The sequence below is a fragment of the Salvia miltiorrhiza genome, chromosome 2, assembly GCF_028751815.1.
Source record: "Salvia miltiorrhiza cultivar Shanhuang (shh) chromosome 2, IMPLAD_Smil_shh, whole genome shotgun sequence".
In the NCBI taxonomy this organism is placed as follows: domain Eukaryota; kingdom Viridiplantae; phylum Streptophyta; class Magnoliopsida; order Lamiales; family Lamiaceae; genus Salvia; species Salvia miltiorrhiza.
In genome coordinates, this window is record NC_080388.1 from 56,553,210 (window position 1) to 56,679,651 (window position 126,442).

Below are 126,442 nucleotides of genomic sequence, written 5' to 3' on the forward strand. Positions count from 1 at the left end.
ATGTTTGCTTTTGTGCCTTCTCTGAACATTAGGGTATCGTCTGCAAATTGGAGATGTGAAATCTCTACTTCATCACTTCCCACTTTAACCCATGAGAATGATCTTTCTTCTTTTGCCTTATCCACTAATAAGCTTAGTCCTTCTGCTGCAATTGGAGCATCCGCATCGCTCTACACGATGCGGCTTACTCGAGTAGGCTCGGCATCGTGTAGGGCGATGCAGCCCTCCATCACTTGAGAGCCCCGCGATAGAACGGGTGCCTCACGACCTCTCCAAATTCGGGCGCGTGTTTTACACGCGCCAATTTAAAAAAAAAAAAATTTGAAAATCGTCGATTTTTGCAACGGCTATTTAGCCAATTTCCATTTTTTTTTCTTTGTTTTTATTTTATTAAGTTTTATGTAATTTTTAGGATTTCAAAATTAATGCAATTTAAATTTGAAGTAAATTGTGTGATTTAAATTTATGCAATTAAACTTAAATGAAAAATGGAAAAATCAAAACTAAAAAAATCATGTAGGCTATCATGTAACCCCAATGCGGTCTCCTTACTCAATGTGGTCCCCCCCCCCTCATCAAGTAGGCTATCATGTAGACTATCATGTAACTTCAATGCGGATGCTCTTAGGAACAGAAGTGGGGAGAGTGGATCACCTTGGCGCAAGCCCTTTTGTAGCTTGAATTCTCCATATGGGCTTCCGTTAACTAAAACCGAAGCTGACGCTGTTGATATGCACTCTTTAAGATTCTTAATTTGTTTTTAATTGTATTTGCAAATTGATTATTTGATTTGATGTTAATAGATTTAATTTATTTTATTTTTTTCTATTATTTTTATAGCGAAAAAAAATACTCCCTCCATCTCACTCTAATAGGTTCACTTCTTTTGGGCATGAAGATAATTATCTTGTAAGTAACAAGATCGTGTGTATTAGCATAGTGGTAGAGAAATTAATATTTAAGATTTAATATTTTAAGTTTAAATTTACTGTGACGCAGTCTTTAATTTTTTTATTTATTAATTAGTTTATCAAAAAAAAATTATAAATAAGGTTTTGAAATTATCGAAAAGTTCACCACTAATACTATGGAGGCAAAAAGAAAATGCCCTCCGTGATCCATTTGGGAAACCTTCTTTTTTCTTTTTTACTTTCAACTTAGTAATTTGGGTTACAAACGCGTGTCCAACACGGGTCCCAAATTCTTTTTCTCATCCTCACCCTAAACTTTATATTCGAGAAAAATCTTTATCTAAAAAAAAACTTTATATTCGAGAAAAAATATTTCAAAAGAATTAAAAAAATGTCCAAATCTCGCCTTATTAAGCTGATAGGTTTCTCATAATCCTTTGCAAAAATTAATCACACTTTAACTTTATTCAATCAAAAAAAAGAATCACACTTTTGAACGTACAAATTCGACGATCTTAGTGCTAACATCTCATATAATCTATTGAGAATATTTAACGAAGTACTTTAATGCTAATAATTTTAATTTATAACGAAGTATTTTTAAAATATTTCTAATATAAATTAATATTATTATATATGTCACTTTTATAATTTTGTATGTTATGTGTTTCAAAGAACTGAGGCACATGGCAGAAACAACCCATTTGACGCGGCAATAGAAAATAACAAAAAAAATTGAATGTGACTTATAAATTTGGTGTTGATAATGAATTTGGCTAAGCCACACGAATTCACGGTCTTTGCTCCCCTTTTAGTTATTTTTAGGTCAAATTCATTTTTTGTGGTTTTAATGGACAAAATTCACGACTTTCCTTTGCAAATAATTGAGGTCTCAACTTCTTAACGTTCACGCTGGGCAATATCAAAAAGTGGTCTAGGTTTTTTAGTGCAATGCATGACAAATTTTGCCTTTATTTAATTTCTTTCACCTACTTTTTTTGGGTGAAAGAAAAATGAAATGTAGAGTTTAATTTGTTTGACAAAATGCCTTTTTAACCCTATATAACTTTCTTTTAGGTTTTTTTGTTGCCCCATAATTAGGATGAACAACAACTGCTAGTAAGTGATCAATAGTATGGGTCAAATGTAATTGATTCGGATCCACTATTTCACAATTATACATTTATAGCTCATAATTTTTTACAATTAAATTTATAATTTAAAATATTTATTACCGATACAAATTAAAGCTTCAAGAAATTATATTTTCTAGTTATGGAATAATCAATCCTAATTATCATCACATAATAATTTAAAAATTCAAATTAAATGTAAAAAAATAATTATAATTAAGGTCTAATTAAATAGATTAATGAAGTATAATTAATGCACTAAAAATTAAAATTGAAGAAAATAAAAACAAAATGAAAACAAAAATTTGCTCGTGGAATATGAGTGGGAGTCTAAGACACCCAAGAATGGGATATAATATCTCAAATTGTAATGTAAGGGAAGAGGTATAAGTTTAAAGCGTTAATAACCGAAAAATACACGAATTATCATCGAATTTGCATATTACACATGACCTTAAAAAATAGTTCCACAATATATCATTTTTTAATTTAGTTGTAATTTACACACGACAAAAGTTTCGATTACTTTTAAATTTGACCAGCGATGACGTGAACAGTATTAAAGTTAGCTTTTTTACATACTGGCAAACCACGTCGTTTTGCCCAAAAATTAAATTGTCTTCTCTTTTGATATTTTGAAGAATTTCTTCAAAAATAAATAAATAAGAACCCCTCTCCCCTCTCAGAGGCCGAGCAATCCCCTCGCTCCAGCACTGGAAATCCGCACCTGCCCCCTCACAAAGCAGCCCCTCTTCGACGCTGACCTCACCCCCAACGTCACCCTCCGCCGCCTCATCCAGTCCTGGTGCACCCTCCACGCCTCCCACGACGTCGAGCTCCTCCCCACCCCCAAGGCCCCCCTCACCAAATCCCAGCTCCTCTCCCTCCTCGCCGCCGCCGGCGCCACCCCCCAAACACAGATCAAGTGCTTCCACCGCCTCCACCAAGCAAACCAATCGAATTTGCATGGAGAAATCTGGCGCCGCCGATTTCCTTGCCGCGCTAGTCGGTGGAGCGTCGGGAGAGGATTTGAGCATTCTCCACAGCTGGCGCGACTGAGCATCAGGTAAGCGAGGAGCGGGACCACGCGGCACACCTGCAACCGGAGGTGGGGGCGGGGGTCGTGAAGCGGTGAGCGGCGGAGGGGATTTGGCGATCCTAGGGTTTTTTCCTTTATTTATTTATTTATTTTTATTTTAAAAAGTTTGACAAAACGATGTCATTTTACATGATCGGCGGTGCGTCCACGTCTGCAAATTCCGGAAGACACGTCATCTAGGATTTAATGGATGGTCAACGCATGTGCAAATTGCAATTAAATTAAAAGATGATGTATTTTGGAACTATTTTTTAAGTTCATGTGTAAAATATAAATTCGATGATAGTTAATGTATTTTTCGGCCATTAACCTAAGTTTAAAATAGTCTTTGTTTTTTTTTTTGACTTGTAAAATAGTCTTTGTTAATTGTTACAAACTTACAACTGGTTCGCTATGTAAGGAAACAGAGGCAAATCAGTTCCGAAATCTTCAATAATAATGTATAGTATTTTATTACAAATCAATTTTTGAAAGATATATTACGTCTCGTAGAAAGAATCTTAAGTTCTTTTCATTTTCCCCTTTGCGAGGTCTGTCTCCCACCCCTAATTAATTTCTATTTAATCTGAGGCATCTAAAAAGAAATTAAGAATTGATTGCATAAATGTGATTGAAAACAAGGACAATAATGTCACTGTCGATTAAGATTATGGAGATTTGATGTTTGATTGATAAGCCCTTAACTTGGGTGAAGAAATTAATAGAGTATAATCAAAAAATTCTTAAACCCTTAACTTGGGTGAAGAAATTACTAGACAAAACATATTTAGATGTCCCAATACTTTTGTTTTTATTCTTGTACAATTTTTTCATTTTAATAAATTCTTGTATTTTTATTTTTAATTTCGTTGAATCCTTATTTAACAGAACCTACAATTTGGGAATGTTGCAAGATTTCTTAAACCAACTAAGAGTGAAAAAGCTAAACAAAAGGATGTAGAAGACGGTGGTGACTGCTACGCTTAGTAGTGTCACTTTCTTCATCGTCTTCTACTTTGATGGTTGTAATTTGGTTGTGTCCTAATTAATCAAGAATATAGGTTTGGGCGTCGTTTAATTTTGAGGATTAACTTTAAGAGACGTTTACTTTGCATGATTGAATATTTTTATATTCGAGAATAGAATTTTTCCAATTCCACTTTTTACATGGGATAATATTCAAGCAAAATTAACTTGAATGATTAAAATAATCTAGGGCCTTGAGATATCCTAAAATTTCAATCCATCAATGTAAACAAGGGATTAGTCTTACTATTTTTATCTATTAAGGCTCATCCTCCAAAATAGACGCCTCCTTAATGTAAAAATATTAAGGCTAATCTTTTATTTAATTTGATGGATTGAAACTTTAGGATATTTTAAGGTTTTTGATAATTTCTATAATTTGAGTTAGTTTTGCTTGATAACTGAGATGGAAATAATCTTATATGAATGATAAAAATAATCAATCATGTACTTTATCAATTATGCAAAGTAAGTTAGAAATTAATCGACTTGTACCAATGACCTATTAGAGAGAGAGATTTTGGTGCTCAACTTTACTGTTTGATGTAGGCCTCCTCGACGTAAAGGGGTTAATAATTTATGAGATAACGAAAAAGTTCACAAAATTAGCAATTGTATTCAGAATGATATTGGGTCGATTTGCTTGTTTTCTGATTCTCTCCTGGCTATGCATATACTTCATAATAGCTTTTCATGAGTCCGAGTCTCTTTCTGATGATCTCTAAGAGGCTTTTGAGAGTGCTAGGAATTCAATGGTGATAGATTATTATCATATGCGCCGTGAGGCGAACAATTGCACATGAGCTTGTTAAATTGGTAAATTATTTTCAGGATGTAATGCTCTGTAAGTATGATTTTCCGTCATGACTTCTTGATATTGTTAATTACAACATGCATTAATATGTTATGTATTTTTTCCCCAAAAAAAAGTTCACAAAATTATGAGATTCGTTAAATAAGGATTTTAACAAATCCACGGATAAAAACTAAAACTAAAAATGGAGACCGATATCTTTTGCCCATTATATATATGATTATGTATTATACCGACGCATTCAATTAGTACATATCTATAAAAAATTCCCCTCATTCTCATTGATCGATTCAATTTTTATTTATATTTTACCCAAAAAACATTTTGGTTAATTTTCTACAAGACACTGACGCAATTTAAATGCAGTAATAATAATAATAATAATAATAATAATAATAATAATAATAATAATAATAATAATAATAATAATAATAATAATAATAATAATAATAATAATAATTTATGATTTATAATATATTAAAAAGGTAATTTTCAATTTGAAATCAATTTCAAAATTGAGTAGAAAATTTTGTAATTATAATAAAATTAAAATTTTATTTGTAATTATAATAAAATGGAGTATATTTTTTCCCTTTTATTCCTTTTTCTTTATTTTTTTATTTATTTTTATTTCGTTATGAAATTGTGAAATTCGATTGATTATAATATGCATATTAAATTAAATACCAAGATAAGAGCTTTAATTTGATATATTTTATGTAAATATTTGATTTAAAATGTAAAAGTTATATTTATTTAAAGATTAGAATATCAAAAAAAAAATCTCACTCCTCTCTCGTCTTTTTTCAAATAGATTTATTTCTTAACTTATTTTTTTTCCTTTTCACAATATCAATTTTCATTATTGTAAATTCTTGTTTATATTTTTATTTTTAATATTCAACTCAAATATATTTAATTAAAATTAATTTTTATTATATTTATAAATAAGATGATTGAGTTGATACTAATTTTATAAAAATATAAAAACGTTTCTCATGCATTACAATTCACCTCGAACTGCAATCTTTGTAATAGGTAAATGCCTCCTCTTCTCCTGAAGTTGTCGGAATTATTTGCAATAGAATATTAGCTACAATTGAAAATGTCTTATCAATAAAATTTCCATTTATCCGATTCTTGACCTCACCGGAGACTTGACTTTTGGCAGCCACAAACAACCACGCCTCACTCTACCTGCATATATAAACAAAGACAGTGTCGTTTTGATTTAACATAAACTAGATAATTTTTATTTCTTCTTGTGAACTACATAAAACAACCTCTTTTTGATTAAGATCTATTTCACAGCATTTTTCTAATTTACATAAAATTATACATAGCATTTCGATGAGCCACGTCATTTTCATAGGTCACGTATTAAATTGATGATTTGGTTTTTTTTTTTTTTTTTAGATAGAAAGACTAATACTCCCTCCGTTCCTGCTTTTAGTATCTAACTTTCCTTTTTTGAATGTCCCACATTTTAATATTCATTTTTATTTTTAGTAAAAGTAAGTGGAACCTTTACTCTACTTTTATTATTTTGTTGGACCTTTATTCCACTCACAACACACCTAACCACTTTAGTAAAACTCGTGTCACTCTCAAATGGATACTAAAAGTTGGAACGAAGGGAGTAATTTATTACTCAAAGTCGTTCTGTACAGTGTCTTTAAGCCTATCAGGGAAATCATGAGACCACTTTATCCGTTGCTTAATGTGTCATGCAAATTGCGTTAAACTATGTGCGGCTTCATTCGCCGAGACTCCAATTAAATTTTACAATGCTTCCAAAATGTCTCGGATGTCCTGTGGTAACAATGCGATGTCCTCTGCCGAACCGGCCATAACCCAAGCCGCAAGCATAAAGTCCGTGTAGACACTTATCAGGTGTAGGGCCATATTCCAAACTCATCACAATACCATCTACCACCACCATCACCTCGGCCACCATAATATTTGACGTCAGTATTTTCTTCTTTATCATTGTTGCACAGGTTTTTCCATCCTCGTTATGAGCTATAAGTCCCACGCCGAACACGTTCAAACCTTCGTAGAGCATATCCACATCCATACAGCACGTCCCTCGTTTCGGCCATGACCATTTCTTACCATCTACAACAAGCCCATGATCGTGTTCATAGCGAAAGCAGGCTTCGCCTTCTAAAAATTCTTCCATGACACCTCACAGTCCTTCTCAGAGACATCTCTTCTTACGTCCTGCTTGTCATGTTTGTTTCTGCACTTTGCCACACAAAAATGTATTGCACATTTGACTATTGATTCAAACATTATAATCGAATATTTATCCTTAATAATTTCGTGTATTTTGTTGAGAAAAAAAAAAAAAACATATTTACACAATTAATAACCAACAGGCTTACACCCTTATTAATTTCCTTCGGTTTTGGGAGACTATTATATTTGAGCATCTCCCACCCAAAGGGGGTGGTCCCCATCTTATAGAATCCACTCCACAGTGGATTGGCTTTAATTGGGTCTCTGAAAATTTCATTTTCAATTCATCTCATTTCTCTAATTTAAATGCATTTCAAAATTAAAATAAATATTAAATTTTAAAATAAAAATTTCCATTAAACTTAAAATTTTAGAATTACAATAATTAAAATAAAAAATAATATTAAAAAGAATTGAAAAGGTTTAGAATTTTAAAATAAAAAATAAAAAATTGAAATTAAAAATTAGGTGAAAAAATTGATTTTGTATTGTAGTATCTCACATCGAAAAGTGTATGCTTCTCTATAATGTATAGTGCACTATAAGAAGAGAAGCTATGTTTAGTTGATTTGTATTCTATCCCGGCCTGCATCGAAAAGTGTATATACGATGTGAAGTGCACTGTAAAAAGAGAAGCTACATTAAATTAATTTTGTATTGAATCCCACATTAAAGAGTGTAAGCTTTTCTACAATGTATAGCACACAATAAAAAATAAAGTTACATTTAATTTAAATTAAAATTAATAACACAAAATTAAATAATAATAATAAAAATAATAATAATAATAATAATAATAATTAAATAGGACGAGTGCATAGCTCCACGTAAAAGCCTACACACTCGACTCTAAAATTGGTGCGCCAGCGGACGACCAGTTCTACCAGCGGGGCTCAAGTTGAGTGGTAGAGCCCGGTTGGAGCTGCTCTTAAAGCGCATACATATTACACAATCTTCCAACTTACTCATACATATGTTGCTTGGATGCATCGAATACTTTATTAATTTATGTTTACAATCAATTCAAACGCTAGGGTAAGCTTATTAGTCACATTAAATCAAGTGAAATATAATGGATCAATTATTGTTGTTGCATACAAGAGAAAATAATTATAGTGAACACCATATCCATATTATACGATTTTACTTTTAATTTTTCATTATCCTTCGTTTTGAACTTTTGGTTAGAATAGAAAAGAAGTTGAACCAAAAAAAAAATATAGGAAAGATCCAATTGAGGTTGCAAATGCATGCCCAATTGAAAGGAATTGGTTACACCATTCTTATAAATTTATTTTTATATGTAGGTTAGGTTCATTATTTTAAAGAAAGCCAAATTTGATGAGTTAAATTTTGCAATATTTGACTTTGTCACGTCAAGGAGCATGTGACAACCTTTGGCTACTAAAGAATCAATGTTTTGAAGAAACATTGCAACTGCAAATATGTTTGAAGTTTGAAGTTTGAAGCTTGGCAAAATTTGAAAGGCTGCAATTATTTATCTAAAGTGAGTATTAAACATCAGGACCACATTAATCTGGCTAAACCAACACAAGCTGAAGCAATGAAGCAAGTATCCCTGACAGCTTGCATTATTTGTGATCTACTTAATTTGAACTAGATTGTAAGCCTTTTTTCTATGTAAAATAACTATACTTCTTTTTAGATAGGTTATTATTATAGTTTTATTGATAATATAAACTTTTGTAATGTCATATGTATTCCTTTCGCATGCATCTGAATAAGTGTCATATTTAAAAATAAAATATATCATGAAATAAGTGTGTTATTTCAAATTTCTAACAAAAATAATGTCAAAAGTTTCATTTTACTCAAAGCAAATTACTTAATTAGTTATTGGCAATATTTAAGAATATATATAAAGAAATAATATAGTGCAAACCGGGCAAGGCAAATTATGAGGCTATTCAGAGGACTCTGGATCATCATGATCATTTGAATACTCTCGATCACGATTCACTTAAGAGGAATAATTGTCGTATTTTTTTCTTAAAGATAATAATAATTCCCCATTTCCCAAATAACTCTCGTACTTGTCTCTCCACTATTTACAACATAAATGAGATGGTGACTAAATATCCTGAGAGAATTGCTGAAGAGTTTGATAGCTATTGCTCCCACTTATTTGTGCATACTATTCCACTAGCAAAACTTTGTGTTAATTTTCAACAAATTACAATCTTCCATCCATTTTTCAGCTTTAACACAACTTTTATATCGTATCAATTACAACGATAACTTTAATTTCCTTTTCAATTGAGTAGAAAGCTAGTTTTAGTTGTTGGTAAAAAAAAAAGGATATACTATATGACACACCCACAAACACAGTGCCATCTATTTTGATGAATTTAGAGCAAAAACGATGTGGTTTTGCCGGACATGTCACACCCATCGGCATTATATTAGTAATTTAACAATAAAATATTAAAAATTTAATGTTTTTTTAAAGGAAAGGAAAATTTTAATATTAAAAATTTATTTAATGTTATAGTTGCCTTAATTTACAAGTCGTGTAATAATTGCAAAAAAGTAACAAAATAAGAAAGAATCGTGATATCTCAAAAAATAGGCACGGGAAATAAAATATAGAATAAAGACTTCCCCTTTTCCTGTATACAAATTCATGATGTTTTAAACAAGTCACGAAAGTAACAAAAGGTACTTTTCATCAAGCAAAACATTTAGAAATGATTAGGTAAAAGAATAAAGGGTAGCGCTATTTGGACATAATATATTCGAATAAAAATAAATTAAATATTTGAAAAACTTGATTTATTTAAAAAATTTGGTTTAAATTTTTAAAAAAATTTATCACTTTTATTATTTTCTCCACAATGCAGTTTTTTTATAGTTTTTAAAATTTTTGTACTTCAAAAAAATAATACTAATAATGAAAAAAATATAAAAAATAACAAAAAAAAACTATAATATGGAGAAAACAATAAAATTAACTAAATTTTATTTTATTTTGAACCAAAAAATTTAAATTTAATCAATTTTTAAAAATATATAATTAATTTTTATTCCAATATATTTTATCCAAATAACATTATTAAAAAATAAAACACGATGATTCATGGATTCCCCACCCAAACCCCACCCCCACCCCCACCCCCACCCCACCCCACTCCACTCCTGCAATCTATTTAAATGGTGGGATACTATACAAAATCGCAGGCTCTAAAATCCTAGACACAGAAAACTGGGCATTCCATCTCCACCTTATGATATCTCTTGTGCTTACATGTCTTCCCTTTTCAACTCTCTCTCTAAATCTCTTCCCCTTCCTCCAGCCTCCCCCTCCCTCTGAATATTGAAGCACTCCACCTCCAAAATTCGCCCGCGGAAATGGAAATGGAACCGCAAATCTTCGATTTCGTCAAATTCGAGAAGGAAAAGGCTATCGCCACATTCAACAGAATCGCTAAGTTGCGCCAGTTCTTCGAGGTTCTGCTGGTTTTGGGGGCGATATCGTGGTCGTCGGCGCGCGCGCCGCCGCTCCTCAGAGCTGCCGCCGCCTACGCCGTCGACCTCTCGGCTTACCTCCTCAACCACCACATCGTTTTCCTCATCGGCAACGCCATCATTTTCTCGCTCTTCCTCCTCTGCCGCCGCCAGAGCGACGCCGCCTCGACTCCGCCGGGAGACGATTTGTACGACGAGTACGTCAAGCACAGCGACGCGGCGGCGGAGGCGGATCGCCGAGAGCCTGCCGATCCACCTCCGCCGTCGTCTCCGACCAAAGGCGGCGCCGAAGTCATAGACGAGGAGGAGAAGCAGATCGTAGTGTGCGCGGAGGCGAATCCGAATCCACAATGCGACGACATGGCGGCGGCGATTGATAACGCGAGGAGGCAGATAAAGCGGTTCGAGAGGACGCAGTCGGAGAAGCTGAAGCGAGAGATTAGAGCGACGCTGCGGAGATCGGAGACACAGACGCGGCGGAACTCGGTGAGCTGCGGCGGCGAGCGGTTCGACGCGGCGGAGATTGAGAGGCTGAGCAGCGAGGAGTTCCGGCGCACAATAGATGCGTTCATCGACGAGAACTGGTCCACGAAGAAGACTGCAAACAGTCGGTTTGATGAGTATCAGAAATATCAACTGCTGCAGATGGCCTAACAGTTGCTGCAACAATCGTCGCAGAAATGTTTGTGTAAACTGGGTGGGTCGAATTGTCTAATGCTCTGTTTTTTTTCTGTAGCTGGCCAAGTTCATCTGCTTATTATAGTACATACTATAGTATTATAACCGTTAATTTCAATAATTATCTAATCTGGCTCTTATCCATGTGAAGTTCAATAAATACGAGTAAATTGTGTTTAATTACTTTCCTGTATAGAATTGATTCGAATGAGTTGCTGGGATTTTGAGCTCATCGTGGACATATGGATTGGTTGGTTAAATTAAATTTACTTTCTCATCCTAATTTATACGGGCATTGTATCTTCAACTTTTATAATTTTGTGTATTTTTATAATTAAATAATGATTGTACACTAATATAAATAAACGTAAAAAAAAAATTAAAAAATACTCCCTCCGTCCACCAAATATATGCCACTTTACTTTCGGCACGGATTTTAATAAAATGTGAGTGAAGTTGGTAGTGGAGTAAAGGTCCCACTTTAAATGTGAGTGGAATGATGTGGACCCTACTACTAAAAATGGATGCGGCATATTTTTTGTGGACGGACGAAAAAGGAAATTGTGGCATATTTTTGGTGGACGGAGGGAGTATAATTTGTTTTTTTCTTACGTGCGACATGAATTATTAGTCAAATTTTAAACTAGTAAGGAGTTCTTATGCGAGAATGTCCTCGCGCGTGGATATATGTATGAAACAACCCCATCAGAGTTAATGAATTCTTGTAAGGGTGCATTTACTTTAATGAAAAATAAGATAAAAAATATATTTTTACCAATTTTCAATTATTTTCACATATTCATATAGTAAAAAAAATTTTCCAAATAGGGTGGAATATTTTTCGGGCAGTCCCTTTTCACTCATTTTCTCTCTAGTGTTGGACCTGGTTAATATTATCCTAAGGTAGGGTTGTGAAAATATTTTCCTATCTTTTCATCTCTAGTAAACATGATAAAAAAAAATGATATTTTCTCACCTTTTTTTTATCCATTATTTTCTAATAAAATTTTTTACAATCAAAATAAACGCATACCCTCATGTGAGAACTTCCTCACCGTAGACTTTTATATTTTATAATAAGAAAATATGCACTCATATAATCATATTAGAGATTGAAACTCAATATTTGATCATCCATCTTAAAAATAAAAAAATTTAACTATTTTTTATAATTTTGGACTATATTATTCTTAATTTGGGCGGACCAAATCAGGTTGGATGCAAGTTCGAATGGTACTTTTAACACTAATGTTATAACTTGTGCCAAATGTATCAAATTACTTAGAACAAAAAATACCTAGTAATTTTGTACTTTTGGCACTAATAATATGAATTGATCATTTGTAATATAACACATGAAACAAGAGCTTATAAGATAAGTTAATTTTGTAGATAGTGGGAAACTACTTTGTGAACTAATAAAAATAAATATATTATATGTTTTTATAAATATAAAAAAATAATCAATGTTTCATTGTATAACGAATAAAATTACATCAAATAGAAAGTATACGGAACAAATTACACCACACGTTTATTTTTCAAAACAAATGAGATATACATATATATATATATATATATATATATATTCCAATAATAAAGTGAGATACACTATACATATTTATGTTGCATTTGATTAATTTAAATATAATAATGTATTTAAATTAATTAAAAAATATAATAAAAATAATGCAAATACTTACATAAAAATCAAACACAAAAAAAATAGTAGAGAAGAAAGAAAAAAGGTTATAAGATAGAGGACATTGATATCTTATTTATTTATTTTTAAAAGAGAAATAGGAAGAATAAGATAATTTAATTTAAAACTTCAAACTTCGATAGTTTTCTCATCTTAATTTCATTAATATTTTCATATATATATATATATATATATATATATATATATACAGATTTATATGTTATTTATATATCAAATAAAAGTTTTTGTTACGATCTTCAATTTTATAGATATATTAAATATTTTATCGTTAATCGAAACTATGCAATTTCGGAAAAAGAAAGATAGAAATAAATGAGAAGGTACAAGAAAAGAAATAAAAAAAAAAAAATTATGCAATTAATGAAGGAAGTTTTGGCGAGAATTTTTTTTTGTGTGATATGGTCTATATTAAACCAAATGGGATCCTCTGTCCCAAGATATAGTGTGTATCACCGTGTACCACTCTTATTATATTATAATTTCTAATTATTTTTTATCTAATTTTAATTTATTATGCTTTTAAATAATATAAAGATAATTAATAAGGGTTCACTCATCCATTTAGGGTTTATAATTATTTTTTTCTATTTATTTGAATTAATAATAGATTATTTGGATTCATTAATTCAAAGTTAGAGTATATAATTTTTTAAGTATAAATATTAATTAAGGTTTATAATATAATAGTAATTTTTATTTTTATAAAAAATAATTTATAAAATAAAGAAATAAAGAGTGGTACACGTGGTACACAATATATTCTGGGATAGAGGATCCCATCTGATATTAAACACTCTAATAGAATACTTGCATACAAGTATTCTGTTAGAATAGGTGAGTGAACCGCATCATGCAAACGTATGCATGAGAGACCTCCTTTTTACCTATTACTATTATCTATTCATTTATCCATGATATAATTGCATATTATAGATGCACATATATACGGGGTGATTATACCAAAAAAAATCTCCACAGAAGCTATGGATCAATATGTTTATATATATCAGTACTAAAACTTCTTAATTTATACATATAATAATATTTCATTTATTTATTATATTTATACTTCTTTTATGATAATTTCAGATCATACAAATTAAATTAATGATTCATGAAATTGATTTTTAGTTAGTACAAAAAGAAAAGTTTTTATTTGATCATGTTCCAATTAATTAAAAAAGATACTAGAAGTAACTAACATAATCCGTAACGTGTGTCGTATTTGGAGGAGGGAGTGTGGATATTGCTTATTTCTAGAAAGGAATGAAGGAAGAGAAATAGCACAAGATTATATGACCTATTCACGTAGAAACAGTACTATCAAATTTATTCCTTTTGTTCCTATTCAATACCTAATGGCTATATACACTAATGATCTATTGCATTTTCTTTGGTGTTGCCAATCATATATTTGGTAATATATATGGAATAAAAGCATAATCAAAATGATTATATATGTCCATACATATCTATCTGATGGAGAAGCCAATAATTTAATACTGAAGCTGCAGGGACTATAAACTTTAATTTATATTTTTTAATAAAGTAATGTGGAGTTATGAGGTTAAATGTCATCCGCCACGACTTGTATAAGTAGCTCTGAACAACTCAAGTGTGGTTTTTCTTTGGTGTATATATGGTTTGACACTATTCCACAAAAAATGGATGTTTATCTAGTGTTCACCAATTATAATGATTGTACATAACTTGTGAGTACTCACGATATTAAAAAATAAAATAAAAAAAGAAAATTGGGATGACTATAACTTAAACCAAGAATTAACAACTCTTGGATTGGGACGAAAAGGGAGATATAAAACCAGTCGGCTGTCACCTACCTATACCTTTTTTCCTTTATATATATATTTTGGCATGAAAAAGAGGAAGGCCAATATTCGGCACGGTTTTAGCTTTATGGACCCATCTCATGTTAACTTTTTTTTATAGTCCCAATTTCCATCCATCAACTAATTGACTGCATTCGGATGTTGTGTTTAAAAATGGTTGGATCGCCAAGAATCAAATAAAGATGCACACTAATTAAGTTTCGAGTTTGTCTGTGGTACAATCGGTTGTATTGTACAATCGAGTTGCATTCGTATTTAGACTTTGACCCGCACTTTGACCCGAATTCACATTTTGACCCGAACCACATAAATAACACTATTTTAGGTGCGTTAGATCCGATTGTACGATACACCCGATTATACTCAAATTTTTGGAGATGAGATCCAATGTCCCACAATCTTATGTCTGCCAATGTGTCTCATACTTATATCTATTATTTTAAAAATATTTTTTTATAAAAATAAAATTTATTATAATACTATGAATTATATTGAAGTTTTATATGAAAAAATTATTTTTTAAAAAAAGTATATACCATGACTTTGAATTTACCAACCTATTATTAGCTAAAAAAATAAAATTAAATGATAAAAAATAATTATATAGCCTAATTGATGGAATAAACCCTAGTTAATAATCACAAAATTAAACTAAAGCATATAAAGTTGAAATTGAAGAAAATATACATAAGAAATTAAACAAAATTGAAAGTGGGACACAAAGTGGAACATAAAGTTTGGTACACTGAATCTCGTTCCAAATTTTTGTGTTAAGTTAATTAAAAACGACATTGAATATTATCGAGTTTTTAATTAGTTGCCGGAGTCGGAAAGCCTTTGATTGAAAAATAAGTGAGATTGAATTTTACTAAAAAAAAAGTTTGCTTCATGCTGATAAGTAACGATTTTAATTGGATGGCTAAAAATTTGTCAATGACAAACAATAATCCATTAATATATATTACTAGTATTAGCGATTGGTTTATCCGACCATTGAAATTAACTCTTTAATATCAAAATCATTAAAAACATATATAATGTGGTGTCAAGAGTAATAAAAATGTGAAATTATATAACTTTTAATTGAAAACTATATAGTGGAATTATATTTGTTAAATTTACTTATAGTTATGATCACTTTCTGACTCCAGTAATGTTAAGTAAATTAAGATGATCAACGATTCAACGCTTATTTAATTTTCTTGATTTCTTGTCCAATGTTACTTGGATGGCATTCAGATAAGAAAGGGACAAAAATCATAATTACGAACTTGATTATCCATACGTACCATACCTAAGTAAATATTCTCCTACCTAATTATTAGTTACAAAACACATCTTTAATTACTTGATTAAATTTTCAGTAAAACCTTAATTAGACATGTTATCATGATGTATATGGATGATCAAATGATTGATGGCCCATAGAGAATCCGGGATTAGTGGCTTTCAACAACACAAATGTGCTTTATGCCCATATTATGAAGCAATTATCACTTAAAAAAAAATCTCTAATTATTTCTCAAATGGAAAAGCTGCTTTTTTTGTGTGATTAGTGGTAATGTGCTGCAAAATTCAACTGTTAAGTCATAATTAGCTAGTCTTAAAGGATGGGATAGTGGGACTTTTTTCCGAACATTCTTTTACTTTTTTCCTTTCCGTTTGGTAAAAAAGAGTTCAATATGATTATCAAGACAGTTCGTGCGTTTGTTTGAAATGATTGCTAATCCGTTGCCATTACTCGTTAATAATACCTCTATAATTATTAACAAATCTATTTCCTACTCACTCCGTTATCTGAGACTCTTTCTATTTTAAGCGTCCCACTGTAAGTGAGACATTTCCATATAAGACAATAATTAACTTAAAATTAGGGGACCTTAATTACCATCTAAAATTAATTGTACCCTAAATTTCGATACTCCCTCCTCCCTTAGTGTATTCCAGCTTGGCACTTTATTTTTTGCCTTTCTCGATTCTTCTCTCGATCTTCTCTCCAGAAACCCTATTCTCCCCATTTCGCCTCTCTCCCCTCTGAATCTACGCCGCCGCCCTCTCTCCTCTCTAAATCTATGGCTGATAATCTTTCCAGCGACGATGATGGCGGCGAAAATGGATGGATAAACCCTCGCCGCCTCACCACCCCTCTGTATAACACTCGCCGCCCCCCCACCCCTCTGTATAACCCTCGAGTCCCTCCATGCCCAAGAGCTTCATCGAATGTTCGCCGACGCTAGCATAGCCCTCGGGCCACCCTCCGCCACCAGACTCCCCAACACTCGATTCGTTTGAATAAGACTACATTTCGTCTCTCGCCATTCTCAAAATGCTGAAACAACACGATAAATCTAAATTTATGTTACATGATCATATAGTAGATTGATTTAGTTCTTCCGTGTTTATCTCTTTGTTAGCTGATGTAGTTAGGTTCTATGGTATGTGTTGTTTGTTGCAGGGAGATTCCGATGAAAGTGAGGGGACGATGTTGGGCGAGTTTGTGGACGAGTACACGGTGGTGCGTATGGTGGATGTCTTCGCAATGTTGCGAAGTGTAACTGATGTGCGTATGGTGAGCGTTTCTATGTCGTCCATACATCGGAGCCCTCGCGTAGACGCACATATAAAGGTTTTGAAACCGTTGTTGCGGCTGCTACAATCTCGTGCAGCTGTTCATATATTTTTAAAATAAAAAAGTATTAATAACGAAGTAACGACTAAATATTTAAAATAAATAAATAATATTAATGACAGAATCATGATAGAAAGTTTTAAAATAAAGTATCAACAACGAAATCTATCTGTAATTAAGCAGCAACAAAGTAGATAACGACGTCTACTTTTTGCCATTAATCTTATTAACGACAAATTTCGTAGATTTAACTACGAAAATTTCCGTCATTGATAACATACTTTCTTATAGTGATATATGGACAAACATTCATTGAATTTTACCCATACAAATAGTTTACTTTAAGAGCATCTGCAGCACGGCCTCTTCGTCCCGAGTCAATGCGCGTCATCGGCGACACGTCCGCGCTGCCGCGTCTTCCTGGCGCCTCGGGTCGAAGAAAAAATGAATTGCAGAGATGACGAAGACAATTTGGGTAAGAAGAAGAAGGCGGGTGGGGGAGGGGGAGTGGAGGGTGTGTGTCCCACACACAGTCACACATAAAATGGTTTTAAAAAGAAAAAAATGATTGAGAGTTTTTTTTTTTTTTTTTAATTTCTAAAATTATATTTTTTAATTCTTTTAGTTTTTTTTATCTAATTTTAAAATCTTATATTTTATTTTAATTATTGCAATGTTTGAATTGTATTTTTAATGAAAATTTGGAATTTTAAAATAAAAGTGTAGAATTGGGAATTTTGTAGAAATGAAGATTTAAGACACAAGCTAAGAGACAAGGGCTGTGAAGGGTTATGTTTTAGGTGGGGACCGCCACCTAAGACACAAGGGTTGTGGATGCTCTAACCCTCATTGAGTACTATAAATGAAAATGTAATAAAATCGCCGCTGATATTTTTATTTAATTTTAAAGAAAAATTTCAATTGATATTTTAAATACATTGTTGATGGATGTACGATATTAAATTGCTATTATATATTTTTGGAAAAAAATAACGATATTTTTGGCAATGCATATTAGTAGTTGCTATGATGAATGTTAATTACTTATTAGTATTGGTAATCACTATTCGTAAAGTTTTCTCATAGCACTTGTGAGCTACTTTTGTTCCATTTTCCACACAAACTCGTAGTAATCTTTCCAAAAGCCACATAGTCGGCGGAGAAATATTAAAAATAACTAATCATCAAGCAAAACGCATAAAAGAAAAAATCATTGAGCAGACAAAGTCAATAATTTCACTTGTAGGAGTCCAAATTAACAGATATTTAAGTGAAATCGTATTGATGGTTGACAGAAATTAAGGGTTCAAAACAGGAAATATAAAAATTGGAAAATAAGATAAAAACATACTAAATGGAAGTAAATGTTAAACAATACGTACGATCCAATTAAAGCAAAATATATAATGTAGTACACTTTAACGCAATCTTTAAATTTAATTATTAATCTCTCTCAATATATATATATAAAAGAAAGTTCAATAGAAGCACAAATATTTTCAAAGTATAGAGTCTTAATCTCAGCCGTTGATCTTGTCTAATCTAACGGTTAGCGTTCGTTTGTTTAAAGTACAATGTGTAATTGTGTTAAACTTATACAACGTTCGAACCCCCAATCGTTCAACAAATTATTGGTATTTTCAACCACATTTACTGACATGTTCATGACATGTTCAATGTTTTTCCATACTCTACTTATATATATAATAAAATAAAAACATAATGAAATAGAAAGTGGGTATTAAATTAAACAATATTCATGACCTCCTCTCATCTCTTTTTGCCTCAAAACGTCCATACAATTAGGCAAAGCTGATTTCATTTTAGGCACTAATCAATCATAAAATAATTTACCACACAACTTCTAACCAAGACTCATATTTTTTACCTGCTACCAAATATCCCTTTTACTTTATTGTATTTAGGTCTAAATTCACTTTTCCAATACACTATATAGTTCACACAAATTAAAATCTTTCTACAAATAATAGTAATGACCGTCAATAAGATTAGTTGCCATCTTGTATGAATAATTTAAGAGTGTCTCGCTATTTTTTTTCTCATTCTTTAAATCTTCTTGTGAATTTGTTGGTTTCAAAAAATAATATTTCATCCTTTTGATTTATAGCAAATATGTCTCTCCTCTTTGCACAAGTTTAGAATTGAGATTTAGACATTCATTTGACGTCTAGTCTGAAAATTAGTTGAGGGCTTTTGAACCCCATTCTTTATGTTAATCCTACGTGTTTCTTTATTTTATCATAAGATATCGAGATTTAAATCCAAACCATCGAAAGCTCTTACCATGCCGAGTCAACTCGGCTCCGACTCGACCGTGCTAAAAAATGACAATAAGGGAGGATAACCTAAACAATGGGCTTTAAATTAAAGCTCTCAATCTATTTTGAGTATGTACCTTAGATGAATATAAAAAATAATCTCAATTACATGCACATGTACAAACATTAGGGTGAACATATTAATTTACTACAAATTGAAGATTGAACATTATTAAAACAGTTCAAAAAATTGGGTCACATTCGCAAAAAGTCCAAAGTTGGGGTTTGAATATCAGGAATCTCATGGTCTGTTATAGTTGATAAAGTCCAAGAAAAATTAATACCCGTAATTTTTTTCCCTAAAAAAAGAGAAAGAAATGAGTTTTGAGTCAAATTGTCACGAACTACTTTAGCGACTTGTTATTTTGATTTCCATATAAGGTAATAACAAAATGACTCTTATATATATGGTCCTACCTTCGTGAATTGGCCTCGACTCAACTTCTTGTTCTTGTCGATCTCTAACCATTCGACTCTATAGATTTAGTCAAATTTCTATTTATGGAATGCGCTTTTGCCTCCACATGTTACATTCCTTCCGCCAACTTTTTTTTTTTTTAATCTAATAAAGGTTTTTTGTGTTGATATGATTGCAAATTTGCAATCATGTTTCGATTTTTCATTATTGTGTACTTGATTGTCAATTTGTAATGTTATCATACATTTAGAATCAAAGATTTACGGATGTGGGGCATATGTGCATCGAGAAAGATCATCTTACAAAACTTAAGTTCAATTATTATAAAGTATAATATATTTATTTTTAGGTCCAATTATTAAAATAGCTGATAAGTTGTTATAAGTCATGTATAGTACTCCCCCGTCCACGAAATGAAACTAATATTTCCTTTTTCGTCCGTCCACGAAATGAGTACCCATTTCCCTTTTTGGCAAGTGTACCCCACACATCTCTTTAATTAATACACTCAAAAAGTGGGACCCTTAAACTATTTACACTACACTCTATACATTTCTTAAAACTCGTGCCGTCCACAAATGGGTACTCATTTCGTGGACGGAGGGAGTATTAGTTACACCTTTGGAGAGGGGGGCTGGGGAGTATCTTAGTCAGACCTTAATTATTTGTGTGCAGACCAATGTAATCTTTTATTTCAAAAAAGCAAAAGCCCATAACACAATACATGGGCTTACAAATTACTTGGGACGGCCATTACACTAAAGTAATACTACTAATGATTTGATATTTACTAGGTCATATAGAAATACGTTTTGTTTGAGTGATAATGTCTTATTAATAAAATAAAATAATTTAATTAATTATTTAATTTACATGATTCGATTCGTGATGGATAATTTGAATTTTTTATTTACATGATTCTTTATTTGCTTTGAAGCCACCCGTGAGGTTATCTGAATTTTTTTCAGGCTACTATATCTTTTGTAGCCAAATACAGTTCAGCCATAATTTCGATTATCTAGAGCAGATCCGTTAGTACGGGCCAATTCTACAACCTTAACTAATTAAATATGAAAATGAAAGTGTATTATAATGTTCTTTTTGACAAATTATAAATTAATAATTATATGTCGGATAAATTATAGTTTATGGCTTTTTCTTTTTGGGCCGAGTTACAAAATAGCACGATCGTTGAAAATGAAAATTTACAAAAATAGCATGATCTTTAGGAGCAAGTTACCAATATGGCTGCAACCTACTATATTTTTGGGCTAGATACTTGACGTGGAGCCTCGCATCCGACGTAGATGTTTTGAATTATTTTGTAATGTTGTGGAAATATATTTTTTACTTGAGCATCAAAACAATATTAATTTTGGGACGAGATTCAATGTTTCACAATTTTATGTGCATGTACCACTATGTCCCATGCTTATATTAATTATTTTAAAAATATTTTTCTATAAAATAAATTTATTATAATACTATGAATTATAATTAATTTTTATTTCAAAATTTTTTTTTTTTTAAAAGCATATACCGTCCATATATAACTTTGAATTTATCAACCTATTATTAGCTAATAAAAGTAAAATTAAATGATAAAAAATAATTATATGCAGTAGTTTGATGGAATAAACCCTAGTTAATAATCACAAAATTAAATTAAACATACAAATTAAGTTCAAATTGAAGGAAAAAGTGTAAGAAAATAAACAAAATTGAAAGTGAGACACAAACTAGGACATCAAGTGTGGTACACCGATTCTCATTCCATTAATTAATTTGATGCTCAAAATATGCTTATGATACTATTTTGATGCTGGAAAATTTGTTTAAGTGAAAAGTATAAATTCTCGTAATTTACAAAATAATAATAAAAAAAATCACAATTTAATTAGTCGAACTGGTCAATCCAAAGAAAATTAAATGGAGTATAGCATCATTTAACTGGGCATGTTCTTTTGTTAAATTATGACACATACAAGTAGCTCCAATTATACCAACAGTTATTTTTACAAAAATTGAAATTTATATTCTAATCACTTCACTCATCTTTTATAAAAGTGAATAATAGTAAGATATTAGTATTTCCTTATTTGACTAAAATTTCCTTGTGAGAGAAATGACAAGATTGACGTGTTTAGCTATGGTTTTGGAAAAATAATGTTGGAGAAGCTGAGTATACCGACGAAACAAATCGTCCATAACTTGTGACCCAAAATGCGACTCCATGATTGGTTCCACAACTGCCCTAATCATCTGTGTAACAATTTGGGCCTTGGAAGATACCTCGAAATCATGATGACTCTCCACGGAACCTCCATCCCAACCGATCTCCAAACCCTCTATATAATTCATCACAAACGAGCCTTCTTCTTCTATCACATTTCTTACTTCCTCAGCTGATGCTGCGTAGTATGGAGTATTGAACGAGTCAATTTTCTCTTCTTCTACCACCTCCTATATATTACATATATCCACAAAAACAAACCAACAAAATTTATATCAATTCATAAATACAGCTCAATATTCATATACATAAATTAAACTTGAAGCTTTCTCTCACATATCTTAATTGAAATTTATTCTCTAATCACTCATCTTTTATAGTATGGATTGAAAAGATACAGGTCCAATTTGAAGAAAATAATCCGAAATATTGGGATTGTTGGGATCCATTAATTGAAGAACAACGAGACAAAATTGAGAGAAAGTTGACGCAGAAATAAAGAAAGAATGATACAATAGAGTATGAGGGTTTTTTAGGACAATAACTTAGGTTGATTTGTAAATTAGGACAATAACTTTCAAACTTGTAAAAATAGGACACTAATTAATAAGAGATGCACGCGCAGGACATTTCTCGGCCAATTATTGAATTTTCGGACTTTTCCGCATGGACCAAGCACATGACTACCTATTTGAAGCCGTAAAAATGACGTGTTTGCCACATAATCAACCCCTCCATGTGGGTTGTCATGTGCCTGGTTCGTGCAAAAAAGTCCCAAAATTCAATAATATATTGGCCCATAAATGTCATGCGGGTGCAACGCTTATTAATTAGTGTCCTATTTTTACAAATTCGAAAGTTATTATCCTAATTTCCTAATCAACATAAGTTATTGTCCTAAAAAATCATCTGACTCGATATTATGAAGTGTGAAAGAATTGATAGTATGGGTAACTATTTATAGGAGAAAAAATAAAAAAGGCAAAGTGTTGTTGGAAAGGAAAAAAATAAATAAATATATACATATATATTAAAGGCTTCTGCAATAGCAGTTGGAAAGGAAAGAAAAAAAATTGAAAAATCGGCTAAAAGCAGTTGGAAACTCAAAATTCAAACATTTTTTTTAATTAATGTGCATGTTTTTTCACCAAGCCAGGGAAGCTTACATCAGTCGACTCATAGCAAAGACTGACTCGAGTCAGCCTTATAAACCGACCGATGTGGATGTGATATGTTTGACTATGATGTTTTTTTACAATATATCATATTAATATATATCATGTTTGGTAGAATGCATTAAAATATCTATAAAATATAATATGTTGTTTGGTATGTATTAAGATTATATAAAGTTAATAATAGTTATAATTAAAATTTGTATTACGGATAGGAGGCATACAGAAACCCTCAAATCAGTATAATATTTTTAAGCTTTTAATTTATAAAGGATCGTGTGCTTCGCATTACTTCTTACCAAACAAGATATTAGGGTGTCATAGGTATATTATACACTTTAATCATCCGTACCAAGTCATCATCCAAACTCTTGAATATTATAAAGATTCTCAATAAGTCAATATTACAAAAACTCACAATTTAAGTGTGTGGTTGTTTTTTCATTCTTATAGTTCCGAACTCTGAAATATTAAATATATTTGTGATATACTTTATAATAAAAATTGATTATAGATAATATTTCAGTAATCTTTACTATATTAAAAAGAGAGTTTTCAATTTCAAATTGATTTCAAATCAATTTTAAAATTGAGTGGTCATTTTGTAGTTAGAATAAAATTGAAGGTTTATTTATAAGCTATACATCTTGTTTTTTTTTTTTTCTTTTTCTTGAACTTCTTATTTTTCTATTTTATTTTCTTTTTTAAAACTGTGAAATTCGACTATAATTATAAAATATTTTATATGCATATCAAATTAAAGATCATGACAAGAGCTTTAATTTGATATATGTTATGTAAATAATGGATTTAAAATATAAAAATTATATTTATTTAAAGATTAAAACTTAAGAAAATTCTCTCTGCTCTCTCCTTTTCCTTTTTTTTTGAATAAATCTTTTTTTTTCAATGATCTTTTAACTTATATATATATTTTTTTACAATATCAGTTTTTATTAATATGAATTATTCTTTATTATTTTTATATTAAACTAAAATATATTTATCTTAAATTATAGTATTTTTAATTATATTTAGAATTTTTATATAATAATCAAATTAATATCAATTTTATATATAATAAAGTATAAAAATATTTTTCGTGCGTTGCACGAGTGCAAATACTAGTAAATAATGGTAAAAGAGTGTAATTTTAGGCTGGACTTGGTGATAAAGATTTTGGAAAAAGAAATTAATTGTACCTCTTTGGCCATGGCCATGAGTGCATGGGCTAGTAGCTCCCACTGGTGGGTGCCGACTTCAGCGGAGGCGAGGGGCGAGGCGCGGCCCATAAATGACAGCACCATCGTCCCTCCGGGCACCACCTCCGCCGCCCGCGAGCGCAGAAACACAAACATATCCTTCTCAAACTGGCGGAGGTACGCTTTCACCACACATTCGGGGCTGGTTTTCGATATGTAAATCTTGCCTTTATTGAGATGTTTTCCTGAGTTGTGATCCAGACCCACTGGTACCTGAGAGAGCCAGTGAAGGCTGGAAGAAGAGTGCACAAAATGCAAAGAGTTGATGGGAAAGAGCCTGCCGTAGAAGGAACCCGGCATCGCCGATATGAAGCAGCGGTCGGAGGGAATGCCCTTGTTGTTGTTGAGGTTGTGGTTGAAGTCCGCCAACGACATGAACACGTAGTTGAAGTCGTTGCCGGGGAGATCGTTCAGCGCCACCCTCAGCTCCGGCAGGGGGAGGCCGATCTCGTGACACGTGTCGCGAACATCGTCGATGATCTCGGAGATGGCCATCAAAGTGTTAGGCCCAGAGGAGCACCCCAGATCGGCTATTCCCATGCTCTTTGGGAGACTGTTTTTTACTGCATCGTACACGGCTTTCTCCATCACTGTCTTGCCCAATGATATTATCTGCCTCTGCAAATCATCATCATCATCATCATAATGATATCATTAATTTGACATGCTTATTTTTAATTTGCTTTCTTACTTGAACAGTGCAGTTTTTGGCATAGCTAGCTTCTCCTTCTCCTTTGTTCATGTGAAAAATCTGCATCAATTCTCCCATTTGTAGTAATATTGGTATAGGAATCCTTGAATTCTGTGTGTGTTTTGGAAACAAGGGTTTTTACTTGCTTGAAGGATTGCCCTCAAAGAAAAAAAAAAACTTGAAGGTATCACAAATATCATCAACAGGATAGCTTTACATGTGAATCAGTGGATCACAATGAAATTCAAGAAGATATTGAATCAATGTTTTGAAGCTGACATGTAGAATATGTACGTGTATATTTAGTACGATTATATTTAGTACAATTATGTTAAAACTTTTAAATGTGAAACAATTTGCATTTATTAGAAGAAGCACGAACAAATTAGTGGGCCCCTACTTCAGTATCAATGGCCAACGGGGCTAGGGGTGAGCATCGGTTCGGTTCGGTGCAAAATCGAACCAAAAACTCAAAACCGAACCGATGGTTAAAATTGGAACCGAACCGCACCAATTGGGGGTCCGAAACCAAACCGAAACCGAACCGAAAAAACCATCGGTTTCGGTTCGGTTCACCGAACCGAACAATGCAATTTTTTTTATTTTATTTTTTTCGAAAATACTAATTAAAAATTGTAAAATAATGTAAAATACACAAATTTTAAATGTCAAATCCCCACAACATGAACATGATAAATAATTATATATTATAATTGTGAATTAGGGTTTTAGTTTTAGGTTAAAAAATTAGAAAAATAATTATATATTATAAAATAATTATATATAATAAAATATTCGGTTCGGTTCGGTTTAAAACCGAACCAAAAAATAGAAACCGATACCAAACCGAAAATTTTCAGTTTTTACTTTTCAAAACCGAACCGAAAACCGAACCAATAGAATTGGGACCGAACCGCACCAATCCAGTTCGGTTCGGTTCGGTTTTCAGTGTCGGTTCGGTTTCTGCTCACCCCTAAACGGGGCACAGTTCATAGTCATAGATTTCTAATTCAATAAATCTATGCAGCCACACTGTGGCCACCCACAAACTAGTATAATAAAGAAAATCTTGATTTATTTAATTTATTTTTTTTAATAGAAATAGAATTTAGTTATTTTATTATATTAAAAAAAATTGCAAAAAAATAACTAAATCTTATTTTTATTTTAAAAGATAAGTTAAATAAATTAAATTGTTTTCTTAGGTAAATTGTGGATGGTCACAATGTGGCTGTTTAGCATTACTCTTCCTAATTTCCTAGTCATTTGCCTATATCTACGTGTTAGAGACCACATACTAATTAATGCATGCATGCTAAGTCTAATTAACCTCGAGTAATACGTGTGCGTGTGTTAGATCAAGCGGTAAAGAATTAATGCTTGAGGTCAAAAATTTTGAATTCGAGTTTCCTGTGACGCAGCTTTTAAATTTTTTATTTAATATTATTAATTTATCTATAATAATAATAATAATAACAATAATAATAATAACAATAATAATAATAATAATAATAACCTTGATTAATATGTATACGTGTTCATCAATAGTATATGAGTGATTTGTTTATTAATTTATTTTATTTCCTAAGTCTTTTATTTATTTTTATCTTTTGCTAGTTAGTTCAAAGAGGAGATTTATGTACGTATTCCACGGTTAGGTTTTAATAAAGGAGTTTTGGTAAATAAAATCACGAATTAGTTCAAGATTGCCAATTTTAATATGATGTTTGAAGTGAGACGGATTAAATTATCACTTTTTAATTTTTTGTAATTTCGTCCCCTAACTTTTTTTCGGTCGCCGGAGTGCTGAATTGGAGCTACGTGAATTAATAAAGACGAAGTCGTTTTGTGAGGTCTAAATGACGTTGTTTCGTACAATTTCAATTAAAATTTTCCTCAAATTATAAAGGGATTGTATCCTGTATCTGCACCTTAATTTTCCAATTTTCAACAATTTTATTTCAAACAACGTCGTAATATGAGTATTATGTGACGAACTAATCCACGTAAACTCCAACTCAATCATCCGGTGATCGAAAAAATGGGGGAATGAAATTGCAAAAAATATATATATAGTTATTTAATTCATCACACTTCAAAAATCACGTCAAAATTGTAATATCGAATTAGTTCGTGATTTTATTTGCCAAAACTCCTTTAATAAATAAAAAGGTTAGTGTTTAATTTTCTTTCTCATGTATTTTTCTAGTATTCTATGGAAAAAAAATATCACTTTTATCTACGTTCTTTTGATATTTTGTGAATTTTAATCAATAAATCAGACGCTTCTTTATATTAATAATTTAATACGCATGTCTGATAATAAGGCTTGTATTAAAGGAAAAGAAAAAGAGTACAAAACATCCAAAAAAGCGCAAAAGAGAGTAAACAAAAAACCGAGCCTCATTAAAACCTTCTAAGAAGAAGAGACCTTAGAAGGAAAAAGAGTACTCGTGAAAGACTCACATCCGGTTCAGGAGCGGGAAGAGACAACTTCAGGAGTTCCGGCCTAACCATCACCCCTAAGAAGCTCGGCTCAAGAAAACCGGAAGAAGAAGAACCAAGAAAGAAAACAGGAGACCAACAACAAAAGAAAACAACCCAACCAAAGCCCAAGGGAACCAACGAACCTGCTTATATAACCATACGGATATGACTATGCGTCGACATATCCCTTGCAACCGCAATCCGAATCTCCTCAATCGCAAAAGGCCACCAGCCTTCCTGCCGATCATCATTGGCCATAATATCTGCCGGTTGATTACCCTCACGGTAAATATGCGAGACCATCAAAGAAAAATCCCGAAGCAGGCGAAGAGTATGCTGCCAAAACGCCCTAAATCTCCAGGGAACATCACTCGAGCGAGAGTACAAAAGGTGAACCACATACATAGAGTCAGCCTCAACCCACAAATGCCGCCAGCCTCGGGTATGAGCAATGTGAATAGCATAGATCACAGCCAACAATTCCGCCTCGAAAGCAAAGCCTTTGCCGCCTTTAAAATGAAAACAACCTCGGACATGAGACCACTTGTCTCGAAAAACCCCACCCGCAGCAATAACTCCAGGAGCTCCCGCCGCCGAGCCATCTGTATTAACTTTAATCCATTGACCAACGGGAGGCCACCAGTGAACCTCCACCATAGAGGGGGGAGGAGCAGCACGGCTCCTCACCCCAATCGCACGAGTGATCGAATAGTCAGCCCAAGAATTAGAAATATTACCCAACTTCCGGAAAACCCCATCAATCTCCATAAAGTAAGCCTTGACAAAGGCCAAAACCGCACGTCTATCAAAGCACAAATCCTCAAAAATAAGCGCATTGCGTCCCGACCAGATACGCCACATCAGAGTGATAATTCCCGCCTTCCAAAAAGAACCAATTTGGGAACTCCAAGAGAGATTCCAAGCCAGAACTAAGAAGGAATGAATATCCATGCACCCCAAGAGATTCTCTTTACCAAACCAACCTAAAAAATCAGTCCAAAGAGGGCGAACACACGAGCACTCCCAAAGCACATGCGAAATCGTCTCACTATCTCGGAGACACAAAGAACAAGCATTGGGCGCAATTAAACCTTGCCGGATCAGAACATCAATAGTAGGCATGTCATTTACACATATTTCTTAATTATAAGATTTCGCCTGAATTTATTTGTACTATGCTTTATATCTGAATATACACACCATTATATATGGTTGTTGTCAGTAGATAACTCGTATGCATTGATTTTTTTGCCTAATATTTACACTTCACGTACCATTTATTAGGTATTGTAAAGTGGTCCCCAATTATTTGTTACACTCGATTGCGAATACAGAAAAATTATCTCGTATGTATGAGTAGTATTTTCTAATTTTTCTCCAAAAATATACTACTTTTTTAATGATAGCGTTGGTTGATGAATGATGAGGACTTTTTTTGTACAGCGGATTTACACAAAACTCAGATAAATTTGAAGATTCTATAAGAAGGCTTCAAAGGATAATTGGTGGCCCCTCTTCAATGTGTCGGGTGAGTAATAACTAGTGCATGCCGCCACACAAATGCGCATTACTATAATTGTTAGTGTCGGGTGAGTAATAACTAATTAATGTATGAGAGGATACAGAACCGATCACCTACCCACCCACCGTGGGCATGCATAATGTGCCCACCATGATGTGACAATTGTAATTATAGTAAGATAATTTTAATTAGAGTAAGATTTATTAGTTATCTTTCCTAATTAAAATTGTCACATCAATGGTGGGCACGTTATGCTTGCCCACGGTGGGTAGGTGATCGGTTCTGTGAGATATACATTAGTTATAAATGTTTGCGTTGCTTTATTTCTTAATTCAAGATAAGATTGGATCATCGTCTAGTAAATATCAGCTAGTTTCAGGTAATTTGGATAAACACACGTTGAGTTAGTCGACTTTGTTCAAATTATTTATCTTATTGTATGCGAGGAAATCTCTCTCTCTCTCTCTCTATTCTACGTGACGTCATATAATCATTTCATTTTAATTTTCCTCAATTCTCATTCATTCTTATTTTTTGCTAAATTTTTAATCAATTTTCATATCTAAAACCCATTAAATATCTAAAAATCATTATATAAATCTTGCACCAAAATAAATCATATCCTACGCGGCGTCATATAATCACTTCATTCTAATTTTTCTCAATTCTCATTCATTTTTTTTAAATTAATCAATTTTCATATCTAAAAACCATTAAATATCCAAAAATCATCATATTAATATTTCATAAATCTTGGACGAGTAAATATTGGAAACCTTTTCTAAATTCTGGCTTTGACTTTTTAATCAATCTATTTATCTTAAATCCCACATCTAAATTTTAACAAAATTCACCAATTATAGTCATGTATTTATTAGGATCAGTAAATTCACCAACAATTAATTAAATTTGACTAATGAATTAGTTGGTCAAAAAATTAGTTATACTTTTTATTGCAAAATTTAATTCGGCTAATATTTATTTCCCCAACAAGTTTTGCCATAGAAAAGCATTTTTCATGTTCCTTCGTCAAATAAGAAAATGTATCAACCTAAGATGTTATTGAATCACGTCAGATGCACGTTTACAATGATTTTAGAAAGGTGAACGAAGACTTGAAAGACAATTATAAGAAAGCATGCTACACAATGGGTTTCCTAGAAGATGACAAAGAGCGTATTTTATCCATTTTAGTTTTTTGTAATATTTACTTTGTAATGTCAAAATTTTATTGAGATGAATAATCAATTATTGTAACAATTTATATTTCATTATTTAAATATTTATAAATTTGAACGACTTCAGGTAGTAAGCGGGTATCAATCACTACACGATTTTGGGAATACGACAAGCAATAAAATTATTTTTTAATCAGATATGAGATGAGTACGAGTATATAAATTCTATAATTTCCTAATTTATGAAATTGGATGACACAAGTTTTAAGAAAAATGTTTAGTTGATAGTGTGTTGAGTAGAGAAAGGTACCGATCGCTTTTGAATTGTGGAGTTATTAATTGTAGAGAAATGTACCGATCACTATTATTATTTATACTAGATATTATTATTGTTTACTTTGTAATGTTTTGATTTTCAATAAGACACATAATCAATTATCGTAACAACTTATATTTGACTTTTTGGATATTTATAGACTTAAACGAGTTTGAGAAAAAATAGCGGATATTACTATACGTGTTTTGAAGATAACTGATAGTAAAAACATTCATGAATTGGGTTTGCGACATGACTGATATATAAATTCTAAAAAGATTTCGTATAATGTATAATTTCTACATTTATTAAAAATTAATTTTTAATATTTTATAATTTATGCTATTTATTATAAATGTATACTTTGTAATGTCCAGAAACAGACATACTGATTGTAAGCTTTTATTGAGTTAGATAATCAATAACTATAACAATTTATACTCCCTACGTCCCACGAAACATGACCCAATTTCCTTTTTGGTTTGTCCTGCAAAGCTTGACATGTTTCTAAAAATGGCAAAAAATTTACCATTTATTCACTTTTTCACTTTTTTACCTACCACATTTAACACACAAAATACCAATTTCTTAATTCTCATGCCAAAAAGAACTGGATCATGCTTCATGGGACGGAGGAAGTATTATTTATTTAGATATTTTATAAAATTTAAATGTGTTCAGATAATTAACGGATATTATTATATATGTTTGGAAAGAGAGTTACTCTTTTTCATATGTTTGTCAGTTTGGACGGGCAAATAATTAAAATTATTTTTAAATCGGGTTTGGCACATGTAAAAATATATAAGTTTTAAACAATTGCATAAATTGGATAGTTTTTATTATTCATACTATTTATTGTTAACACACACATATAGATGTTCAGGGATCCACATTTATTTTTTGCGGAAGACTTCATTAATTGTAGAATCTAGGGTTAAGTATCAGATTGCCCCCTATCGATGGTGTTCCTATGGCTTTTAGCCCCTAAAGTCAGGGGGGAAAGCTGCCCACTATCTTAACGTGACTTTTTGGCACCAATTTCCCCCCAGCCTTTCGACGGAGGCAGCTCTCCCCCCTGACTTTAGGGGGCTAAACGCGAGGGGGACCCCTACGATAGGGGGGAAATTGGTGCCAAAAATTCACGTTGAGGTAGTGGGCAGCTCTCCCCTCTAACTTTAGGGGGCTAAAAGCCATAGGGACGCCATCGATAGGGGGCAATTTGATACTTAACCCTAGAATCTATAAAAAATTATCTACATACGTGAAGGTAAGTCTGGAGAACTTAACTCGGTGTATTGGGAATGGGAGAGATACGAAATTCTGGGTCGATAGGTGGATGGGAGAGAAGCCGACTAGTTTGGTCTTCCCGAGGCTTTTCTCTCTGTGTGTCAATAAAAATGCTTCCATTGAGGAGTCAGGGAGGTGGGCGGGAGGAACGTGGGTCTGGGAGTTTCAATGGAGGAGGGAGTTGTTTGAGTGGGAGAAGGAAATGGCTAACGCCTTAACTGTTTTTATTTCCGAATGTGTTCCAAATGCAGGTAAGAAGGATGAGTGGAGGTGGAAGAGATCCAAGGATGGAAGGTTTTCAACTAAATCTGCTTTTGAGACTTTTATGGAGTCTCGAAACGTGCCGCCTTCAGATCCTGAGTCAAATACTCTGCTTGCAAAAGTTTGGGATGCTCCGACTCCACACAAGGTGCAAGTGACAGCCTGGAGATGCTTAAGAAATCGGCTGGCGACTTGTGATAATCTTGTTAAAAGGAAGGTGGGGTTGGAGGAGGGAGAGGAATGGTGTAACGGATGCATTTGGAGAACTGAGACGGCGGACCACCTGTTTCTCCTTTGTCCGAAAGCTCAGCAGGTGTGGGATGCTCTTGAGAGGTGGATGGTGTATAGCTCGGCGAGTCCGAGCACTATTACTCAGCATTTTACTCTTTTCATCAATCGTGGAAGAGGGAAAAGAACTGAAAATCTCCTCAAAGCCTTATGGATGTGCACAATTTGGCTTTTGTGGAAACGAAGGAACGAAAGTCGTTTTGAAGGGAAAGTTTGGGAGGTGCAAAACCTGATTGCGGAGATTAAAGGTAGAGTGTGGAGTTGGCTTGTCATTTTCAATGGACTTGATACGGATGTTAGTTTCCAAGTGTGGTGCTCTAGGGAGTTCTCACTTTCTTCTTATTTCAATTTGTAGGTACCTCTGGTACCTTCGACGTTTTTTCAATAAATTCTCCTTTCTTGACCAAAAAAAAAAAAGATTATCAACAAGACTTACATTTTTGAAATGAAGAATTTCTAACTATTATGATAAAAAAAAAAGGAAGGAAATCTGTAAATTTAATAATAAGTGATTTGAACTCGAGAGTTGGGATCGTATATCTTTTATTTATGTGTTTCATATAAGGATATAAATGGAAGAAGTAGGAACTAGTTGTGTTATTCTTATAATCTAGGAGTATAATTTTCTTAAGCATTTTTCAGAGATAATAAAATAAAATATTTTTTTTTCTGTACAACTCAAAGTGAAAAAACAACTCCCGATCAATTTGTGTTGTGTGTGTTCTATGGGGCAAAATGACAAAATTTAATAATTTATCACTATAACTAGACTTATATTATTGTTATTACTATTATTGAAGATTAAGGATTTTTTGTTTTGACATTTCTGCAGAACGCGCTAACTTTCAACCAATAAATTAACAATAATTCTAATTTCATATACGATGTGACATTTAATAATTCTACGGCGGCAGCAACTGAGCTAATGTCGTAGTTCATGGACCAGTATATAACTAAATATGTGGTCAATATTTTTTTTTTTTTTTTGAGACGGAAAATATGGTCACCAAATTAAGTTTGAGGTTGCTTGTCCCATAAATTCATGTCTGACACAGACCTCACCTCGTCATCGACAACACTTGATCTATTCAGGATTTCAACGTGTTTCTTTTTCTTTCAAAATTTGTGAGGCGTAGAAGGGCTAAGCTTCTTACAAAATTTCTACCACAAACATATGGTTTAAATTATTTTCAAGTTGTTGGATATTTACCTAGCTAGACTAATTGAATAGCTTGCATAATTTAATATCTGTGATTTTTTTCCCTAAAGTTAACTTAATGATGATACTTTATTTTAACAATCTACATGCTCGTGCACACTGATAAAAGTATTACTGAACACTCATATTTATACTATATACGCGAGATACAAAATGCAGTGCAAGAATTCAGAAGGTATGTCTTTGTAAAAAGAAGTAAAGAATGATTCGAAAAATTATCATCATTATGTTTTAATCATTTTAATTGCGACCAAAAGTGGAACACTTCTATCTTTCCTCATAAAACTCCATTCAAGTTTAGAACCAGAATATCAATATCAGAAAATTTAACCTTTTAATTCAAAAAACATCATATGAGAAAATGTAAAAAAAAAAAAAAAAAAGCTACCATGAATTACATAACTGGAGCACAGAACATGCATATCATGTGACAATTGCCACAAATTGGTATAAAACACGCTTATAATGTTTAGTTGCTACTTTTTGCAGTTATTTTCTTCCCCAATAGGGGTGTTTATTTCGGAGCTATTATTGAAGTGAAACAGTCCGTTTTGTCTTGCAAAAATACTGCAAGATCTTCGTAATTTGAAAGTGTAGCCGAATGTGTTGTTTTTTAGTTTCAATCTGATTTGCAATATATACTATCACAGAGAAGATGAATTTCATCAATAATGAGGAGTTTCACAAGTTGTGTATACATACGTATAAGTCGATCACCTCATTTTCTGGTACTCATGGTCCGAGTCTGGTCTCCACATCATATTGCTCCACTCCATTAGAAAAGTAGCCGACAACCTCAGCCCACTAATAACTAGGGCTGGATAAAAATTTAAAATGGGGGCTATGGGGTAATTTAGTACAATTACAATTATTTTTATTATTTTTCGGGCTATAATGAGAAAATTAGAGGCTGTGTTTAAAATTACCCTTACTTTAGCCCTCCTTTTTTTTATTCAAACCAATTTTTTGATTTAAATTGACATCCAATATTATCAAATTGAAAGATAAATAACCATAAGCGGAAAACTAAACTAATTAAACTAGTAAATTAAAAGCTTATTTTTAATATGGGACTCAAAACTAAACTAAACTAGTGTATAAATTTAAAAACTTATTTTCAATATAGGACTCGAAACTAAACTTGTATAAATTTAAAAAAATATTTTTCATATGGGACTTGAAATTGTGTCGTTGTGACGATCCTAGTTGGGAAGAAATGAACCGGTCTTGGAGAACATACTTTTGTTTTGTACAAGGATGACTTGGTTTGTAGGATCAGAATCGATTATGTGGTGGGTGGCATGAGGATTTTGCTACTCTTTGTTTTTCGCAAAATTTTATCCTTTATGGGAGTTTTAGTTACTCACATAAGGTTTTAACGAGGACATGGAGTGTCCAAATTCTTGTCTTTAGGGTTCCCCACATCCCTTAAGCTCTAAATTGGACTACTTTTCTTTTTAGATAAATTATATAAGTAAATAAATAAATTTAAATATTTTATGATCACGATGGATTCAAATTCAAAATTTTAGTTCTTGCACTACAAGAAAACTGGTCGGACACAATTGGTCATTAACCATCTACTGCTAGGTCAATATACACACACAATTGGAGTATTTTTTAAGATATGCTTTAGAGGGTTGTGGCTTATTTCAAAGAGTTTATAAGCTTTAACAAAAATTGTGTTATAAAGATAAAATTATTGTTAGAGAAAGAAAATTAAAGAAAAATTGACTTAAAAATGTATATGATGAAAATAACAAACCATGGTTAAATAATATATGTAAAATAATTATTGCATATAAAATTATGAAAAATAAGGCAGATGAACTTAGAGCATCCTTACTCAACGGAGTAGGAGACCACTTATGAGTAAGCAACCCCTATATTGGGGAGACTCATCCACTTACTCATATCCATTAGTTTTGATTTTTGTATTTTTCATTTATTTTAAATTGCACAAACTTAAATAACACAATTACTTCAAGGGTGTATGATGACCCTTGGCCTCCGCCGCCAGCGCCTTTTCGGCCGTTGGGGACTCATCCCCTAAGTTGAATCTCGATAAATAGGGATGGTAGTCGCCGATAAGATCAGGGGTCCAATTTGGGGAGTAGTAGTCGGGATTATTCGAATCCATTTTGGTGGAGGAAATTGAAAGAGTTTGAGAGATAGAGGGTGAAGAGAATTGAGTTTTGGGTGTATGATTTTGGAGGAGTAGGGTTTAAAAAGAAGAAATTTATTTTTAAAAAATTCAGAGATAACCGTTGAAAATTAAAATTAAAATTAAAATTAAAATTCACCAACAATCATATAGTCGTTTTGAAGGAATGAAAAAAAAAGAAAAAAAAATTTGGAAACGATCGAGCCTTACTCATAAGTTCGAGTAAGCCTCGAGTAAGGCGAGGCCCACATTGGCTTACTCAACGAAGGGGCTTACTCAAGTAAGCTTTTATGGAGCTTATAAGCTTTTAAAGCTTATTTTTACAGTTTGCAAGCTGTTTGAGAGCTTATTTCTTCAAATACTTTAAAGAGAATATGCATTTATATTAACCATATTGAACAATGAAACTCAATTTTCGACCACCTATCTGAAAAAAAAAAAATTGACCATTTTTCATAATTTTGATCCAAAATACCCTTGACCCCGCCCAACTCGTACACGTGATTCTCCCCCTCCCCCCCCCACTTTCTATTGACACAAATGAGCATAATTGTGCCAAATGTATGTACCTAATGAATGACATATAATTGACATGAATTGACCTATTTGTACCAACTGTACATCATTCAATCTTCAGTCACAATATTTGACACGAATTTACCCCGTTGGGAAATAGAAGAAATATCCTATCCTAGTTTTGATGATCTCAAAACCCTTAGTTTTCTCTTCTCCTAGACCAACCTTTGTATTTGAACTCAACTGTTAGAGTTCAACATTTTAGCTAGACTGAAGGTTAAAGGTAACTGGAGTTTCTCCATGTTGAAGACCGAAGAAACTGAAGATTGAAGACTTAGAAGATCAAAGCTCGACTGAATATAGAACAACTGAAGGAAGACACTGATGATACGAACGACATCGTGAACTGAGACGTTCAGTTAAATTGGAAGACAATTTAACTGAAGACAACGACTGCTTAAGCAAAGGACAAAATCTCTAACTGATTCTTCAGTTAAACTTAAAGTCTCACGTGCAAACACATGTAAACAATGGAGCTTCGACTTGAGTACTTCAGTCAACATTCCTCATTAGACTGAAACGCTGGCAACCGCATTAAATGCTCCTGCAACAGCATTAAATGCACCAGATATGAAGATCGTCATTTTCAGTGCACCAACTTTCATTTTTCGTGCTAAAGTTCCGAATCACCCTGCTCCAAGGACTAAAATGATTCAAACCTTCAACCAATCAGGAGCTAAGAAGATTGAAGCCTCAGCCCAAAGCACGGAACATCTCACAACGGCTGAAATCCTGAAGACCATCTCTCCAATGGATATATTCAGGACTTCACCTATAAATAGAGCTCGAGGAACGCCTTCAATCTTCACCAATTCAAAGACTTATGCTGAAGCTCTGTCAAAATTACAAGCCATCCTTAACTTAGATAAAACTTCGAATCGAAGAAGAGAGTACTCAAACGTTGTAAAATCAGTTTTACTGATTACCTAAACTCTCTTAGAAATCTAGGCAACCCCTGTTTTATCCTAAGCCTAAAATCGATTACTTGAGAGCCTGTTCTCAGTAATCATTAGTTGGAGATTTCGAACTCCTTTTCAACCGAGCGAAAAGAGTGTTTGAGTAGAGAGGAGTTCAGACCAGTGTTCTAACTCCAGAGATCTTAGCCAAGCGCTACAAAGGCATTTGTATGTCTTAGCGTGCTAAGAGCGAGTGAGAAATCCAACCCAGTGTGTTGGTATTGAAAATTTAATTTTCAGTTGTAATGTTTGTTGTGCACCCGTAAACATTAGCCCATAGTGTTTGTCAGACTAATCATCTGGCCGTGGACGTGGGAATTTATTTTCCAAACCACATAAAAATTCTTGTGTTCTTTATCTGCTTTCAGTTATTCCTTATCTATGTTAAACTTGTTTTATAACTGAACTGGCTTAACTGAAAAATGTAACTAAGGATTTTATTAAGTGACAATCTGTCTAAAGGCTATTTGAATTAAGTTTAAATTTCCACTGCTGAGTTATTAGTCTAATTGATCAATTACTTGATAGTTAGTAGATTCGTAACTCTACTCTATTTTACAAACTCTAGACGGAAGCCTTACGTGGATATCAGTTAAAGTTATGCGCTTGACTATCTTTCTAAAGGCTATTTGAATTAAGTTTAAAGGCTATTTGAATTAAGTTTAAATTTCCACTGCTGAGTTATTAGTCTAATTGATCAATCACTTGATAGTCAGTAGATTCGTAACTCTACTCTATTTTACAAACTCTAGACGGAAGCCTTACGTGGATATCAGTTAAAGTTATGCGCTTGACTGAAATCAAAATACTGAAGTCTTCTCAGTATCAGTCTACACCCACTTTCCAACTAAAGTTTTGGTTTGTGTGTTTTGGATTCAAAAATAGCCTACAGATGTATTCTCCCTCCCCCATACACCGTTCAGTCAACCCTTCGGGACCCAACATACCCATTTCTACCAACTGTACTTAAGGGTGAGCAAAAATTGAACCGGACCAAAAAAACTGACCGAACCGACTATTTTTGGTTCGGTTCGGTTCGGTTTGTACCAAAAACGGTCGGTTTTCGGTTCGATTTTAATAATTCAAAATTGACAATCTTTCGGTTCGATTTTGGTTTTCCTACTGAGAGTCGGTCGGAAATCGAACTGAACCGATATATATATATATATATATATATATATATATATATATATATATATATAATAAAATTAAATAGAAATCGAAAATTTTGAATTAAAATCTTAAAATTCCCTATGCTAACACCTAACCCACAACAACAAACCCTAAATCCTCTCTACCCACCCACCGCCCCACCCACAGGTAGGGATGGCAGTGGATTTTGGACCCGGCTCAAATTCGTGGATCCAGATCCGTTTTTCAGGGTTTGGATTTCATTTTTTTGGACCCAATAGATTTGGATCTCAATTTTTAAAACGGATTTGGATTTGGATCTTGAAATTTTAGATCCGACCTGTGGATCCGTTTTATTTAATATATATTATATTTTATATTTATTTTATTAATAATATTAAATATATTAAAAATTAAAAACAATACATTATGGAGACTTTTTTTTTTCTTACAAAATGTAATTTGGATGACTTTTTATCATTGACTTGAACATTGAGATTTGTTTATTTTGGATTTTTAGTGACTTATTTTTCTATGTTGAGACTTTGTATTGTATGAATATGTTTGTATAATATTTTTTATGCTGAAAACTAGATGTTGTTGATTTTGTGACTTTTTTTTAAATTTAATTAAAAACAGTAGATCCATGGATCTGGACCTATGGACCCGCGGATCTGACGGATCTGGATCTGGATCCAAATTTTCAGATCCGTTGGATCTGGATCCCATAAATTAAAATGGATCTAGATCTGGTATTAATGAAATCCGGTCCAGATTCGGCTCGTTGCCATCCTTACCCATAGACCGTAGCCACCTCCGGCGCGACCACCACACTGCCGTGACGTCGCCAACAGCAGCATCCGGACGACTCCAGTAGCAACCAAGACGCCGCGTGCAGCAACAGGCAGTAGGAGGCAGCCCGCGACACCGCGTCCCCAACTCGGCGACTCATTCCTGCTCCACAGCCCACCACCTTCCCTGCTCTCCCACGGGCGCCTCCAGTAGACCGACGTCCAGCAGTAACAACATTCCTAATTTCTTTATGCGATTAATTCTTCTATGAATCTGAACCTGCTTTGGTTCTTGAACTTTATTTATATTCTATTATCTCCTATAACTTCTTGCTTCACTTTCCTTCTTCAATTAATTCCTCAATGGATATGCTTTGATTAATTCCTTATTGCTGGAACTAATGTATAATGTATTAATTCATCTATGGATCTGCTTTGATTAATTCAATCTTGCTGGAATTAATTCCTCAAGCGGTTCGGTTTGGTAACCAACCGAAATCGATCGGTTTTCACTGGTTCGATTTTAGTCGGTTTTATAGGTTTAGGTCGGTTGGTTCGGTTCCAAAGATAACACTCTCGGTTCGGTTTCAGTTTGGGTAAATTGGATCGGTTCGGTTCGATTTTGAGCCGATGCATAGCCCCAACTGTACTATCATAATTCGTGCACCTCAATCCGAATCGAAGCTCAACCCGCGCGCAAACTCAATCCCGATCGTTCTAGTTAAGGGTAAAATAGTCATAAAATGTAAAAAATGGCCAAAATTTGTAGTATTTTTTTAGATGCGAGGATAAATATTGAGTTTCATTGTTCAATATGACTATCTCAAAAGTTGACTAAATTTTAAATTTGTGTGCAAAATGAAAATTTGATGAAAATTCAGTAATTTATATGAAAGAAAAATTATAAATTTACTTTTATTCGATTTTAGTAAAAATTGTAACAAAAACTGAAGTGCTCACCCCTATAAAATTATACAATAGGAACATATTTGATTATAACATTATAATTATCCTTAAAGTCGATAAAGCGCTATTACATATAATAAACTAGTAATGCAATTTTATAAATAAATAAAATTTAAAGATGAGACGACGATAAATTGGAAGTGAGAAGATGAGACATGAGATATAAGATGAGACAGTAATGTGAAATGTTGAACAAGTGTAGAGTGGGCGTGGGCATGCACGACCAGTGTATGTGTATTGTGGAGTATTGCATTCCAAAACTGAAACCGAAATGAAAATACTAAACGCAACAAAATGGGCCGCACCCGCACCCGCACCCGGGTCTCAGCTCCAATTAAACAGCCAGCTCCGTACCTCTCTCCCTCGCTAAACCCCTAACAAATTCCCACCTACACTCCGCCAATACACGTCCTAAGCCTTAACTTTACTCGATTCGCTCACTGGAGTAGGTCGCCCACGCTGACGGACAACGATACTCTCACCGTAGGTTTGGTATTCAGTTACTTGTCATGTTCTCTTTCTTCTTCTTTCAGCATTGTATTGGTTTCCCCGTCCAAGTTTAATAATCGAGGACTAATCTCATCAGCTGACTGGATTTCTTTGCGATTTTTTTTAATCCAAATGTGAAAATTGTTTAACTTTGATAGTCACGCTCGATCTAAGTGGTAGACTTGGAAGCGGCTAGCTCCGGAAATGTTCCTCTTTACTTCTGAACGCGTAATTCGTTTTGCTCTTATTCTGCTTTGATCCGATTGTGCCTTTGCCAGAGCCTTCCAGCTTGTTTTTCACGCATTTCTGAACTTTCTTATGCATAATCTTATTACTCCATTTCTTTTTGGTTGGGGTGCATGATCAAACCGTACATCTGGTGAATCTTTATTGTGGTGGGTTTTAGTTTAATAAATGTTGAAACTTTATATCTGATGTAGGTAGATTCCTGAATAAAGAGAAGAGAGTATTTCTTAAATAAATTTTCAAAGTTAGTACCAGCCAGTAAAGAATAACATTCGAGCAATAAGTGGAATCATAGATTCACTGAGTCGAGTATTTAGGTTATGCAGAACACGGACTTCATTGGGTAGTCCTTTCATATAGACGAGCATGCAAGATATGTACTCTCATATTGAAAAAACTTAACTTGGCTTACATTTTTGGCATGTCGTTGATTTTCTTTTGGCAATTAGATTTTCTAGGTTGGCTTTGGTATTGCTTAAAATACTATTACTAGTGTAAGGCTTTACTTTTCTGCGCTTGCAAATTCTATACTCGAAAATCATGCTAATTGATTGAAACATAATGCATGGTATTTCTGTTCACTAATTCACTTGTTTGGTTTCCATGTTTGGAAATGGACTGAATAAATAGAAGTAAGTTAAGTATTAAAATGAATAGTAATGAATAGTTACTGTATCGTTAAGATTAATTATCTCAGTGGTGAGGTGACGTTGTTTTTTAGAGAGGAATAATGAAATAAGAGAGGGCTTTGGTATATCCCGGGCCCTCTTGATTAATAAGCTGGGGTATCAATTGCATAGATAACACAACTTATATTTCTTCTAGTGAGCTCCTATGCGGATTTGACTAATCTGTACAGTGATGAGTGACCTCTTTGTGTGTGAATTGGAACAGGAAAGAAGTGCTTTTTATTTTGTATGAAGTGGATGGCTGCAATTTTGCAAGCCAAAGATGCGGAGGAATGGACTTACAGAGGAGAAGGAGCTGTGAACCTAGTTCTTGCTTACTGTGGAAGCTCTCCTCATTTTGTACAGTTCTATTTCTATTTCTTTTCTGTTACAACTGTTCTATATCTTCTAAAGTAGATTGCTAGATCTGATATTTTTCTTTTTGGCAACCAGAAAAATGTAAGTAAACAATATGAGGACAATTTTCGAATCCTTTTCCTGTTATCTTATTCCAAACCTGAAGCCTAGAGGCTTGTTTTTCTGAGATTCGACCTCTTGATATTGAAATTCATCTCCAGCTTATTGATTTTGGTTGTTTTTATTTCAACTTTTTAAGTCTAGTTGAGGGGAGAAATGGAATTAAACTCTATCTTGCGCCCTTAATAATAGATTTCATCTGTGCAAAGAATTAAGATGTTTTTGGTGTAAATTCATTGTTCACTAGTTAAAAAGAAAAATGATGAAGTCACTATAAATGCATTTCTAGCTTTTACATGTCTTGAAAGTTGGTCCTCAACTTAGGCTTGCTGGAAGTTCCCTTCATTAAAAACTACGGTGCATCATCATTCTTTGTAATGGATGAAATAATGTAATGTAAACGGACTTTTGTTTGGAGTAATTTAAAGGATTGATATTGGACTTTTGTGCATGAAAGAGGTTATATGATATTTTTTAAGAATCAAAAGGGTAAATCTCTTGTTTGATAAAAGGACTCACTAATCTAGTCTTTTCAAGAGTAGAAGACCTTAAGAAGAAGGATTTCAGCAAGGAAATACTCAATCCTGTATAAGATGTAAAGGAAGATCTTGAATGCATCCATAGATGGAATCATGGTACTAGTAGATGCTACATTCTATACATATGCCTCAATGCATTTACTTTTCTCTCATGCATCTAGGTTGGAAAGGTTTTAAGGATACCAAAAGTTTCAAATGATGGACCTGAATGTGAGAATGGCCATTCAGCTCTGGTCAACCATGAATCCCTCTTGTGGGGAAAATTTGAAGGCATAGTTTCAGCACCTACAAAGGAAATTGCGGAGCAGGTGTATGTGCAGAAAGTAATGTTCCCACTGTTGGGATCTGAGCATGTTGACGCAGGGGTAAGATATTCTCCTAGAAAAGTTTGGAAAAGAGCATTGTCCTTTTCCCCTTTCAATTATAAGATCATGATCTATGATTGTACTTACTCAAGAATCTTAGTAGTTTTCAATAATAACATCTCTGTGCTTGTTATGCTTGCTAGCTTTTTTGCCCAACATTAGTGTGTCAATACATGTATCTCAGTTTACAATTCTATATTTTTTTAATGTTCTAACAAAATGTTAATGATTAGCTCATGTGTTCTTACCTCTTTTAATTGGATGTATTATAATGGTTTCATGAATAATCCTTCGATTCTGGGCCATAACGGATGTACACTAATAAAATTCAATATTTAGTTATTTCAACGAAGCACACATTGAAGATTTAATGAGTCAGTGACTTGGCTTAATATGGAGAAGTTCATTTCATAGACTCAGATCTTTGTTTCTAGTGTGTAACTGAAATTCTGAAACTTTGGAATTTATATGCATCTTGCTACAGATCCATGTTCTTGTGTCAAGAGAATTTTTGGTGGCAGTTGACAACAAGGTTCTTTGTCAGCGTCCATCATGGCGTGTTGATGCTGCCAGAGTCAACCCCCTTTGTGACTCAGTTCTTCTAATTGCTGATCATTCATTGTTTCCTCATGGTATGAGATGCATCTTAAGTTTGTTTGGATAGATAAAGTCTTTTCTTGTGTTTTTCTGATCAAAGATGACATATTGAATGTGTATTTCAGTTTATGCTTGCTCGAGCTTCTTCAGTGCATATCTTCTTTGTATTGTTGCAGTTGCTACAATTTTTCTTCATGTTGAATTGTTCTCTGGGTGTTGAGTTATGAATTTCTAATGGCAGCATGTAGTGGGTCAAATTAGTGCAGATGTGGATACATTGTTGCGTCACAAAATTTTAAGTGCGATCTACTAGTTTTATCTATGTAAGCATGGCCAATTGTATCCCAGTAACCACCATATATCTATCAAATACCATTATTAATTTTTTAATGACTGTCAACAACTGAGATTAATAATGATGTACTTTCAAGTTTCATGTGAGTATGAATTCCTAATCGTTGGACAACAACATGTTGATCACGGTCTTTCTTACAGTTTCAGGTTCTCCAAAAGAGGATTTCTGTGTGTCTGTTGAGATAAAGGTGCTTCCCTTGTGCCTTTTTCCTACATATGTGCATTATATGTTCCTATATATGTTCATTGTATCTCTACTAGTAGATCCTTAACAATTTTTGTAGGAGTTTATAACTTTTTTTCACTTTTTCTCTTATTTTGCAAAAGCAGCCCAAAGGCGGATTTCTTCCTACTTCAGAATTTATAGCTGAGGGAAATGCAGTCAAAAAGAGAATTACTCGATTTAAGATGCACCAAGCTCTAAAATTGCATCAAGGAAAGGTAATGCCTAAACACCTGACCTTATTCATATCCTGGAAATAAATTTTTATTATTGATGTCTTGTTGCAGCATATCAACTCTAGCAATGAAGTGCTAACTTTTACATACATAAGTGTTTCTTCGAGCATAACTGATGGAGATTCCTCATGTGCAGATATCTCAAATAAGTAAATATGATCCTCTAGATTTGTTTTCTGGATCCAAGGACAGAATACGAAGAGCAATTAAAGCCCTCTTTCTTACACCTCAGAATAATTTTCGGGTTTTCTTAAATGGTTCACTTATTTTTGGAGGCATGGGTGGCGCTGCTGACAGCACTAGTTCTGCGGTTGCTCAATCATTCCATGACGGACTTAAACATGTTATTTCAGCAAAAGATGGGATGCACATCAAGGGTTTTGTGGATCTGCTCACTGAAACTATTTTTAAGTCTGGCTTGTTGAATCGGCTTCTTGAAGTACAGAAGCTTGATGCTATTGATATAGAAGGTGCAATTCATGCCTACTATGATATTATTTCTCAGCCTTGTGTGGTTTGTCGGCAAATAGGTGGAAAAAAATTCTCAGCAAGATATTCATCAATCCATTCAATGCAAAGGGATGATAAAGTAAAAATTGTGAGGGATTACTTGATATCAGCCACTGCAAAGGACTTAAGTATGATGATTAGTTTTAGGTCCAAAGGAAATATGGATCAGGAGTCTCCATTTCGTGCTGTCTATCTGGAATCAAGCAAGCAAACTTTTTGTTACAAGGTGGACACCAAATTGATCCTTCTTTATGTTTAGTATTAGCATTTTTGGGAGTAGTCTGTCTTCAGTATGGAGTATTGAGCAGGAAGGTTTTGTTTGTGATTTAGAAGCATGGGCTTGTCAAATTCTGGCAACAAAATTTATTATCACTTTTATGTCTTTTCGTGCTATGTGATTTAGAAGCACGGACTTGCCCTCCAGTTATAGCTTTACGTATAAAGTTCTTGTTACTTGTCTATCATCTCTGGCATTTGTGAAGTTAGAGTTGCAGACACATGTAAATAATATTTTGGCATTAAATCTCCATGTCCATCGTAGTATTCACTTATTAATATGTTTCTTTTGCTACCTTGTTTAGAAATCCACAATTGTGTTAAAACTTTAAGGAGAATTAGATTTTGTCCTCAGGATATAGTTCTTATAAATTATCTATTTGTTTTGCATGTTCTTATCTGCTCACATTCCATTACAATCTCATAGGCATCTTTCATTGACCTGGACATGAAACCATTGAAGAAAATGGAATATTACTATGAGTTGGATCAACAAATAGTCAACCACTATGTCCAGTTGGTAAAAGATACAGATGCGCATGATTGTGGTGAGAACCCAGGAGTCACTGAAGTCGCTTCTACCAGTGTAAAAAATGGTGGTAAGTTCTGAACCCAATAATTTGGATTTTTATACTGTTGCTGAACATGTTTATGCTTCTCTTTCTCTCCCTATCTCTCTATCTCTCCAAACACCTACCCACGTGAGTGTGTGCCTGATTCATGGGTTAAATACAGCATCCCAAGTGAATTCTGACCCATATTTGCTCCTTGGTTGGCGCTCTGCTACTTTGAAGAAAAAATTTCACATTTATGTTAGTGTGCAGACTTGTTAGTCTACAAAATCCTTCACCATTTGGGAATATCAGTGAGGACATGGTCCTGACTCTGTTAATAGAAGTCTCCAACAGAATCAATTTCAACATATTAAAAATGCATCATTTTCATTTCCAAACCTCTGCGCCTCAACATTGCAAATGCCACCCTTTTGGCATATTCGATTGTTCAAGTTATGTTTGTGGGAAATGAAATACAAGGAAATGATCAATCTCCTATATCAATGAGGGAATAATCAATCTCCTCCATCAATGCATAAATTAAGGGAAATGATGAATGTCCATCAAATAGTGTCTGTAGTTTCCTCACTTTTCAGATTTGAGAGTAGACAACAGCATCACAAAACCAAAGAGTAAGGTTGCTAAATTTTGACTAGTATACTGTATTTAGGCTACTGTACCTTTTCACTTTTGAAAAATGTGATGATGTGTATGGTTGAGTCCAATCATCAGGTTATGAAAAAAATCTTGGGTTGTATCACACTTCTGCTTTCTCTTTACATATTTGTCATTTGCTTTCTCTTTCTTATCTCTGGGAGTATTTAAATGTGTGGTTTATCATGTTTTTGCAGAAATGGCAAATTGATTGAGGAGCTCAGAAGAAATATATAGATCAGCTTTCTTTTCTATGAAGAAAGTGTGTGCCAACTACTTCGATGGATCTTCCAGTCCACATCAGCGATGAGTTAATGGAAATATGGCTTGCTAGAAGATGATCGCTCCTTGTGTGCTCTCTAGACCACAAGTTAACCTCAACCAGTTTCTTCTAACTGACTCTGGAATGTAATTCTGTCAGTAACTTGTAGACTTCATGAAAATCTCGTATTCTCATTAAGTGTACTAATCTTTGTTGTTGTAATCTGTTCTAAGCTATACTCAAAAGTCTTCATGCCTAACTGAAATTGTGTAAACAGCCAGCCACCAACTTGCCATTCATGCTCACTCTGTCGGATTTGTGTTTGTGGAATCTTCTGCATATTCAGTGCTCAGGTCGCGGGTGAACTCCATTGACTTGATACCTAATCTTACAAGCTGACTTTGGGGTGTACATTTTGCTTGAATGTCTTCTTTCTCATTTGTAGACAGACACTTGAAAAAAGATATTGCTTTTGACATACAACACTTCCAAACAAATTTCATATGGGTTACATGTTCTCTTATGCATTTTATTGTGCTCAAAGAAGTCCTCTGGCTACCCTTCAACATAGCCATTTGTTAGTTGCTCAACCCTTCAGAATTTGCTGCAAATTCTTTATATTATTTTTTTTCTATGTTGTTTGGTTGGTCGGAAGCATTCTCTTTTCAGGAGCTTTTTGCAGCCTTCTTGGAATCTTTGATCAATTTGTGACTACAGCCACTTTAAACCTGAGGAAAAGGTTAGGTTTTACCCAGTACCATGTGATGTTTTGTTTCTATAAATATTTTAGTTTGTTCACCTTTTGCTTCCATTTGTGTACAGGTAGGAAGTGTGATGCTGATACTGCATATCAAGGGTCTGGCTCGAACAATTATCAAAACATAGTCCTCTTTGTCAAGGTTACGGCATGCTGACATGAATGGCCACACCACACGGCTCATTTCAGTGAGCTTCAAAAAGGTCTGTGTTTGTGTGTACATACTACATACGTGATATAGGAAACACTTTTAGCTTGGATTGATTCGGGAGAAACTATTCAAATAATTTCCTTAATGAAATGTTCCTGTCATGCTTTTTAGTCAACTATTAAATCATCTTTAGAAAGTTTGGAGGAAATATCCAGTTACATGCTACAGCATAATTGAAGTGTAAAGAAAATGGCCACATGTATTACTACATATCTGTAAATTTGGAATACACTGCCTAGTAATGATAAAGGAGTTCCTAAAGTTGGAGCAGGCATGAAGTTTGAAACGAGAATATAGAGAGCAGCTGTTAATTAGAGTTGGTGCCTTGTCTTGTCTTGTTATGTAGACCCCTTTCGTTCTATATGTCACATAAGTTAACTTAGAGATGTTATTTGAACTAAATCATCTTATATTCCTGATACATTTTCAAGTAACAACCACTTAGATTGTACCTTACAATTTGCTTAACGTGCTCTACTCACAAGTTGCATATGCATCACTTATTGCATGACTGCTGCTTTCTATAATGATGCACATTAATGCATGACCTGTTTCATTGAATACCTCATCATCCCTTTACTTTAACAATGTCCACTAGTTCTCCAGATTATATAAGTTTATCAGGGTGTTTTATTTTAGATAACTTATAAGCGCAAACATCTTATACTCCCTCCGTCCCTCAAACATCTTCCTTTCTTTTCATTTTGGTCCGCCCCCAAAATATCTTCCTAACCTACTTTTAGAAATAATTGCGCTCGCTATTACTCTTACAATCTTCACTTTTTATGGGATCCATTCTCCACTCATCATATACACAACTAAATTTTATTAAAACTCGCGCCACCTTCCTTCAGAAAGATATTTGGGGGATGGAGGGAGTAAGATATTTCAAGAACTTATAAAATATAATCACTCAAGAGCTTATAAATTATCAAAGTGTTTGAAAAATTTAGTTCATAAGTCACAGAGAGAACGGTGAGTCGGAGAAAGATAATTGTAGTTAAAGAGAGCGAGAGAAAATGGGATGAGATCAAAGGGAAATGATATATGTTAACAAAAGGGGTGAGATCAAAGGGAAATGATATATGTTGAAAATAACAAAATATTGTAGAAATTATTTTGTGTTATAAAATGTTGAAGTATATAAAATCTTTATAATAAGCTTAACCAAACACCTTCTTAACATGCCAAAAAGTGCACTTTTGATATGTGACGGGCAAAACTTATTAATATAAAAAATGGCCTCAACTCTCATAAAAGTTATAAAAATGACATGAGCTTATATTTTCAACTCAAATTATGGCAACGTGAAAAGTCTAAAATTGACTTGAAAATTATGTAAAATTTCAAAATTCACTTGTAATATTTCTAACAAAATGACTTTTGGCATATTTTACTATCAAAGAGAACACATCCTAAATTGTTATCAAAACATGAGAAAGCAAAAGTAAAATGAGGAGAAAGCAATAAAACATTTCTAGTGGATTTGCCCAAATTTAAAAAAAAAAAAAAAAAAAAAAAAAGACATTTAGGGGAGGAGAAATTGAAAGAATAAAGAGGTGAGTCCCACATCGAAGAATTTAGAGTGTGTTTGATTGGGCTTATAAGTTTTTTAAAATATCTATTTAGGAGTTTATAAGCTTTTTTTGTGCCAAAATAAGCTCCAGCTTATAAGATCTAAAAATAAGTTAAGTTCTCTAAAAAATAATTTCATCTATCTCATTTTTTTTTTTCATTATCTTATACTCCCTTTGTCCCAATAGTAATGTCCCACTTTTCTTAATGGGACGTTCCAATACAAATGTCTCATTCCTTTTTTTGGCAATATATTATCACTTTATACCTAATATTTAAATAATTTCCACTAACTCACTTTATCTACTTTTTACACATTTCTTAATCTTCATGCCCAAAAGCTATGGAACGCTACTATTGACACGGAGGGAGTATATAACAATTATTTTATAAATATTATTCAACTATAATTTATTATTTTCATCATATACTATCTAAATTTCATCTCTTTTTCTCTAGCTTAGTTCAATTATTCAAAAATTTTGACAACTTATAAGCTCTTAAGAAAATATATCTTATAAACTTTTTAAAATAAACTTAGTTAAATACACGAGACCGATGTAGAGCGTGAAATGTACTTTAAAAGAGCAACGAAATGAATGTGATGAGTATGCAGCCACGCGTTGAGCACATAGCGAACTATTCTTTCGCTTTTTACTCAAGAATACCATACGCTCGTCGCTATTCAAGCGGCATACCTTCTTTTTTTAGGGTTGTCTATCCGACACCCCAACCAATTCCAGTCTAATTTTCTACTCTATTTATTTGTGAGTTTTGTTGTAAACTTGCTCACGTTGTTATATTATTTTTATTTCCAAGCTTGAAATAATGCATATATATATATATATATATATATATATATATATATAGAAAGGTTAAACATAGAATGCTAAATATTTATAGAATAGAGAATTCGTGAAATAAAAACGAACAGATGTATAAATTTGATGAACAAATCAATGTACCGCATGAACAGCAATTTGCCCCAGGTTCGAATCTTGCTGGTGACGAGTCTTTCTCCTTTTTTACCAAATACGTCTGTTCGTTAGTTATATTGATCTGTTCGTAAAATGTATAGATTTGTTCAAAATGAAATATATAATAATTCTCTATTTAACTTGACCATATATATATATATATATATATATATAGGAAGAGGTTCTAATAAAAACCTATGTTAAAATGAGAACTAGGAACCTAATCTTGACCTTTTAAATATTAGATCTAGTGGTTAGGATTTAGTCAATAAAAGAAACTGTGCATTTATTATATTTTACTGTGCACTTAAAAAATATGCAATTTATACAATTGAAACCAACAATGCAAAATACTCAAGCAAATCGAAATTGTGCATCTATGCAATTGAAACTGTGCATCTATGCAATCGAAATTGTGCATATGTAGTTTAATCTCAGCCCTCTATTTTATTTAAATCAATGGCTTTAAATTGGTTCCTAGTTTTCATCTTAAGAGGGGTTTTTATATTAACCCTACCATATATATATATATATATATATATATATATATATATAGGGGCGCGCTCCAGTGAGACCCCCTATTTTTCGTGTAACATGAGTACAATGAATAAGACATATAATACTAATGAACAAAACGTATATCTAATGAACAAGATGTATATACTGATGAAAAATAAAATTTAAAAAATTCGTAATGAATAAGACATATATACTGATGAACAGGGCCGTATATACTGATGAACAATGTAGTATATACTGATGAATAACAAAATTTAAAATATTCTGCTCCCTCCAGGATTCGAACCCTGCGAAAAAAAACCACCCTCCAGATACAATATCAGCCATAGGATTGATAAAATAAACGCACCAGATCGTGCCCTAGATCTCACTAAAATTAGGGGGTCTCATTGGAGCGGCCCCCTATATATATATATGGGAGAGCTAAAATAAAAACACTTCTTAAATAAAAATATAAACAATTTTCTGCCCTTAGATCATCAAGATCTACGGTTGATTCGTAGCCCTATTGGATGAATTCGTTGTCCTGAGTTCGAATCTCAAAGGTAGCAAAAATTTATTTTTCACAATTCGTAACTCTGTTGGATGAATTCATACATGTTCTACATAAAATTCGTACATTAAAAAACGTTTTTATTTTTATTTTAAAAAGTGTTTTCAGAGTAGTCATTCCCTATATATATATATATATGCGTGTGTGTGCGCGCGCGCTTTATACCCGAATTCACCTATTTCGAATATACTAGTACGTTCTTTCGCCCGTACGATGCACGACAAGCAATTAAAATTGAACGATATTTTAATTAATTATAAATATGAATATCAAAGTATATGTAAATATAGGAAAAAAAATAATTAATAACTGGAAAAATTAAAATATAAGAAAATGCAAAAATTAAATAAATAATAATAATAGTATTACTCATTTTGGAAAAAAATTTCTATGTTCAACATTTGTGGTAGTTCCTTTAAAAAAATATCTCTGGTGTTTTTTTTGAGGAAAAAAACATTTGTAGTATTAGTAACATTATTTTTATCATCTTCACAAATTAAAATTTTTAGTGCATGTGAACTTCGGACTTTATATGTATATTAATAGTTTTAAACACAATAATTAATTAGAACTATATAAAATCAAATAATGTCTTCTAATTTTATTTTTGCGACGAATCATTCTATTTAAATATATGGAGTTGTGTGCGTGTGTTGGCCAAACGGTAAGGGGTTAATGCCAAAGACCAAAGGTCTTGGGTTTGAGTTCATATGGTGCGATCTTTAAATTTTTTTTATTTAATATTATTAATTTATCCAAAAAAAAATAGAAACTGATCAAGAAATAAAGTTATGTATATGTAGTGACTATTAAAATTAAAAGGATATATTTGTTAATTGGACAAATGAAATAAAGAATACCACCTCAAATATTAATTTAGTATCATTTTCGTTTTTTTTTGTTTACGCGATTAATTTATAACAAATTGAAATAACAATTTTATCTAAACCAATCAATTATTTACCATAAGTTACAACTAATCAATTTTTTTTAGAAAGAAAAAAAAAACGATAATGAAAAGATGATACAAAGTATAGAATATGAGATGGAATTACATCACAGTAATAGATACCATTTGGAGTGTTTGGCAGCTAATACGCAACTTACTTCCATTATAGCAGAAGGACATATGGCAACCTGAATCTGTCAATGGAAGAATACCCCACTTTTCTGTGTCCATTTCCTATTAAAACAATGTTGAAATTATACTTTATGATAACTCACCCCCAAACCTTCCAAGTTAAAGTTGTTCCCTCACTTTTCCGATTCTCAAGTGACTGGTAAATATTACAATCTCACAAATGTATCCAAAAGAAATAACGACGTGATTTTGGAAGGAATCTATATCTACCTCACAAGCAAGAACTCCAGTCAAAACATTTGCAGTGAACTTAATAGATGATAATCATAATCCTATAGAGAATGTGAAGAAGCCTCTTGAATTGAAAGAAATATATAAGTGTAGTTTTTCAAACTCTCGATTTAATCTATGTATCTTGAAACCAAAAAATATGCAATTATTTAAATGTTAGCATATCATATTTGGATTACAAATTGCATCTTATATCAGGTCGCCATGTTTTAAAAGTGAAAGGTTGATTTTTCAAATCAAACATTAGTGAAGAGAAATCGCAAAAAGCCCAATTAACGGAAAAAGAAAAAAGTAACAATGGCTTGTGAGGGCTACACGGACATGATTGGGGAAGTTTCCCAAACCTATGACATTTTTTGGGGGGCAAATTGAAGGAATTTCTCCAAATTATTGTTGAAGAAGTTGTAGAAATTCTTTGGCCGGAGGAGGAGTGGTTGATGAAAGATTTTCATCAAGAGAGGACCGTAGTTAATAATTGTTTGAAAGAATGAGGGAGAGATAAAATATAGAGAAAATATGCATGGCAGTAAAATGTTAAGGGTTAATAAAAAATGAGTACTAAAAACGGAACTACTATAAATCATAAGGGTTAATTACTTCTAAAATCACGAATATTACTCATTAGTTAGTTTTTCTCATAAAATTTAATTTATAACACTAATAACTGTTGAAATATTTACACAGAGATCACTCCCACCCTCTCACAATAGTTGCAGGGTTTCGAGCATGATTTATTTCTGTACTTGTAAATACAATTCAAATGCATTTGAGTTACAAAGAAATAGTTTAGCTTCCACAACACAAAACTGAATTTAAAAATCCAAGACAAGAACCACATATTTTTAATATATCTTTAAACCAAATAAAATAAACTAGCACTGAAAATCCAAAATATATAAAAGTAGCAAAATATATCCACAAGTTTAAAAATTCATAATAAAAGTATATATCTAGTAGTGTCGAAATAAAACGAGCTAGGTTATGGTGAGATTGAGGAGGCATCAAGGTCGATTTATCTGCATGAGCTGCGCTATCTGCATCTGCATCTCCTCCATCTTACGGGTCATATCCTCTTCTTTTCGTTTCCTTTGCTCTAACTCGTCAGTCAATCTGGCAACCTCAGCCTCAAGAGCAGGTGAATGAGGAACCTGCGAGGTGCTAGTGGATTGCGCGCTAAATCCAATGTTCTTCGTGACGCCCCCCCTCGAGTCAGGAGTGACAACCTTGTTTAGAACCTGCAAGAAATATCATCAACGGGGTACGGTGCGTGGGAGCCGGAAAACAAATTTCGAACAAGAATACCTCCTCCTCCTCATCCTCCAACTCTATATTCTCAACAATACGGAATCTGCAGTCACACATGTTTAATTAGTAAAAGAAAGTTGCTTTTCATTAGAAAACTAATCTAAAACACAAATAATTTATGCTACTAATTAAGAAAGTAACTTTACACAAATATAACACCATGCACACATCATCATCACATATATATGCAACTCTATGTAGTCCTCCCATTTCATTTGTAAAATGTGAGGATCAGAACATATCCACCAAGAAACGTACCCTTTGTCAGCATCAGCATAATCAAGAAAATCTTCCTTGCAGGCTTCAACGTAACGTTGATCAACTTCAACAATGTCTTCCTCCCTAAGGTCAGGGTCATGGCCGTCCTCATCGTCCTCATCTAAATAAATATGACAAAGAGTATGGGATCTGCATTCACACATACATACATCATGTTATGTTTAAACAAATCTTATTGGAACAATGATTTAAGAGAGCTAGAAGAATGATAGGAGTATGTACTCGGAGATTGGCACTCCATCAGGCAGCGCAATGTTGCTCTCAACATAACAATGAACATGAATTAAATAGCGACCATTATAAATACCGAGTTCCTTGCACTCTTTCTTAATCCAATTGTAAGCTACTAGACGATGTTGTCTCCCATCAAACTCCTCATACCGTGTGCCAGCCCATCCAGAGAGAAACGAGAACTGATCGTATATCGTCCTCTGTGGTGAACCAACACCACCACCAAGAGAGACTTTAAAATTCATATTCCAGGCCCGCAACTCTTCCTTCCACACCCAAAGCTCATAATAATAACCGGGTGCAATCCCAAAATACTGATCATGACGACTGCTTTTACTACTAACTCCTCGTTTCCGATAGCGAATAAAACCTAACATATCTTCATCACTAAACTTGACAAGCTCATACAGAAAGCCACGAGTCTTTGGTGGTAAAGCCAAGTGAGACAAGCTTTCCTCACTACAATCGAAACATTCAACTCCTGTAAAACCCCGATTAAACCAATAACATTTATCTCTAATACATGTAACTTTAGCATTAAGATATTTGGGCAAAGTAGGATTTGGAATCACCCTCCACGACTTCTTTTTTAACGAATACAAGTCAAAAGTTGTGTAGTGCAGACACGGATTCGAGTATAACTGTGCACAAACTCTTAGGATTTTGTAATCATCAGATTTAGAATCGTAGCAAACACCACCACCAAGATATAAGGTGATACAATTTGGAGAGGCTTCCCGGGGAGGAAACATCTGAACCATTCTAGTTGTGGGGTTGCAAAGATAAATATGGCCATAACCATTGCTGATAAACAACAAACCTCCGCAACTGTTAGAATCAATACGCTGCTTTGGATTCAAAAAAGGAAGATCGAAACTTTCTTCAGGAATTAGAGATAAATCTCGCGGAGAAAGAGCAGTTATATAATACGCACCCAACTCTCCACGGTTACGTATCACAAGAAGCCGTTTCTCGTCAGAATTATTCATCATCGATCAAAAATTGATTGATTTGGAAGAAGGGGAATGGAACCCTAATGCGATGGTAAGGCCACTTCCCTAATGAGAGCACGGGAGTTGATATCCAGTGGAGATATAGATCATAAATAAAATGTAGAAAAAAGAGAGGAAAAAAAAACAAACAGTAAAAATAACGAAAACAAAAAAATGTTGCTAATAAGGTTTTGAACCCTCGCCTATTTATTTGTGCATTATTTATTTATTTTGTATTTACGAAAGGGGTACATGTTTAATTTTTGGAAAATAAAATCAAGTTACTAATGATTTGCATTGATTTTGGTGAATTAAAATTTATAGCTTAAGGTATAGGCTTACAATCTGATGTCAACATATATGGTATTTATAAGATGTTCTATTTTTTTAATATTATTTTCTAATAATTGTTTTATGATGTGGAGTTTCTGTTGAAATTGATTAATCATGAAAAGAATACATTAGGGTAATTTTGTGTATTGCTTCGTACAAGGTCCACTCTCATAATTATTAGTATGTGTCAAAATATAATGAGTAAATATATTGTGCATGTTAGTCGGTTTATATTATTATTATTTTTCTATATACTGCTATGGAGCATAAGAGTCGTAGACGACAATTTTTCCTTATAGAAGAAGTGTTTTTATATATATATATATATATATATATATTTAGTTGATGTATGCCAGTTAGCCTCGGGCCAAATTAGCACGAGTCAGTACATGCTCTCATCTACATGGTTAATTTTGTATGATTAATTAAGGTATTTACATAGGCCTTATAATATTAATGTATTGGTTGAATTAGGTGCGGCGCAATTAGGATCCTCGTCCGTGAATTAATTGAGTTTCTTCTGGTGTGTTTGATATTGAGGTGGGTGAAATCTCTGTTAACTCAATAAATATGTTTTCAATTGCCACGTGAATTAAAATTGTTTATGAAATACTTTCTATAAATACAACGTGTATACTGTGGTTGAGATACGAGTTGATTGCATACGGTGAGTATGCGCATTGGTACTTATGGCAGCGTGACGGTGAATCACTGATTTGTGGACGACGAGTATGACAGGGTCCTGTGCACAGTTGAGTCAGTCGGTTATTATCATTCCATGCCTGTGTGGCTGGATTATTTACCTGTGTGGCAATGTTGTGAATGATTCCTTGCCTGGGTGGCTGGATTATTTGCCTATGTCAATGTTGTGAATGGTTCCATGCCTGGGTGGCTGGATTATTTGCATGTGTGGCAATGTTGTGAATGGTTCCATGCCATGTGTGGCTGGATTGTTTGATTGTGTGGCAATGTTGAGAATGGTTCCATGCCTGTGTGGCTGGATTATTTGCAGGTGAGGTAAGGTGTGTTATTTATGCCGTGATGGTGAGGCAAGTTGCGAATGAGTATCATTTCCCACCAGGGACGGATCTAAAGGCCAGGCACCCCAGGCCGTCGCCCGGTCAAATTTTTTTTTTGTTACCTATAAATGTATGATTTTAATTTTTTTTATCTATATATGTTAATCTCGTCCGGTCATAATTGTGTCATTTCAAATAATTATTCAAGATTCAACTCGTTTTCTTTATTAAAACTTTATTAGAATCATCCGGTGAAATCTCGCCCGATCATTATTAAATTTCTAGATCCGTCCCTGTTTCCCACAATTTAATACACGTTTGGATAAATCATGTTTGTCTTATTGTTTCCCACCATTGAGTACGTTTTTGTGCTCACTCCCTTCCATTAAATTATTTTTTCAGGTCAGTGAGCTTGGAGCGGCGTGCCGGAAAGGGTGTGGTGAAGTCGATTTCATACTTTTGGTTTCGCTTTGAATTTTAGGCTTTAAATTCGATAAATTTTCGTTGAGTTATTCTGAGGTTAAGCTTGTTTTTGTTTCATGGAGATTTTTGGTAGTTGGTTTAACTTTATTGGTGAGTGAGGACCTTGGCGTAGAAGTATTAATTTGATCGTTTAAGGCTTGGTAGACTTTTTCTAAAACTGAACTTATTTTGTGGATATGGTGTTTAGATCGGTTAAAACAAAAATCGTATTTTGGTTCAATTATCTTTACGTTAACTTGAGGATTTAAAGAAGCATATTATTTTGGTCATTAGATTTTAGGGTGTTACATGAAAACATAAGTAGATGACATTTTTTTATCTCTCTCATTTATCTTTATAGTATAATTTTAATATGAATTTGTAAATAAAAAATTAGTTATATCTATCTAAATATTACTATAATTTAAATATTATATAGATTCATTTAATTATGCCTACGAATTATTTATTTATTTATATAAACATATTTGTTGTTATTTTTTTTATATCATTCATTTTTTTATTAACTATGGACTATTTAAATATGAACTTTTAATAATAATATTAATAATATAGTTTGGAATTTTAAGTGATGATTGTTAACTTTGTTATTTTAAGTGATGGTTGTTAACTTTGTTATTGATGGTTTAGTGTTATTTACTCAAAATGAGATTGACTTAAATTATTTGCTTTATAATCTATGAATTTAATTATTCTTATACATATTTACTTAAAATATGAACTTTTAATAATAATATAGTTTAGAATTCATACATATTTAATTATTAATAATTATTTAAATATAGCTTTATATGAAAAGGAAAAAAGAAAACCTAAAAGAAAAACCCTTGAAAGCATATGAAAAGCGGACAAAAGGTCAAGCCTCATTAAAACCTCAGTAGGAAAAACCCCTAAAGAGGAAAAAGAGTGTTCGTCTAAGAAGAAAAAACAACCAACGGCAAAGGCAGGAGAGTGGGAGAGACATATTTAATAATAATAATAATAATAATTATTATTATTATTATTATTATTATTATTATTATTATTATTATTATTATTATTATTATATTAAAACTCATCATATACACAATTAACTTTTATTAAAACTCGTGTCACATTCCTTTAGAAAGATGTTTGAGGGACGGAGGGAGTAAGATATTTCAAGAACTTATAAAATATAATCACTCAAGAGCTTATAAATTATCAAAGTGTTTGAAGAATTTAGTTCATAAGTCACGGAGAGAACAGTGAGTCAAAGAAAGATAATTGTAGTTAAAGAGAATGAGAGAAAATGAGGTGAGATGAAAGGGGAATGATATATGTTGAAAATAACAAAATATTGTAGAATTATTTTATGTTGCTTATAAAATGTTGAAGTATATCAAATCTTTATAATAAGCTTAACCAAACACCTCCTTAACTAGGGCTGGCAAATCGTGCGTGTCGGATCGTTATCGGGTCGACCTGATATCGACCCGACCTGTTAAGGCCAAACCTGAACACGACCTGTTAAGGAATTGCTCGACACGAACCCGAACCCGACACGATTTACTCAAACCCGAACACGACACGAACCCGACACGAACCCGATAGCAACACGATTTAAATCGGGTTGACACGATACGATAACGACACGATATGCTTATAACCTGAATTTGACCTGATTAAACACGAACACAGTAATTACACGAATTTGACCTGATTAAAACAACACAATAATAATACAATAATATGTGAATTACATATCAAATTAACCACTGAACAGATTCATGGTTTGAAAAAACAATGAAATTTAAAAGCTCACATAATAAGTCCCATTCATCAACATAAATCATAGGTTGAGTCCAACAAAATAAAAGTCTAGCAACATAAAAATATCGCCATCTAGTGAAGTGTTTCAAGTTCAACAAAATAAAAGTCTAACAACATAAAAATATCGCCATCTAGTGAAGTGTTTCAAGTTCAACAAAATAAAAGTCTAACAACATAAAAATATCGCCATCTAGTGCCCGTTCTTGGAGTCCAATCCACAAATAGTTCTTCATATCAAGACATACTCATCCTGAAAATTTCAAGATGAAAATATAAGAACATATCAGGCTGAAATCAAGTCAATCCAATTAGGAAAAGGCATAAGTTTTATAATTTGTAGACTCAATATAATCTTATCTCAATAATGGATCAATTTGCTCAAACTAACCATCAACAACAATAGTGGAGATCGAGGAGGATTCCGTTTGAGGTTCATCATCGCCATGTAGAAAGTCTTCGGCTAACTCACATGTTGGTACTTCGCTTTTGAAGGCTTTGAAGAAAAAAAAATATGAGGAGATCAACTGTGAGATCAACAACTCAACAGACACATCATTTGCACTAGCATTATCCAAAGTCAAAGAAAATACTTTGTTTTCAATCCCCCAGTCACAAAGCATGGAAAACAACTTATTTGATAATGCTACACCAGTATGAGGAGATGGCATCAAAGAAAAATTCAACACCTTCTTACGTAACACCCATTCCTCATCAATGAAGTGACAAGTAAGAGAAATATAACCATCTGTTGTAATAGAACTCCAACAATCAGAAGTCAAGGAAATTCTACCACATGCTTTTTGCAATTCAGACTTAATCTTCATCTTTTCTCTTTCATACAATTTCAAAACATCAGCCTTCACTGTATTTCTAGTAACCATCTTAATATCCCACTTAAGATACTCAAAAATAGCTATAATGCGTTCATATTCAACGAATCGAAATGGCAAATCATGAACAACAATAGCAGCACACAATAACTCCCTAAAGTGATCAGGATCAAATTTTGTTTTACTAGTAGTCATCAATTCACCAACATCATGTGTATTCTTCCTTTGACAACCATCTAAATGACGTTTCAAGTTTCCAGTTCCACATTTGCTTGTCACTTTGTAATAACGATGCCCACAATAGACACACACACATGTTTTGGAACCATCTGCACTAGTAGTAACTTTATAGTGATTCCAAACAGCTGACCTCGGTTTTCTTTTGTTCGTTGGGGGCTTAGCTGTAGGATTGGACGTCCCTAAACCAGTTTCTGCATCTGTGGCAGCAGAAGGGGCAGCAGCTGCAGGGCTAGCAGTAGAAGCAATACAAGGCATTTCACTTGTATATGTCGTAAAAGTATTTTCATCACCATCATCATCATTGCTAGACATAATTACCTATAACAACAAAGAACAAATAACTATTAGTACATAAGATTTAAATGAGCAATAAAAGACAATCAAAAATTGAGATCACAAGAACAGCAGCAAAGGGAAAGTGTAACACAGCCTCATTTTCGAAACTAAATCATCTTTTTCCAAATGTAGATTATGTCTACAATTTATTTCCATTAACAGTTTAACACCATCTTATTTCCATTAACAGTTTAACGTGGTCTCTACCAAACAAAACAATAGGAAATAATCTGAATTACTCTTTTCTCATAGAAATCTGAAATCTACGAGTCCTAAATTCTTCACAATCCAAAGTCTTCTCAATCTCGAAAATAAATATCCAGATCATGAGAGAGAGAGAGAATCAGAGTCGGAAGACTCGGAACCAGCGAAACACATAAAACTCAGCAAAGCATAGTTCCTAATACAAGAGGAGAATCTCTGCAAACCATTAACACAAATTTTGCAAGTGAAACACATAAAACTAAAGGGTTTATCACATCAAGATCCATTAGTGCCTTCTCCCATGCCTCCTGCTCTTACCCTTCTTCCGACGACTCCTCTCCTCCGAATCAGAGTCGGAACCAGAATCCGACTATGAGGACTCAGACGACGAGAAGTAACTCCGATGCCTCCTCTTCCTCTGCTTCTTCTTCTTGCTCCTCCTCTCCTCCGCGCCGACTGGAACTTTGGGAGAGAGGCGGCGAAGAGGGAGCCGTGAGATTCGACAGTGGGATGGGGCGGCGACTCGAAGAAGGGCTGCGCCGGGCCGTCGTCGTCGATGTGGCTGTGACTTGAGAGTCGACGTCGAGTGCGGGCGGCGGGGCGGGGCAGTGCGGCGGCGGGCGGCGGAGTTGGAACTTGGAAGAATGGAAATTGGAAGGGAGTCAAGGGACGAAACGGGTGTGCGGCGGGGAAATTGGAAGGGATGAATGATATGAAACCCTACTAACCTAAAGTAAACTAAGAAAATAAAAATTTAAAATTTAAAATAAATGTTTAATAAAAATAATAATATTATTATCGGGTTACCTGAACCGAACCCGACCCAACCCGAACCCGACCCGAAATTATCAGATCCTTATCAGGTCGACCCGATAAGGACCCGAACCTTATCGTGCGTGTTTCTAACCCATTAATTTCGTGCGGTTTCGTGTCGGGTTATCGTGTCGTGTCGAAAATTGCCAGCCCTATCCTTAACATTGCCAAAAAGTGCGACTGTTGGTATGTGATAGGCAAAACCTATTAGTATAACTTTTGGTTTGAACTTTAGAGTCATTTGAAAAGATAGCATAAACTTTTTAAAATACAAAAAAATACTATGAACTTTGAAATCATTTGTAAAAATGATACACACGAATTTTACTAAATATAAAAAATGGCCTCAACTCTCATAAAAGTTATAAAAAAGACATGAGCTTATATTTTCAGACTCAAATTGTGACAACGTGAAAAGTCTAAAGTTGACTTGAAAATTATGTGAAATTTCAAAATTCACTTGTAATATTTCTAACAAAATGACTTCTGGCATATTTTACTATAAAAGAGAACACATCCTAAATTGTTATCAAAACCTCATTTTACTAAGGGTAAATATCACTTTTTGGCTCATCGTTTGAACGTTTTCTAAAAAATATCTTATCCTAAGGATAATTACAATACAATACCCATCGTTTCAATTTTTTCTTGTTTGTGGCTCGCAAAAATAATCTGGCGATTGGAAAATGAGGTGTTCCGGCGAACAACCATGTGTCAATACACATGGAATTAAAAAAAAAATTACACACAAATCCTCACTCCACGTTGGATTCAAGCATTTTGCAGAAGGCCTCATCAACTTGCGTCCCTCTCCAAACGGCAAGCATGATCTCTCCCTTCTTCAGTTTCTCCCCCTTCCTCTCCATGAGTTTGTAACACAGCAGAACCAGGGGGCTATCTGGAACGTGGAAGGAGATGGAAGCGCTCTGTGATTCTAGTAAGGCCCAGGCTATTGGAGTTAGCAATTTCTCATCAAAAAGGCTGGGTGATCTGTTGGATGTAGCCCGTATTTCCCATAACTACATTTCTCTCTCTCCATCTATGAGCTTCGAACCACATCAATGGCAGACCCAAGCACGTACGACTTCTTCAATCTAAAACTCATCGGTCAAACAAATCAAATCATCCGTCAAATTCGTGCTCCAATTCGCGATTGTTCACCTGCCTCTACTGCAACCGCAAGTTCTGCACTTCTTAGGCGGCCATCAGAACGCGCACAAGCGTGAGAGAGCTGCTACTCGATGAAATCTCGCCATTGGTGATGCGGTCTCCCGCCTCCACAGCCACCCGCCCGCCGCCGCCACAGTCGTACGGTCACTGGCTGCAGCAGTCTCTGGATGAAGGCTCGAGTTCCGCACCTCTGGCGGTTTTTGGCGGCGGACAATCGATTTCCGAGCTGTTGTCACTAGACGATTCTGGCGACAACGTAAACCTCAATCTCACACTTCGTTTGTGATGATGGGTATTGTTTTATAATTACCCTTGTGTGATATTTTTGAGAAAACGCCCAAATGATATATGGGCCAAAAAGTGATATTTACCATTTTACTAAAGCAAAAGTAACGAGTAATTAACATTTCTAGTAGATTTGCCCAAATTTAAAAAAAAAAAAAAAAAGACATTTAGGGGAGGAGAAATTGAAAGAATAAAGAGGCAAGTCCCACGTCGAAGAATTTAGAGTGTGTTTGACTGAATTTATAAGTTTTTAAAAATATCGTATAAGTTATTTGAGTTTATAAGTTTTTTTTTTGTGCCAAAATAAGCTTCTAAACAGCTTATATGATCTAAAAATAAGTTCTAAGAGCTTGTAAGCTCTCCAAAAAATAATTTCATCTATCTCAATTTATTTTTTCATTATTTTATACTCCATCCGTCTCAATAGTAATGTCCCAATTTTTTTAATGGGACATCCCAATACAAATGTCTCAAAAAATAAAAATATTAACACTTCTTAAAGAGGATTAATTATTAAACAATTAGGTTTTTTAAAGTATGCTGAAAGTTTATACTATTGAAAGCCAATATTTTATGTATTGAATTTTGTAACCAAATCTAATCTAATTATATGGTTATATCCCACTTGACATTCAATGTATCACACTCAGCATGCATCTCACTTTGTGTTTCACTTTAATTTTTTTTTAATTTTCTTTTATTTATTTTTCTTCAATTTCAATTTTATATACTTTAATTTAATTTTATAATTATTAACTAAAGTTTTTTCCCATCCAATTAAGATATATGAGTATTTTTGGCATTTAATTTCCCTTTTATTAATAAAAAATTATTATTATGATTGATAAATTTAAAGTTATGGCATATAATATTTTTTTAGGCAATAGTTAAAAACTTAAGTATAATTTATAATATTATAATAAAATTTATTTTTATTAAATTAATAAATACTCCATCTGTCACACGAATCTTGACACGTTTGGTTTCGACACGAGAATTAAGGAGTTGTAGATTAGTGTATTAGTGTGTAGGTAATAAAGTATAAAAGTGATAAAGTAGGAATTGGAAGATGATAAAGTAAAAGAGAAAATGTAATAAAATGATAAAGTATGAGAGAGAAAGGTAATTAAGAACCCTTATTGTTTAGCTAATTGTTACTATATTTAGAAACGTGTCAAGATTCGTGGGATAGCCCAAAAAAGAATACGTGTCAAGATTCGTGGAACGAATGGAGTATAAAAAGGGAACATAGTGACACACATAATTGTAATTTATGGGAGATTGGATCTCGTTTGATTATATCCACTTTACATAATTAATTACAATTATAATCTCATTTATAGATAATAAAAAAAAAAGTAACCATATTATCTAAACCGCAAATAATGAAAATTAAATGGTTAGGATTAGTTCCAATTTCATATCTATGAGGTTATACTTTTAGTACAACACATTTATCTTTTTTTTTAGGCGAAAGATGTGTAATACTGTATTATTACTCAACTAGTATATGCCCATTCATGCGATGCACGACATACATCGAAATTAAATGATAAATTTAAATATATAAATAATAAAAAATACAAAATATGTTTTAAATATAAAATATAATAATTCACATCAATTACTCAATAAAATTCTAAATTTAAAAATATAAATTTTCATTTTATACAAAGTGTAATAATAATTATAATTATTAAATAAATTTAAAAATTATTCGATAATGAAAATTTGCATTATGCATATCCTTATATAGTATTATTCATCATAATAAATATTGTCATACACAAACATAAATAAAAGGTTATAAGTTTTAATGAAGAGATAGAAAATAAAATATTTTAAATTGTTCATAAATTATTCATTTTAAATTTATTTTTAATGATTTTTATCATATATTAAATTTAAGATACATATTGATTATTTTTTTCATTAATTAAATTTGATGATGTTTAGAAAATAATTAAAATATAAAAAATAGAAAGAAAAAAATAGTGAAAAAATTGCTGAAAGAAGAGAGAGAAAAAATTGAGTATATTATATAGATACAGATGTGGTTCCGTAGATTCTAGATTGCTTACCCCCTCGCCAAGAAACATCTCCCTCTCTATATAACAAACTCACCATTTCAATTCAAACCACACATGGCATTTTCCTACGAATCTCTGCTGCCTGCACACCGCATCCTGACGGCGGCAGCCTCCGCCGGCGCCTTCGCAATTCTCCTCAAATCCATCGTCAGCGACCTCATCCCCTACAAATACCTTTCCTCATCCCTCGCCAAGCTCTCGCGGCAGCTCACCGTCGTGGTCGACGAATTCGACGGCCTCACCTCCAACCAAATGTTCCACGCCGCCACCGTCTACCTCGCCGCCAGAATCTCCGGCGCCACCAAGAGGATCAAGGTGAACAAGCCCCCCAAACAGCAACACCTCGCCGTCACCGTCGACAAAAACCAGGAGATGGTCGACGTCCACGGCGGCATCCACTTCAAATGGACCCTGCACTCCGTCGAACAGAGCGCCAAAAACGAGAGTTCCAGGTCAGAAGTGCGGTATCTGGAGCTCAGTTTCAACCGGAAACACAGAGACTACGTGTTGCAGGTGTACTTGCCGTACATCTTGGAGATGAAGGAGGAGACGAGGAGTGTTAGGCTGCACACGGTTGACTACAACGGAACTGATTACTGGAGCTCGGTGGTGCTCAACCATCCGGCGAGGTTCGAGACGATGGCGATGGATCCGGAGACGAAGAAAGGGGTGATGGAGGATCTGGATAGGTTTGTGAGGAGGAAGGATTACTACAGGAGGGTTGGGAAGGCTTGGAAACGAGGATACCTGTTGTACGGCCCACCGGGAACGGGGAAGTCGAGCTTGGTTGCAGCCATGGCTAACTACCTCAACTTTGATATTTATGACTTGGATTTGAGGGAGGTTCAATGCAACTCTGATTTGAGGAGGCTCTTGATTGGCACCTCTAATCGATCCATACTTGTCATCGAGGACATTGACTGCAATCTCGGATTGTTAAACAGGGAAACAGATACTGCAGCAGCTGACCAAGACAAGGTCTCTCTCTCTCTTTCTCTCTCTCTCTAACACACTACAATATATATGCATAAGGCTTATTGATGGGCTGAATGTGAACAGATAACCTTATCTGCACTGCTGAACTTCATTGATGGGCTGTGGTCGAGTTGTGGGGATGAGAAGATCATAGTTTTCACCACCAACCACAAGGACCGGTTGGATCCGGCGTTGCTCCGGCCGGGACGAATGGACGTGCACTTGGAGATGCCTTACTGCAGATTCAGTGGCTTCAAGATACTTGCTTCCACCTATCTCAGGATCACCGACCACTTGCTCTTTCCGGTGATTGGAGAGCTGCTCGAGAAAGTTGAGGCGACGCCGGCTGAAGTTGCTGGAGAGCTCATCAAGAGCGAGGATGCCGATATTGCTTTATCAACCTTAGTTCATTTCCTCAAGGACAAGGACATTAAGAGATCATTTTAGTTACCTATTTTGGCATAGATGAGTAATTTTTTTTCCAGCCTACAATAAATTTGGATATCTTTAAGCATTGTTCAATATTCTAGTTGATGCAAAAGTTAAAGGATCTTATCTCACATAAAATGCAAGGCAAAGGCATCATAAACATTTCGCCGCATCAGTGAATCATACAATCTGAATCATATTTTTTATGGTAATCATTGACAAATGCTAGTTGCACAAAGATTAAATAGATCCCTAATTGCAATAATGGCGCATGCATTCCCTCATTCTTAACAATTCAGGGGAAGTTCCCAACCATTTATTATCAACATGTCTACTTGCGTCCAAGTGATCGGCAAGCACCCTCGGATAATCCAGCATAGTTCATCCGGTTGTTCTTCACTGTTGATTTGCCCGCACAATACATCCAACGCAACAAAATATCAACCTTTAGCATGTAAAACAATTTCAATAATCCAACAGAATTAAAAACTGATTAAGGAATGCAGTGTATGAGACTGTAGTATGATGCTTTACCTTGACAACTAAGTTCCATCATTATCTGAAATTGATGCTGTCTGCACATGATGCACTTCTGCAGTTGGAGTCATCTACACATGGAAAGTTTCAACTATCAAAAATCACAAAGTCACGTGACATCTAATACTTAAAACAGTTGTACAACCTTTTCACCTTCAATAAATTTTGGTCCTTCCATGGTCCTTTATCAGACCTCAAACAGCCCCCTTCAATTGCACAGGTACAGCAACCACCAAAGAACTCTGGTAGCTCACTACCAACCAAAGAATTCTATGAGTTCCAAGATTAATACACGAAAACGAGTCAGAAAATTCTAGTGATAATCACCTTCCATCAATTACTTCAAGCAACTTTCTCTGGTAATTGCTTCCAAGCACCTAAAAAATTCAGAAGACATCATTTCACGTATTAACAGCATCCGACCTGAATATATAAGTAGGTCATGGACTCATGGGTACCTGAATTTTTGAAGTTGTTTCAGGATCAAGTATAGGTTTGACCACATTCCATATCATCCTAAAGCCAGGACCAGCGTTGATAATAAACATTCGGGAAAGTGTCTGCAATATTAAGAAAAGATCCGTAAGGATATGCATAACATCTAAGTCTGGCATCATATGTGGATTATAGTCCTAGGAATTGCAAAGAAATCGTAGGTAGTATAGGCACATACTTCAGGATAATTGTCGTTATCAACCTTCTGAACCACTTTAATAAATTCGACAACAGGGCCAGTCAGACTCATTAAATTCTGAACAGAACAAAGCTCAAATGAACACAAGTAGAACTCTTTTAAAAAATGGAAATCAATCAATTTGCACTTAAGTGAACCAATAAACAAGTACCAATCCTTGAACATCCAAAATTGTTGTACTTGTATCTATGTGCTTGTTTGCAGCAACTGAACATGCAGGAAATCTTATGGCAAGACTTTTCTCAAACTCCTGGACTTGATATTTTACAAATCTGTCCACATTTGTGACCTGCAGTAGCATATCAACATCAATCATACCCAACCTCTCTATGTATACAGGTCGCCCATCCTTGTCAACACCATGGTAACCATGAGGATAATATTGTTGAACTTCATTCAACTCTTTGAAGTTAAAGTCCTGATCACAAACAAAGTGCATTCAGAGTGAAAACAAAACAATAAGATACTAGTGCATAAATTAATGTTAGATTATGGAATTCTTAAGAGAATCTGGATGTAAACAAAAAACTGCATCAGTTACATGAAAATTAATTGACAGATCCAGAACAAAATTAGAGTAAGATCTAAAACTTAAATGGCATTTAGGAAAATAAAGTATGGCTCCAGAACCTGATAACAAGTTGAAAAGACTCTAAGCCACCCTGTCCCAGAATCCATGCCCAGTTTTGCAAAAAGTACATAATTTTGCCTCTCTGCTAAATGAAGATTTCCATTTTTCTTTTTTGGAGCAAGATGTAACAGCAATTCAAAATTCATTGTAATCCAATCCAATTAAACAATTCATCTTCTGAACATTAAAATCCCTAATCGGCCAAGTGAGAGATGCTATAAAACCCAACTTATGTGCTGATATATTCTTATTCTCAACAAACTGTAAATCACCTCCATGTAATCCTTACATGGAGGAAAATCTTACATGTAATCCAATGGCTTAATGTGGTAATAAAGATCAGATGAATTGAAAATCACCTCCATGATTGTATCAGCACCAAAATTCTTTCTCCATTCAAGCATGTTTGCCCACATGATCTTTGCCTTATTGATGTTGAACTTCCTTGCTTTCAGAAATCTGTTCGTGTTCATTATTGATAGATCAGGGGGCCTCCGTGTTTCATGTCATAAAAGTTTCTGAAAAACTGATGCAAAGATGCACAGCAGCTTCATGCTCGATATACGCTCTTGAAGGATACAGGATAATTTTCAATCCCAAAATAAAAACTACCATAGAACAAGGACAAAAGATAGCACTCATTCACCTAATGTGTATTAGGACTACAAACCAACTAAGCAAGAGTTGGAAAGAAATGTTAATTTGAATATGAGAACCATTTTTCTCATGTTCTCTGGGAAATTAAGTGTGGTTTTCTGGTGATCCACATTCTAAAAAACATTAAAGGCAATATCTAAACTATTTCACAGGAGTAGTGAGATAAGCAGAAGCAATAAAATTTCATCAAGGCCCTGATACAAGAGTTTACAGAGTAGCTCAATCAAAAGTTATTGTAATATGGATTTTTCCCCCAAAAGAACTGCATGTCATTTACAAAAGGATAAAAAGTTGCAAGCGCAAAGTCATCGCATGATTATTCATTACATCCCCCCTATCAGCATGTATGGGTACACCAAATAGAAATATATTATGAACGGACCATACGATATTGGATAAAGTTATGATGTGAAGTTGATGGATACAGAAATTTCTGACAAATTATTCATTTTAATCCGTTCCAGACTTATTACTGATAAAATGAGAAATATAAGGGCGACAATATGAAAAGGTTACCTCAACATAACATGATAATCATCAAATCTCGTAGGAAGTAAACTATCCATTACCAGTGCCTGCCGAAAAGCATCGACAGCCTTGTGATCCTGGATTTCATGCATATCTTCAATGTTACAAATGCCAGTATCATTTTTCCTCTTGATCTTGTTTCTTAGAGAGCTCCTGAACTTACTAGATACATTTTTTGCTTTTCTGAGAACTCCAGATTTCATATTTTCCTCTAAGTTCTCAGGATCTGATTTGTGTTTGTACTCATCATCCTTAGAGCAACCTGACCATACAAAATGAGAATTTTTTTAATTTCAAATGTTGAAATTTGAAGCACTCAAACGGACTCTTGAGCATATTCTTGGTTTGTCTGAAGAACTGGCATGGTGCAAAACTGAAAATAGTAAACGACCATAGAGAAAAACCAATCTGATAAAGGGCCATTATATGAGAGAACAAAATAAGATGAAAAAACAATTGAGGACAAAACTTCCATCCCGACCAGATGGACTAAATGATTGAATCCATAAGCATGAATAGGGTGCTACGCTACCTCCTAAGAAAGTGAATTACCACCCACATCTTCTAAAACTACCATTTTTCATCCATTGTCAATCTTCTACATCTTAAGATGAAGAAAATACATTATTGTTTGACATCAAATGAAAAGTATATTATTTGTTTGGCATCAACCAAAAAGTACATAATGTGTTTGACTTTGATGCGAATACAAGAAGAATTGGAGTCACACTTGAGAAAGAGAGAGAGAGAGAGAGAGAGAGGAAATGGAGGGAGGAAGGAGAAGTTATGCTATTAGAAACATCAAAGCTCCATTTTACCTAATAGCTGGTGATCTGAAAAGCATTATATGCTTGAACAATTAAAAGCCATATTAGCCCTAAATAATACTCCCTCCATCCACTAAAAGTATGACACTTTTGGTGGGCACAGGTTTTAAGAAAATTGGTGGTGATTTTTATGTAGTGGAGAAAGGGTTCCACCAAAATTTGAAATGAGTGGTTTGAGATTAAATTAAAGATGATTTTTTTGTAAATAAAGGATGTTTGTAAGGATAAAAGATAAAAAAAAGTGGTGGGGTTATGTCTTAAAATAGAAAGTGACATAGTTTTTGTGGACACCCAAAATGGCAAAAGCGCCATACTTTTCGTGGACGGAGGGAGTATCAAATAAACTATCTTGATTACTATTATTTGTGGTTAAAGTCACTGTTATGATCTGAATCAAGAATATTTTCAAACGAACTTGCTTCCGAGAACTTTGGGCTTGCTTTCAGTGTAAAGTTAGGTCTTCACTTACACTTTGGGCTTTATAACATCAAATCAACTTTCGCCTTATTTCTGGATTGAACGCTACTATGACACTTCCGGTGAAGAATGCATTGTTTCCAAGAAGAACTCCTTGGACCTCGCAATGACACTTTCAATATTGAAGAGAATTTAGTAGTAGAAAAACTATCCTCTAATTCTTAGCTCTTGAATTATGATTTAGTGGGTTTAGAACTGATATGGGGAGGTCCTATTAGCCACTTCACCGATTGGATGTGAAGAATGTTTTCCTGAAAAGAGAACTTAAAAAGGAATTGTTTACGAAACCTCCTCCTGGCTTTGAGACAGAGCTTGGATCCGATGTGTGCTTGTTAAAGAAGGCTCCATGTGGCTTGAAGCAATCATCTCGGGATTAGTTTGAAAGATTTACAAGTTAGGTGAAACAACAAGGATATTCTCAAGGTCAGACTGATCACACCTTATTCTTTAAAACTATGAAAAGTGGGAAAATAACTGTTTTGCTTGTATATGTTAATGATATTATCATCACGGGTAAAGACCATGAAGAAATCAACAACTTAAAGGCGAGGTTGGCACAAGAATTTGAGATCAAACTGTTGAAGTAATTCTTGGGAATGGAAGTTGCAAGATCAAAGAAGGGATTGTGGTAAGCCAAAAAGAAATACTCCCTCCGTCCCATTACAAATGTCCCATTACTTTTGGGCATGGAGATTAAGGAATGCGTAATTAGTAGATAAAGTGAGTTGGTGGAAATTATTTAAATATTATTTTAAAAGTAAGTATAGAGAGAGAATATGGTGGGTGGGCCCATTAAATTCCTTTAATTATTTGCCAAAAAAGGAATGAGACATTTGTAATGGGACATCCCATTATGGAAAGTGAGACATTTGTAATGGGACAGAGGAAGTATGTTGTTGATCTGCATTCTGATACAAGTATGACAGGTTGTAAGCCGGCTGACGCACCTGTAGATCCCAACGAAAAATCTAGTGACATCAGAGGTGATCCACTTGATGTTTGAAGGTATCAAAGGTTGGCTTTGAAGTTAATCTATTTGTCTCATACGAAGCCTAATATTGCTTTCTGTATAAGTTAAGACCAGCCAATTTATGCACTCTCCTAAGAAGATTCACTTGGAAGCAGCTACTGCATTTTGAGATACCTCAAGGGATCTCCAGGAAACGGACTATTATTTAAGAAAAATTCTCAAAAAACTGTTGAAGTGTTCACCAACGTAGATTTGGTCGGTTCGGTTACTGATAGAAGGTCTGCTATGGGTACTGCTCATTTGTATGGAGAAATCTAGTGACTTGGTCACTTGGCAGAGTAAAAAACAAATTGTAGTGGCACGCAGCAGTGCTGACCGCTGAGCTATGGCCAATAGAATTTGTGAGTGAATCTGGCTCAAACGAGTACTAGAGGAGCTACAGCTACCCTTGGATGGTCCTATGAAACTATACTGCGACAACAAGGCTGCTATTGCATTGCTAACAATCCGGTGGACTAAACACATGGAAGTTGACTGCCATTTCATCAAGGAAAAGCTAGAAAATGGAGTGATATGCATACCGTGTATTCCACCTACACAACAAGTAGCTGATATCTTTACAAAAGGATTGTTCAAGCCAAGCTGTGATGGAATCATTAGCAAGTTGAGTCTAGTAAATACACATGCCCCAACTTGAGAAGGGTGTCAGTTTATATATAAAAAGAAAGTGAATTTTCTGAAATTAAAGAGTTAATATAGATGTAAATTAGTAGGAATTAGTTTCTTGATTTCTAGTGATTATGTTTCGTCTAAATGAGGAAACATGTTACACGTGTACTTAAAGTTAGCCCTGTAATTTTCTCAAGCGATGTAGTAAATAATTTCCTACTTCCTCAAAACTACACTAGGGATAGTTGAGGAACATGCTAGAGATTCATTTTAAAGACAAGCAAAACCAGCGTGCTGCCAATGAGTTTTCATTACTCCACGAAATACATCAGTGAGAAATCCCTTTGGATGTAAGATACAAACTCTAGCTAAAATATCCTACAACCATTCTCAAACAGTGGACAAAAGACACTCCCATCCACTTCTTCCTGCCTCATTTTTATCAAAAGTTTCGTACAATTATAATGTATCGCAAGTATAGAAAGATCTCTCCTATTAACAGGAAAAAAATTAATTGATCAATCACCAATTATCAAAGAACAGCATTAGATTCCAATTTCCACAGTACAAGGGTAAAAAAAAACATAGATAAACACGCCCAGGGACAAAGATATTGAACTGATCTCGAAGTAATATAGTTATATCCAAACAGAAATCAACTGAAAAAAAAAAAATCAGTAGGAACAAAATATGAACCACATTTCCTCTGCCGACACACCATACGATTTACGAGCGCAGAAACACATGAATTTAGTGCAGAGAAATGAGATTAATTGACTCACGGATGGCAGAGAGTGGATCGAGGGTGTTGGACATAATGGGGGACGACGGAGACGGAGACGGAGAGAGCGAAATCCGAGAGAAGATAGATGGCGCAGCGGGTTTGTTGAGAGGCGGTGGTGAAAGGAGGCGGGGCCCAGCCACGTGGCGCGGGTAAGTGTGTTTGGTGCTGCGTCATTTGGCGGGAATATGCCGCAGCATTGGATTTTACTACCTGTTTTATGCTGCCCACGCCTACTTTACTTTCCTTTCCTTGCACGATGGATAAATTTGATGCGTTTAGGTAAATTGCCAAGAATGTAATAAGTAATTTCAAATTTTCATTTGGAAATCATAGTGGGATGACGCATCATAAATTCTTATACGCTTGTATTTGATGTTTTGTTGGCCGACTTAAAAAGTGGGTATTTGTTCTACTTTACTGATAGGTTTAATTGTCATGTTTATGAGTTTGCGTGTTGGCTCTTTAATGATTTTTCTTTTTTATTGGAAATTTCTAGTGACATTGAAATCTCACCGATCAGGATAGCCACAGATTTGTTATTACACCTACACGAACAGATTATCCCCAAGAATTGGAAGTTTTAATCATATCAAACAATTTCAAACACCAAAATGAACAACATAAAAAGATTTTAAAAATAGATTTGCTCAGTGGAAGGAGAAGTCGTTAATTAGGCTCACGGATCGGAATCCACTGCCCAAAACACACAATTCTGTTAGAGTCTTTTATGAAGTTGGTCTTTTTGGACCAATACATGTACATGTAGGGAGTAGTTCAAAAGAACCCACATGTAATGTAATAACAACTATTTTTAATTATTTGATCATTTCACATGATAAATGTAGTTTGTATAATAATCATTTTTATATATACACTAATCAAAATATAAACTAAATAGGAGGAAAATAATATGCATTTTTTCAAATGCTAGTTGATTATATTGTGAGTGGAGAAAAAAATTCGCATTATTTGTAGTGTTGTGATTGAATAAAATGATCCACAATTTGTATTTATTATAAATAAGCTAAGATATTAAAATAAAAATGCTTAAAAAATAAAAAGTGCATATTTTTATGGAAAGGACAAAAATAATAACAATAAATGCATATTTTTGTGGAACAGAGAAAGCAATGAAACTAACAAGTAACAACCACAAAGCTCATAAAACCATGGATCCCACTTGAACAACAATATAAAGTGGAACTTAACTTCTACACAACACTTGAGAATATTCATAGAATTGAAGAACCAATTATTAATTAAATATTTGTTTAAAAGGATTGACTGCAATTCTTATAGCTGAGTAGCAGTAAATAGATTGTTGTTGGTTGCAATATAGCAGTGAAAGAGTACCAGAAATAACTTCTCGATGCGCCAAAACGCATCCATTTTGAATATATTAAGGATCGTGTTCAAAAAAAAAAAAAAACAATGCTGGATCAATATCTTGTCCCCTAAATAATTTACTCAATTTCTTGGTATTAGGAAGAAAACTAGCTAGAGTATAGTGATTACACCAATAAAAATATGTACTCACTTGTTTTATTTACATCTAACCATGTAGTATTTATTAGCATTCATGCAGCAACACACAAGGGACAAAATCTTTATTCTCAATTATATTAAGGAACTTTTGTTGATATAATAAGATAAAGGTAAAATCAATTGCCCAACACTTGATATCAAAGTTCCACTTATTTAAGACCACCACAGTAGCAGCAGCAGCTGCTGCTTCTTATATCCAATGGGGTTTTCTTTCTCTGAAGAGAGAGAGAGAGAGAGAGGAAATGGAAAATACAAGAAGATAAAACAAACTATTGAACCAATCTTCAATAATATCAAGAAAGGTCAATGAAGTGTAAGACATGATGAATCTATAAATATGTTGATCCTCAAGGTAAATGTACATGTGTAGATCAATCAATGACTATATATAATGATGCATATATTTACAATTGTATTTCATCAAGCCATAATCCAGCCAACCATAGCTTATAAATTATTCTCCAGTTTAAGCCACAGATGTGTCTCTCCATGGGCCTCTGTCTGAGTTGAGGCACCCTCCTTCACTCATACAGCAGCAGCTCCCCCCAAGAAAATCGGGCAGCTCGCTGAATGCGTGAAAAAATCATCAAATCTGAACTAGTGCAAGTACAATACAAGCATGCATAGATAGCTATACAGTATACTTACCTTGGATCAACCAATTCGAGCAATTTGCTCTGATACTTGCTGCCAATAACCTAACAATGCAGGACAAAAAACACCCTTTTCACTCATAAACTACAGAGAGGTACAAGTGGCTGATGCAGCTGTTGGCACATACCTGAATCTTTGACACTGTCTGAGGGTCGAGGAAGCACTTGACGACGTTCCAAAGCAACTTGAAGCCAGGGCTGGCATTCACAATCACCATTTCAGAGAGCGTCTGTGAGTTTCCACCAAAAGAGAATAAACTCTGTGTCAAATCGAAACAATGCACAGATTTTGTGGTCTACCATACCTCAGGATAGTTTTCGTTGAAAATCTTGCGCAGCTGCAGAAGAACCTTCTGCACCGGGCTAGTGAAACTCTTGAAGCTCTGAATAACATGTGAAAGAAAACCAAATTAATCGGTGAAATTTATTGGATAAGAGAAGAGAAGAGGGAGAGTTAATTACCACAGCTTGAACATCAAGAATGGCAATGCTCCTGTTAATGTGTTTGTTTGCAGCGGCAGAGCAGGCAGGGAACCTGATTTTGATAGTCTTCTCGTACTGCTGCGTTTGGTACTTGACATAACGTTCGAGTGTGGTGATCTTCATGAGCCCCTCCACGTCGAGCTTCCCCAATCTCTCGATGTACACAGGCCTTCCCGATCGGTCTACACCGTGGTAACCATGGGGGTAGTATTGCTTCACTTCGCACAGCTCCTTATAATCGAAGTCCTGATCAACAGTTCATATCCAATAATTTGATTCAACGGATGATTCTGTTTTGTGGAAAACCACAAAATTAGATAGACTTATGTGAAATTCAACAAATTCAATGCGTAGATTGAGAACCTTGACGGCGGCGGTGGCGGTGGTGAGGTTTTTGTTCCAATCAAGCATGTCAGGCAGCGTTTCTGGCTTCTCCATTGGACTGAATCTGTCAATCTGCAGATTGTATTGTATCATTGTGTATGTATATCATATTCAGAACTTTCATCCAAAATTTAGTAAGAAAATAACACAAATCAATCGTGAAAAGGTAAATTGATTGCTCCCACAGAAATAATTGAGGATTGAACCAGGTGATCAGCAGAAAGAAAAAAAAGAAGTCGAAAAGGCAAAATACTGATAGAGAGAAAGGAAGAAAGTAGAATTTTGATCGAGCGTAGTTTTACAGCGGAAATCTCAAGTAAGGAAGAGGAGTTGGCGGCTATTATCCTGCCGGGCCACGTGGCGCAATGCTGGGGTGTGGGGTTCACCTTTTTGGCGGGAATATGCGTCTCTGCAAAACCGAATATCGGCGGTGCCTTTGTTGTGTTTGCACGAAACGGATACAACTCGTTTATTTATGTAGTTAAAAGAGTTTCATTTGTTTATGTTATAATTTTTTAATTGTGACGAGGTAATATTTTAATTTCATGTTGTCGTTATCATGCAAAACGTTTGGTAATAAGGATAATGCGGAGATTAATTAGTGGATATTAGTTAATTACTTTTTTTGTTTTGTGTTTTAAGAAAGGGATGTTAGTTGATTACTTACTTGCACATAGCATACACTCCCATGCATCAGATTCTCCATCTTAATCTTGAAGTCATTACCTTTTTTTTTTTTTTGATAAATTGAAGTCAGTACTTTTTGTTTTATTTTTAACTAGAACACCTTAAATCCCTCATCAATAGTAATCAAATTTGAGCGTAATCACAATGATTTAGATGATTAACTCATCAAACAGTCTCACAATATAAGTGCTCATGATGTGCATAAAAGAACAAGACAGTTAAGAAAATAGATTGAATTGATAGTTCACGATATGATATTAATGCTTGTTATAATTATTGTTAAGCTTTTATATCATGTTCATTAACGCCAATTTTGGATGCAATAAGTTTCATGACACCAACCCCAATTTTTTCAAAATTCTTTCTCAATTTCATATCACCACCTTCATTTCAAAGCCTTTCTTCATTTCAATCTTGCCTGTAAAGAAATACTCCGATCAACACGTACTAATCACCAAGAACTCAATCGCAAAATACATGTGTTCATAAGAAATGATATTTTTCATATAGACTTAATAAATTTTAACTCTAATATACACTCTCTTTGCCTCTCATAAGAGTGCACTTCTTTCTATTTTGTAACATCCCATAACAGTGTGCATTTGTCATTTTTGGGAATTACTCCACCACCAACTCCTTATGGGACAAAGGAAGTATTTCATTTTATAAGAACACACTATAATACGCCTTAACCTCTAGCAACTTCAATTTTCTTGACCCAACAACACTGCAACACAATTAATAATGGTATACAGTATTCATGCAACTTCTCTAAAGAAACCTAAAGCAGAACTGGAGAGAAGCAACAAAATCTGTTCCCAGAGAAACAGAAAATGAAGATAAGCTGGGAGAGTCGAATGTATGAACATACAGAAATCCAGCAGTACATAATGAAGTTCATCTATATACACGAAACGAGCATTCTATAAATTTAATGGCCGGCCAAATACAGTTGATTACTTAGAAATTTGGCTGACCAGTCATCTCTATTTACAAAAGCTATCCCACTGCAGTACCTGAAACCAGAGGCAGCCAGTAAATGCCATCCATTGTTACATGTTATGGCATGGCTTTGTAACGACACGAAGCAGAGAATACAACGCTCACCGTATCATATCACGCCCAGTTTCTCTTGGACCGAAGCTGTGTCAGCTTGTCTCTCCACAAAGCTACAATAAACCATCAAAATCATGCAATGCTACAACGTTGATTTTTATTAAGACGAACTACATAGGTTCTAACAAACTCCAAAGAAACGAGTTGTACAAGGTTGTACAAGCGGTATACTTCTTTGCTACTCCAGTCAGATTTCTCAATTTACTGGTTGTACCAACATCTTGCTGTTTCTTTGGGTGAACCTTCAAACTATATGCTTAAAAAGTTCTGTAAGAGTTTGCCATTTAGATTATGAACATATGATTCAGATGTTTTCAGTAATCCATTTGGTTTTAAAGAATGTTGCTTGTCATCCCTTTTTCCTTTCTCCATCTACATGCTAATAGAGTGAGGTGGTGGGAATACGAAACTAATTGTTGGTCTCCAAAGGAAAATCTTGGAATAGTAATACCTCATAAGGTGTGTTTGCATTGTAAAATTTTAATTGGAAAAGAATGGATAAAAAAATATGAGAAAATATTATCCTTCTCTCATTTTTTAATCATATGTTTACTAGAGATGAAAAGATGAGAAAATGTTGGAAAATATTTTCACAGCACTACTCAAGATAATACTCCATTATCCAATATTGGAGAGAAAATGAGTGGAAAGAACTGCCCGAGAAAATATTTCATCTTGCCGGAGAAAATTTTCTATTATAGTAAACATGTGAAAATTGTGAAAAAATGCTGAAAATATATCTTTTCTCTCATTTTCCATCAAAGTAAACGCACCCTTAATCTTGAAACAATGTCCTGGAATTAGAAAACAGAAAGGCAAAAACTTGTGTGCATTTGGATGTACGGTGCATCCACCCCAATTAGGGTTCACCATTCTCCAATTAGGGTTTATTAATCCTCAATTAGGATTTAATTGGGGTGGATGTACCATGCATCCAAATGCAGCGGAGTGTGCCTCAAACGTAAATACCTGCATCCCTGTAGCGTTCTTCAACAGCAGCGATCAACATGTTGCGCACTAAATTGAATTCTTTAGTCTGAATGCACGGCTGCCCCGTGGGTCTGCATCAACAATAACAGAAGTAGGACCTTCCCTTGAGATAATTCGCTCGGATAATAAGATTACACATTTATATTCATGTGCATGCAAGTATCATTAAAAGTAGTCAATCATCAGATTTTTTCAAGTGGCAGAATTGAGTATCCATGTATTGTTAACTTGCAACAATCAGAATCTTCCTTACTTAGTTCATTTTATAAATAATACAGAGAACTAATATCATCTATAAGCAGCTCAAAAGACATCCACTTACGAGTCACGGAGCGTGATGTAGTAATCTTGTCCTGAAAGTGTGGATATAACATAGATGAGGGCGATTGATTACCTATCCAGTTGAGTGAAAAATGGGCCATCTGATGAGGAGCTCTGTGCAGTCACCTTTTCAGCTTCAATAACCTTCATGCCATCACTATATGCCAGCGACTTGTTGACTTGTATTGGCACCTGGAAGAAATATAACATGGCATTATCAAAAGAGTTAATTTTGATGGCCTTAGAACCACATAATCCCTATAATTAATATAAATAAATAAAAGAAACATCACCAAATCCACATTAATGAGTCAAATTCCCATCAACAAAAGATTTATTAAACTCTGAAATCACGACATCTAAGTAGAATGATACAGAGTGTAAATTTGACAAAAAACCACAAGCACGGTATGATTCAGTAATTACCAGCAACAAAAAGTTTAAAAGTTCAAATATGCTGATTCATAGCTTGTCACATTCCCTTCAATTAGGCACCATTAAATCTATATACCTTATGGAAAAAAGGGAACCCCCAGATAGGAACCATGAGGTTCGAGTCTTAGTCCAATGACATATCAAGCAGATGGCGAAAATACTAAGTTACGTCTATATTAGGTACTCACATGAGCAACATTGTAGCTTACATTCTTCCAATTAGGTTCAGCACAAAGATAATAAAAGACTTTCTCCTCCAAACATATAAACAAGTAAGGGACCTGGGCCATTGTAATTCTGCATCATTACCTTGCATCTCACCGCTATGTTAATGGCATCCGAGGGCCGGAGATCAAAGCATAAGGTCTCAGCTTCATTATCCAACTTCAATCACACCAAATATTTTATCAGTAAAAAGTAATATGAAATCTGGCTGTAATTCAACATTACATCCCACAAGAAGGCCGAGTATTCTACAGTTTCACCAGGATTACACAAGGGAGTTTACCTTTGCAAGATGTAACTCGGCAAAGTACGCCTCCTGCACCCTCTTGGTGACACGTACAAGTTTCACCTGGAAAAGAGGTGCACAAAGCAATTCAGGTTTGAAACGGGTTCTGGCACAGAGAAGTGGAAGCTAGTATAAGTCTTCAACTCACTGTATATCCCATCTTGTCAACCATTTCCTTCACCACTTGATACATAGTTGGTCTAGCCTGAACGACAAGCCACGAATTAGTGAGAGAAAAATGTGTTTCCTAAGTCCAGTAGCTTAAAAAGAACCAGAAAAGTGTGCACATACAATTTGTACATTACGCACAGCGGCCATGAGGAGCACACTCGGCATCTCCACTGAAACAGAATCCACGAAAGCATTGAATATAAAAAGACTTGAAAGACTTATTTAGCAATCACTATAAGACGACGACAATATTATAGACATACAAACAATAATTGGGAGAAGAAGCCCAGTCCCATCTTCCATCTTCAAGACAATTGCAGGATGTGGAGCATAGTCGGGCAGATGGCCTCCCTGAGGGTTATTATGAGCACATCTCAAATACCCACCATCTCTCATCTTGATCATGAAACCGTCTGTGCCACTTCTCACCTCAACTATTTGAAACAATTTAAACACATCTCTCAAGTGAATCGTGTGATCAAATTAAGTCATCAGTGTCCGGTGACAAATAAAACGATTTCAAATGAACAACTATTTTCAATACACAACCACATAGACTACAATTCTGACATTAGACCCCAACAAGAAGCAAACAAGAAAAGAAAAGAAGTAGTTACCAGCTTCAACGACACTTGAATTCACATAATCTGCATTATTCTCACTGAAATTTTCTGCCATGCTACCATTACCATCTGATGATGAACTGAAACTACCCCGAATTTGTCTGCAATTCCTCAAATTCTGTCGATAACTGACATTAGCCACGCCGCTGTTAATCCCTTTCAGCCCCCAAAATCCACTCAACTTAGATTTTAGCAGAGACGAATCGACGGGTACAGAGTATACCCCAGTTTGTTTTGCATTGACCACAGGACAAACTACTGGGCCCTGTATCGAAGCCATCTTGAATCCTTTCAAATGCACCTGAGAGCTCATCGATGGAGATCAAAAGCATACAATCCATCAACGAGCAACTCAATTTTAGTTTTCAAAAAAATGATATCTTGAAAATACTATGCAGCTTTTATCTATCTAACAGACTACATAATTTTCAAAGTGTACAACTTAACAGAACACATAAAAAATATGCCATCTTCATGAAGCTTGTAAATTCTAACCTGAAATCAGGACTTATGTGGTCTGTTACATTATGAATTTATGATTATTTAGCTCTAGAACAAAAATTTAGCCTACTAAACAAAGATTACTCTCTATCATATGAGTCAACGAACACAGAATCACAGTTAACTTGCTCCTCAAATTTGCAAGTTTCTTCTAACCAAAAAAAAAATCCAATCGAAATATTCAAACATGGCTCTTTATTCTTAACTTATAGAACAAGAGATACTGTTCAAGTAGATTCTAAGAGACCATCAATCACAACACGAATCAAAGCAGCTCTCTCTCTATACTGTATGCGACAATTTACCTGAATAGATACACCTGATCTTCCTCAAAAGTGGTTGAAGAATCAAGAGGAATTCTGCAGCTCAATCTCTACAAGAAGACCAATTCCAAGATCACAACTTTCCAAAATTTAATGTGATCAACAATCGAGGCGTAGAAGGAAAGTGAAAGCAGAGTGGTGAAGAGAGAGAAGGGATCAAGAATTAAATAAGCAATGGGAGAAAAGAGAAAGTGGATAAAGGGAAGAAGAAGGAGAAGCGGTGTGTCAGAGAAGTGTAGAAGAAGATAAGGGTTCGCTGAAAATTTTAGTTTTCTGATCAGAATAAATCAGAGCATGAGATTATGACTTCACGCAATAGGTTGATCTCAAATGAAGTCTCTCTCTCTCTCTATATATCTGAATTGTGAATTGTGATTTGTGATTTGTGATGTGCCTAAAGACGGATGTGCCCTTTTGCATACATGTAATTCAGCACAGCATTTGGCCATTTCCATTTTCTTCATGGAGATGAAAAGAAATTAAGCAAAATATCCCCACGCAGATATTTTTTTTCTAATCCCTTTCCTTTTCCTTTCCTGGTCAGTATTTTTCCGTTCTTGAAGATTCTTCTTTTCATTTTTTCAGAAAAAACAAACTTCTTGAAGCATTAGTCTATGTTGGAGTTATCAACATTTCCAAATTCATTAGATTAACTTAAATCCTGCTTCACTCTCTTCAAATGACTTATTATATCTTCTAACATATCAGATTGTGATATATTTTCATTGATCATGATTTTCCTTATTTACCATACATTATCTATCCTAATATAAGGAGTGTCTTGAACACAAAATATAAATTATTTATATATAATAATTTAACTTTATTATATATTTTATTTCAGGGGTAATTGGCTCTAAATCCATACATTATAGTCAAATTTTGATTTTTCCCATACATTATAAAATTGATGCCAAAATACATATACTTTGAGATGGATTGAAATTTCCCATAAATTTAAATTTTCCCCAAATCAAAGCTTACGTGACAAAATTAAAATTGATGTGGCAAGCTTATAGATCAAAACGACATCGTTTTGATTATTATTATTTTTAAAAAAAATGAAAAATAAAAAAAATACAGTTTGCCGCATTATTGTTGACATCTCCAGGTCGTTGCCCGGCTTCCGATTTTGGCCCGTTTTATTTTTTAATTTAAAAGAAAATCAAAATAATGTTATTTTGATCGATAAGCTTGCCACAACAATTTTAAATTTTCCATGTAAGCTTTGATTTGGGAGAAATTGAAATTGATGGGAAATTCTAAAAAGTCTCAAAGTGTATGTATTTTGGCACCAATTTCATACTGTATGAGAAAAACCATAATGTATAACGTATGAATTTACAGCCAATTGACGTTTTTTTATAAATAATAGTACTCCTTTTATTTACGATATCGTTTCCACTTTTGCTATTTTAGTCCGTCTACAATATTATTTTCACTTTCATTTATAATAGTGGAGTCCTCCACATAACACTTTATTTTCCTCCACACATTTATAATGAGACTCAAACTCCAATTCACAATATTATCAACTACTATCCACCATTTTCTTAAAATTCGTGTCGTCCACGGTATAGAAACGATATCGTTGACAGAGGGAGTATATTACAAAAATGGTTAATTGTCTGTTAAATATTGAATTTTCATCAAATACCGATTTGTATATAAACCTTAAAATATAATGCGGTAATTACTGAACTTTTGTCAAATTCTTGTTTTGCATATAAATTTTAAAAGGAAGTGTGGTAATTATTGAATAGGACACGGTGAGTATATTTATGCAAATTTAAAAGAATATATCACGTTAGGTCCGGGGGGTCTCGAATAGGTGTATGGGGGGGGAATACACCTATAGGCTATTATTGGTCTATCTACCAACCTCAATCAGAGGGATCTCAGTCAGAGATAGAAATGAAACTTTACAAGCAAACCAGACACCTGTTTAACCGAAATTAGTTTTGACCAACAGGGTTGACGACTGATACTGAAAGCTCTTCAGTAAAGAGTTATCAGTTAAGTCACAAGAACTTAACTGATCCACGTAAGGGCTTCAGTCGTGTTTGCAAATATAGAGATGATATCACTCTTCCTTACTATCAGAGGATAGTTCAGTCAGATTGATATCACACGCAACGGAAATTAAACTTAGTTTCGAATAGCCTCGGTGGAGCAGATAGTTGGATTAGGGTTTCTCTAGATGTTAGTCAGTGTTCAGTTTTAACAAAAGAAATAGCACAATAATGAATGTAAAACTGAAAGCTGTAAATAACACAGAGACTTTTACGTGGTTCGGAAAAACTCTTTCCTACATCCACGGCTGGTTGATCAGACCAACAATCCACTCCGCAAGTGTTTGCCTGGTGCACTGCAAACCGTAAACTGAAGATAAACTCTCTTCAGCACCTACACACCTCGCGTAGGGTTTCCCTACCTACACACCTCGTATAGGATTTCAGCACCTACACAACTCGCGTAGGATTTCCCTGCTAAGCACACCTCGTGCTCAGACTTCCCTTTCAGAGTTCAGAGTACCTTCCTGAATCTCCGAGTCACTCAAACACTCTTATGGGGGAGAGGTTTAAACGAGTGCCAACTATACTTACAAAGAACAAGTTCTTTGAAGCAAGTTTGACCTTTGGCTTCTGGGTACACAGAATATATGCCTAGGGTCTAAGAGAATGTATGTAATCAGCAGTGACTGATTTTGGCTTTGAAATTCTCTTCTTCGATTCAAGCTTTGAGCGTTTAAGCTTTTTGGCTGAGTAGCTATTTCGGCAGAGCTTCAGCTTATGTTGTTGAATCGGTGAAGATTGAAGTGATCCTCGAGCGCTATTTGTAGGAGAACTCTTGAATAGATCCGTTGGCGTAAATCGTCCTCAAGATTTCTTCCGTTGGAGAGCAATTCGAATTTGGGCTGAGGCTTCAATCTTCGAGGTTCCTTGTCTGTGTGGAAACGGCTCTCTTTGAACGACAGGAGATGTGACATCTCTGAAAAGTAACCACCAGATAAGAATGACCTCTGCAGATATAAGATATTGAGATATCTCTGCATTTAATGCGGCTGTACTTGAGCGTACGTGGCTTCCTCTGAACATTGGAAGATCAGTCCTAGGAGGAATGTTCAACTGATACTTGACTTTAGTATCAGTTTATGGCGCGCATTAAATAATCAGTCTTCAACTGATTCTTCAACTGATACTTCAGTTGGTAACTCCAGTCTTCAGTCTTCAGTCTTTAACACCGCAACTAAACTAGAAACGAACTCTAACACTTGAGTTCAAAACGATTCTAGTCTATTACATTTAAGTCCTATGAATTTTGGTATCATCAAAACAAGGATTAGGATATTCCACAAGGTTCCCAACATATCAATTTATAATTGAAAAAAGTTCCACGTGAATATATCAATTTATTATATTTACATAAAAAATTCTATCTAATTTCATCTTCCATCTCTACATTAAAAATATATTTGTGATTTCGCTTCACTTTTCTATTAAAAGAAAAAGAATTAGATCTCAAAAATACTAATTACTCCCTCCATCTCATGAAGCATGACCCAGTTCTTTTCGACATGAGAATTAAGAAATTGATATTTTGTGTGTTAAATGTGGTATGTGAAAAAATGAAAAGGTGAATAGAGGGTAAATTTTTTGTCATTTTTAAAAACAGGTCAAGCTTGGTGGAACAATCCAAAAAGGAAATTGGGTCATGCTTCGTGGGACGGAGGGAGTATCCTATTTCATTAAGTATATATTAAAAATATATAATTTTATCTTTCATTGTTACATTAATTAAAAATGTATCTTTAATTTTATATTAATCATGAACAGAATAATTATTTCAATTTTTTATATTAATTACTATATACTACATAGAAATTTATTATAATTATTCAACTTTAACAATTAATTAATATAAAATGTATGAATTATGTGCAATACACACCTCTCTACTAGTAAAATAAAACAAGCAATGACTTCAAAAATCTATCTACAACTTTCCATGAGAGAAATATGTTTCTTATATTCATAGTATAACCGATTTATAATTAGATAACTCTTTATAAATTGCATATATAAGATATAAATAATGCAAAAAAAAGTACTTCCTCCATCCCATAAAGCATGATTCAATTTTTATTTATTTTTGGTTTATCCCGAAAAGCTTGACTTGTTTTTAAAATGGGCACAAAATTATCTTTTATTCACCTTTTCATTTTTTTCACCTACCACACTTAACACATTAAATATCAATTTTTTTAATTTTTATGTAAAAAAAAATTGGCAAAATCTTGGGTACACCCAGGTGCACGGTGCACCCGGGTCGTACCCTGACCCACTTAACCCGTATCTAAACTAAAAAACAAGCAATTTATACATTAAAAGCATGAATTAACTAAACTTCCGTCTACTAGCTTAGTTGGCTGGGCATTCATTGCTTCACCCCCATTCATAACTAAAGGGGTGGCAGTTCGAATCCCCTTGGCTTCACCCCCTTCAGCCCATTTTTCACTTTCTTCTTCTTTTCTCAGTTTCTTTTCCTTCTTTACATAGTTTCTTTCTTCCCCTTCAGCGCATTTCCACTTTCTTCTTTTCTTAGTTTCTTTTCCTTGTTTACATAGTTTCTTTCTTAATTTAGTGCATTTCAACTTCCTATTTTTCTTTTCTTAGTTTCTTTTCCTTCTTTTCTTAGTTTCTTTCTTAATTTTTTTTATTTTCAATTTTTTTTATTAAATGATACTATTATATTTTTATTTGAATTACACTTTTAATTATGTATAACAATACTAATTCTATTATTAAATTATACTATTTAATCCTATAATGATACTATTGTTGTTAATAAATTACACTATCTATATTATTAAATGATACTATTATATTTTTATTTGAATTACACTTTTAATTATGTATAACAATACTAATTCTATTATTAAATTGTACTATCTACATTAATTATTGATACTATATTTATATATGAATGACACTTTTAATATATCTAAATAATATTAATAAATAATACTATATTTATATTTATATTTAAATGATACTTTTAATATATGTATATAAATGACACTACTACGACATACAAATGACATTATAAGATTTTAAATGATACTATAACATTTAAAATGACACCTTAACATTTCGAATAACACTACTCCTTAAAAATGCCACCATTTTTCTTAGTAAATGAATCTATTTAGGTTTAGGATTTAGGGTTTAGATTTAGGGTTTAGGTTTCAGGTTTAGGGTTTATGATTGAAGGTTTCAAGTTTAGGGTTTAGGGTTTAGGGTTTCAGGTTTGAGGTTTAGGTTTCAGGTTCAGGGTTTAGGATTTAGGGTTTCTGATTTAGGGTTCAGGATTTAGGGTTTAGGTTTAGGGTTTAGGTTTCAGGTTTAGGGTTTAGGATTGAAGGTTTCAGGTTTAGGGTTTAGGGTTTCAGGTTTAAGGTTTAGGTTTCAGGTTTAGGGTTTAGGTTTCAGGTTTAGGGTTTAGGGTTTAGGATTTAGGGTTTCAAGTTTAGGGTTTAGGATTTAGGGTTTAGAATAGTTGAAGTGTCATTTGAATTTCAGGTTTAGGGTTTAAGATTTCAAATAACACTTTAAAATTTTATAGTGTCATTCGAAATGTTTGAAATCTTGTAGTGTCATTCGAAATCTCATAGTGTCCTTCAAAACGTTATAGTGTCATTCGAAATATTATAGTGACTTTCGAAATTTCATAGTGTCATTCGCAATGTTAAAGTGTCGTTCATTCGAAATGTTATAGTGTCATTCGAAATCATGTAGTGTCGTTCGGAATGTTAAAGTGTCGTTCCAAATATTATAGTGTTATTTGAAATGTTAAAGTTTCATTCGAAATCTTAAAGTGTCATCCGAAATGTTAAAGTGTCTTTCAAAATGTTATAGTGTCATTTTGTTCTTAAACGTGTCATTTCAAATCTCATAGTGTCATTTTGAAATGTTAAAATTTTGTTACTAATCTTATAGTGTTGTTTGAAATCTTATAGTGTCGTTCCAAATTTTTTAGTGCCATTTGAAATATTATAGTGTCATTTCAAATAATGTAGTGTCATTCGAAATCTCATAGTGTCATTTGAAACGTTATAGTGTCATTCGAAAGGTTATAGTGTCATTTCAAATCTTATAGTGTCATTCGAAATCATGTAGTTTCATTCCAAATGTTATAGTGTCATTCGAAATATTATAGTGACATTCAAAATCTTATAGTGTCATTTGAAATGCCATAGTGTCATTCGAAATGTTATAGTGTCGTTCCAAATCTTATAGTGTCATTTGTATGTCGGAGTAGTGTCATTTGAAATACTGAAGTGTCATTTGAAATATTAAAGTGTCATTTAAAATATTGTAGTGTCATTCGAAATGTTAAAGTGTCATTTGTATATCAGAGTAGTGTCACTTGAAATCTTGTATTGTCATTTGTATGTCGGAGTAGTGTCATTTGAAATATTAAAGTGTCATTTAAAATATTGTAGTGTCATTCAAAATATTAAAGTGTCATTTGTATATCGGAGTAGTGTCATTTGAAATGTTATAGTGTCATTTGAAATCTTGTTGCGTCATTCAAATGTTAAAGTGTCATTTGTATATCGAAGTAGTGTTATTCGAAATGTTATAGTGTCATTTGTATATCGGAGTAGTGTCATTTGAAATGTTATAGTGTCATTTGAAATCTTGTTGTGTCATTCGAAATGTTAAAGTGTCATTTGTATATCGGAGTAGTGTCATTTGAAATGTTATAGTGTCATTTGAAATCTTGTTGTGTCATTCGAAATGTTAAAGCGTCATTTGAAATCTTGTTGTGTCATTCGAAATGTTAAAGTGTCATTTGAAATCTTGTTGTGTCATTCGAAATGTTAAAGTGTCATTTGAAATCTTGTTGTGTCATTCAAAATATTAAAGCGTCATTTGAAATCTTGTAGTGTCATTCGTATGTCGGAGTAGTGTCATTTGTAGAATAGAAAAGTGTTCTTTATAATAATGTTAGTGTCATTTTTTATATTGTGTTATTTGTAGAACACGATAGTATTATTTATATAACATGATAGTGTTAGTGTCATTTCCATATAGTGTTATTGTCATTTGTATAACATAAAAGTGTTCTTTATAATAGTGTTAGTGTCATTTTCAGATAATATCATTTGTTCAACATAATAGTGTTATTTATATAACATGATAGTGTCATTTGTAGAACAAAATGATATCATTTAGTGTCATTTCCATATAGTGTTATTTGTAGAACAAAATAATATCATTCAGATACTATGAATCAATTCATTATAGTGTCATTTGTAGAACTATATAGTGTTATTTATATAATATGATAATGTCATTTAAATATAAATGTAATAAGTATAATTTATTAATGCATGTAATGTTATTTACTAAGAAAAATAGTGTCATTCAAATATATTAAAAGTGTCATTTGATAAGAAAAATAATGTCATTTTTAAATATATTAAAAATGTCATTTACTAAGAAAAATAGTGTTATTTAATATGAAAAAAAAGTTATTTTTAGATATATTAAAAGTGTCATTTACTAAGAAAAATAGTGTCATTTAGATATATTAAAAGTGTCATTATAATATAAAACTAAGAGAATAAGAAAAAAATCAATTTAAACTAAAAAAAGAGTCCAAAAAGAAAAGGTTAAAACCAAAAATATAATTTAATAAAATGAAAAAGAAGAAAAAAGCGAGAAATCAAATAAGAAAGAAGAAAAAAATGATTTAAAACGGTAAAAAAAAAAAGATAGCAATTGTAGGAAAAAAAAAACGAAAAAGAAAGAAAAAAAAAGGTTTAAAACAGTTAAAAAACGAAAAAACGGAAAAACAAAAAAGAGAGAATAAAATGAGGTTTGAACCCGTGACCTTCAAGAAATAAGGTATGGGTTCAAACCAACTGAGCTACCCATTCCACTTAAAATTGTTCTACGCAATTAATATATATACCCTCTTTACTCTGGATCTGGGTCAAATATGAATCTTGGGTAACCCGGGTGTATCCAAGATCAGCCCAAAAAAATTAGGTCATGCTTCGTAGGAGGAAGTGATTATAAGAATTTCATCTAAAGATGGATGAAATTTGATCCAATTATATGAGATACATACTACGCACACACAGCTACACTTGAAAAGGATAACTGTCCCAAAAATGGGACCCACCAATATTAAGCTTTTGTGTGAAGGGTGTTTATGTCATTCTCTGAAAGGAGGAGTTGACGTCATGAAAGAGGTAGCTGACAGCAACCGCACCGCCGCCGGCGAGCAATATTAGAAGGCAGCGAAGAGTGCCACGTGTAAGCAAATACCAAGACAATGTGGATAAGGAGGAGTCCTTCTCTTGCAAATAGATAGAATTGGAGATCCTCATCAGCAAAGATTCCCACACTTTGAATGCCTGTAACCCACTTGAATGCCCTACAAATATCCGCCACCAAATTACTTTTTTCTTTTTTTATCTTTTTTAGGTTCATATATTTTTCATTTGTAAGAATTTGGAGAAGTTGAAGTATTATTATGGTTTTCTTTCCTTTTCTCACATTCAAACTAGCATAAGAAAAGTGTAAACGTCTCTAGTATCGTAGTTTAATCGTATTTTTTTTCTTTCTACAAGAATAAAGGTGCAAATTTCAATTTTATCATTATTTAATTAAAATAAATGTGCAATGGTACCAACAATAACTACATTATCCACATTTCATCATTAACTAGCATTTGCACTCGTACGTTGCACGAAAAATACTTTTATATTTTCTTATATATAAAATTGATTATCATTTAATTATTATATAAATATTCTAAATGTAATTAAAAATACTATAATTTAAGATAAATATATTTTAGTTTAATATAAAAATAATAAAGAATAATTCACATTAATAATAAATGATCTTGTGAAAAAAGAAAACAATAAGTTAAAAGACAATTGGAAAAAAAATAGATTTATTCAAAAAAAAAGAGGAGAGAGGAGAGAGAATTTTCTTAAGTTTTAATCTTTAAATAAATATAATTTTTATATTTTAAATCCAATATTTACGTAACATATATCAAATTAAAGCTCTTGCCATGATTTTTAAATAATGGTTAATTAAGCACAATTTAAGTATCAATTGCAATCAAAAGAGGTTGAACGTTAAATTGGAGCTGTTAGACTACGATTTCTAAATAATGGTTAATTAAGCACAATTTAAGTATTTGGTTAAATTTGACTATTTTTTTTAATTTGTTGTTAATGAATTGTTCAAAGGTATAAAAAGATCTCGATGTTCATAAAGTTTCAGAGATATCTCCATGACATATGTTTTAATGTCAAAGCATTCATACTCTAAATTATTACGATCTTTCAGTATTTATAGATGGGGTTTGAATAGAGCCGTTGTCTTCTTCAAATTAGCAACCCGTTGGTGGTTGTAATCTTACCGTTTTGATTGTATATGAGATGTCGTTGTCGGGTTCTACAATTTTATACTTTTGAATTTTGTAACCTTGAATTTGCTATGCGGTATGCAAGGTACTAGGGGTGGATCTATTAAGGGGCTGCAAGTGCAACTCCAAAATTTTGTCCTATATATATTACATATATTTAACTTAATATTTACATAGTTCAATTTTAGCTCAATCCAACTTTCAGGAAAAAAAAAATCTTTCAACATAAAAATAAAAATTAATTTATTCTGTAGAAAATAGATTATTTTTTAAAAACAAATATATAGATGTAGTTTTTTATATTCTTTCAACTATAATGGTACAATTTGCAGGGGTAGCTTTAGTATATATTATTGAATCAATAGAAAGAGAATAATTATTTATTATAGTCGGTGATCGAATTTTAATCCTAAGTCCATTAAAATTCTATTTACACAAAAATGAATTATACAGACTGCTCGAAAAAATTGGCTCGTCGAGTTCAGCCCCCCTTATCAACAAATCTTGGATCCGCCCCTGAAGGTACGGAAGATCTTCAATGGGGTTCTCTGCATTGGACTCCTAATTAGCTGGAATACATGATCAGTTATATCTTCATTTAATTTCAACAGATTCTGCGCATCCATTGAGTCTTCTCCTCTACTGAATCTTCATTCTCACCTGGATCTCTTCAGCTGGTTCTTATCTTTGAACTGGGACTTTACTTCATTCGAATTTTCTCTTTACCTGAGACTTTCTCCTCAGCTGGTTCTTCTAGTAGCGTTGTTCTTCGTAGGAATTTTTCTAAGTCTTCTTTCACTTGAGAGATCTTAACTTAGATTTCAGCATACTGCACTTCAATTGGAAACGTTCTGGATCCAAATCAGTTGTGTCATCATCTCTGTTGAGCATGTTTCCCCTTAGCTGAATACCTATAGAGTGTTGATAAGAGTTCCATAGAAAGTGAACTGGCAATCTACTTAATCAGCAGGTCTGATCATTATTGATTTTTTAATATCATTCAAACATAGAATTTTTCCAATACTTAACAATAATTAAAATATGACAAAAACATTTACAAAATTAAAACAAAAGACTTTATCACGTGCAAAATACTTATATATATATATATATATATATATAATATTAGCATATTGATTGATTATATAATGAATTAATCAATCCATATAGATAGATAAGGATTCATTGAATTTATGACTAACTATATATATATATATATTATATTTTGGGCTTAATTGAATACGTAATATTACATAATACTCATTTTATCTCTAAAAATAGTTTTAGAAGGGTGCATCACGAGTATTAATAAAAGTGATTGAGTGTATTATGAGTGGAGAAAAAGTATCACATAAATATAGTGTTAATAATGATAATTAATAGTATTGTGAGTGGAGAAAATAGCTCATTATGTAGTAGAATATGTAAATAAAAGTGAATTTTGTATTAGTCAAATAAAATAATAAAAATTAATAGTTTTCTCCAATCATAGTTTCAATAATATATAGCCAAAACTTAGTGTTTTGGACGGAATTACCTCTAGCTATGTATGTACAAAACATAACCTCATTTTCACTCTCCCTGAAACTCTCCGCTTTATCTTCTTTCGCATTCCTTTTCTCTCAAACCCGAAGGGCATGTTTGGTAACCCCGTTAGTATAAGCCAATATAGATAAAATTTAAGATATGTATCATAGATATGGTGAGATTAGTATTATAGCCTAGTGTTAGGTAGATAAGATATAAAATATAGATATATACTATGAATTTGTTGATTAGTAACTTAGATTAAAATTTAGATTAAATAAACAAATCACCATTCTAATCTTATATTAAATTAATTGATAAACTTAAAATTAAAAAAGATAAAAAGAAGAAGGAAAATCCAATGCCATATCCACCCATATTTTCTGATGAATAGATCAACATCCTCTCATTTAAAATCTGGTGAACTACACCACCACGTTATCAACACCATATCTACTTCCATTTCTGAGATATAGTTCTAGATATAAAGATCTATGAGTTTCAGATGTACACGTGAGATCCAAATCTATATCTACAAAGATCTGGAATGAAATGATACGAATGATCACTTTCGTACCATTTGTTCCAAGATCTGTCGCAGTAAACAAAGGAATGGAAGGGGTCGATACTCCCACTTGGACCATCCATTATGTATGTTCCAAGATCTGTCAGGGGGAGGGGGGACAAGGCTAGTATGATTGGTGAGAATGCAGCCATTCATGCCAACTATTCTGAGATTTGTCCCGCATATGCGCGGAATAAGTGGTACAAAAAAATAATATGTATCATTCATGCAAAGTACGCAGGCAGAGTTGTATTAGGGTGAAGAAGAAAACAGTCTCCATCCTTCCTCAAATCACCAACGTTGTCCACGACTCCACGTATGACGCTTTCTTTCTGTGAAAGAAAGTGATTTTTTTTTATAAAAAATAAATATTTAGGTTAGAGATTTAGTTAGATTTTGTGTTACTTATGAGATTTGTCAGATTTCGTGTTGATTTACTCATATGATTTGCAATTATATTTATTGGATAATGAAGAAAAAAAATATTTGATTCGAATTTTGTTCATCAATTGTACTTGAATTTGTTAGAACAAATTGCAAGTCTATGATTTTTTATTGAAACATATTGTGTCATTTTTGTGGGATGGTACAAATGACATATTCATACCATTCGCCCCAAGTGCTAGCGCGATAGACTTTGGGACGAATGATGCAAATATCTCATTTCGTACCATTCGTGCATACACTTCGAACGAATAGTGCGAATAGGCATTTTCGTATAATTCGTGCCAACCCTTGGTGCGACAAACCTTGGGATGAATGGTGTGAATTGATTTTTCCGTACAATTCGTGCCAACACTTGGTGGGATAGACCTTGGGATGAATGGTACCAAAGGCTCTTATGTACCATTCGTTTCAAGTGCTGGCATGACAGCTCTTGGAATGAATGGAGCGAAAAGGTCATTTCATACCATTCATACCAATACTGGCGCGATAGACCTTAGGACGAATGGTACGAATAGGTCATTTCGTACCATTCGTCTCAGGTGCTGGCGTGACAGACCTTAGAATGAATGGTACAAAATGACATGTTCATATCATTCGTTCCAAAGTCTATCTCGACATAACTTTGAACGAATGGTACGAAAGGGCCTATTTGTACTATTTGTACCATAGCCTTGCAGTTTTTGAATCAACAAAAAATAATACGAAAAATAAAAATTTGAAATAACACAAATTGTAATCGATGTTTTATTCATCTTCTTCATTTTACAATAAATCCAATTACGAATACAAGTACAATCTCACAAAATAACATAATAAAACGAAATCTGACAAATCTAACTAAACGCATGAACTAAATCTTCAATGATTTGAAACGGATACTCCCGCTTGTGGCTGTGAATCCTTGTTCTAGGCATGTATTATAGGAAAGCCTAGAGATTAATTTCTTCACCATCCCAAAAATATCCGTTGGTACAATTGGTACGAATGGTGCGAATGCATGTTTTCATACCATTTGTGTTGCACATATGTTGTGACAGGTACATAAATGGATAGAATAAATGGTGTTAATGGGTGCATTGGCACCATCCATCCTCCGGTTGGCGCGACAGATCTTAGAACAAATGGTATGAAAGTACCTATTCGTATCATTTCATTCCAATTTTTTGTAAATCTATATTTTGATCTCGTAACTCTCGTACATCTAGAACTTCTGGAACTCGTAAATCTCATATATCTGAAACTAGATCTTGAAAAAGGAAAGTAGATTTGGCGATAACAACATGGTGGTGTAGTTCATTAAATTATGAAGAAAATAATGTTGACGACGATGCTCGGTGAATATGGAGAAGAAGATGTCAACTGTGGTAAATAAGAAAATCGAATAAGAGATCGTAAAAAATAAAGAGAGAAAGATAGGCTCATCAGAGACATAGAGAGAGTCAACCATCTGAAATTTAGGATTTTGAAAAACATGAAGTGAATTTTGTGCGTACAAGTGCGCAGAGGTAAATTTGTTCTCAACACTAAAATGTGACTATAATTTATTAAAATAATATTAGATGAATAATTATTGATTTTCATTATCCCCAATAAATATTTCGCGCTATTAATACTATGTAAGTAATTTGTAGGGTAATGCGTGTAAATGAAAAGTGTCTATTTTGTGTAGACATCAAAATTGCAAAACGATAAAGATTGAGAAAGTACTAAATAGACACTGAATAGTGAAACTAATCGCCCACAGGGCCACAAGGCCACAATATTTTTGAATCCAAAAAATAAATCTATGGCGCACTCACTAAAATTAGGTGGGTTTATAAAAAGAGAAACAAAAATAAAAAGTACAATAAGAAAAGAAAAGGAAAGACATAAATGTAATATTGGAATAATCAATCCAAACAATTATATTTAACTGAAAAAGTGTAAATTAAATAAAAAATCATTATAAACATATTAGATTAATGAATATGAGTTTAGGGCATTTAATTTGCCTAGTAATTGTGGTCATAAATGAATGTATAACAATCAATTAATTGAAAATTTACATATAAGCATAAAATGGGAAATTTAGAAAAATGAAAATAAAAAATTCTTGATTTGCGAATAGAGAAGTGTTACAATGACTTCAGTATACTTCGTTTTGTAGTAATAACAGATAGATTCCTCAAACCGACAGCGGTTAACAACCATTAACTGAACATGAACTTTTCAAAAAAAAATTATGATAGGTCCTATACCCATCCAGTCTACTATCATTTTGCAATGCTATAACGCACATATAATACGCCCATAATGTAATAATTTACAAATACTCCCCATTACTAATTCACAAATACTCCCCATTACAATGTTTCACAATCTTATTCTATACTAGTATTATTTTATCTATTCTTATATGTAAAATAAAATAAAATAAACTCCATAAATTCAATATAACATTACATGATAAATGGACAAAACTTATTTAATAACTTAGAAAACAAAAATAAAAATATTTAAACAAAGACCCAATGTAGGTCGAGTCTGAAATAAGGCTGTGCACATATACAATAACTGCCTGTATTTATTTAATTCGCTTCCCTCTCTTCATCCATTATATGTTCATATATCCCCAGCCAGAGCCACGACAACCATAATATATGTTTACACAAGGAAACACCTAAGTCCAATTAAATCATAAACCTAGACATTAAGTAGGGTGTTCAAAGAATACAATTAGCAACTCCAGCATCCTCATCTAACAACCAATGTAAGCAACGTAGGAGGACCCGCTATGAGTTTTAATCTTTCCTCTGCTCGTTTAAAAACATGATTAGATGAATTGAATTGAATCAAAGAGACAAATACACATTGCAAGAACTTGCCTTGGCCAGATTTGATGATCAGTCTGTTCCTTGCCGTTCCAACACTCCATCATTCGCTCAGTTTGCAGTTGCGTACATATGGGTGGTCATACTTTATATACTTGGTCCAATATGGCTTGTACTTAGTCATTGCCAATTCTAACCATGGTTTCATGTTCCCATTGTAATGTACAACGGCTGCATTCTCAATTTCCGTCTTGTCAATGCTTGGATTGTAACCCAAACCAAGCACATGCCATGACTTTTCGAGTGGATGAGTCAGCCCGTAGAAGGTAATCAGACCTGGAGGTAGAGTCCCAAGCTTCCACAGCACCCTGTCTTCATTCTAACACCAACAACAACAAATAAACTTTGGATCACTCATCCATTCTTATCTATGTTATAAAAACTTCCAGAAAAGTATAAAGCATAAGCAACTTAGTTGCAGAAAGAGGGGGGGGGGGGGGGGGGGGGGGCAAGAAACATATAGATGTGGATTTAGAGTTTGCTATGCTTGGCATGACAAGTTACTTTCATATTTCCCAAGCCTTCTCCATTATAGTAATGAATTCCATTTCAACATAGTTGAACCATAAAATCATCCTCCTCCTCCCACCAATGTGCGCGCACACACACACACACATAGACACATACAAACAATGGCAATAATTAGAAGAAGAAAAGGAATACAAGTCATACCATATTCTGCCATTTGTGGTATATACCAGTTATATCCTTCTTCTTCCACTCCTTTAGATCAAACATGTTCATTCCATACGCCCACCCACAAGCATTGGGATCAAAGTTCTTAGCAATGTGAGGATTGGAGAAGTTCAGATATTTGTCAAACCTATGAAAGCTCTCACCACATGTTTCAACTGCACCATTTACTTTTCCATGGAGATCTACCGACCACAGCCCAGTCAAGTCTTTCTGAACAACAATGTCGTCATCAAGGAAAAGAATTTTATCCAACTTTGGATAGACCTGTGGGAGATAGAACCTTAGATGGTTAAGCATTGAGAGATACTTCGGGTTCCTGTACTTCAGGTTAGAGGAACCAGCAGAAAGTGTGGTAGGATGAGCGGCCTTGAAATAGTACTCTTTCATAGCAGCAGACTCTAACTGACGTAGAACAGGACAATAGGATGAGTTCAGCCACTTGAATTCATCTACATTTTCAACATGGATTGTAGCTTTACCCGGGGGATTCAAAAGAAACCACATATTCATCGCACCAAAGTTCAACTTATCAGTAACAAGATGGAAAACGTGTTTCCCAGGGTCCTACAAGTAAATAAAAACCACATTTTTTAAGGAGCAGAAGCGAAATGTCAAAAACAAATCATTAGCATGACATAAGTGGCTCAGACTGAGTAGAATAACACTGCTGCTTATCACTGCATGTGAAGAACATATAAGTACATAACATAATATATATTGAAGAATAGTGGCAGCACAAACATTGAGCACGTACATGCATATTGTGCACTAGAATCCTATTCACAAAGCAAATGTTAAAGATAAGTTCTGTGCATATGCATGTGCCTATATGTATGCAATTGCACAGTAATTATGATCTTATGGATCGATCCAGAGGAGACAATCAACCTTGTGACAATGCATGCTTATTTAAGTAGATTTGTAGACATGCAAGTTATCATGCGATGCACGCATAAATGCATGTGTGAGCCATGCAAATCATGAGAAAATTAAAAAATGAAGAGTTGGCTGAAATGCACAGATGTTGTTCTACCACATGCCAAATGGACCTACAAGTATCTCCAAACATACATCACATCAAAATGCATTTTACCAATTAAATATCATAGAAGAGTGACACATTTTTGTAATATTGCTACAAAATAGCCAAGATACTATCTTAATAGCCAAGATACATAGACCAGTAGGATTTCATACCTTGGCATTCGTAACGGTTGAATTGACCACTACTGAAGCAGCAAGAACATTATCCGAGAAGAGGGCATAATGGTAAAGATTTGGGTTTTCTAGATTCTCACTCCGAGGGAACTTTCTTTTTTCAGGTGGGAGGAGGTAATAATCTATTGTCAAGCGCATGGCCAGACAGTGAAGCCCATTGGGTATAGTCTTTGCAGCTAGCTGGCTAAGGAATGTGCTCTGCTTTTTCAGACTCCGGACTTGCTCATCCGCAGATTGCAGCATGGCTCTTAGTTTCCCAGTGACCAGGTTGCAGTCGTACAATTGCTCTTTAGCTTTAGACAGCACTTGGCCCATCAGTTTTATTTTTTCAGGTGCACTGCCATAAGTATATTTGATGTTCAAACAATATACAGATACAATAATTAAGCATTCAGCTGATAAACATAGATAATGTTACACATCCATTACCTGTTATGTAAATCAGAATCAGCAGTTGCATCTCCTAGAGAACGCTGGCTTTCCTTGAGCCGATTTTGCAACTCATTGGCCAAATCAGTCTTGTTTTTCATCCTTGCAAGACTTATATATACCCTTGCCATTATCATTTGATCACGTATCAAGCGTACAGTTGAATCAGTATTTTCGTTATCATTTTCTTTCCTCCAGATGCTATACTTCCCCAAAACTGCGGAGTCCACTGATTTAGAACGCTCAATGGCTGCATTTTCGAGCTTTACAGTTACTTCATCATCTTGTTTTACCATGTCAGCAGCACGCTTTTCACGTCTTTTTTCTCTCAGTTGCTGCAAAGTTATTGCACAATGATGCGAGAGTTCATATAGGCCCAAAAAACCGGGAGTAGAATAATATTTGCATAGCATAGTCACTCTTCAGTGAAACGATCAGATGACCAAACTTTCTAATTTAGAGAACAATGAATAAAGAGACTAGACAGGAATTGGTCCAGAGATTTACCCTTCGGGCCAATTTAGCTGGTGTCTCAAAGAAAACGGAATTATCTTCTGCAGTGAAAAGGCTAATCAAACATCTAATCAAATGTAACAAAATCAAATATTGTGCATGCAGAATTCGCAGAAAAACCTATACCATTTGAAGTATGTTCCTCCTTGACTCTAGATGTTTCTTGCTTGGTCTTCAAGGCTTCTCCAGTGGCCTTAAGTTACAAAAGTAAGGACAATAAATTTCAGGATTTTGTGATCACCATGTCATTTCTTCACTAGCTAAAGTTACATTATGTTCATGCTGACCTCAGCAGACGTGACATTATCAGCAGACGTTTTGTGCCCAACTACTTTCCAAGAGGCAGACAATTTATCTTTTCGAAAAAAGTCAATATTTAAAGGCCCCAAATCATTTGTACTGGCGTTTATAACGTCAATTACCTATAAGAATGATCAAATCAGTGAAAAACACGTACAACAGCATAGCTACAAATATTTGAACCAGTATTTGTTCAATTAAATTGTAAGAACCTACATCTTTCGAGAATAAAGAATTAAGATGTTGCAATGCCAGCCTCTCTCTCCAATTTAAATCCTGCTAAAAGTAATATCTTCTTATTAAACTATACATCAGAGCCAAACACCAGAAACATGCCAAACATAAAGGTACGAGAAAAGGATACCTGTCTGCTGGAAACGATTGATAATTCATTTTGACCTGTAGAGTCATAAATTTGCATTAATAGTCAAGTAAAAGAAAATGTAATTTAACCATAGATGCACATGCTTCGGAACTAGAAGAGTAAACACAGAACCCACTGTTTTAGATTACCATGGAGGAAACTGGAAAGATGGGAAAAATATAATTGGTTTGAAAAGGCACAAGGCTGAGCAACATATCTAATCAATTCATATGGAACGGCTTCCATCTATCATTTTTCCTAATTTCCTTCGCATCTTTTTTGTAGATTCTATGTGTGTGTATGTCTCTGAGTGTGTGTGACAGACAGAGAGGGGCAGAGAAAGAGAGGAGGGGGAGAGAGACTACTTATTATAGATAATATAATATAAAGCAATGAATCCATAACACAACTGAAAGAGCTAACAACTCTTTGACTCCTCTACCCTAGATCTATGTTGCTTCCTTCAGAAACAGGAACACATATATTTAATTATCTACACCTACGAACATTCTCGGCTCTCACACAATCTATTCTCTCAATACCATGATCATTCAGTGAAATTCGCTGACAAAACCACCTCTATTCACCTTAAGATCTGTGTGCACACCTATTCTTCTTAGACGAAGACCATTACAAGAAATCTACCTAAATGAAAAGATAGAAACAAATGCAGAATATCTAAACTGTAAATGATCTCAGAAGTCCTAATGGGTTAGCTTATATTATAATAATGTAGTAAACACGGCTTGTCAATTATATGGTAGGATCAAAGCATAAAAGCAAATAAAACTGAGACAATGGCTTTAAAACAATTGAGTCATTTATCGTACCTTCAAATCTTTCATGATCCCAATCACCCAAATCTGAACTTTAATATTAAGAGAGAAATATCCATACCTATATTTTAACTGCAACTGAAGCAACTCTACTTCTCACGGACAACAAAGAATTTTTACGCATCAACCAAGATAAAAATCTGGGCACTATCCAACTACGGTAGGTATTAGGGTTACTGGTGATGTTGAGTTTTTACGAACCATTTTCAATTTCGTATCCAGTAAGAATACATATAAAAGTCAGTTATCGTCAGTGCTTTAAATCCATATAACATTAACCCGTTGAAAATGAGAGGAACCATCCGTTTCATATATACGCGCCTTATTACTAAATTTATGATCTATAATCAGGTACTAGTTCTAAAAATTCACGATTAAATACAACCGCTTCTATAACTCCAAAAAAACCCCAACTGTACGGTTACATTCCACAAACTTCACTAATAACACGATTTCCCAATCCATACAATCAATTCCTTCCCAACTGTAAAAACGCCAAAAACAGTAACAAAACACAACAGTACAACAAAGTCTCAGATAGACTAACCGGAAGAAGCGGCGACGAAAAGGCCGCGGCCGACGAATAGAAAGGATAAGGCGAGAAATGTGAGGAAAAACACGAGGATGGAAGCGAAGACGCGAGATCCAATGCCTTTACTCTTACCGCCGCCGGATTGTGATCCCCTCTTAATCGCCATGCCCTATCATAGACCTTCAAAAGCAGTCACAAGTGGAATCGGTGAAAATGTGCACACATTGACGTGATACAACTCTAGAGAGATAAAATCGAAACGTACGGACAAAAATATAGAAGGAGATCTCCGATTATCGTTCAGGCTACTTGATTGAAGTTCATAATTAAGCGTCAATGTGTAAATCTGGATTCACGAGAACACACAGTAAAGCGTGAATCTACGTGGATTTTTGCTTTTCCTGTGCCGCTTGTGCGTGTGTGTGTGAGAGAGAGAGAGAGAGAGAGGTTTTGATTCGTTGAAGAACGATCTGGATATCCGGGTCGGATCGGGTATGCAGCAAACCATTTCCTTTTTAATTAATTTGTATTGATTTAGTATAGCAGAGTCGCTACTACTAGTGTTATGATTAGTCTAATTTAATGATTATTAAACAAATCCAAATTGCATTTGAATCTAATTAATTTCCGGCTACATCTTTTGTGACAAAATTAAGAGATGGTCTCGATGCATGTACCGTGATAATGACATTCACCATTTATCTCTTCTATCGTAATTAATAAGAAAAAACTGTTTTTAGTATGTCTTTAAACATTCACCATTTATCTCTCATTAATTACTAAAAAACTTTTTTTTAGTAACGAATGAAAGAGTATATACAGTCTAATTTGTAATTTTATTTCAATTCTTTTTAGAAGGGTTGAGTACCATTTGTACTCATCGTTTATACTCCAGCTTTACCTTAAAAAAAGGGGGTAAAAAACACGCCAGATAATAATTTGACTATAACTAGCGTTAAACCCGTCGAAATTCGACGGAAATTATTTTATGTCATCATTTATAATTATTTTATGTTATTTTTATGACTATAGCATATGAAATAGTTTATATATAAATTATTTTTTAATTAATTTGATATGATCAAATTAAATTAGTAATACAATATTTGAAATAATATTAATCTTAATCACTTTCGCCAATTAAATGTAAGTTGTGATAATAGAAATACATTTTTATATAAATATTCATTTGATGAAGCTTATAAAAAGTTGATGTCGGATTGAAGATTTTAGAAGAAAAAAATATGTAAATTTAAAGTATGATATGATGTACGATTGATGTGTCGCATCTACTGTTAATCGTATATCGATAATATTTACTCTTTCCGTCCCTCAAACATTTTCCTTTTTTTTTTTTTTTTTTTTTCTATTTTGGTTCGTCCCCAAAACATCTTCCTAACATATTTTTGGAAACAATTTCACTAATTATTATTCTTACAATTTCACTTTTTGTGGGACTCGTTCTCCACTTTCACTAACTATCACTCTTATAATTTCACTTTTTGTGGGATCCATTCTCAACTTATCAAATACATAACTAACTTTTATTAAAACTCGTATCATCCTCTCTTAGGAAGATGTTTGGGGGACGGATGGAGTATTAAGTTTGTTCAAATTCTTTAAATTTAACGGATAAGAAATAATTTAACTAAATATATGTCATTTGAGTATCATCTCATATGGACCTATAAAACCAGATAATCATATGAAGCTCTAAAGACCACATATAACATTTGAACGTCAAAATTTTGAAAATCATATTCTTTGGAGTTTGAAATACCACATCTGAATTTTGAACATCATCTTGTATGGAGTTTGAAGATTATAACTTACTTGTGAGTATCATTTTCTCTAGAATTTGTGAAACTATAATTAAGTTATGAGAACAATCTCGTCTCAAACTTTAAACAACATCGTCAAATTTGAAATCATATTCAATCATATATATATATATATATATATATATATAGTCAATTATTTAAGTAAATACATCTATATATAAACGTATTATACATATACATATTAATTTGTGAGTATGATGTGATAAACTTAAACTTATTATTAAATTGCGATTTTATTAAAGAAGGAAAAAGAAAAAACCTAAACCCTTGAAAGCACAAGGGTTTAAACTTAATAAAATAAAATACAAATATAAATCTTTTTTAGATATGGAAATTGATTAATAATTTAGAAAAAAAATAAGAATGAAAGAAAATTGAAGAAAATTAAAATAGAGAGATTATACGGCGCCATGTAGGATAGGATTTATTTTGCTATTATATATATATATATATATATATATATATATATATATATATATATGGATAGATTGGGCATAAGCATGTATTTTATTTATTTATAACATTTAGTTGAAGAATATTTTTTCTAAAAACTGAATTGACATTTGAATTGATTGCTTTTCGTGGATTGATTTATTGGTATACTTTATATAAGTTTTAGTCACACCTGTAACAATCTCAATTAAGTGGGTATAAGGATTTCTATTCTGGATGCCATCATTTATTAAGTTAAATTTTTCGGGTGAAAAAAGGTGGATTGTGAGGCATGATGAGTACTTGTTGGTCATTGAGTTTATATATATAAGAAAAGTTGGTATGCGGTTGAGAGAGATTTCAAGCGTTTGAAAACAGACAAATGGACCCTCGAAATGCTAATGTATTTTAATTTAGCTGGGTTCCGATAATCAAATGAATATGTAGGATTTATAATTAAATGGATATGTTGGATTTATCTAATAGTTTTATACAATTATTTAATAGTACAGATTTTATCTAATAGTTTTATACGATTATTTAATAGTATAGAATTTATCTATAAATTCATATATGATTATTTAATAGTTTTTAAATGTATAAATAAATAAGAATGAATAAGAATTGAGGAAAATTAGAATGAAGTGATTATACGATGCCACGTAGAATATGATTTATTTTGCTATAATGTAAAAATTGATTAGAAATATATAAATAGATAAGAATGAGTGAGAATTGAAGAAAATTAGAATAAAGTGATTATACGATGCCACATAGGATAATATTTATTTTGCTATAATATATGTAGGATTTATAATTAAATGGATATGTTGGATATGAAGTGATTATACGATACCACGTAGGATATGATTTATTTTGGTATAATGTAAAAATTGATTAGAAATATATAAATAGATAAGAATGAATGAGAATTGAGGAAAATTGGAATGAAGTGATTATACGATGTCACGTAGGATAAGATTTATTTTGCTATTATATATGTAAATGGATATGTTGGATTTATCTAATAGTTTTATACAATTATTTAATAGTACAGACTTTATCTAATAGTTTTATACGATTATTTAAGTGGGAATTATCAAATATAGCCATTTTTGTTAAAAACATAAGTTTTATAGCCATAGTTTATAATAGATAGGTTATATAGTCATTTTAGGCTTAAAAGACTATAACACCCTTTGACTTTTTTGAAACTTTGAGTACTCGATGGTGTACTCGATGGCACCATCGTGTACACCATCGAGTAATGAAAAAAATGAAAATTTTCTACAACACTATCGAGTAATCGAAGTACTCAATGGTGTACACGATGACACCACGAGTACTCGATGGTGTACACGATGGCGCCATCGAGTACTCGATGGTATACTCGATGGTGCTATCGAGTACAAAAAAGTCAAAGGGTATTATAGTCTTTTAAACTTAAAATGACTATATAACTTATCTATTATAAACTAGGGCTATAAAACTTATGTTTTTATGAAAGAGGGCTATAAATTTATATGATTATTTAATAGTTTTTAAATGTAAAAATTGATTAGAAATGTATAAATAAATAAGAATGAATGAGAATTGAGGAAAATTAGAATGAAGTGATTATACAATGCCACATATGATAGGATTTATTTTGCTATTATATACGTAGGATTAATCTAGTTCTTGATATATATTTAATTCAACGTGTTGGAATAAATGGGACGTTTAATAATCGCAAAACAAATTCTTAGGTCCCTCTATTTTTACCTTTTATTTCAATAGGTCCCTACACAATACTCTTGTTATACTAGGGCCTTATATTTTTATATGTTATTATCATTGAGTCCTTATTTGAAGATATTAATGAATTTATTAGAGCATCTCCAATACATTGTGTTTTAGAGGGAGTCTTAGATGGTGGTCCCACACCCTTCTCCAATGCATTGGTGCTTAGAGTGTGTCTTAGATCCTCATTTCCACAAAATTCACATTTCTACATTTTTATTTTTAAATTTCAAATTTCATTAAAATTAAAATTCAACATTACAATAATTAAAATAAAATTAAAGGCATAATTAAAATACGATAATAAAATAAAAATTACAATAATTTCCTAGGGCTCAATCAAACCAAAACGAGACCAAATGCACTCCTTCAAGTCCAAAGCGAGGCGAGCATGCATCTCCGCGTCTTTCAAGGATGCTTGTCGTGCCACAAATGTACGAAAATCTGGCGGAACACCGGCACAAGGACGAGATGCGGCGGCGGTACTCGAAGCTTCGTCGACGACCTCTTCTTCCCATTGCGTTGCATGCTCGCCTTTGTCTTCGATGATCATGTTGTGCAAAATGATGCACGTGAACATCATGTCGTTGAACAACTTCGAAGCGTTGAGCACGTTGATGTCGTTGTTCGAAGCAGGAGTCCCAAAAAAGGCATGCCAGATCCATAGATGCGACGACTTCGAGGATGATGGTCGATTCCCTCTGGTCGCTGACTCAACCTAGAACACCTCTAGTTTGACTTGCAATAGAACAAGGACATTCTAGTGATGGTAAGTTGACCCAGTGTCATCTCTCAAGGAAAGTCTTAAAGGGCTTCTAGCAGTATCGTGGAAAAAGTAATAAAAGAAAGCAGTAAAGAGTTTGATTATTAATCTAGAACTGAAACTTAAAACTGAATTAAAACCAAATTGTAAAATTACTAGGCGAATTAAATTATTAACCCTAGGCAGAATTAAAACAACTTAAATAAAATCTAACTTAAGAAATTAAGTACTTGTAAATTAAAAATAAAACTAATCTAGGCATGAAACTAAAGTGCATAATTTAAATTGCATAATTAAAAAGAAAGCATAAACATGAACTAAAAACATAAATATGATTAAACGAAAATAAATTGAATTGAAATACGAAATACCGTAAATGTCTTGAACGTGTAATTGTGTCACGCAATCACAATCCAATAAATAACTAAAAACTTAACTTAATCGAAAACTAACTAAAAACAATGAATTTTCAATACTATGAAAAAGAACTATGAAAGCAATAAATTCTATTTTTCGGATGCCAAGAGATCTCAAAGATGGAGTCTCAAACTATAGCAAAAGATAGATGATTTTACAATAGAAATGAAACCCTATTTATAGACCTAGCTCTGATGAGAATAAGCATAGCTAGATACACATGCGGCAGCGCTGGCAAGAATAAACATAGTTGGAAAGTAATGGTGCTGGCAAGAATATGCGAAGCTGGAAAGAATAAACATAGCTCTGGAAAGTGAACTCTTATGATTATGCTTGGGAAAGGTAGTCAGCGTTGGCGAAATAGGTGGAGCTGGAAAGTAGTCAGCGCTGGCATTTATGGGCTGAGTTAAAAATGGTCAGCGCTGGCAGTTATGAATTGAGTTGAAAATGGCCAGCGCTGGCAGTTATGAATTGAGTTGAAAATGGCCAGCGCTGACAAGAATGGGTGGAACTGAAAATGGTCAGCGCTGACAAGAATGAGTTGAGTTGAAAATGGTCAGCGCTGGCGTGAATGGGCGGAGCTGAAAATGGTCAGCGCTGGCAAGAATGGGTGGAGCTGGATTCGGCAGCGCTGACTGCAGTAGCGCTGACTTTGACTTTGGCACTTTGACTTTGACTTTGGCGCTTTGACTTTGACTTTGGCGCTTTGACTTTGACTTTGGCGCTGACTATGTCGATGTCTGCTAAAAACACCATTTTTAGCCCAAAAATCTCCAAAATTGCATTCTTCCATCTATAAACCCAAATCTCCTGCAAAGCATCAAACAAACCATAAAACGCACCAATTTCCAGAAGATTTAATTTAAAATATGCACATGCAAACTCCTAAAATTAGAACAATTAAGCATAAATCAACCCTCCCACACTTAGCCTTTTGCTTGTCCTCAAGCAAAATCCATATGAATCCTAGGAAGAGATTGATTTCAACAATGCAAATTTCCATCCAAACATTCACAAAGTCAATTCAAAATTTTATCAACAACACACATCTCTTGATCATGCAAGTAACTCAAAGTTTAAGACGCAACAAAAGAGTAATGCAAGTAATTCGATCAGACCCGATTCTCTGCTAGAAGTGAATTCCCTAATGTGATCACCTTTATAATCAATATCCCCATTTTTCACATTTTTTTGTGCTTAAGATTTTCAACAGTTGAGCCATAATTCATGAAATAAAACCATTTGGATGTAATCCAAAGTCTTTTCACGTGGTTTCCCATGCTCATAGTTAGTCTAGAGGAGCAGAGACTCAGAGCTGTCACGTTTTCAGAACATGCCAGATGTTTCAGAGCTGGAATTTTCAGAGTTGGCAATTCGTCCAACATTTATCACATTTCACAGATAAGATACAATCGTAGGTAATCACACTGACAATACTCCTTCTAGTATCTGCCGGACAAATCACGTTTTACTAACTTACAATCATGTTGCAACAAAACTCATAATTCTTTGTATAATCAAGAGACGCATATTAAAAATAAAACAAGAATAACCACCATTCATTCACAAACCCTAAATGCACATCGAAAACCATCTTCTCTTCCACAAATTCATAAAAATTCGCATGAGACAAAGACCAAAAACTAAGCATAGAAGACTAATCTCGCCAATTATTTTTTTTTTTTTATTATTATTATTATTATTTTTTTTATTATTATTATTTTTTATTTTTAATATAAGCACAAGAAAACACCCCCACACTAAAAGCATGCCATGTCCTCAGGGAAGAAAAGAAATACGAAAAGTTAAGAAAACTTCTCTGATTATCGGCATTGAAAAACTGAAGCATTGTGAGAGGCGGTTAAGAAAGGGCTTTGTCTGTTGCAAGTGGAGAGTGGCAGCATTGATAGCAGCGTGTTGAACGTAGCACAGCGGCTGGTCAGCGATGGCGGTGTGGAGCGAAGAAGCCGGGCTGGGCTGCCGTGTGGCGTGACAGCGCTGACGGGTGTTGCTATGAATTTGGAGAGCGAATACAGTGGGCAGGTTGGCAGAGCGCAACCGGGCTGGCTGGTCAGCGATGGCAGCGCTGGCATGGTTCGGGTAGCTGCGCGGGGCGGGGTGCTGGCCGTTGGCGGGTGGGCTGGGCGGGGCTGGGCTTGGTGGCAGCGCTGGCGGGTGGCAGCGCTGCCGGGGGCGTGGCTGGGCGGTCTTTGCGGGCTGGCAGCGCTGGTGTGGCTGGGCGGGCTTGGCGGGCTGGCAGCGCTGGCGGGTGGCAGCGCTGACGGGGTGTGGCTGGGCGGTGTTGGGTGGCAGCGCTGACACGAGGCGTGGCTGGGCGGGGTGGACGGGCTGGCAGCGCGGCAGCGCTGGCGGACTGGCATGCCACTGAGGCGTGCGGCGTTGACGGGTGTGTGGCTGGGCAGGCTGGATGGCAGCGCTGACACGACGCCCGTGACGGGTGGCGGTGCTGGCAACGCTGACGGAGGCGTGGCTGGGCGGGGTGGACGGGCTGGCAGCGCGGCAGCGCTGGCGGACTGGCATGCCACCGAGGCATGCGGCGTTGACGGGTGCGTGGTTGGCGGGGTGTGGCTGTCGGTGCTGGCAGCGCTGACGGGGTGGGCTGCGGTTCGGGGTGGCAGCGCTGGCGGGTGGCAGCGCTGCCGGGGGCGGGCTGCTGTTGGCGGGTGGTTATTTTTTTTTTTTTTTTTGGTGACTTTTCCTTCTTTTGCTAGCCTGCTCCATTCGACGTTTGGCCATCGCTGACTCTTTTAACTTCAATCGTTGACGTAATTTCCTAGCTAAAGCTGCGTTGGCCCTTTCTTTTTTTTTTTTTTTTTTTTTTTATTTTTTATATACGAATTTTTTCATTTTTTTTTTTTTATTTTTTTATATTAGCGTTGGCTCCCTTCTTCCCTTTGTCGGCGTTAGCAACCAAAACTGAAGAAAGACTCAAAACAATCAACGAAAACAAAGAAAGCAAAAGAAAAATAAAAATTAAAAACAAACCAAAGGTGGGTTGCCTCCCACTAAGCGCTAGAGTTAAAGTCTCCAGCCCGACTTCAGAGTTGAACTTCAGCTAGGGTTGTGCAGAGCTTGAGATTCCACCTCCATAGGCGAGCTCTGGTGCTCGTAGTACGGCTTCACTCGATGGCCATTCACTCGGAAACTCTCCTTTGTGTGCTCGTTCAACAGCTCTACCGCACCATGCTCGAACACCTCTTTGAGTAAAAATGGACCGCTCCATCTGGATTTCAGCTTTCCCTGGAAATAACTTAAGTCGAGAATTGAATAAGAGCACCTTCATTCCAGGGCAAAGCTTCTTGTGGCAAATGCGGCGATCGTGGAGTCGCTTCACTTTGTCCTTGTAAATTCTCGCATTCTCATACGCCTCATTGCGTAGCTCATCTAGCTCCTCCATTTGTAGCGTGCGCTGCTTCACAGCAGAGTCCAAGTCATAGTTAGCAGGCCTTGATCGCCCAATAAGCTTTATGCTCAATTTCCACCGGCAGATGGCAGGCCTTGCCATAGACGAGACGGTACGGACTCATCCCAAGCACGCCCTTGAAGGCAGTTCTGTACGCCCAAAGAGCATCATTCAACTTTGCGGACCAGTCCTTGCGCGAGGGTTGAACTGTTTTCTCCAAAATTCCCTTGATTTGCCGATTGCTCGTCTCGGCTTGGCCAGAGGTCTGCGGGTGATAAGGTGTTGCTACCTTGTGCGTGATTCCATTCTTCTTCATGAGCTTTGCAAACAACTTGTTGCAGAAGTGCTTGCCTCCATCGCTAATGATGGCTCTAGGAAATCCGAATCTAGAAAGAATGTTCTCTTGCACAAACTTAAGTACCACATTAGCATCACATGTTCTCGTGGGAATAGCCTCAACCCACTTGGACACGTAATCTACAGCAAGTAAAATATATTGAAACCCATGCGAAGTAGGAAATGGCCCCATGAAATCAATGCCCCACACATCGAAAATTTCAACAATTAATATGCTTTGGAGAGGCATCTCATTCCTGCGGCCGATATTTCCTACTCTCTGGCACCTATCGCATGCAAGAGTGAAAATGTGTGCATCTTTGAAAATGGAAGGCCAAAACAAACCTGATTGAAGAATTTTATGTGCTGTTTTCTGCCCCCCAAAGTGTCCACCACAATGATCTTCATGGCACATCTTCAACACTTGTTGTTGCTCCTCTGTCGGCACACACCGTCTAATGACATCATCCTTTCCAAGCTTGAAGAGGTGAGGAATCTCCCAATAGTAGTGCCTGCACTGAGCTAAAAATCTCTTTCTCTCCTGCGATGTCAGCTCAGGTCGTAGAATACCACAAACTAAGTAATTGACAATATCGGCATACCAGGGCTCGGCGCTCGCAGGGCTGGACTGAGCGGCGCTGAGTTCGGCAGTGCTGGGCTGGACAGCGCTGAGCTGATCATCACTGATTTCGGCAATGCTCGCAGGGATGAATTGAGCCGCGTTGGGCTGGGCACCGCTGCATTCGGTGGAGCTGGGCTCGGTAGAGCTGGACTCTGCAGCGCTGCACTTGTCAAAGGTTAATGCATATGTTTGCTCAAAAGGAAAAGATTCAGGGATGCAATTAAGATTCGACTCTATCCGATGATTATCCAAGCGTGAAAGGTGGTCAGCTACATGGTTCTCGCTCCCTTTCTATCCCTGATCTCTACATCAAATTCTTGCAACAGTAAGACCCAACGGATCAGACGAGCTTTAGCTTGAGGTTTAGTCATCAAATATCGCAGCGCAGCATGGTCACTATGAACAATAACCTTAGACCCAATGATGTAGGCACGAAATTTATCTAAGGCAAAGACCACAAGCAAGCATCTCTTTTTCAGTAGTGGTGTAATTTACTTGTGCACTGTTCAGAGTTAAACTAGCATAGTAAATTACAGCGTAACATCTTATCCACACGCTGACCTAGCACAGCTCCTACAGCAGAGTTAGACGCATCACACATAATTTCAAAGGGCAATGACCAATCAGGCGCAATCACCACCGGGGCAGAGCTCAACTTTAGTTTTAATGTTTCAAAGGCATTCATGCAAGAGTCATCAAAATTAAACGGAATGTCCTGAGCTAGCAGTTTGCATAGAGGTTGGCTAATTTTAGAGAAATCTTTAATGAAACGTCGGTAAAAACCGGCGTGACCTAAGAAACTCCTAATTCCTTTAACATCAATAGGGGGTGGTAACTTTTGGATTACCTCCACTTTAGCTCTGTCGACCTCTAGTCCATGCTTAGACACCACATGACCCAAGACAATACCACGTGTAACCATGAAATGACTCTTTTCCCAACTCAAGGTTAAGCCACTTTCAATGCACCTTTGCAACACTACATCAATCTTCGTCAAACAATCATGAAAGGACTGCCCAAAAACTGGAAAAATCATCCATAAAAACCTCCACGAATTTACCAATCATTTCAGAGAATATGGACATCATGCATCGTTGAAACGTCCCGGGTGCATTGCACAACCCGAACGGCATCCTCTTCCATGCAAACGTCCCAAAAGGAGTGGTGAAGGCAGTCTTGAGTTGATCTTCCGGGGCGATCGCGATCTGGTAATATCCTGACAAACCATCAAGAAAACAATAAAAATCATGCCCAGCTAAACGATCTAACATTTGATCAACAAAAGGGAGAGGAAAGTGATCCTTCTTGGTGACGGCATTGAGTTTCCTATAGTCAACACACATCCGCCACCCCGTCGTAGGACGCGTCGGTACCAACTCCATCTTGTCATTGCGCACAACCGTCATTCCTCCTTTCTTTGGCACGACATGCACGGGACTCACCCACTCACTATCAGCGACAGAGTAGATGATCCCTTCGGCCAGCAACTTAAGGATTTCCTTGCGCACGACATCCATCAGAATAGGATTCAATCGTCGCTGAGCGTCTCGCTTGGGTGCTGCTCCCTCCTCTAGGTTAATTTTGTGCATGCATGTGGCTGGACTTATGCCACGAATGTCTGCCAGGCTCCATCCCAAAGCTGCCTTGTTTCTCTTCAATACCTTGAGCAACGCTGCCTCTTGCTCCCAAGTCAGCGTGGAAGATATGATCACTGGCTTCTCCTCACCTGCTTCCTAAAAATACTATATTTGAGATTGGCAGGGAGTTCCTTTAGTTCCAGCGCTGAACCTCTTGGTTTCCATCTGTTCATCAAAGGGCAGCTCGGTATGGCTGAAGGGTGCTGAGCTCGGCAGAGTTGACTGTAGCAGCGCGGGAATCGGCAGAGCTGGCTGCGGCAGCGCTGACTCTTCAGGCAGCGCTGATTCTTCAGCTTCCTTAGCTAATTCCTCCATGTCGGCCGATCCAGCAAAAGCTTCCATATACTCCTGTTCCTGAATAAATACCTTCTCAACCAAGCCATTAATAGCATCTATATATGAACATTCACTTATGAAATTCGTGGAAGGCATTGCACGATTTTCATGCACCGAAAAAGACACCGACTCCCCTAACACCGTCATTTTAATAGTTCCATGTTTAACATCAATCAAAGTGTTAGTGGTCGCCATAAAGGGTCTTCCTAATAGTAGAGTGTGGTCTCTACCATTCTCATGCACATCCCCAATCTCAAGCACTACGAAATCAACAGGCACAATCAAACCCCCGACTCTAACCAGAATATCCTCTACTATCCCACGGGGGTACCTAACGGACCTATCAGCTAGTTGTAGACACATGCGAGTGGATTTCAAATTACCTAACTCTAATTGTTGAAAAATAGAGTAAGGCATCAAATTAATTCCTGCTCCCAGATCTAACATACCCGTGGCCTTCTTACCATTTCCCAAAGCAATATTAATCACAAAGCTACCTGGATCGCGCTGCTTTGGTGGTAAGGATTGCTGCATGATTGAGGTTGCTACTTCCGAGACTAAAATTTTCTCATTATCCCCGAACTTTCGCTTGTTGGAAACCAACTCCTTGAAAAACTTCACATACGCCGGTACTTTTCTGATCACATCAAGGAGAGGAAGATTCACGTTCACCTTGGCAAGCATGTTGTAGAAGTCGGCGAACTGTTTATCCAGCTTTTCATTCTTCAATCTGCTAGGAAAAGGGATCGGAGGTCGATAGGGTGTGGTAGACTTATGAAGTTTATTCTCCTTTTCTTCCTCCATCTCTCCATCTTTTTGTTGATCTGCCTTCTCTCCATTGGTAGGGCTGGTCAGAGCTGAATTATGCAGAGCTGGACTGGCAGCGCTGACATTGGCGGAGCTGGATCCGGCAGCGCTGACTGCAGTAGCACTGACTTTGACTTTGAGAGATTCTGTAATGCTGAGTTCGTCAGGGATGATCTTGGCAGCGCTGGCACTTCCACTTTGTTATCCACCATCTTACCATTACGAAGAACAGTTACAGCTAGAGCTTGATGCGGCTGAGCAGGTTGGCCATGAAACTTTCCGGGCTGCTGTTGTTGTTGGATTTGATTCAAAGTACCGGAAAGTTGACCGACAGTTGTTTCAAGCCTTTTTATGGTAGATGCTTGGGACTCCATATTCTGCTTAGTCATCTCCATATTTTGCTTACTAATCTCCATGAAAGCTTGCAAGGTATCCTCTAGGGATGTTTTCTGTGGTGGCATGGGCTGTGCACTCTGCTGCAGGGCTGATTGTTGATGTTGGTATTGCGGTCTATATGGTTGAGAGGAGCTTTGCTGCGGAGGGAAATATTGTGGTTGTTGTTGGTAGCCCATTTGGGGTGGTCGACGGTATTGATTTCCCCCCAAAATTTTGATTTCCCCATCCAGCATTCGGTTGACTTCTCCATCCTCCATTGACATTCTGTTGCCCTTGATTCATGTTCTGCCCATATGGTCTACTTAGCCCTTGATTATAGCTTTGAAATCCTTGTGCCGCATAGACCTCGGCTTGTCCTTCCGGAGTAAACTCTCCCATTCTATGGCACTCATTAGCTCCGTGGCTGAAATCTCCACAAATACCACAAGGCTCCATATTCTGCATAGCTGGGTTCGGCAGAGCTGACATCGGCAGTTCTGCAGTTCTGTATTCTGCAGAGCTGGCGTCGGCAGCGCTGAATTCTGCAGAGCTGAATTCTGCACCGGAACGGAAGGTGTATCCATCTTGCCCATCTTCAGCTGTTGTACGTCCCGCATGATTGAAGCCAATTGTTGTTGTATTTCAAATTGATTCGTCACTGCGCTGGCTTCAACTCTTCTTCCACGGACGGATTTTTGTTGGGAGCTCTCAGCTAAAGTTTTGAAAATCCCTTTTAACTCAGTTGCTGTCTTCCGAGCTATGTTACCTCCTGCCGTGCTATCCACCATAAATTGGGCAGTTTGCACTAACCCATCGTAAAAGAACTGCATCAACATAACATTAGTGAATTGATGTTGAGGGCATTGACGGAGGAGTTCTTCATATCTCTCCCAAGCTTCATGCAAAGGTTCGTCCGCTCCTTGGGTGAACTCCATTATTTTTGTTCTCAACTCCTGTGTCTTATGGCTTGGGTAGTATTTCAGCATGAATTTTTCACAAGCATCTCCCCACGTAGTGATTGAGTTGGGTGGCAGAGATAGCATCCACGTCCTCGCCCGGTCTTTAAGTGCATAGGGGAAGCACTTGAGCTTGAGTTGGTCCTCCGTGAGACTAAGCAAAGGAATTGTTTGCACTTGGGTGCAAAAATCCCGGATGAATTGCAGAGCATCCTCGCTTGGCATCCCGTGGAACACCGGCAGTAAACTCGAGTCATTTGGTTTGAGATTGTAGTTTCTCACAGCAGTGGGGAGCACGATTGCCGACGTGTTGGTATCTCCAATCACAGGTCTGGTGAAGTCTCCCATGTATTCTATGTTCTGGGCCATCTCCTTCTTCTCCTCGTTTAAATTCTGCTCAACTTTGTCCTGTTCAGAGCTGGTTTCTTCCTTGGTGGTTTTCTGCTCAGTGCGGAAGTTGGCAGGGCTGGCTTGGTCTGTGCTGAAATTGGCAGTGCGAACTTCTGCACCGCTGCCAGCGTTGACTTCGGCAGGGCTGGCAGCGTTGACTTCGGCAGAGCTGGCAGCGTTGACTTCGGCAGCGAAGAACTTGAAGGCAGGGCTGGCCTCTTCCTCCTTGAAGGCAGGGCTGGCAGCGTTGACTTCGGCAGCGAAGAACTTGAAGGCAGGGCTGGCCTCTTCCTCCTTGAAGGCAGGGCTGGCAGCGTTGACTTCGGCAGAGCTGGCAGCGTTGACTTCGGCAGCGAAGAACTTGAAGGCAGGGCTGGCCTCTTTCTCCTTTGTCTCTACGGTATGCTCTGAAATTTCAGGTTCAGATTCAGAGCCAGAGTAGAAATCGTCAGTTGGAGACACCAATTTGCCTTTAAGACTACGGCGTCCCTGCATGCATAACACTGAACAAACAGATTACGCGTACCGAGTGAAAGAAACGTAAAATCAAAACCGAGAAAAACTGGAAATTAAATAAAGCAAGTAAAAACGACACAACTAAAACGCCCAAAACTTTCCCCGGCAACGGCGCCAAAATTGACTCAACCTAGAACACCTCTAGTTTGACTTGCAATAGAACAAGGACATTCTAGTGATGGTAAGTTGACCCAGTGTCATCTCTCAAGGAAAGTCTTAAAGGGCTTCTAGCAGTATCGTGGAAAAAGTAATAAAAGAAAGCAGTAAAGAGTTTGATTATTAATCTAGAACTGAAACTTAAAACTGAATTAAAACCAAATTGTAAAATTACTAGGCGAATTAAATTATTAACCCTAGGCAGAATTAAAACAACTTAAATAAAATCTAACTTAAGAAATTAAGTACTTGTAAATTAAAAATAAAACTAATCTAGGCATGAAACTAAAGTGCATAATTTAAATTGCATAATTGTAAAAGAAAGCATAAACATGAACTAAAAAACATAAATATGATTAAACGAAAATAAATTGAATTGAAATACGAAATACCGTAAATGTCTTGAACGTGTAATTGTGTCACGCAATCACAATCCAATAAATAACTAAAAACTTAACTTAATCGAAAACTAACTAAAAACAATGAATTTTCAATACTATGAAAAAGAATTATGAAAGCAATAAATTCTATTTTTCGGATGCCAAGAGATCTCAAAGATGGAGTCTCAAACTATAGCAAAAGATAGATGATTTACAATAGAAATGAAACCCTATTTATAGACCTAGCTCTGATGAGAATAAGCATAGCTAGATACACATGCGGCAGCGCTGGCAAGAATAAACATAGTTGGAAAGTAATGGTGCTGGCAAGAATATGCGAAGCTGGAAAGAATAAACATAGCTCTGGAAAGTGAACTCTTATGATTATGCTTGCGAAAGGTAGTCAGCGTTGGCGAAATAGGCGGAGCTGGAAAGTAGTCAGCGCTGGCATTTATGGGCTGAGTTGAAAATGGTCAGCGCTGGCAGTTATGAATTGAGTTGAAAATGGCCAGCGCTGACAAGAATGAGTTGAGTTGAAAATGGTCAGCGCTGGCGTGAATGGGCGGAGCTGAAAATGGTCAGCGCTGACAAGAATGAGTTGAGTTGAAAATGGTCAGCGCTGGCGTGAATGGGCGGAGCTGAAAATGGTCAGCGCTGGCAAGAATGAGTTGAGTTGAAAATGGTCAGCGCTGGCAAGAATGGGTGGAGCTGGATTCGGCAGCGCTGACTGCAGTAGCGCTGACTTTGACTTTGGCACTTTGACTTTGACTTTGGCGCTGACGATGTCGATGTCTGCTAAAAACACCATTTTTAGCCCAAAAATCTCCAAAATTGCATTCTTCCATCTATAAACCCAAATCTCCTGCAAAGCATCAAACAAACCATAAAACGCACCAATTTCCAGAAGATTTAATTTAAAATATGCACATGCAAACCCCTAAAATTAGAACAATTAAGCATAAATCAATAAGATCCTGAGATCTCTGTATTTAATGCGGCTTTACTTTGTGAGTACGTGGCTTCCTCTGAACGTTGGAAGATCAGTCCTAGGAGGAATGTTCAACTGATACTTGACTTTAGTATCAGTCCTTTGCGCGCATTAAGTAATCAGTCTTCAGCTGATTCTTCAACTGATACTTCAGTTGGTATCTGCAATCTTCAGTCTTTAGTCCTTCGTTCTTCAGTCTTCAGTCTTTGACACCGCAAGCTAAACTAGAAACGAACTCTAACACTTGAGTTCAAAACAATTCTAGTCTATTACAATTAAGTCCTATGATTTTTGGTATCATCAAAACAAGGGTTAGGATATTCCACAAGGTTCCCAACAACTGATAACTCCTTACTGAAGAGCTTTCAGTATCAGTCGTCAACCCTGTTTTGGTCAAAATTCTTTTCAGTAAACAGGCGTCTGAGTTTGTGCTTACAGTTTTGTTTTGATCTTTGTGTTAAGATCGAAAAATAGCCCATAGGTGTATTTCTCCCCCCCATACACCTATTCGAGACCCTTCGGACCTAACAATTGGTATCAGAGCAGATTGTTCGCAAGAACAATTCTGTTTTGATTAGGTTCTAATTGAACTAGATCATTTTTCTCAAAGGTCTCAAAAAACTTTTCTCTTTCAAAAAGTGCTTGCTGTTTGAGTTATCTGTTGTTATCTGTTCTCTCTTTTTATATGGAGACTAACCACAACAGGATATCCTCTCTACCTATGTTTAGTATTGAAAAATACGACATATGGAAGTTTCGGCTTGAAAGCTTCCTCACCGCCCAGCATTGCCGAATGTGGGAAGTCATCACTGAGATTGTCAAAAGAGTTCCTATTGACCCATCTCGGGATCCATTCGATGATGTCCAGATCAAGCAAAAGGCAGACTTCACCACAGAATAAAGGAAGCAAGATGAGCTTGACAACCTCGCCAAAAGCATCATCTCCGGCACAATTCCAGACAAGCACGTCACCAAGATTATCAAGTGCAAAACTGCAAAGAAGATGTGGGACATTCTTGAAACAATGTGCGTTGGATCCGAGGAGATAAAGGATAACAAGTTGTCCATAGCTTGTCAAAAATTCGACTCCTTCCTCATGCTCAAGAATGAATCTATCGGCGAGATGGAACTCAGATTCAACCAGATCCTGAACGAAGTTCAATCCATCTCGAAGGACAAGTACACTCAACGAGAAATCAACCTGAAGATTCTTCGAGCACTTCCACGAGGAGAGTGGCAGATCTACTCAGTCGCTCATCAGAACAAGCCAGGATTCAGTCAGCTCCCGACAAACAGGCTTTTCTCTGATCTCTTGGCAAATGAGTTCGACATTCAGAGAAATCTTGGAACCAAGAGGGCTGGAGGATCAGACGAAGATGGTCCATCAACCTCGAAAGGAGAAGCACTGAAAGCATCAGCAAAAGAAAGCAAGAAGCAGACAAAGGAACCGGCGGAACTCAAGCCCGAAGACTTCTTCAGTCAATATGCTCTGTTGACTGAAAGATTCAACAAGATGGAGTCTAAATTCCGCAAGTACAGGAGGTACCACAAGCAGCACTACAAAGGAAAAGAAAGAGAAAGCAAGTCCAGATATTCCACTGACAAAAGCGGAGAAAGAAAATCAACCGCTTTCGACTTGAAAGATGTGGAATGTTTTGGATGCAAGAAGAAAGGGCACTTTCGAACTGAATGCCCTGAACTGACGCAGTCTGAGCGCAAGGAGCTAAAAGCCAAGAAAGATCGCAAATATGCGAAGAAGAAAACGATGGTTACTGACGATGCAGGATCTTCGGAAGAAGCATCAGAATCATCCGACTTCAACTTAACCAGCTCAGATGATGAGAGCCAAGCCCTGATGGCCAACGAAACTGAAAGCGTGGCCGACAATAGCTACGACAACGGAATGAACGGCTCAGAGGTAAACTCTCACTCAAGAACTCCTTATACTGATAACTCCCTGTTGTCTTCAGGAGATCACTCGGAATTTGGAGAAAGCTCAGCCAATGAAACTGACGAGTACGATCAGCTCATGACTGATCACTGTCAGTTAAGAAAAATGTTCGAAGATCTCCTCAAGCAAAATCAGAAAATGGAAAAGGAGATCAATGATGAACGAGTCAAGAATCAAACAATCATCTTCTTTCTGGATGAAACTTGTCTAGACCAACTTATCATGGAGAAGAGTCGACTGGAAGAAAAGCTTAGAATTTCTACTTCAGAGTGTGACAGAGCATCTCATGAAATCAAGAGGCTCAATCACAAATTGGAAGAAATAGTCAAGGACTGTATGATGAAGTCTCCCATGATGACCAACTTTCCTTCAAAAGGCCTTGTTGAAAGCATCGGAGGAAAGATTGCTCCAGTTGATAAAGGAAAGAATATCGTGATCAAAGAAGCAACTGACGCTTCTGGAAATGACACTTCAGAGAATCAAGAGATCATGATATGGAAGAAAGTTCAGAAACGCAAGCTGATAGCAAGAACGAATGTTCCTCCTCCACACAGCTACAGACGAGCCAAGGAGGCCCCCAACCAGATCATCCTACTGAGAAGACTGGAAAGCAGATTTCAGTCAAGGATAGGGCAAGGAACATCAGGATTCAAGCATAATCTTCCTCACCAGTCCAGGGGGAAGAACAACAACATCAGTCAGAAACTAAAACCAGTTCAGTTCCGAAGAGAAGAACATCCATGGAGACAAAGCTATGATAAGTCCAGACGAGCCAAACGCTAATCACGGCAGCATTCAACTGGACATCATATGACTCATGTTCCACAACATCAGTCAATTCTCCATCAGTCAAGAGTGACTTCCGTATCTCAAAGGAGATACTCTGTAGAGCAAAGAAGACCTCAACATCTCACCAGATAAAGCTTCTACAAGAGTGAGACTCTTAAAAGGAAAGTTCAACAGAAGATTGCTCATGTGCCAACTAAAGCACCGACTACTTCAGTCAGACAACCGACAAAGCGCAAGAGATCAGCACCAAGACCAGTTCTGAAGCAGATATGACTTCCAAAAGGAACACGAGCTAACAATGAAGGACCCAAACATTGATTGGGTACCTAAATTAACTCTTCCTTGCAGGTCAAAAACAGGAAACACAAAAGGAATGAAGAAGTTAAAGCCTCAATCAGAACATGGTACCTGGATAGCGGCTGTTCGAAGTACATGACGGGCTACAAAGAATATCTAACTTAATATGTTGAGAAAGTTGGATCAAAAGTTGCATTCGGAGACAACTCAATCGGAGAAACAAAAGGCTATGGTGTACTCGACATGGGTAACGCCAGTATCAGTAATGTTAGCTATGTTTCTGGACTAAAACATAACTTGTTGTCTGTGAGTCAATTTTGTGACAGCGATTTCATAGTGAAGATAAAAAAGGATAAATTCACTGTCAGAAACAATCAAAGGAAGGTGGTTCTGAGAGGGATCAGACAAGGAAGTCTCTATGTCGTCTCATGGGAAGATAGCCCTCCAGAAACATGTCTCATCAGCAAAAGCAGCTTGGAGCTCAACTGGCTGTGGCACAGGAGACTCAATGGTGGACGTCGTATTCCACCAAATAATTCCTGCGAAATTACCAAAATAAATTAATACAATGGCAAGCAGGGTCGATCCCACAGAGAGCAGTTAAAAATCATTCAAATCCCTAAATCTATAAAAACGGTGATGCCACCACGCCTTAATTTTAAGAGGAGTTATTAAATTGAGGTTTTTTATAAAAAGAAAAAGAAAAAAGCCTTTGAAAGCACAGTAATGCAGACTAGAGGCACGAGACTCGGAAAGGAGCTCGTCAAACAGGAAACAAAGCAAAAAGCGATTTAAAAACCATTCAAAAAATCGTCCACCTCCATTTCGTCCGACCAACGGCCTGTGGCGATATTATTCATAACACGCAAACTAGCACTTCCGCTATGATCAATGACGAAGTCCCTCGGCTTCTGACCCATTTCCTCCGCATTTCTGAGGCGGCTTTTTATGCTATCTTCCTGATTCTGTGGAACGCGCGGACGTTCCATACCTTTTGGAGGACGTCCCCGTCGCTTAGGCGGTGCTTGCTCAACAAGCATTTGCATTCCTTGGCTAACCTGCGCCTCTAATCGACTGATACGACTATCAATATCTTCTGGAGCAGTAGTGTGCGAGTCTTTGCTTTGCCCACCCAAATCACCATCCAGTTTTTTAGCCTGCTGACTAACCAACTCTCCAGCTTGCTTAGAATGGCGAGCTTCATCCAAATCAGCAGAAACCGTAACAATCTCAGTCGGATCCCCAGCCGGCGTCTCCATCTCAATTTCCTCGTCCACCTCGTCCTCACTACCAGTCGTCTTATGAAGCTCCTGATCAACCGAAACCAACACCGCTGCCTCCGGCTCGTATAACGCTATCTCCTCAGAGCCATGATCGTCAACCCTCTTGGAATCCAGAACTGGGTTACTGCCAGCCATCTCATGGCCTTCATTATGGAAATCATGCTGCTGCACCCCCGTCGCCAAATGGCCGAAACCAGAAGTGTTCTGTTGTTCCCCCGTTGTTTGCACGATTGGGACAACAACCTTCTTGCCCTGCTCCACAATGTGCCATTGTTTATGAGTCACCACACCAGACTGATTGTTAGGAGCAGCCGTCAGATTTTCCTGAATAGCTACCGGCTCCACACGTCGCTTTTTTCGACATGTTTCTTGAGAATGCCCAGTTATTTTGCAACGACGACAGTAAAGAGGCAAATTTTCAAAGACAAATTCAACATGGAATGATGTATCCTCACCATCAATTAAAAGAGTAGAAGGTAGATTTTGCAACATATCGATTTCCACAAGGATTCTAGCGAATTGTCCGAAGTCACGTCGTGCCGACGCTCCATCGATCTTTAAGGGGTGACCCAAATATCTGCCAATTCCAGAAATAACCTGTGGGTTCCAGTATTCTATCGGCAGATAGTGTATGCGAACCCAAACGTCCGCCAAAGGGGAATTCTCTTTGAAAGGATCAAAATTTCGAGTCCATTCACGGAGTCGGAGGAGCCCTTTTGAGAGCTCCCAAACTGCCTTTCCCTTTGCTGTAGCCTTATCTTCAGACGTAGTAAATCGGAGAGTGAAAAAACCTTTTCCCAAAGGAATTAGTTGCCAATCAGAGGCTAAACTCCATAATCTCTGAAGTTCCCACTTTAGTTCCAAAGTTGATCTCGGTTTGTCTCCTTTCTGAAGAAACAAACGTCCTGTCAAAGCAAATTCAAAGGCCTTAATCTCCTTAAGATATAGATCCTTCGGTATTTTGAGGGAGAACTGATCGCCCTCCTTAGTAGGCCGCAGATCATGAAAAATGTGAGCAGCCAAATCCTGTATTTTCACCGGCTTCTTGCCAGTAGCCTCGGCATAAGAAACTCTATCGTCATTCTTAGGGGAGATGCTAACGATGTCGGAATAAGTGAGAATCTGGGTGGGTTGGTTATCTGTCAGATTTGATGAATTACCAGTAGATCGCATTCCGACGGCAACCGCGTCGGAATCAGTACCCGACCCCCTGGGAGGCAGACGCATACCATGGGAGAGATCAGGTTTAGTTCGAACATCAAAGTTGGAAGAAACCGGGGGAAGGTTAAGACCCCCCTTGTCTCGACCGATGATCGGCGAACTGGTGGCCATCCGCCGGAAGGGTGAGCCGGAAGGGTGGGGCGGCGCGGTGCAGATGCAGGCGGCGATGCAGGTTCTGGAGCAGGCGACCAATAAGCACAGCAGCAGCGAACGGGACGTCCGGAGACCAATGCCGGGCTTGAGGCAAGTGACGCGGCGGCCCCTCCTTAGCCGATTGCTGCCGGAGTCGCGTGAGGAGAGCAGCAGCAGAAGCGGGCCGGCTAGGTTGCTCCGAGCGCGGCGATGGCTGGCTGACGGTCTGAAACAGCAGCAGCGAACGGAGTGTCAGCGGGAGTGCAGCAGCGAACAACAGCGAACAGCAGCGAACGGGATCTGAGAACAACAGCAGCAACAGCAGCAAAAGTCACGCACGCACGCTCAGCGGGCTCACCGGAACAGCAGCAACGAACAGCAGCAGCGAACCAGCAGCGAAGCAGGGGCCCGGCGAACAGCAGCAGCGGCCCGGCGTGAACTTTGAAGCTTTCGGTTTCAACGAAGCGTGCCTTTCGGTGGGTCAAAAGTTCCGCTTTCGGTGGGAGAAAAAAATCTCATTTTTTGCTCCCGAGGAACGGGAGAAAAAAATCTCATTTTAAGAGGAGTTAATTAAACTAAAAACGCAGAATTAAATCAAATAAAATACGCTTGAAGTAAATCAATAAAAAGGGTAATTCGGCTCAAATAAATCCACTCTAATTCAACTCTGATCCTCGACGCAATAATTAATCAATCCCTATCAACCAACCAGTTATAGGATACCGTGAAACGCAATAGACGTACCCCAATTCCTACTTACGGTGTCGATAAACAGCTGGAGACGCCAGACCTGCTTATTTCCCTTATTAAAATATAACCTAGCTGGAGACGCCAGACCAAGATTTAATATTCTAATAGCATTAAGATGAAGGAACCCAGTTTATATCAATTATCCTAGAGACGCTAGTGATAATTAATATACCAATTAATTCCTACTAAGAACATGGTAGTTGTATCAATAATCAGTCCTATTCCAATAATTACGGATTGGCGGGAAGTAATTGACTGTAATCCAATTAAACTTAAGTTGATCAGGCTTAAATAAAATCGGAATTATCTTGGAACCTAGGAATTAATCGGAATCAATAGGAATCAATTTTAAACCAATTAGGTCTCATAGATCATTAAATGTCGCAGCCCGAAAACCCGACACTAGTGATAGTGGGGTACGAGTATCGATACGACTATTTTTAAAAGAATAAAAGATAAGAAAAATAGGTCGAACATCAAGCGGAAGCTCGCATCAAAAGGTGTTAAAGAAATCATTATAAATGAACCCAAGGGTAAAATCGTCAACGTCGTTATAACTTTTTAATTATCAGGAATTTCACGAACAAAAACAAAACGGGTATCGCTCATTTTTCGTAAGGGAACATAATATGCAGAGTATCGCAGCAAAAGGCAAACCGATTATATGTATGAAGACATATAACCGTGAGTACATTGCTTAACTTCAAAAGAAAATTAAAGTATATCAATCATCAAGACTTTATCGTCAAAATGGAAATACGATAAAGTAAATACATCCTCCAACATTTCCCCGCCAGCACCAGACCAATCTCGCTCCTCGCTAAGTCTGCACATTTAGAAATACATGCAGGGCGTGAGTATATAATACTCAGTGGGCAAACGCCGAAAAACAAGAAAGACGCTCTTAGAGCTATAAGTTTGAAGCTTGCCACATCTCAGCAATACACAGAAATGAGTTAGTATTAAATGAATCTGTGCATGCAGTTTTAATAATCAACATCATAAATAAACGATAGCGCTATCAAAGTACTCATCATGCATGTACCACATCTACAACTCATCATCATCAAAGGTACTGAGAAGTAGGCCTCCTTCTCAAGCACCGTGACCGGCCGATTCGCTCAACGGCTCACAGTCACCTCTGTGTACACTAGCCCTGGCAGGATAGCTATCAACTGCCCAGGACCCGAATTCGTCTCATCTCATCAGTAGAGGGTAACATACAAGCTCAGCATCAAAAATTGGCAAGTCAAACATTTCTCAACATCATTTATCTCAAATAATTTGATAAGCTCATAAATATCATCATTAAATCATTTTAGAAAGCTCAGATAATATATGTATACTCAAAATATTGCCCACCTGAAGACCTTACTCAAAAACTCCCGTCAAAGCGGAGTTACTTACTTCCCTGCTCTGCTCGTGTCTTCAGGGATCATCGTCATCATCGAAGGTTCATGTCATAAAATGAATCTCGATTAGAACTCAACGACAAAAACTCATGCCTTAACTCATGCTTTATCTTATATTCTATCTC

At 35.3% G+C, this 126,442-nt stretch overlaps 11 protein-coding genes and 1 non-coding gene across 39 annotated transcripts; 5 read left to right on the plus strand and 7 right to left on the minus strand.

The window, feature by feature from the left end:
* The first annotated feature begins 10,572 nt into the window (after positions 1 to 10,572).
* On the plus strand, positions 10,573 to 11,343 carry LOC131009779 (uncharacterized). Its single transcript, XM_057937187.1, has one exon. The coding sequence runs from the start codon at positions 10,573 to 10,575 to the stop codon at positions 11,341 to 11,343; it is 771 nt and encodes a 256-aa protein (XP_057793170.1).
* A 10,964-nt stretch (positions 11,344 to 22,307) lies between these two features.
* Positions 22,308 to 26,001, minus strand: LOC131010510 (probable jasmonic acid carboxyl methyltransferase 2). Of its 2 annotated transcripts, none has more exons than XM_057938049.1 (3): positions 25,688 to 26,001; positions 24,937 to 25,608; positions 22,308 to 22,789 (listed from the first exon to the last, which is right to left on the minus strand). In XM_057938049.1, the coding sequence occupies exons 1-3, from the start codon at positions 25,763 to 25,765 to the stop codon at positions 22,430 to 22,432; spliced, it is 1,110 nt and encodes a 369-aa protein (XP_057794032.1). In that variant the 5' UTR covers positions 25,766 to 26,001; the 3' UTR covers positions 22,308 to 22,429. The 2 variants fall into 2 exon arrangements, with proteins under 2 accessions (XP_057794032.1, XP_057794031.1); XM_057938048.1 differs by having other exon boundaries at positions 24,937 to 25,614.
* A 6,528-nt stretch (positions 26,002 to 32,529) lies between these two features.
* LOC131009780 (uncharacterized) lies at positions 32,530 to 33,384 on the plus strand. The gene has a single exon (XM_057937188.1). The coding sequence runs from the start codon at positions 32,530 to 32,532 to the stop codon at positions 33,382 to 33,384; it is 855 nt and encodes a 284-aa protein (XP_057793171.1).
* Positions 33,385 to 40,973: 7,589 nt separating this feature from the next.
* LOC131010508 (inositol-pentakisphosphate 2-kinase-like) lies at positions 40,974 to 47,779 on the plus strand. Of its 5 annotated transcripts, none has more exons than XM_057938046.1 (10): positions 41,128 to 41,315; positions 41,480 to 41,716; positions 42,462 to 42,595; positions 43,413 to 43,616; positions 44,101 to 44,248; positions 44,709 to 44,755; positions 44,898 to 45,008; positions 45,163 to 45,762; positions 46,240 to 46,411; positions 47,218 to 47,779. In XM_057938046.1, the coding sequence occupies exons 3-10, from the start codon at positions 42,485 to 42,487 to the stop codon at positions 47,229 to 47,231; spliced, it is 1,407 nt and encodes a 468-aa protein (XP_057794029.1). In that variant the 5' UTR covers positions 41,128 to 41,315; positions 41,480 to 41,716; positions 42,462 to 42,484; the 3' UTR covers positions 47,232 to 47,779. The 5 variants fall into 5 exon arrangements, with proteins under 5 accessions (XP_057794030.1, XP_057794026.1, XP_057794028.1 ...); XM_057938044.1 differs by having other exon boundaries at positions 41,480 to 41,549; XM_057938047.1 differs by lacking the exon at positions 41,480 to 41,716 and having other exon boundaries at positions 40,974 to 41,315.
* Positions 47,780 to 50,439: 2,660 nt separating this feature from the next.
* Positions 50,440 to 50,555, plus strand: LOC131013784 (U5 spliceosomal RNA). The gene has a single exon (XR_009097865.1). It is a non-coding gene; the product is annotated as a U5 spliceosomal RNA (small nuclear RNA).
* Positions 50,556 to 54,214: 3,659 nt separating this feature from the next.
* LOC131010507 (uncharacterized) lies at positions 54,215 to 56,136 on the minus strand. Its single transcript, XM_057938042.1, has 4 exons — positions 55,053 to 56,136; positions 54,810 to 54,959; positions 54,549 to 54,594; positions 54,215 to 54,481 (listed from the first exon to the last, which is right to left on the minus strand). Exons 1-4 carry the CDS (start codon positions 56,051 to 56,053, stop codon positions 54,248 to 54,250), a joined length of 1,431 nt encoding a protein of 476 aa, XP_057794025.1. The 5' UTR covers positions 56,054 to 56,136; the 3' UTR covers positions 54,215 to 54,247.
* A 3,152-nt stretch (positions 56,137 to 59,288) lies between these two features.
* On the minus strand, positions 59,289 to 62,233 carry LOC131010511 (uncharacterized). Of its 4 annotated transcripts, none has more exons than XM_057938051.1 (3): positions 61,565 to 62,233; positions 60,880 to 61,067; positions 59,289 to 59,527 (listed from the first exon to the last, which is right to left on the minus strand). In XM_057938051.1, exons 1-3 carry the CDS (start codon positions 61,574 to 61,576, stop codon positions 59,470 to 59,472), a joined length of 258 nt encoding a protein of 85 aa, XP_057794034.1. In that variant the 5' UTR covers positions 61,577 to 62,233; the 3' UTR covers positions 59,289 to 59,469. The 4 variants fall into 4 exon arrangements, 1 of the variants encoding a protein (XP_057794034.1); XR_009096578.1 differs by lacking the exon at positions 59,289 to 59,527 and adding an exon at positions 59,654 to 59,929 and having other exon boundaries at positions 60,880 to 61,090; positions 61,565 to 62,232; XR_009096579.1 differs by lacking the exon at positions 59,289 to 59,527 and adding an exon at positions 59,654 to 59,929 and having other exon boundaries at positions 61,608 to 62,231.
* Positions 62,234 to 65,627: 3,394 nt separating this feature from the next.
* LOC131010512 (AAA-ATPase At3g50940-like) lies at positions 65,628 to 67,189 on the plus strand. Its single transcript, XM_057938052.1, has 2 exons — positions 65,628 to 66,625; positions 66,707 to 67,189. The coding sequence occupies exons 1-2, from the start codon at positions 65,702 to 65,704 to the stop codon at positions 67,067 to 67,069; spliced, it is 1,287 nt and encodes a 428-aa protein (XP_057794035.1). The 5' UTR covers positions 65,628 to 65,701; the 3' UTR covers positions 67,070 to 67,189.
* Positions 67,153 to 74,273, minus strand: LOC131010513 (phosphatidylinositol/phosphatidylcholine transfer protein SFH3-like). Of its 9 annotated transcripts, none has more exons than XR_009096581.1 (10): positions 73,824 to 74,273; positions 70,087 to 70,360; positions 69,273 to 69,372; positions 68,434 to 68,700; positions 68,262 to 68,339; positions 68,047 to 68,148; positions 67,916 to 67,965; positions 67,734 to 67,841; positions 67,586 to 67,659; positions 67,153 to 67,450 (listed from the first exon to the last, which is right to left on the minus strand). XR_009096581.1 is itself a non-coding variant. In XM_057938054.1 (10 exons), the coding sequence occupies exons 1-9, from the start codon at positions 73,855 to 73,857 to the stop codon at positions 67,594 to 67,596; spliced, it is 1,071 nt and encodes a 356-aa protein (XP_057794037.1). In that variant the 5' UTR covers positions 73,858 to 74,271; the 3' UTR covers positions 67,153 to 67,450; positions 67,586 to 67,593. The 9 variants fall into 9 exon arrangements, 5 of the variants coding, with proteins under 5 accessions (XP_057794037.1, XP_057794036.1, XP_057794039.1 ...); XR_009096580.1 differs by having other exon boundaries at positions 67,153 to 67,496; positions 73,824 to 74,271; XR_009096582.1 differs by lacking the exon at positions 73,824 to 74,273 and adding an exon at positions 73,738 to 73,777 and having other exon boundaries at positions 67,153 to 67,496.
* Positions 74,274 to 75,630: 1,357 nt separating this feature from the next.
* LOC131010516 (phosphatidylinositol/phosphatidylcholine transfer protein SFH1-like) lies at positions 75,631 to 78,236 on the minus strand. Of its 3 annotated transcripts, XM_057938063.1 has the most exons (7): positions 77,076 to 78,236; positions 76,870 to 76,962; positions 76,486 to 76,752; positions 76,329 to 76,406; positions 76,152 to 76,253; positions 76,019 to 76,068; positions 75,631 to 75,936 (listed from the first exon to the last, which is right to left on the minus strand). In XM_057938063.1, exons 2-7 carry the CDS (start codon positions 76,942 to 76,944, stop codon positions 75,837 to 75,839), a joined length of 672 nt encoding a protein of 223 aa, XP_057794046.1. In that variant the 5' UTR covers positions 76,945 to 76,962; positions 77,076 to 78,236; the 3' UTR covers positions 75,631 to 75,836. The 3 variants fall into 3 exon arrangements, with proteins under 3 accessions (XP_057794046.1, XP_057794045.1, XP_057794047.1); XM_057938062.1 differs by having other exon boundaries at positions 76,870 to 78,236; XM_057938064.1 differs by having other exon boundaries at positions 75,837 to 75,936; positions 76,152 to 76,221; positions 76,870 to 78,236.
* Positions 78,237 to 78,376: 140 nt separating this feature from the next.
* LOC131010515 (bifunctional nuclease 1-like) lies at positions 78,377 to 83,155 on the minus strand. Of its 3 annotated transcripts, XM_057938059.1 has the most exons (11): positions 82,551 to 83,138; positions 81,739 to 82,045; positions 81,385 to 81,555; positions 81,242 to 81,291; positions 81,099 to 81,155; positions 80,948 to 81,013; positions 80,749 to 80,823; positions 80,078 to 80,196; positions 79,663 to 79,754; positions 78,685 to 78,746; positions 78,377 to 78,593 (listed from the first exon to the last, which is right to left on the minus strand). In XM_057938059.1, exons 2-10 carry the CDS (start codon positions 82,022 to 82,024, stop codon positions 78,694 to 78,696), a joined length of 969 nt encoding a protein of 322 aa, XP_057794042.1. In that variant the 5' UTR covers positions 82,025 to 82,045; positions 82,551 to 83,138; the 3' UTR covers positions 78,377 to 78,593; positions 78,685 to 78,693. The 3 variants fall into 3 exon arrangements, with proteins under 3 accessions (XP_057794042.1, XP_057794043.1, XP_057794041.1); XM_057938060.1 differs by having other exon boundaries at positions 78,377 to 78,746; positions 82,551 to 83,155; XM_057938058.1 differs by having other exon boundaries at positions 81,739 to 82,938.
* A 13,954-nt stretch (positions 83,156 to 97,109) lies between these two features.
* Positions 97,110 to 102,869, minus strand: LOC131010517 (polygalacturonate 4-alpha-galacturonosyltransferase-like). 8 transcript variants are annotated; one of them, XM_057938070.1, is made up of 12 exons: positions 102,590 to 102,869; positions 102,340 to 102,504; positions 100,957 to 100,991; positions 100,809 to 100,868; positions 100,580 to 100,714; positions 100,419 to 100,485; positions 100,287 to 100,333; positions 99,780 to 100,114; positions 99,330 to 99,687; positions 98,109 to 98,696; positions 97,431 to 97,755; positions 97,110 to 97,358 (listed from the first exon to the last, which is right to left on the minus strand). In XM_057938070.1, exons 2-11 carry the CDS (start codon positions 102,488 to 102,490, stop codon positions 97,480 to 97,482), a joined length of 2,052 nt encoding a protein of 683 aa, XP_057794053.1. In that variant the 5' UTR covers positions 102,491 to 102,504; positions 102,590 to 102,869; the 3' UTR covers positions 97,110 to 97,358; positions 97,431 to 97,479. The 8 variants fall into 8 exon arrangements, with proteins under 8 accessions (XP_057794053.1, XP_057794050.1, XP_057794055.1 ...); XM_057938067.1 differs by having other exon boundaries at positions 100,809 to 100,871; positions 102,590 to 102,813; XM_057938072.1 differs by having other exon boundaries at positions 97,110 to 97,755; positions 100,287 to 100,330.
* Between the last annotated feature and the right edge of the window lie 23,573 nt (positions 102,870 to 126,442).

Coding starts and splice junctions, on each gene's coding strand:
- LOC131010517 (XM_057938065.1), bottom strand. CDS start 102,490: ATGGCGATTAAGAGGGGATCACAATCCGGCGGCGGTAAGAGTAAAGGC. Junction 100,115..100,286: donor CAGCTAAATTGGCCCGAAGG/GTAAATCTCTGG, acceptor ATAACTTTGCAG/CAACTGAGAGAAAAAAGACG. Junction 98,697..99,329: donor CAACCGTTACGAATGCCAAG/GTATGAAATCCT, acceptor ATTTACTTGTAG/GACCCTGGGAAACACGTTTT.
- LOC131010508 (XM_057938047.1), top strand. CDS start 42,485: ATGAAGTGGATGGCTGCAATTTTGCAAGCCAAAGATGCGGAGGAATGG. Junction 43,617..44,100: donor CTGAGCATGTTGACGCAGGG/GTAAGATATTCT, acceptor ATCTTGCTACAG/ATCCATGTTCTTGTGTCAAG. Junction 45,009..45,162: donor TAAAATTGCATCAAGGAAAG/GTAATGCCTAAA, acceptor CCTCATGTGCAG/ATATCTCAAATAAGTAAATA.
- LOC131010516 (XM_057938062.1), bottom strand. CDS start 76,983: ATGATACAATACAATCTGCAGATTGACAGATTCAGTCCAATGGAGAAG. Junction 76,069..76,151: donor AGACAGTGTCAAAGATTCAG/GTATGTGCCAAC, acceptor CTGCATTGTTAG/GTTATTGGCAGCAAGTATCA. Junction 75,937..76,018: donor CTCGAATTGGTTGATCCAAG/GTAAGTATACTG, acceptor TCACGCATTCAG/CGAGCTGCCCGATTTTCTTG.
- LOC131009779 (XM_057937187.1), top strand. CDS start 10,573: ATGGAAATGGAACCGCAAATCTTCGATTTCGTCAAATTCGAGAAGGAA.
- LOC131010511 (XM_057938051.1), bottom strand. Junction 59,528..60,879: donor ACGAACAAAAGAAAACCGAG/GTCAGCTGTTTG, acceptor GTGTTTAATCAG/GTCAAATTCAGGTTATAAGC.
- LOC131010512 (XM_057938052.1), top strand. CDS start 65,702: ATGGCATTTTCCTACGAATCTCTGCTGCCTGCACACCGCATCCTGACG. Junction 66,626..66,706: donor CAGCAGCTGACCAAGACAAG/GTCTCTCTCTCT, acceptor GAATGTGAACAG/ATAACCTTATCTGCACTGCT.
- LOC131010515 (XM_057938058.1), bottom strand. CDS start 82,057: ATGAGCTCTCAGGTGCATTTGAAAGGATTCAAGATGGCTTCGATACAG. Junction 81,156..81,241: donor CTGTGCGTAATGTACAAATT/GTATGTGCACAC, acceptor CTTGTCGTTCAG/GCTAGACCAACTATGTATCA. Junction 80,197..80,748: donor ACATAGCGGTGAGATGCAAG/GTAATGATGCAG, acceptor TATTTCTTCCAG/GTGCCAATACAAGTCAACAA.
- LOC131009780 (XM_057937188.1), top strand. CDS start 32,530: ATGGGAGAGAAGCCGACTAGTTTGGTCTTCCCGAGGCTTTTCTCTCTG.
- LOC131010513 (XM_057938054.1), bottom strand. CDS start 73,857: ATGTCCAACACCCTCGATCCACTCTCTGCCATCC. Junction 69,373..70,086: donor GATTATCATGTTATGTTGAG/GTAACCTTTTCA, acceptor GAACACGAACAG/ATTTCTGAAAGCAAGGAAGT. Junction 68,340..68,433: donor TTTTGGATGTTCAAGGATTG/GTACTTGTTTAT, acceptor TGTTCTGTTCAG/AATTTAATGAGTCTGACTGG.
- LOC131010507 (XM_057938042.1), bottom strand. CDS start 56,053: ATGATGAATAATTCTGACGAGAAACGGCTTCTTGTGATACGTAACCGT. Junction 54,960..55,052: donor GATGGAGTGCCAATCTCCGA/GTACATACTCCT, acceptor GTGTGAATGCAG/ATCCCATACTCTTTGTCATA. Junction 54,482..54,548: donor TGGAGGATGAGGAGGAGGAG/GTATTCTTGTTC, acceptor TATTTCTTGCAG/GTTCTAAACAAGGTTGTCAC.
- LOC131010510 (XM_057938048.1), bottom strand. CDS start 25,765: ATGGGAGAATTGATGCAGATTTTTCACATGAACAAAGGAGAAGGAGAA. Junction 25,615..25,687: donor CCAAAAACTGCACTGTTCAA/GTAAGAAAGCAA, acceptor GATGATTTGCAG/AGGCAGATAATATCATTGGG. Junction 22,790..24,936: donor TCATGGCCATGGCCAAAGAG/GTACAATTAATT, acceptor TGTAATATATAG/GAGGTGGTAGAAGAAGAGAA.